General features: G+C 39.1%; 1 protein-coding gene across 1 annotated transcript; it reads left to right on the forward strand.

Annotated features, from left to right (window-relative positions):
- The first annotated feature begins 13777 nt into the window (after positions 1-13777).
- On the forward strand, positions 13778-70334 carry LOC103663347 (retinal dehydrogenase 1). The gene is made up of 13 exons (XM_040620239.1): positions 13778-13927; positions 26158-26262; positions 34344-34484; positions 36584-36713; positions 38478-38539; positions 40122-40250; positions 42211-42324; positions 46540-46642; positions 48410-48594; positions 53526-53690; positions 57948-58105; positions 64588-64662; positions 69511-70334. The coding sequence occupies exons 1-13, from the start codon at positions 13862-13864 to the stop codon at positions 69581-69583; spliced, it is 1506 nt and encodes a 501-aa protein (XP_040476173.1). The 5' UTR covers positions 13778-13861; the 3' UTR covers positions 69584-70334.
- The last annotated feature ends 73845 nt before the right edge of the window (positions 70335-144179 follow it).

The raw sequence follows: 144179 nt of genomic DNA on the forward strand, positions 1-144179 counted from the left end.
TCAAAACCTTTTTCTTTTTAATCGGATGACTTGGTTCAGAACAGGCTCAGACAAACTAACTTACGTGTAGTCTCCTAAAATACAGACCAAAGACACCCCAATGGATCTTCTAACATCATACAGGAGCCTGGGGAAGGGTGTATAAACATAGATCCTCTGTTACATCACTGTGAAATGCCTAGGAGTAAAGAATCTCAAGGCTTGTGACTTCGAACCTTGCTCTTCCTACGAAATCATAATTTTAGTGAGAATTCTCTTCATTAAACACTCTTCCCATCAGACCGTTGGACGCAATGAGTCATCCAACCATGGTTCCAGATACGGAGAAACAACTGAAAAGGGCACCCTGCTGATAACAGAGCCCTGCCATTTCTCTTCAAAAGTTTGTTCTTTGAGTCATGGCTTCCTCTGTCATGAATCTACTATCAGGGTACCAATCCCCATGACAGTGGCTTCTCAGGGATGATTACTTTCAGCAGCTTTTATTTTTTTTCCAGGAAATACTTGATGAGCTAACATATGATGTGATATGTTATTTTTCATGTGACATATTTAATATCGTATATAGTATAATCTCATATAAGCATAACTGAAAAAAATTATTGAAATAATACTACATACAGTTCATAGCCTTTTTTTAAATGCTGATTTCAAAACACTAAATTCATATCTTTACATTTTTAGTTTGACAGTTAATTTGACTGATTATTTGATTTGTCATTTAAAAATACTGTTTTGAGCCAAATTAATCTTTTAAAGCCCTGGTAAAAATAATCTGTAGGCCTTGTTCATGATTTTTAGTTTTATCTTGCAAGTCACAAGAAACTGTTGAAGAGTTATGAGCAAAAAAATGGGGCGATCTTTTGGTATTTTATTTTGTACCCATGAACATTTTAATTAAAGGTAACAAAGAATAACTAAACAGATGACATTTTAATTAATTTTCCAACCAAAAATGGATGGAAATTATTGTAAAGTCTGATTTAAATATTTCTCCTTGCAAAAACAATGACCTCAAACTACTCATGATCAGAAACATTCCCCACTTTTTTCCAGCATTATTGAAATTGACACACAATATTTGGTAAGTTTATGGTGTACAACGTATTGATTTTTTGCATATATATATTGTGAAAGTTACCACCATAGTGTTAGCAAACACCTTCATCACATTATGTAATACTATTTCTCTTCTGTGGTGAGAACATTTAAGATCTACTCTCTTAGCCGCTTTCAAGTATCTAGTACAGTATTATAAACTGTGGTCACTATGCTGTACATTAGAATTTATTCATCTTATTACTGGAAGTCTGTACTCTTTGACCAACATTTCCCCATTCCCCCCAAACCCCAGCCCCAGAAATAAAGGGTCTTCTTTCATGCCTGCATTCAGTCGGTCTACATCTGTGTGGTCAGGCATTTGCTAGGAGCTATAGGGCAGAGTGTAGTCAAGAAAACAAAGACAATGAAGAAGTGGTTCCCATCCTCAAGCTTCTCAAAGTCAAGGATAGAAAACAGACACAGAACCATAATTATAAGCTCATGTAATTACGATTATAGGCAAGATCAGTGCAAAGTGCCGTAACGGTAGAGGGGTTAGCCGCTGACTGGTGGAGCCTAAAAGGACTTGAAGAGGTAGAACAGAAGCTCAGAACTGAAATAACGTTGAAGCTGGTCGCAGAAGAGGGATTGACGCTTGCATGATAGAGGGTGCAATATTATAAATTACAGAATCTTAAAAGATTGAAGTACATTAGGAACATTAAGGCGATGGTGATTTATATGGTAATGATGTTTTACAACCTAAAATATGTCAGGGAGGATATGGGAGATGACAGGGAAGGTAGAATGAGTTCTCGGTCTGTGCACCTATGTGCCAGGCAAGAGGGTTGTGCTTATCCCATAAGAAACTGGAAGGCTTTGAAGGTTTTTTTGGGTGGGAAACTAGAGATATGATGATAACTTTATTTTAAAGTGATGCTTTTGGAGGTCATATTCAGTAACATGTCATATTAATATTCAGCTGGACCCACCAGCCTTTGTTTTGAATACTTCTGGACAAAATATTTATTTAAATTAATCTCTTACAGACCAAAATTGCTAACCAGATAGTGAACTGCTCTCAGGCCAGATTGTAGAGCAAGATGGAAGTCCTAGAAAGGAAGCCCACTGTTTGGGCAACCTTTACATTGGAGGTGTTTCTTGATTGCAGATACCTGAATATCCGAGAGGGGGTGCTGCCCATTTGACAATCTGGTGGTACTTAGCCCAGAGCATGTGGAGAAGGGAAGGGTAGCCTTGATGAAACCCTTCTATTGATCCTAGAATACGAGAGCCCAGAGCTGTTTTGGGAAACCTGGGAATACTAGGAATCTAGCAGTAGCAAATACACATATTCTTTGGGAGAAGATAATGTCATCGTAGGTCTCTGGTCATTTCTACAAACACATTTTTCAATCCAATGCCTAGTGCCAATAGCTAGCAGAGCCAGAGGAAGGGAAGACAATATGAACAAAAGCCAGAAAGAACAAAGGACAAAACGTATTTCTCAGTGCAGAGACTGAGGATTTGGGGATTATCAGATATAGACTTTAAAAGATCTATATTTAAAAGACAAAAATGAAAATGTCACAAGACCTAGAAACTAACCCAACACCATAATCAAGGAATAAATCTTGAACTAAAAATGGCCATTATCAAAAGCCAACTGGGTGAATTATTTAATAAGAATTGGACGCAAATAAAGGAAGAATTAGTAAATCATTAGGACAGAAGAAACTTTCCTTAATGAAGCCCAGACAGACAAAACAATGAAAAACGGAGGAGACAGGGTACTACAGGGTACAGCGACGCGATCTATAAACATGGCTGGAGTCCCAGGAGAAGGGAGAAGATTCAACTCAATCCGAATTGAAATCCCAGAAGGATTTTGTGGAAATTGACAAACGGATTCTAAAATTTATGTAAAAACAGACAGGATCTAGCCAAAACAGCTTTGAAAAAGAACAATGTCTGAGGGACAACACTGTCTGATTTTCAGACTCATTATAAAGCAAGAGTAAGTACAACAGCGTGATTCTGGGCTAAAGACAGACAAAGAGATTAATGGACCAGAATGGAGAGTCCAGGAATAAACCTACAGATAGGCAGACAGTTGATTTCTACAGAGCTACAAAGGTAATTCCGTAGAAAAGGAACAGTCTTTTCAACAAATGCTACAGGCACAATTGGATAAATTCATATGTAGTTGCTGGTAGTATTTTCTTTTTTTTAAAAAAAATCATTATATTATCTGCAAGCATGTCCCATTTTCCTCAAAATATTTTTGTACCTTTTTCTCTTTTCTTGCTCAGTCTTGCAAAAGATTCCATCTTCTTATTTTGTTCAAAAAGTCAACCTTCGGCTTTGTTGACTTTCTCTATTTTGTCTGTTTTTCCCATTTAATTCATGCCTGTCTTTGCTCTCACTACCTCCTCTTTCTACTTTTCTTAGATACATACTGCTCTGGATTTCTTAGCTACGTAAAGTGAACAATTCATTCCGTCTGAAAATTTTTCTTTGACAGAATTTTCAGGGACAAAAATTTCCTTTGGTGTATCTTTTTTCTTTTCTCTTTCTTTTTTTCTTTTGGCTGGACCTCACAGATTTTAATACATGGTAATGTTATTATTGTACATTTCTAGATATACTATTATTTTCATTCCCAAAGTAAGTCATCAAATGGAAATCCAATTTAGCTTTATCTCCTGCACAAGAATTCTTTAATATTAGAGAAATCCATAAACGTGCCTGACACCATACAGAGTTAAAAAGAAAAGAGAGAGAAAGCTAAGGTGATAGGAAAGAAAATAATTGTGCAGCATTCAACATACTCATAGTAAAACAAAAGCTCTGAGTCAAGTAGGAATCAGAAGAACGCTCTTTAAACTAATGAGTTTCTAAATATAAACAACCAAAACCCAGTATAAAAATCAATCTAAATGAAAAAACACGATGACTATGGAGCCACAGGGTTCTTTTCCATTGAAGGGGAAGTATAAATTGATAGAACCACTTTGGCCTTGTAGCCCAAAGTTTAACATTCGTATTCCTTGAGAACTAGCAAATTTGATTTCAGATATACAATCAAGAGAAATACACACAAGAATGTTTGTAGAAGCACTATTCACAATGGCAAATCCCCAGAATCCCGTTATCAAAAGACTGGATGAATAAACGATGATCAGAAAGGTGTAACACACAACATTCAAAATAAGGAAACTACAGGGATATGCAATAACACGGACGAGTCCTAGCAATACAGTATTTCAGAAAAACACAGGCTCATTTTTATAAAGTTAGAAATAAATATATACAGACACACACAGCTGTCATTCTTGGAATACATAGACACACAGGGAAGTCAATCAAGACAATAATGAACATGGGGTTCATAATTCTCTCATTTGGGTGGGAAAGAGGGGACAGAGCCATCAGATAAAGGACCACAAGTATACATGTAGGTTATTGTCCAAGTATTTTCTTCTACGTAATGGCTTACTAATGCTTATTGTCGTTATATAGAACTATTTATATACCACCCCCCCCCAAAAGGATGCGTCTGAAGTTCTAAAGGAATCATTTCAGGGTCACAGCAAAATACAGGAGGCTCACCTGGCTGGAATTTCAATGATTTAAGAAAGGAACTCTTTCCAAAAATGTGTGCGAGCCACACGGGGTACTGCAGACCCCAGAAATGCCACCTGTGAGAAGCAGTTACCACTCCCGAAGCCTGAAGATGCAAGAGGGGGAAGGGCGGTTATGAGAGCCTGGGAATAATGGAGTGGTAGACGCTGACACCCCACAGCGAGGGACCCTCTGAAGGGCCTGTGGTCATAGGAGGAAGACACAGGCCTGCTGGTGTGTCACTCAGGCATAAAAGAAGCAAGGACAAGAAGGGGAAGCATAAGCATCCTGGCTTTTCTCTCCTACACTTCCTGCTCCCAGCTGTGTTCCCTGCCCCCCACCTTTCCTATTGGTTGAATTAAATCAGAAGCCAGAGAACAGAACAGCTAGGTCTTGAGGCCAAGAGATGAAATGGATCTGGGGTAGAAAACAGAATGTCCGGTAATATCAACATGCACACGAACATTTAAATAAACATCTACTGACAATTGTATGGCTATTGGGAGGGATGTAAGTAAGTTAAAGTGTCCCAGGTATTTGGATTAGCCAAGAAAAAGAATAAAAGCACCAATCAATTAATTATACTTTGGGAAGTGACAAAGTAAAAACCTATTATTTCTCAAAAACACCATGAAAATAACAGTAAAGACACTATATAATTCCCAACCTGATAGAATAAAGAATTAATTTTTAAATTAATTAAAATAAATGTAAAGTTAAAATTTAGGGATGCCTGGGTGGCTCAGTTGGTTTAGCGTTTAAGCATCTGCCAGGCTTCCCGCTCGCCTGCTTCTCCCTGTTCCTCGGCCGCTCTGCCTGCCTGTGCTCTGTCTCTGCCTCTCTCTCAAATAAATAAAATAAAATCTTTAAAGAAAAGAACTTAAAAAAAATAAAGTTAAAATTTAGTTTAGTTTAATTTTAATACTTACATCTTAAGTTAATAATTTAAAATCCATTTTTTAAAGAGAAAAAGTCAGAAAGGAGAGATAAACATAGAGTAGATAATGATGAGGTTGTGGAACATAGGTGAGGTTCAGTGGGGTGGAGTCCAGAGCCGACAACCAAGAAAGAATTCTTGAGGCGTCTTTGGTGCAAAATGGTGGTTTATTAAAGCACAGGGACAGGACCTGTGGGCAGAAAGAGCTGCTGCCCGGGGTTGTGAGGAATGGCCCATTATATACCCTCAAGTTGGGAGGGGGTTAGGGATAGCGTAGGTCTCTAAGGAATTTTGGAAGCAAGGTTTCCAGGACCTTGAGGGGGCTAGCTACTATTGGGAAAAGGTCATTTATTACCATCTAATAAAACCTCAGTCATGAGACCCTTCAGATGTATATCGGTGGGCCATATGCTTGGGGGATGATTGCCAACACGTATCTTAGCGGGGGGCGGTTAGAGATAAAGGAAGTTTCCAAAGGAATTTTTATACATTAAAGTAGACTTACAGGATCTTGGTGGAGGGGAGGGGGTCAGGCTAGGACAGCCTTTTGCCCTTAGCGGAGTATTAACTTCTAGGCTGCTGAATTCCTGGAGGAATGTCACCTTGCCCATTTCAAGGACTTGTAAATGGGCTGTAGGTAGTAAGGAAATTTCATTGTGTCTACATACATTCCCTTCTGGAAGCTAGGTTACTGATAGCTTTGTTCTTGTAAACTGCTAAGACATTTGTAAACTGAAGGAGACTCAAGTCTTGCAAAATTGTGGTATCTATAGGTTAACTGTTTCTTTGTCCTTTAGGGCAGCCAGGAGTGCCTGAGGAATGTCACAAACATCCCATGGGGAAGGGGGAGGTTGCAGGGTGTCAGCTTCTGCTTTGTCTTCAGCTTGCCTTCCTTTCCCTCATCAGATAAGACCAAAGTATTTAGTAAGATGGCTGAATCTTTGTTTTTGTTTTTAGTAGATGGTAGAATTTTTAAACATAAATTCATCAGTACACGTTACATGTCAATAAAGGAAATGATCCAATTAAAAGAGAACGTCTGTAAGACTGCATAAGTACATAAAACCCAACTAAGGGCCATTTAAAGAACCATAGGCAGCAGGGGTGCCTGAATGGTTCAGTCTGTTAAGCATCTGCCTTTGGCTCAGGTTGTGATCCCAGGGTTCTGGGATTGAGCCCCATGTTGGGCTCTCTGCTCAGTGGGGAGTCTGCTTCTCCCTCTGCCTCCACTACTGGTGCTCTTTCTCTCTCACTCTCTCTTACTTGATCAAATGAATAAATAAAATCTTTAAAAAAATAAAAATAAATAAAGACCCATATGCAACACAGATGCAGATTGGAAGTAAGAAGATGAGGGAAAATGTAGTATGCAAACCCCAAACAAAGGAAAAGCTATTGTAGGGATCACTTATCAAAGGAAACTCCAAGGCAAAAAGCACAGAGAGAGGAACAGGGAGAGCTTATACTGTTAAAAAAAATAGTTCAATTCCCTAGGAAGACATAGTGATGCAAAGTTTCTAAGCACACAAAAATAACACCATAATAACATAAGCTGCTGTGATTTGGGGGATGTTTATAACCAGCCAAAAGAGATACTAAGAAATGCATTTCGAAATAAATCATGAATCAGGAAAGAAATCACAACGGAAATTTGGAAGTATCTTTAATTGAGCAAAAATGAAAATGCTATATCCAAACTTCTAGGTGTTGCTAAAGACATGGAGAGAGCGAAATTTAGAGCTTTGAAGGGAAGAAAGCTGAAAACCAAATGATCTAAGTATCCGGAAGTTAGAATCTTGAGAAAAGAGAATGGAAGAAACAGTGAGGTTATGAACAGAAATTAATCAAACAAACGTACAGTAAAGATCAACAGAGCCAAAAGTTCTTTGAAATACTAGTAATACGGACAGTCTCCTGATGAGACAACAATGGGAGCCTTTGACAGACTCTCGAAGAAGAAAATTATCACAGAAGAAAGGGTTGAGGTAAAGGGTTGAGAGGGGGCAGAGGGAGAGGGAGAGAAAGTCTTAAGCAGACTCCGTGCAGAGCCACATGGGGCTCGATCTCACAACCCTGACCTCATGACCTGAGCCCAAACCAAGAGTCTGATGCTTAACCCACTGTGCCACCCAGGCATCCCCGAAGCCTTGGCCAAAGAAAGTTTCAAATAAACGGGTAAAGTAAAATAGGAATTGATTGAATAGGGTAACAATTGTATAATTACGATTCCACTGGGACGGTGGAACAAAAATGTATAACACATATAGCATGTAGAACAGGAATAGGAATCAAGAGATAAAAGGTGCAGAGTCCTTAAATTTTGTGTGAGCTGGTGATTAAATTTACACATGCTTAGGAATGTGTTAGGAATTTTAGTTTAACCAATAAAAATAGAAAGCATTTCTTCCAAACAAGAAAAAAGGCAAAATTTTTTTGTTGTCATGCGCTGTATGAGTCCACGTGAAACAAAGATGCAGGCTCTTGAGTGGAAACCCCGTTAAATGACCATGTGACACATAGCTCAGGTACCCCACAGGCATCTGACATGCACAGCCTGGGCTGGAAAATGAGTTCGGATTGTGGTTACAGATCTGGGTATGTCCGCACAACATTAAAATGTGGGAACAGGTCCAAGCAAGCAAATGCAAACGAAGTTTGCTATTGCCCCAACAAAATGATTATTAAAAAAATTAACAGTTTTCACACACATCGTCATCTATCGCATTTTACTTTTGCAATTGAATACATATCTGCTTATACTGCAAATGAAACTGCAATATTTTTCAAGAGGTCGAGCGCCTGAGAAGTCTCTATTCCATGGTACAGATGGGAAGCTTTCCTTTATTTGAACACGAATATTTCGATATTAACAATAAACCAGAACAATATGCAGAGTCATGATCAATGATGTCAAGTCCTTTCTGACAACGCACTTTCATTGATTTGTGTATTTGGTTGCCGGGGCTGCTCTAACGAATTGCCACAAACCTGGTAGTTTAAAGCAGCGCGTGTTTATTCTCTCCAATTGTCAAGTTCAGAATCAGTGTCACTGGCGGATGTCAAAGGGCCTGTTCCTCCCAGAGGCTCCAGGGGATGAGCCTCCTTGCACGTTCCAGCTTCTAGAGACGTGTTGCTTGTGTGTTCCTTGGCTTCTGGCCCCTTCTTCCATCACCAAAGCTGGCGGCTTCAGGGATCACATTGCCTTCTGTTTGTGTGGTCAGGTCTCCTTTGCTCTTCCATTCAAGGGACATTTGTGATGACATCAGTGCCCGACCTGATAATCCAGGATAATTTCTCATCTCAAGACCCTAATCCCATCTGCAAACTCCCCTTTGTTATATAAGGTCAAATTCACAGATTCCAAGGAAGCACTATGCAGCCTGGGAAAATCATATAAACGATAACCAAGGGAATCGTGTGATCCTGCTTAATTTCAGGATGCCAGGAATGACACTGGAATTGAAATTCACTTATTTAGCTTTCCAAATGCTGAGACCAAGGTCAAAGGTAAATTGCAGATTTTGGCCAAATCTTGAGGCCGAAGTACACTTTCTTAGCACCCCTACATAGCACACAGCTTTTATTACTTACTTTTAAAAAATTAAATTACAACGTATTTCAAAAGTTTGCCAGGTCCTTCCTCATTTGTTTATTTATTTATATATGGATTTGCTAATCCACAAACTACCTAACTATTTGGTATTTTTTAATTTTATAAACAACATATTAAAGATACTTGTTCATAACTTACATGTATTTGGTTGTTTCCTTAAAATGAATTTCTAGAAGTAGAATAACTAGATCAAGGGTTTGAACACTTTTAATATTTTAATACAATGTATAAGTGCTATTGAGCTCTGACAAAACTGTAGGAAAAGGGCCATTTCTCTGGACTGTTACAGGTACTGTGACTGGCATAAAAAAATGCCCTTGTTTTCATATAAATGCCAACCTATTGCTATGTATTTCACACTTCCGATTCTGTTTATTGGGGGTATATCTGGGTAGGAGCACTCTCTGAGAAACTTTCTTTACCTACAACCACGATTTGACTCACCTGCCAGATTCACTTGCATCTCTGGATTGCCTTTCAAATTATTCTGACTGTATGATTGGCTTGCATCAAGTTCACAATCAGGGGGAAAAAAAGAATATGTGGCATTAGAAGTCAGGATATTGGTGATATCCTAATGTAGGGTGAAGAAAAAGGGGACAAGGGTGGAGAGGAGGTACAAAGTGGTCTTTGGGTGCTGATATTGTTCTATTCTCTGAACCGAGTGGTGGTGATTTTTTGTTCCTTTTATGACTATTTATGGAGATGTATACTTCTGAATTTTGCAGTTTTTTCTATATGGCGTATTTGACTTGAAAATGATTTTCAAAAACGTTTCAAAAGTAAGAAGCAAAAACACAGCATTGACGCTGACATGTTCACTCAGTTTAGGACACAGCCTGCTCTGCTTACCGATCGTCAGATCTCTGCTCGGAAACCTAATCAGTCACATGAAGCTAGTATTTCAATTATATGATTGGATTAAATGTTATTTAAATTGTACATTTATCAGGAGGAAAAGGAGGGTTGTATCTGTGAAAACTATGCATAAAATTGAGTGCCAGGCAAGCACCCAACCTTGTCCAGTGGTTAAACACATTACTATATGATCTGTGCATAAGACAACTGTAAAACAATATGGGAAATGTCATAAAAATCTCCACGTCGTCTACATTCAGATTGCCTCAAGAATGCCATTAGTGTCCTGAATTTCTCTCCCCACCCTGAGGAAACAAGCACACTGTGAATGCTGTGTACGGTTATGTCAAACTCTGGCAGCTGACCCAGTGCTAAGAAATGTCTTTGGCCTATAAAGTTTAGCGAAGACCTATTTCAATTAAAATCATGATCTTATGGAGGCTTTAATCTGCTGTTTGTTTTAGTGACTTTCCTAACTGATCAGTGTCCTGACCGTATCAGATAAGAGGGGTATCCGCCCTACCGTTAGTAACACAGAACGAAGAGAACACATGATAGGGTATGTGAAGAGCAGGAGAAATCAGGAGCGAGGAGATAATGCTAATTGGAGAAGAATGGCGGATGAACAGAAATCAGCCCACAAACACATACGGTCAGGTACCCAAATGCTGCTTTTCACCTCCACTGATAACACCAGCATGCCAACCAAGGACAGATCCTCTCACCCCAGGCAAGACCCGCTTTTTCCAAATTATTAAAGCCCAAATAGGCCTAAGAACAATGCAGTGTCTGCAGAAATTGCGGTGATCAAAAGCAAAGGGATACATCCATTTCTGGGTTAACCAACCAGCAGACTCACCCAGCCATGCTTTACGCAACACTGTAGAGACAGGGAAGAGGACGTCACTGAGCAAAAGAAATTGAGCTCCGACAAATTGATCCTGGAGTTTGAGATCAGGAAATGTAAAAGGAAGCTGTTTTTATTTCACCATATAATTATGCTTGTTTAACAAATTTGAGTGGTTTCTATTTCAATTACTCATGTGGGTGGGAGAAGGTTAGGCTCCAATATCTTTTCAGCGACTGAGCCTACATTGGGCTCTGGAGAGAGATTTCTTATAAAATGAGACAGCAGTTTCAGCAACGGTTGAAGTCACGGTTTGCATGTGCCTTGGTATCATGACAGCTTTCACAAAGGGCTGGAAGAAGTTAGATTCAAGAGAAGAATCCACTGTGCTCTTTCTCTCCCACCCCTCTGCCACATTTGTGGGTGTCATGTGTAATTCAGCTTGTCCATAAGGAGGACAGGAAGATCGACCATCTTTTGTCTATTACTCTCAAATTCAAGTCCCGTACATAAAACAATACAATAAAAATACCCAACCCTGGGTTCAGTCTTGATGTGGATCTCTTTTGCCCCTGCGCTTTCACCAAAGCTACGTGGGGTGGGCGAGGGAGGGAAGTGGTCAGGTAAAGCCTGACCATCCCCAGGAACACCATGGAATATCCATCCGTGCCACCTTTCCCAGGAGCACACTATTCCACAAGACAAGCTCTAGAGACGGGATGACGCTGACTTCAAAAATAGAGATCTCAAGTCCCTTAGTTTCTGGGCAGAAAAAAAGCAAAAACCAAAAAACCCCCCAAAACTCTGCCCTTCAAGGAAGATTAAGATTGCAGAGTTCCTGATTGTCTTATCACCGTGCTTTACCCTTAAAAAGCTACTTGGTAAATATTTGTTGAAATTAAATGGGCAGGTATGGTAACCTGTTTCCCAAGCTGTTCCTTTTACCCACCTTCGGGAATGTCTGGTGGAAAGGGAAATATTCTTAGCTATTCGTTATTCAGTGCAATAGCGTCAAGGTTGAGCATGCAAGCAGTAAGGCAACGCACCAAACGTGTCACGACCCTTTTGCTTTCACCATCTGGACATCAAACGAACCAGTGTTTGGATCCATGGACAGCTGAGAAGCTGCAAGAGGCCGACAGCAGCAAAGCCCAGCTGTCTGGGCACGGCCGGAGAGCCACTCTGCAAGTTATATAACAGCTGTTGTGTAATCGTGCATTTAACTCAAAACACATTTTTAAAAAACAAAACAATTAGATTTTCCAAAAAGAAAGAAATTGAAAGCAAGCGAAAGAGGGAGGGACGGAGAAAGAGAAAAGAATGTTGAGACAACACAGAAGTTTCTATCTGGCCTTCAAGCAGGAGTTGCAGGGGAGGCACAGTCCTTAAAGATGGTTGTCTTGGAAATTGGGGGCTGGCCCATGAGCCAGATCTGGCCTGCCTCCTGTTTTTGTAAATAAAATTTTATTGGAAAGCACCTATAGCCATTAACGTATCCACTGTCTCTGATTTCTTTCGTGTAGAGTTGAGTAAGTTACGACAGAAACCATCTGGCCTAGAAAGCAGAAAATATTTTCTATCTCTTTAACAGGAAAAGTTTGCCGACCCTACTCTTAGATGAATGAAAGGGCTAATAACCATAAGTGTCCCTGAGGGCGACTATTCACCTAGGGAATCCACCTGGGAAATGAAATTCTGGTTTTGCACTTGTTAGATCTGTGATTGTAAGCAAGCTACTTGCTTTCTCTCTATCTGTAAAATGGGGAACCAAGTAAGAANNNNGGGGAAAGAGAAAGTAAGACTCCTGTGCCTGACTTGGAGCAACTATTCAATAAACCTTCCTTTCCCTCCCTAAATCCCATATTGGGGGGAGCTGGCAATTTTCCCTGGGGGGGGGTTGTGATTCTTAACTCTTCGTAATCAGAATTAAAAGTATCCACAGTTTTCTATTGTGCTCCTATTATAACTTTTGCTTCGGCTTCAGTACAATAAAGTTTTGTGTTTAACATGGGAGGACTACAGTTAAACATTCTTTTTTAACGTTCCCGGCTTGAAACACTCATTTTTAAGGAACCGAATTACTCAGCGTCCTGTTTAAATCTTCTTTTTGCACAATTGCCAGTATCAATCATTGATAAACAGAGCCAACTTCTGAAACCCGAGGTTAGTTTCATTTTAGATGGTTTTAACAGACAATATTGCCATCTTGCTGTTGTGGTAACTGTGTGACAGTGGACTCGTGAGAGCCGTAAAAATCCTGCTGACCTTTCTATTCCCCTTTGTAACATAAGGATCATTTAGAGCTTGTGAAATCACAGTAGGTCTGCTTACCCACTGAAAATACACTGGATTGGTTGGATCTTGTAATGCTGACTTGGGGTCGGGTCTATCCAGAGGGACTCTTCCCACTCTGCTTTTCTGGGACCTGGGCTGATTCGCTGACAGCATTGTCCCGAAGACACCTGACCAGGGACCTCTCTCCTCACCAGCGGCTACTGAGAACAAGTCCCCTTTGAGACTCAAATTCTCTGAGTCCAAGTCTGTCGGAGGACGGAAAGTTTCACAGTAGCATAAAAAGCATGAAAAGCCAAAAACTCAAATTAGCCTTAGTGACCAGAGCAGCTGCCCTGCATATTCTTATCACAGGTTTCAGCTTTGAAAATTAATTTGCCTGCAAATAGTGCCCTGTCTCCAGCTGCAGTTTCAAAGCTGGAGAGCTGGTTTCTTATGGGTTTAAGTTTAGAGTCAAGGGCTCCCTGCCCTAGGTGTTACAAATAAGTAGTGTCGTTTTCTTTTTCCTCAGAGTTTGTTCGTCCAATCATAGTGCAGTATGCAAATAGACCTTAGCCTGTGCAGATAAAAAGGAACAAATAAAGCCAAGGGCTCTATCAGGACCAAATCCGCTGAGCCTGTGACCCGTGTTCCAGGAGCCGAACCAGAAATGTCGTCCTCGGGCATGCCAGACGTACCTGCCCCACTCGCCAATTTGACATATAAATATACGAAGGTTAGTACAATTTATATTTGCTGCTTTGCCTCAGGTTTATAAAAACGACACGTGTTGAAAGCGTAAAAGGTCAATGTGAGTTAACTTTTGCAAAGAGCCCTTTGCACATACAAAAATAAAAGGCTTGCAAAATGCAGGTTTGGGCTTAGTGTCTTGTTCAGATAATGATTTCTGAATCGTATCAGGCAACGTTTCATAAATTTATTTCTTAGAATGTGTCTAAGTGAAAGGCATTCTCTTCTGGTGAAAGGTTCTTGCCCCAGGGTTCCATAGACTTTTACTAAGCAGTTCTGTTACCTTCAGCATTGCTCAGCATGTCTGGTAAGAGAGGCGAATACTTAACTAGAAAAACTTACTGGAAAGAACCAAACAAATAGGAAATGATTTTTTTTTTTTTAAGGAGAAACCGCATGCTGAAGTAACGGGGTTTTTCTGTATGTTTAATGAGTGTCAAAATCGAAGGACCTACCTCTGATAATTTGATGAAAGCTGCTGTTTCAAAAACGCCAAATGGACTTGCATTGTTTAGCATATTTGGGGCAAAGAAAGCATTCTTATTTCTTTCTTCAGCCAAGTGTGTTGCCACTGGAGCAGATGCGTAATTGTTAACTGATAAATATTTAGAGAGACAAGAAGAGGAGCAGATCCAGACTTAAAAACCCACAAACTAGGAGAACAAGGAAATAGATCCAGTTTGAGCTGTGCAAAAGTATCTCGAAACTTTGTTTCATTGTTATATGCCTGCTTTCCTGTCAGAGTCTAGAACTCCCAAACAGATAAAACAAGCAAACAAACCAATCTGAACAAAATCACTTAAATTGGCTTTATGGTAGATTGCAGAAAGCAAGGTCGGAATAGAATCCTTCCCACTCAGGGAGAGTCATTTTCCTTCCGAATTAGCCAGTGAAAAATCAAGAGCAGTATTATTTCATGATAAAGTAAAAGCCCCGCTACTGTTTATTTACTCCCTTACTTGTAACCATGGATGGTTTATAATTTCATGATGAAGTAAAAGCCCTGCTAGTGTTTATTTATTCCCTTTCTAAAAACCATGGATGTAACATAAGGTCTGTTATGGCTTCATTTTCATACGCACAGCAAATGAGGAAGTTGCTCAGCTGACTGGTTCTTTTCCTTAGGAAAGTGTCTGCAGAGATCAGATTGTGCCTTTAACATGATTGATCAGCAGCTATAATGTGTAGTAAGGTATTATTTTTATGAGGTTTTATTAAAAGGGAAAACATTTTTTTCATTTAATTTTATTCCAAATGAGAACATGGAAAATGTGGTGAGTCCACACCCTCCAACAATCTGCACTTGGCAGAGATGTGCCCGAAAGATGACCAGACTCCAGTCTTTCCAACTTCCTTCCTTCAAATGGGTCATTCACAAGAAATTTCAATCTAAAGCAGGCACATTTAAGAATGCATTTCGTAAATGTCAAAATCATTGGCAATGACTGAAAATTATCTCATTACTGTTACTATAGAGTCTTTTTGTTTTTTTTCTATGACACTACTTGGGAAGATATTGTGGTCGTCTGAAAGTCACATTTTTAAAAATTTGGCTTTGCAGAAGTTCACAGTCTTCTCTGTTCGTGTATCTTGAGGAAGCTCTGAAGTGAAATATTCTTTCTACTAAATGATGCTTCATTTGGTAGCTCTAAACTGAGCATGGAAGAAACAGTAATGGACAGATGAGATCGTCCTTAAAATCTAGCATACAAACACAGATCTAGTGATCCTTTAACACAGAGAGATGGTTTTTAAGATTGGAATCCTGTTCACGTCAAAGCCGTTAGACGAGAACACCCCTCTAAGGAAAATGATGGCCCTAAGTGTTCAAAAGAAGGCATGATTCAAAGGGCAGCAACCATTTGCTCTTGCGTTTAAGAACTTTCTGGGTAGAAACACCCAATGCAAGGGAGTGAGTTTTGATTGCTCTTCTATCTTCTCTATAAATCTGTTCTGCTCAGATAGCATTTTATTGTCTGATTTATTGGTTACACCATTTTCACACTTGGGAGGACACCAGGTATGTATGTAATTAAATCTAAATGGGTGAGCTTTCTCAAATGCCTTTGCATTTGCTTTTTACTGTGCCCCACTGAAGAATTGTATTGGATTTGCACTTGCAAGAGGGGTTGGAAAAATGACTGTTATCCACTAAGTTTCCTGGTTGCAAACCAAGTAAGCAAGGATTTTATAGCATCTGTGGAATTACCTTCTATGGCCAGCCCCTAAACTCTGTATTATTTTTCTCTTACTATGTTAATGTCCTTCATTATTATCACTAGAAATATATTGGTCGTTGGGGCAAGGTGGAGAGAAGAGACCAACAGGGTTGAGTAACAAAAATTTATTACAGCTATGGTAGAACTACGTGCTCTCAAATCTGAGACTGCTTTTCACCTAAACAGAAGAAGTCATTGTTGCATATCTTTTATGAATTATTCTCTAGTACAGTAGATTATGTTTTTATTGTTGTGGATAAAACAGAGATCAGGGTTAAGAAATAGTTTCTAAAATGTTACAAACATTTTTAGGATTTAAAACCTCAATAACATCATTATAAATCCACATAAACTTGGATCCCATTTCTAACCTCATTTTTCCCCTTTCCAGTTCTAAATGAATCCCACACCTGCCAGCTCACCCATTTTATTGAGCCTTTAAATGAAGAGTTTCTTCAAAACTTACGTGATCATTGGGCAAACTGCATTACCTTTCTCTGCCTCAGTTTCCTTATGTGTAAAATGGGAATAATAAAGGTGCCAATTTCCTAAAGTAGATGAAAGCATTAAATGCATTTAATGCATATAAAGCATTTGAAATAGTGCCTGGCATATGGGAAGTGATTGATAACATTGGCTACCCCGGTCCTCTTTATTTTTCTGAATTCTTTCCAATTTTTCAGAATCCTCTTTTACTCAGACTTTCCAAGATCTATTTCCTCTCATGAGTGTTCTTCTCATCTTGTTCTTTTCTCCAAGTTTTCCTGCCATTCTTTCTGGCACAGTCATGCCCCACCTGACAAGGGTCTCATTGGTGCAAAGTCCTGAGAGTTTATCCAAGATTTCAGGGATCAAAAAATTTCTCTTAAAGGATTCGGTAATTTCGTCTTCCATTCTCCCTTCACGACACTGTGTTGTTTTTGTTTTGTTTTTTGTTTTTTTGTTTTTTACCTTGGTAATAATAATAAAAAGACAAATAGAAAATTCAAGAAGACAAGCTTTCTCAGACAGGATTCAAACCCCAAATGTTTAACGTAACTCCTAAATTTTACTCATTGAACAATAAGATGTTCCTACTAGAAATGATTTTCATCTGCTAATGACATTTCATGCACTGACAGACACAGGCACATACACACAGGAAATAATTATAGCTAAAATTCATGTGTTTACACTGTATCAATGACTGCTTAAGTTACTTGCAATGACTTGTTTACTTCTCAGGATAACCCAGTGAGGAGGTTCCTCTTCCTGTTTTGTAGATGAGGAGGCTGAGGACTAGAGTGGCTAAGTAACTTGCCTTAAATCATGCAGCTAGAAAGTTACAAAACTAGACTTCATATGGGGGTAGTCTGAGGTCTCACACCAAGTGGCTTATCGAAGATCAGTATCATTACACGGGGACGTGGACTTGTTGGAATCTTATTCTGTCCTCCTTTTTTCTGACTCCCATTTGTCCATTCCTGATTCCTGATTCCTGTCCATTTCTGATTCCTGATGACCATGAGGCTTTCCAGCTGCAGCTCAGTTGTTCCCAGGCCAACTTAGAAAAAGAGAACAATAAGGAAGCCTGGAAGCAAACAGACATACCGGTTTGATTGAAAAGGTGGGGTTTGGGCTGGGAGGGACTGCGAGGTACAGGATTTGGAAATAGGTGTGCCATTTTTATCGGAACTATGTTTTTTCAACTCCTACAGAGTAACTTTTGGTTGGAGTAAGACATTACTTTCCTAAATTTCTGGTATGGTTGTTTAACACATTGCGGTTAAAGATATCTTTTTGATAGGGGAGAGTGATGAATCATTGCATACTATGCACTAGGCACCATTATCACCTTTTTAGATTCTTACAGCGAACAAATTCACACCAGATGCATTTCCCACTACCCGATTCATTTACTCCCATCTCTTGTTTTTCCTTCCACGTAGTTAACAAGTCACTGAATAACCGCTTTCTGCTTGGTCTTATGGTAGAAAGAGGCTAACAGGGTTTAGGGAGCTTCTGTTTCTGAAGGGTGAAGAAATCAAGCAAGTATGTGAATACCGAATCATAAATTATGATAAATGCTAAAGAGAGGACAACTGAAAGCTAAGAAATACGGGGAAGAGCTTTCTTTCCATGAGCTTTAAGGGAAGATCTCTTTAAGAAAGGGACATTTTAGGGGGCGCCTGAGGGATGCAGAGCACGAAGTGACCTGGAGGGGGCGCGCGGGGTGGGGGACAAAGATCTGAAGATAATGGCATGTGCACGTGCAAAGCTGTTTGCAGGCAAAAGCCGGCCGTGTTCACGACTACCGAAAGGGCCACCATGGCTGTCGTAAAGTCGCCATGGTTGTCGTAAAGTGAGGGAGGCAAAGAACAGACCGGGTGAGGCTGGAGCTAGAGGCCTTGGCCGGACTGCCTGGGGATGTGGTGGGAGGGAAACCAACACTGAGGGGGCCTTCAAGCAGGACAGGGCTTCCTTCCGCCCAAGACCGAGCCGATTGTGCTGAGGTACTACTTTCATTTGTGCACTGTTTTTAACTCCGTTCTGACTGAAGCAGTATTTTGTTTGCGGTCGGCTTGGAAGCAGACGAACAAATACCCGGATGGTCGGCAGGTACAGAGGCTTAAGATAAACCCGGCTTCGAGTTCCAGCCCTTCCACTTATTTGATAGTATGACCTTGGCCAGGCTTCTAATCTCCTTGAGTGTCAGTTCCCCTGTCTGTAAATTGGGAATAATAACTACCTTGGAAAGTGGCCCTGAGAATTAAGCGAAGTAATTTGTGGAAACTGCCCAGTGCTTATTAGGCGCTTGGGGCCCCGGGTCCTGTTAACCCTCTCCTGCCCAGGATGACTCCCACAGTTCTCAAATGATTCCACTCCCAATGTTCGCGGCAACGCCTGCCGTAGTTTAAAACTCTCTCATCTATGGAGCTCATCTGAGGCTCATAATGAGCCACTGGAAGGGAGTTCGAACATGTTAGTAGTGTCCCGTTTTAAAGCTGAGGAACCTGAGTTCAGAGATCTTAGGTGATTCGCTCCAGGTCACACAGCCCTTAGGAGGCGCCTACTAAAGACGGTGGTAGTACTCAAATCCTACTGGGTTGTCAGTAACAAGTGATTTCATACCTATAGCTTCATTTGTATCATTCATCCCTTGCTCTGACTGAGAGAGTGGAAATTGGGATGATGAGAGAAGACGTATGATGTGGGCACGAGATCCCCAGACAGGTGGTCCTGCCAGAGAGGAGATACTCTAGGGTAGCAGTTTTCTCATTTGAATATGCACAGGAATCAGGGAGGGTTCTTGCTGAAATGCAAATTCTGATTCTTTTGGCTGAGGTGAAGTCTGAGAGTCTGCATGTCTAACAGGCTTCCAGATTTTGCTGATGCCACTCCAAGGGTGGTCTGCTGACCAGCAGCAATGGTCTAAGAGTTCAGGGTCAACCTCATATGTTTACCTGCAAAGACCACCATCTAGTTCCTTAGGGAACTGACTTTTCTTTCTCTCAGAAAGCCACTCACACCCAGCCAGGTCAGAATCACTTACCTTCCCCTTCAGAGAGTGCCTGAGTCCAACAGGAACCAGATGGTGGCCACAAACCCATGGTGGGACCAACCACTGATTTGCACCTGGGAGGTAATCCTTCACTGCAAATGCAGTGTTTTTAGCTCATCTCCGAGGACTGCTGTCTTGGCCAATCGTTTTGTTCTCTGGCACCTGCCTGCTTCAAGGAATCTAATCAATAGCAATCCTAAAGTAAACAACACAGGCTCTAAGGGATCGTATTGGCCCCGTTTCAGAAGGGGTCTCACTGCTGCAAGTGTTCACAAGACTTCTTTAAATTGGACTTCACCTACTGAATTTGTCATTAACTGCTTACCAGAATGAGAGGCTGGGTGAGAAAGCGCTTAAGGATTATGGGGAACAGCTCCATTGAAGAGGAACCCAAAGTTAAAGTTCTGCCTCTGAAATGGCATGGGTAATCTGTGGAATGATGTAATACAGATCTGCATGAAAGAAACCTCATGGGAATACAAGCATTGATAAAATGGTGATATATTTGTCTCTAGGTAGCAATTACCTGGCTTGGCGTGGTGGTGGTGGTAGCAACGGTTTGGGTTTTCCTGGTGCTAGTATAATTGTGGCCAACTACTTTATACAGTTACCAGGTTTAAATAGCAACATAGAGCCATGTTTAAAAGAACAGGAGCAATAGTGGCTTCATAATTAAAACCACTACTAATAGACAAATCAGAGAAGTAGATATTGGTGTGAACGCAGGTTCCAGAACACCGTTATATTTTGAATACATGTGTGTATCAAAATCTCCCAAAAACATTGTTTGCAAGGGATGTCAAGTGGTTTTAATATTTGATTTTTCTGATTATATATCATCATATCTCTACCTGATGACTTTATTGTAATGTTGAAAGTGTTAATGGAAATTTGTTTCCTACGAATCTGGACAAATATCACAGATCGCAAAACTTTGCCTGAGCAACTAGCCACCCCCCCACCCAGGTCCCATCATGTGACTATTTCCACTGCTTTTCTGGTACTTAATAAGAAATTGAAAGAATACAAACAACAAATAACTGAATTATGCTCTCTTTGGGCACTTTCTTTAGAAGGAAGAAGGCTTACATGCAAGCAATTGAATCTTGATATGGTGGAATATAAAAAATGTACAGAACTTTCTGGTGAATCTCCATTTTACCTCTGTTATACAGGGTATGCATGACGTACAGAGATCCTTGACAAGTTTTTTTGTCATCTGTGGGATATAGTGAAGATGTGGCTCAAAACAGACATGCTTTAACATCTTTTCTTTTCCCGAGTTGAAAAAGCTGAGGGGTTTTCCAAACAACAAGAGAAAAAGAGTATACATTCATGTTACTGAAGTCAGACTATAATATAAAACAGAAATGAAAGGAAAATTTTATTTACCCTACTTTTGTTTTGGTCACTCTCGTGTTGTTTTCATTCCTTTGACTCGAGTTAAATATTTTCCTCCCATCTGTTATTTCCTCCTTAATTTCCTTTCAGATTTTTTTTTAATTTCAGTCTCAACATTTTGCTTTACTGCCTCAGGGTTTGGGATGAAAGTAGTTGCCAGAGATCTAGCTTTGATTCTTTTAAATGTTTAACACCTCTACCTGACTTTTGTTCGGCCTCTCATTCTTCATCCTCTGTCTTCTTATTTAACCCCCCAAAGTCTTTGGTACTGTTTGAAGTGCCTAATGCTGAGAAAAGGTTTACACATTTACAGCACACATCCCTGCTTGTCCATTTACAACAACACCCATCACTGCACATGCTGTGACCCAGGCTCTCAGGTTTGAAACTTCACACAGGAGACATAATATGGGGAATTCCATCACCTTCCTCACCCTTGGTGTATCTTAAAAGAAATCCTGCGTGCACTGACAATGTGATCTGTTAAAAATCTCTCTGCCACCAAGAAGGCACTGGCTTCCCCTATAGCATCTAGAGCCACTCGCCCTCTTGCAGCCCTGAAGAGATGTGAATTTAGGGCACCCTGAATAGCTACTGGAGGGAGTCAGGGGCTCTCTCCCCTTTAAGCCAACAGGTTCCAAAATTTTATACCAACAGGCAAAGCTAATAGGTTTTATTTTGCCTATTAGTTAATTTCAGCTTGATCCAAGTCAGAAATATTTTGAGGAAAGGGCTTATTTATTTAGAATTGTGGCTTTATACCAATCGCATAAAGACATAATCATTTTTATTCTGGAAAGGTTTTTTTCCCCCCAAATTATGACTTATTCTTGGACATTAAACTGCATTCAGGAAATGGCCCCCCCCTTTTTTTTTTTAATCAAAGGTCATGAAACATCCCTTAAAGGCTGGCATATCTAAAATGTAAAGGGTAAAAATCAATTTTTAAGTTTCTTCAACACTCCCATTGATTGTTTCCCCCAACAAGAAGCACGTGACATCTAAGAGCATGCTTAGGAATCTGTAATTCCCAATCAATATTATGAACTTTAAGCTGAGGTCTAGTGTACATATGTTATTCAAAAGTATCCTGAGTCTGAAACTCATAAGTAGAATGTGGTTCATATAGTAGTTAAATGGGATCCAAGATTTATTTTTTTTTATTTTTTTACTTTTATGGGATAATCCCTTTCCCCCTAAACTTGCTAAAGTCACACAGCAAATAGAAAATGAGGTTGTCGCAATGATAGATCATTTCAACAGGCCTAAAATAGGTTTCATAATGATTATACCAAACATCCATTAGCCTACACTTCTCCACATAACCATTTTATATAACGGGAAGGATGATTACTCACAAACATTTGGTCACACAGTGAGCTGAAAGGCAAATGTCAAATGTAAGGCCCACAAAATTAAAACAGAAAAATAGAGGAAGAACAGGAAGGTGCAATATTTGACCCTTATAACCAGCTTGGTCATTTCACTAAGCTGGTTCTGTTTTTATGCCGAAAGTCTTCTGTTCAGGGGAGAACGCATACATTTCGTAGTTGTAGACTACTGCTCTCATTCTATCTACTCTGAAGCCTTATGAACAAACACATGCCTGGAATGCGAAAATCGTCTCCCGGCTAATCTCCCAGGATTCTGGTCGTTCTACTTCAAATCTATTTTGGGTACATTCACATCAACATTCCTTAAACATCCTTTTGACCCTGTCACACCCTTACAACGTCCAGAATAGGTCCAGCCATCCCCCTCTGCGGATCAAGGTTCACCACAAACTGCCTTTTCGTCCTCGAAACTTATCTGTGACTTGTTTCCACAAACTCTCTGCTTGGGGCTCATCTCTTCCCTGTATTATATGTATCCCAAGAGTGTTACCTTCCTTTGCTCATTTGCTCTTTCCATCAGTCCAATACTGTCCTTCAGGGATGCATTCTTCTCGCCCATTGCCTACCCTTTCGTGGGTTCCACTCCGGAATGTACTGACTACAGCACTGCTTTGGTTTTACCCTACATACAACCTTCAATTCTTTACTATCCCATCTCGATGTGCATACAGTCCCTTCTTTGATTATAAGCCCCTTGAAGGCAGGGACTCACTCTTTCACACTTCCCCCACAGTACCTTCCAGATGTCTCAGGTATTGGTTTTACCCAACATACAACCTTCAATTCTTTACTATCCCATCTCGATGTGCATACAGTCCCTTCTTTGATTATAAGCCCCTTGAAGGCAGGGACTCACTCTTTCACACTTCCCCCACAGTACCTTCCAGATGTCTCAGGTATTGGTTTTACCCAACATACAACCTTCAATTCTTTACTATCCCATCTCGATGTGCATACAGTCCCTTCTTTGATTATAAGCCCCTTGAAGGCAGGGACTCACTCTTTCACACTTCCCCCACAGTACCTTCCAGATGTCTCAGGTATTGGTTTTACCCAACATACAACCTTCAATTCTTTACTATCCCATCTCGATGTGCATACAGTCCCTTCTTTGATTATAAGCCCCTTGAAGGCAGGGACTCACTCTTTCACACTTCCCCCACAGTACCTTCCAGATGTCTCAGGTATTGGTTTTACCCAACATACAACCTTCAATTCAGAGAGAGAGAGAGAGAGAGAGAGAGAATGTGCAAACTATAGAACTGTAGTCTGGGCTAACGAGCAGCGCAGAGCTAGGGATGACAGTGAGCTGCATTTGGAACATGTTGACTCTGCTGTTTCCCAGCCAACCTTCGGGAAGAAAAGCACAAAAAAGGAAGGGCAGAGATGTATAAAGGAAAGCACTTGCCTCAAGCCTACTTACAGGATTCTGCAAAATGTGTTCATGAGAGCTGGAATGCTGATTCACCCTGACAGACGTTGGGCAAATCGGTATCTTAATCTGAATTCATCTTTCTTCAAGTTGAACTCAGATGCCAACACATTTTTCTTGAAGGACAGTGGGAACTGTGTGGCTTTCATCTGCATCCCATTATCCTTTCCCACACCCCCACATATGGTCCTTGGAGGTCTAGTCTCCTCACTTGAGCTGCTCCCTCATTTACTCACGCTCACGTCTTCTTCCTGTCAATTCCAGGCTGGCACTACAATTTTGTGAACTCCTCTAAATCCTGGGATGATGTTGTTCTGACGCACGGTTAACTGTATTGGTGTGAATAGCAAATATGGAGGCTCAGTCTTCCCTTTGTTTTTTGTTTTTTTTTTTTTTTTCAGCAAAATCACAAGTATCATAGTGTGCCCATGTGCAGAATATTATAAGTCTTACCCATGTGTAGCTACTCGATTATAGGTTTCTTGATTGAATTTTAAGTTAGTTATTCAAGAATTCTAAAAATCATTTGAGGACTGGGACTGTATTGGACACTGAGGATAAACCAGAAAACTGGACAAACATTGTCCTTGACCTTACCTGACCAAGTTTACAGTCTAGGAGAGAGGGGGGACATTTAAAAATGACTTTTTAAAAAAGTGACAAATTTTGTGATGGAAGCTTAGGAGAGCAGGGAAATATTTTGGAAAACAGACTGTCTAAATAATGTTATAAATCACAGAATATAGAATTCATTCTACTTAAGCATTAGGGATACATGGTAATATAGATTTTATGAACGTGACTAAATATTTAACTATGTTATGGACACTACTCGATAGAATAGCTAAGTTAATATAAACTCACAGGTTAATTTAAAGACTGCTGTTATTTCAAATATACATAATATAAATAATTAAACTAAAAATGTATAACCTTGATAGTCACCACTGGGGAATTTTTAATAGCTAACTGGTTTGTATTTAGTATAGCAACAAATTTAAACCTTGGTTGGAGGGGGCAGTGTTTCAATACCTCCTCCCTCAGGGCTGCACTCTTAATAACTTATCTTTAAATATCAAGTAAGGGAACGTGTCTGAATTAAGAGATATGTAAAAAATCCAGTGCAGATGACACTGTTCATTGAAAACTGCGTGTATCAACTCCCTCTGATTCACAATTAAATAGACTAAGTCACGTTGTAATGACAAATCTAATAGAAAGTTGTAATACATAAAGTTCAGTAGCATACTTACGACAATATTTATATTTCAAAACGAATAAGCAAAAGGAGAATAATCAAGAAATAATGAAACGAGAGGAGGAAGAAGAAATTCTAGCTTTTGCCAGAGAAACAAAACATAACTTTACCGCAAACAATACTTCTTAATTAGGCTTTGTAAAACATTTCACTCTAGTAAAAGGTGAATGACATACCAAAGCCCTAGTAGGCTCCATAATGAAGCAGAAGTTCAGGGCAGCAAAAGGTGAAACTCCGACTTTTTAAACGACATACTAACACTTTTTGTATTTCTGTTCTTTTATACACAGAACAAAATCCCATGTTTCTAGACCCATCTGTCTCTTTAGACGCATGTCTCTTAGATATCACTAAGAAATCTAGTGCCTGATTTTATCTGAGGACAAATCAGTGATTACATAATCTCTTTAAAAGAATAAAACCCTTATGCCTGGAAAAAGTCAGTAAAAACATGTCACTAGGCAAGTTTTTTCTAAGCAAACTTCTTTTAAAACCACCCTCCACGCTACATTTAAAATAGTAAAATAAAGGATCAGAAAACAGTCACTTATGATACCCAATCACCAGCAGCCCGACATGAGGACATTCAGAATCTGAAGTGAAAAATTAAGATTAATAAAGATTAAAGCCACCAAAGCCTCTGCTCTTGCCTCCAACTCGGATAGGAGCACTTTTTCTAGATGGTTTTTCTCCAGTCTGTATTTTCCAGGGTTGACATGACCTTGTACCTCAGTGTAATTTTGAAGTATTTATTTTAATATGTGTGTGTGTGCTCACACACACGTGTGTGGACGCGTGTGTAAATGTTGTGAACAGCCGAAAGTACCTCGCAGGGTGGGAGGAGGTACGTGAAGGTTTTAATGTTGACCTCGCTTAGGTATTTTATAATGCTCTCAGTTTATAAAAGAATTTCTCAAATTTGCTGCATATTTAAAGGTTTGCTTACCTCCTTTCTCTCTCTCTCTCTACAGATTTTCATAAACAATGAGTGGCATAATTCAGTGAGTGGCAAGAAATTTCCTGTCTTTAATCCTGCAACCGAGGAGAAACTCTGTGAAGTAGAAGAAGGAGATAAGGTGGGTTTCCCAGCACTTATGCTAGCTGTCTTTGTTTCCCCCCATGCTGAGCTCCCACACCCACCACAGCTGGAAGTAAACAGGTCATGACAATACCCTTTCTGGGGCCATCTGGGGCATTTTCCTTGGTACCTCAAGGGTGCCCAGTAGTCATGTGATGATGATGAACCCATGGTTCTGGATGTGGTGCTGATTTTTTTTTCATGCTATTTCTCCTTGATTGTTCTTCATTTTAAATAATATTTGGGTTTATTGTATCAACAGACTACATATGATTAGTCATAGATTTATAGAGCAGAGAAATGCCTTCTTCATATAAAATTGTTCTTTTATGAAGTTGCAAAATGAACCTAAAGGAAACAAGATAGAACGTTTGGAACAATATATTGCCCATTATTTCCTTAAAAATCATTGAATGAACATTAATGGGTACCTTGAAAAATAAAAATTTAAAATCACAGAAATTGAACTGTGAATTAAAGGTATTCTGCTTTCTAACTAATCATATCAACAACAAAACCCAACTTATATCATTATTTTTTTTTAATTTTAAATGTTAATTTAATTCTGAAGCATCCTGATGGGAAAGCTAGTATTTGTAGCTGTTTTCACAAATGATAGTAAAATAGCAGAATGGACAAGTTGACTAATTTACTTTAGGGGACATTGCTAATAAATAACAAATTTTTAAAAATCAAACAACAACAATAATAATGAAATCAATATTCAAATGCTGTCCTTCTGACCCCAGAGTCTGTGACTGGCAGGGCTGCCTAACCTTGTGATTATTATAAAAGTAAGATAGGGCAATATGAAACAGCCTGGGGAGTGAGGAGAGTGAAAGCCTTCCGATTTTTTATCCGAGCACGTACCTTAAAATGTGAATGGGTTTCTCAGTCTTTAGTTGTCCAAATGTTATGAAACTTGAAATCTCTGTCCTATAAGGTATTACAAGGTAAATTGTTTTGCTACTTTAAAAAGACCATTGAAAGATGAAAGATAGCGACCCAAGGATGATACTATTTGTGACCCGATGTTTAGTTCCATGTTCCTACCCAGTTCCCATTCTTTGATTAGCTTTTCCCCACGTGATGAAATCACTAATTGAAGACATTAAGCCTTGCAGATTCATTCTAAGATAGCCATAGACCTGAGGGGCTCCTTTGGGTTTAGAGAAGCCCCCGGACTCAGGTGGCAGCATTATCAGAAGACCTAAAATCCATGCCTCAAGGGGCAGGAGTGCAGAGTTTAACCAGAGGGGTCGACAGCTTAGAAGTACGTGCAGGGGCGCCTGGGTGGCTCAGTCATTGGGTCTCTGCCTTCTGCTCGGGGCATGATCCCGGAGTTCTGGGATTGAGCCCCACATCAGGCTCCTCCGCTGGGAGCCTGCTTCTTCCTCTCCCACTCCCCCTGCTTGTGTTCCCTCTCTCGCTGGCTGTCTCTGTCTCTGTCAAATGAATAAATAAAATCTTAAAAAAAAAAAAAAGTACATGCAGATTAGAATGGAGAACACATGTCACCTGCTTTCAGATTTCCCTTGCTGTGCATTCCAGTGTTCATCCATGCATAAATTCTACGGGGGCTTCTCACTAGCCTCTGGAGAAAAAACAAACACAAAACCCTCTTGTTTTTGGCCTCAACATAGGAGTTTCACCTTTACTGTGTCCAGAATCACGGTCCAAATAGTGCACGCTGCTCACTGCCTCCAGGCTCCTCACTGCTCCTTGACGGCCGGGTTAATGTACAGTCCTCGGGTCCTGGTTCAAATCATTAGCTGTAGAAAGAGCACAGATATTCCACATTTTATTGACCCTCTTTCAGCTTTGGTTCCTTGCTGTGTAATGGGGAGATAGGAAAAACTTGGGGGAGGTTAAATAAGAAAAGATATCAGGGCGCCTGGGTGGCTCAGTTGGTTAGGCATCTGCCTTCGGCTCAGGTCATGATCCCGGAGTGCTGGGATTGAGCCCCACATCGGGGTCCCCGCTCAGGGAGCCTACTTCTCCCACTCCCTCTGCTTGCTGCTCCCCCTGCTTATGCTCTCTCTCTCTCAAATAAATAAATAAAATCTTAAAAAAAAAAAAGATGTAAAATGTTTCAACAGTGCCAGGCACATAACAAAGCCTCAGTCATCATAGGGTTTTATGCCTCTTTAAAGCCCCCCAAATTTCCCAGGTAGAATTGCTGTCTTCTGTGCCAGTGCAGAACGTCATATTTACCTATATTATCACCCCTGCGTTATCCAGGTATTGCTTACTTTGTCTGAGACGGCACGCTTCTTGTAGGGATCAATGCTGCATTTTACTTTTATACGTTCAGTGTCTCCCATGCTACAGGTAATGGATAAATGAAATTACATAAATAATATGTAAAACTCCTCCATCAAGCTCTGAGTGTCCATATCCTCCCTTCCCCCACACACAACTCATCTTAGGAATCTAGTGCTTAATTAACTGCTGACTAAGGCTGTGTTTCTCACAATTTTGCATGCAACCATATTCCCTGGAAGGCTTGTTGAAACACAGGTAGCTGGGCCCCACCCATCCCTAGAGTTTGTGTCAGTAATTCTAGGGTGGGGCCTGAGAATTTGCATTTCTGATAAATTCTCAGCAGATGCTGATGTTGCCAGTTGGGGTGGAGGTGGGGGAATATACTTGGAGAACTACTGAGTGAAGGTATTAAACCCTTAAGTTGTATCTCCCCTGTTAGCATTTCATAGGAGGCATGGACTTGAATATTAAAATAAGAAAGTTGGAGTTGGAGCCCGCACTGTGATAATCACTCTGCACCCCTGTGAAATGTTCCAAGACCAAACCTGAGCAGAGAAATACTGATGATCCCTGGCAACGTGTTTTAGGAGACCCAGAAGCCTGTGTCCTTTGGGCCGTCCTAGAAAGAAGAGAAACATGCATTCTTCCTATTCAGCGGAGAAATGACTTTTTATCGGAGACTTCCAGAGATCTCCGCAACACCATGTTACAGCCCCACAGTACATCACATGTCCTTCTAGCTGCTTGAGCGCCTCTGGCAACCCAGGGGAGGTAGGGGGAGCAATAAAGGGCAACATGAGTTCTGTCTGAGCCCTGGACAGCTGCCTACTCCCTCTCTCCAGAGGTGTGAATGCTACTCAGGAGTGAGATTGTAGAGCTGGTTGCAGTTAGCAATTAAGAAATGAACAAGTATTCTTTTTTTTTTTTAAGATTTTATTTATTTATTTGACAGAGAGAAAGACAACCAGTGAGAGAGGGAACACAGGCAGGGGGAGTGGGAGAGGAAGAAGCAGGCTCCCAGCGGAGGAGCCTGATGCGGGGCTCGATCCCAGGACCCTGGGATCAGGCCCTGAGCCAAAGGCAGAAGCTTAACGACTGAGCCACCCAGGCGCCCCGGAACAAGTATTCTTGATGCTTTGGCTTCGCTGCCTTGGCGGTCTCTCCTCGCCACTGGCTTTCAGCTTTAGTTTCATCAGTACAACAAATCTGTGCCCAGAGCTCCAGGTCCTTGTCAGGACATCTGAGGACTTTTCTTGGCATCGTTGGTGGGATTTACCTTCTTCCCAAAGTGTAGCGAGGGGGAGCTGGTGATCATACCTGAAGCGTTAGAAAAACTTGTCATTTGTTTGCTGTGGGCTTATTGGCAGTTCCTCCTGCTCAGCGCACAGCGGCATTGTCTGTGCAAGTGTGGATCAGGAACGCTCATTAGCGTCCAGCAAAGCTTCAGATCAGGTCACAGTGCTAACCGAGTTGCTAGATACTTGATCACTTGAGTTCAGTTGTTTATGATAGGAACTGTTCAGGGTAAGCAACTGTTTGCTTCACATTCAGCGTTTTTGTCATCCTGCCCTCATGGAGTTACCTACTGACATTCGTTTTTAAATAAGGATTGCTCTTCTCACAATTTTGCCAACAAGTGTGCGTGAACTTCTAACATCGCTTAGTGAAAGGCACAACTCGAGTAAATTACATAGTCACCGTAAACCTAATATTCTGGAACTGACTCTTTAGATAATGAGCCAAGAGGTTTTAGGGATGTAATCTATGATAGAATGGAGCTAACAATGGGCTATACACTGCCTTTCAATGGTGTTATAAAGAAAGGAGGAGGAGCAAGAATGAATGGAGCTTACAAAGCAAAGCACAGAAGTGGGTGGGAACTGTTTTCTTTTCACTTCAGTGGCTCTTTTAGGCTATATTGACTAATCCTGAAAACTGCTTTTAATATGAAGTATTACCTAACAAGTAATTGGTGGGGATAAAAATAAATGTCCATTTAAGTAAGTGCTTATGACAGGTGTAAAAGTAAAACTGGCCTAATAACTATTTCCTCCAAACTGGAATAGATCTAATATGGAAATGTGCAGCCTGGGAGTGATGGAAAGTTTGTCCTTCCTTAACTGTGTTTAAGAGGCCTTTGGTATTTCATGATCTGACTTCAAAAAAAGAACATTTAAAACCCTCTGAGGCAAAAGTGTTATTGACGGGTAGCAAATCCGAGTTAATATGCCAAATTGTTTGCTGGCGGATTAAAAAATTATGTCCCTAGAGATGCTAGTCCTGGAGTAAAAATCCAAGAAATACTATTATTCATAGAATTTAAACAACAACAACAACAAAAACCCCTTATGCCTAATATGGTTAATGTAAAAGCTTTGTGATGTAATGGAATCAATTAAAATATGATTTATTATGTGAATGTCAATATAAGCAAATTATTTATATCAGGAGCACTCTTCTATAAAATCAATGTAACATGATGAGTTTAAAAGATAGGTAATTAAATTATTAAATATTTATTAACTGCCTATTGTAGGCCCAGAATAGTAAGGAATAGTATAGCTTTTAATACAGATAGCAATACATATTCATTGCAAAAATCACTATCAGGATGTCTTGCAGAGCTGTAAAACAGGATTGGGGGCCAGATGTGGGATCAAATTTTGGTTGATAGATTTCATGCTGGATTTCATGTCCCGTAAAACAAAGTCCATGGTGCTTAACTGTCGCGGTAACTATGGGGTTACAGCAGGCTTCACTTAGTGCCTGGAGCTTAGGAAGCTCTTCACTAGCAGCTAACATCAAGAGTAGAAAAAGCAATGTAAACACAAGTTTGGATAGGTGAGGTGGGGCCCAAAAATGTTGGGTCTTGAAAATCAGAAAGAAGAGTCTGTCCTTAGGGGCAGAGGGACAAAGGGAGTTGCAAATATTTGAAAGGAAAAGTAATCACATAAAATTGTATGAGGAAGATTAGCCTGGTGGTAATCGGCAAGGCAGTTGTGGGATAGAAAAGAATGGTTGAGGAAGGCAAGCAACAATGAGATAATAGCAGCCTAAAATAACACATGGTAGAGAAAATTGAAAGGAAAGATTAAAATACACTAGAACTTCTGAGAGTTATTTTAAGATGGTTTTGCCTATTTTGCCGCAACTAGGTTAGCCCTTGCTACCACGTAATGAACACTCAAAGTCATGTCTGTCACATAGAAAATGTGTTTCCAGTGTTACCTTATTTAATTCTCAAAAGGACAATGTCCTGTCTTCACGATTTGATCATTAGGAGCCTGATGCCAAGATTTACAGTATAATGTTTAACAAATATTTGGATGGATGGAGGGATGGATGGATGGATAGATGGATGGAGGGATGGATGGGTGCGTGGGTGGGTGGATGGATGTCTCAAAACTCACAGAGCTAATGGATGAGGAATCAGAATTCAAACCTCGGTTGTTTTGTTCCAAATCTACTTCTGTGCCTGCAAGATAAAATAGAAGATTACGAGAAAAGGAGGATTATGGCGCAAAGGACACAACCACAAGAAAGTCTTTATTTCAAGAATGTGTTTTCCATATGGCAGAGTTAGATGTCTTGAAGCCATTTTTTTCCATATCCCTGTGAGAGGCCAGGATACCTTTGGTAAACTGTATTTGGCTAAGGCCGATGGCAGAACACTGAGCAGAAGGAGCCAAATGAAAGCTGTGTCGCACAGATCTGTTTAAACACAGAGCGGCACCTATTTTATAAGCTGTGGTATCCAGAGATCATACTGGCAATTTCAGATTCTTGTGGGGTTTTTTCCAAACAGCACTGTCTGAATATAACTTGGAAAAGGTTAGAACTTATGGCATAAAACAATATCCAAATATAAACAATCAATGGGACTAACTGAATACCCCCAATATTCTGTGTATATATTTCTCAGGGAGGGTGAGTAATAATGCATATCTCTTATTGTATATGCTCATCATTCTCTCAGAAGTTAGGCAGGGAGATAAACAAGTGTATGATATATTACAGTGAAAGAATGTTTGCTTGTGCTCTCTGAATGTTATCACTTAATCAAAGTAGATTACACTTCTAAAATATCTCACTGGCCCCAGATCATCTTAGCGTGGTGATAAATACTCTAAAAATAGTTTATTTGTTTGTATTTTAATTTGCAGACTTCTAAGTTTGGGACTTTTTAATGAAATATACTCCAAGGTGGGGGATATTAACTTGAGGTTCATGATTCCTACTGGGGGAGGTGTCATTCTTGAATGGGGTGCAGCTAAATTGTGGGCAGCTATAAGAAAATTTTATGCAATTTTCTCCTCAGATTCTCCATAGAAATTATGTCTTCTGTAGCAAGGTCCAACTAATTGGCCTAAAATGTGGCCATGATTTATGGAATTTATGTAGCTCCGTGTGGTGGCCGGTCGTATATACCGAGAATATTGGAGCAATCTATGACTAAGTTGTTTGCAACTGGGGCGCCTGGGTGGCTCAGTTGGTGAAGCGTCTGACTCTTGATGTTGGCTCAGCTCATCGACAATCTCAGGGTTTTGAGATCAAGCCTATCGTGGGGCTCTGTGCTGGGCATGGAGCCTGCTTAAGATTTTCGCTCTCCCTCTCCCTCAGCCAGCCCCGCCTCCCCATGGCTAGAGCACACTCATGCTCTCTCAGTCTCTCTCTTCCTCTCTCTCTCTCTCTCAAACAAAAAAAAATGTATTTGCAACTGATTTGGGGGGGGAAACATATAAAGTAGTAATGGAAGAGGTGTGGTGGGTTTTGTGGTAGATGTATTCTGTATTAGCTCCGAAAAGATCTGAACAGGGATCTGCGGAATGGAGAGGCTCGGGGATAGTATGCGACCGAGATTGGCTAGGAAAGCACAGGAGGAGTCAGCTTGGCTCAGAGAAAAGAGTGTGAGTCAAAGCAGCATGAGCGAAGGCAAGAAGGCTAGACAGAGTGTGGAATTCCTTGATGATTTGACTCTGCTTTATTATTTGATGTTATTTTATAGCACCCACCTTAATAATAAGAAACTGACTTCCTTCCCTAGTTTGGAACTGAAAAGACCTCTTTATACCCAGTTGGGAAATGAGAGGTTGTACTATCCACACAGATCCTTCTGTATACCAGTTCCAGGCCTTTTTCTCTCCACACAAGGGAATGAACACACACTTACAGTGTTGACCCTTCGGCAGCAAAACCCCGCTCTGACTCACCCTGCAGAGGGTTCTAGATGAGCGCTCACAGGTTGTGCAGTCACTGGCCATCCAGGAAGACATGAGCCATTTTAGCAGACCTTGAGCTTTCCCTGCAACTCTTGGTCAATCACCAAAGCTATACGTAGTGGTGAAGAGCAAAGGCTCTACGGTCAGAGGTCCTCTGTTTAAAACCATCCTGCCATTTCAGCTATTGACCTTGGGCAAGTCCTCTTTGCCTCAGTTTCTTCATCTGTAAAATGAGAAATGTATTTGTGTCATAAGAGTATGGAGAACTAACTGAGTTAATGTGTGTAAAGTAATTTGAACGTGACTTGATATATATGTATGGTAAGCACTCCGATGGTAGCAGTATTAAAATATGAAATATTTCTGTTCAGGAAATCCAGCCTGAGCTATGTGTGTGGAATTCATCGTTCTAAACATGAGGCAGCAGGTATATAAGTCCCATACATGATAGTTGAGTTTGTACAATGGGCTAGACTTTGGGCTAATGAAGACACAGCATCCGCGTACGAGGACCGTTAGTCTATTTTATAAGGTGACTGCCATTGGATTTGCTAACACGTTTAGGCAACTGAAATGAATTCCCTTTGACTTGCAGGAGGATATTGACAAAGCCGTGAAGGCCGCAAGGAAGGCTTTTCAGATCGGCTCTCCATGGCGCACTATGAATGCTTCAGAGAGGGGCCGGCTGATCTACAAGTTGGCTGACTTAATTGAAAGAGATCGTCTCCTCCTGGCAGTGAGTATTAACCAAACTGGGCAGGTAGAGAGATCTCTAGAAAGCCGTCACTGTTTGGATGGCAAGTTGCTTTGGTTTTAGTGATCACTACATGCTCTCTACAAACAAAATGAAAAGACTTCTACCAGCTCCCGTATAGAAATCGTACGTACCACTGAGCTCATTCTCAAAGAGGAATCTGCACGCTAGTTCTGGTGTTAATTTCTACTCCTCTCTTAGATTTTACAGTCTAAACCTTGGCAAACCCCAAGTTAAAGCAACTTAAACACATTTCTTTTCTTGATTCTGGAATTCCTTAGAGCCTTTAACAAGGTCACATGCAGGGACTATCCTGGAATAATACACTGGGTTTCTCCAACCCACCTGACCCCTGAACTCTTTTTGTGGAACATGTCATAGAATTTGTCAAAGGTGCCCAGAATATTTCTCTACGATAAACTTATTTCTCTTTAATCTAGCCCACCAAGAAACTTAATAAATGGCTGCTTTTCCCCTCCTGAAATGTATGTGTTCACAGTGGTCTGGATTAAATAAGGTTCTTTCTACAGGTGAAAAAGATGAACAATAAAGAAGAAAATCCAGTCATTTGTGTATTTTTAAAACTGTATTTTTTATGTGTACTTGTTCTTTAAAAAAACATTTTGGCACTTAGATGAGTCAGCAAGTAAAATGGGTGGGGTGTTTTTCCTTGTTTTCTTCTCAATTAGGCATTATAGTAAAGCCAGTTGAAAATAGACCAATACCAAGATCAAGTTCAGAGCAAATATTTATTACCTTTAGAATCTCATACTAGCAGTAGCAAAGAAGCCCATATACATATTTTTAAATCAACTTTAGCAATTATGGTTAATCAAAGAACTATTTTTTTCTCAAAGGTTTTGCGTGATGCGAAGTATGCAAAAATATGGAGTTAGAAATCGTGTGAAATAAAATTATATTAAATGTAATTTAAATGTCCTGTAGGAAGAAAGCAGAATTTGCTAAAACTTGGCTTCTCTTACTTAACTGCTCTGTGGATTATAGAGCGCTCGCTGCCTCTGTCAGCACTAAGATTCAAGGGGGAAAAAATGAGCAGGCACACCAAAATCATGTCCAATTAAGTTTTGAGATGTAGAGACAGAAGACTGTAAAACAAATGAACAGTTTTAAAACTTTTTCACCTGTATATTCCTGCCCCGGCAGGACACAAGGTCACAAAGAGCTCTTCAAGTTCCTGCTGAAGGAGAGGAAGAAAAGAAACTAGGTCATCCGATAGATGGTTAGAGCACCAGACCAGCAAATGTTGGACTTTTACAGCCTGACCATTCAAACAATACTTATGACAATAGTAGCAAGACTGAGAGTTTCACCAAAGTTCTGCTGAAGAAAACTCATGAATGAAAGATCCAGGGATCACGGAAGTGTGTGTACATTGGTTGTATCCGGATGGAATGCAGAAATAAAAAATGATCAGTGAGGCCCCATTCATAGTCACTGACACTAAATTGCCCCACAGTTGTACTTACACAATAAGTGAAAATTTGCCGGGGCTCCGGTCTGACTTAGGAAACTAGATACCACTCACTCTCACCAACTGTGTGTCTTTCAAATTGGGACCAACTCCTAGAAAGCTGTCCAGCTGGAGGACATTCAGAATGAGATAGAAGGGGGACACCTGGGTGGCTCAGTCAGTTAAGCGTCTGCCTTCGGCTTGGGTCATGATCCCAGGGTCCTGGGATCAAGTCCCGCAGCAGGCTCCTTGCTCAGTGGGAAACCTGCTTCTCCCTCTGCCTGCTGGTCCCCCTGCTTGTGCTCTTTCTCTGGCAAATAAATAAATAAAATATTTTTTAAAAAAGAATGAGATAGAAGGAACGCTAGGGTTTAGAAACTGGAATCTTATTGTCCTTCCTATCTGGGTCTTGTTATGTGAACCTTAAGCAAGTCATTTTTACTCGTTTTCTTACCTCCTTTGTAGAAAGAAAAGGTTATACAAGACAGCTTACAAGGTTTCTTCTATTTTCCAAATTCTCTAGCAATTGATTATTCAAAATCTTAACTATCAAATTTTTAATCAAAAATGTTTATGGAAGTTTACATTTGAGGTTTGATTTCCTTTGCAGACAATGGAGTCAATGAATGGCGGAAAACTATTCTCCAGTTCATATCTGATGGATTTGGGAGGCTGCATCACAGCGTTACGTTACTGTGCAGGGTGGGCTGACAAGATCCAAGGCCGCACCATACCCATCGGTGAGTAGCTGTGAGAAACCACCAAGGGGAGAGGCGTAGGCGTGAGGTGATTCCTGTAGAGCTGAACTACTCCAAGCTCTCCCTTCTAAAGATGACAAGGGAAAAGGCAGACTGATTTTCTCCTTGACTTTGAGACAATGCAGCTCTGAGCCTGAAGTTCTACGAAGATTTATCAAATGGTTTTTTCAAGTTGTTTCAACATTATCGTGTAAAAGATACCACTACAGATATTTTAGAAAATATTCAAGTAAGAACTTTCTTATGCCCACAATCACTGAATTAGGGCAATTGTCTCTCTAACCGCCTGCACTTTTCAAAGTTGGCCTCGAATGATTTACTTTGTATTCCGATAGTGAAATGTACACCCTTTCTAGAATGTAATTATTTAAGTGTCTTTCTGCGTTCCAGTGTGAGTCAGGTATGGTCATCTGTGCCTGGTCTCACTCAGTAGAGTTACAGTAGATTAATTCAACAAACCAATTCACACGGATTTATTTTAAGTAGCTTCAAAGCAAGATGAGACTGTTTATAGCTCAGGTTAAGAATTTGTGTGACAGAACGTGTATGTATGTGTTCTAGTATTTTAGTAGAGAATGCTAATGGGAGAGGAATATTAAAAAAAGCTTCAATTTGGAAAACATTATGGGTAGAATTTAATTCACAGAAACTTACTGGCTCTAGAACTGCCACCCCCTCCAGGACTGGCCCTGATAGGCATTTTCTTTTTTTTTTTTTTTTAAGATTTTATTTATTTATTCAACAGAGATAGAGACAGCCAGCGAGAGAGGGAACACAAGCAGGGGGAGTGGGAGAGGAAGAAGCAGGCTCATAGCCTCATAGCGGAAGAGCCTGATGTGGGACTCGATCCCGTAATGCCGGGATCACGCCCTGAGCGGAAGGCAGACGCTTAACCGCTGTGCCACCCAGGCGCCCCTGATAAGCATTTTCAATCTCATTCAAGCATCCAGGTTAAATTAGTAGCCAGGAATTAAAAGGGGGAATGAGATAGTGGTGTTAAGAAGAAATGAGGCTATTCTAGACATTCTTGCTTTACCCTTTGACGCAAATGGGAGAAACTATTTTAAGTACAAATAGACTTGATAAGGAGCTTTCTTGCTATGATAGCCAGGAAGCTTTTGTGGGAACTAGAACACAACGAAACAGAACAAAAAGCTTAGTGTAACCTCAGGATGCCCACATCAAACTTTGAGGCATATGAGTCAATCAAATCCAGATTGTAAAACAATGTCTTTGACTTCTGGCATTTTCTTTTTTTGTTATTGTAGGGAGCTATTTTTTAAGTTTACTCTTTTCTAATTTACTCTTTTTCTAATTTTGTTATTTTTACTTCAAAAAAATTCTACCATTACTGATAGAACTGTCAGAAACAAAACTCTAACAGATATTGTCTTAGCTACATACCTTGTCCCTTTTTTCTTAAGAAAGTAAGCTTCGAGAATGAGGATAACTTAGAAAATAGCTCTTCTACAAGATGAGAGAATTAAATATCTTTCAGATATATTCCAGTTTTGCATCTTTGCCTTGACTGACATCAGTTTTATGGTTCCTCTCATTTCAAATGACTATTGCAGGACTCGATTTTTCATTTCATAAGTGGTTGGAGATGTGGGGGTTATTTTTATTTCTTTATTTGTTGTTTTTGTTTTCAGTTATTGTCTATACCTTTCTCTCATCAACCCCAAAGACCATCCCATGAATGTCAAGCATATTTGTCCACAAATGATTGTGTGTTTTATTTTTCAGATGGAAACTTTTTTACTTACACAAGACATGAGCCTGTTGGTGTATGTGGCCAAATCATTCCTGTAAGTTGGTCTCCTATATCATTTTCAGGCTTGAAAAAAAAAAAAGAATTCTAATTCTATTTCACTTGGTAAAGAAGTGTTCTCCACCACATAGGGATTCTTAGAAATTTGCTAAATGTGGAGCAAATGTAGTCACTGATGAGCTTAGGTCTCCCTGTGACTGAACTCTTTGGATATGAATGAGGTAGTCCAGAAATATATCTATATTCCAGGGTATCACTTGAGTGTGTTTTGATATTACAGCGTTGACCTATATTAACCTTTCACTCTGTGGTTTTTTTTTAAAAAAGCTGTGTTATAATCTCTTTTTAAGACCCATGGTTCCCATGTATGTAGCAAAGCAGCCATCGCTGGCTTCTCTGCTGCAGGACGCCATTTTAACAAAGTAGTATGGCCGACTATTCTCCAACACTTTTTATCCCTCACTGAGACTTCTCATCATACAGAAGGTAGCAACCAGTGTTTGAGACCCAAATACATTTTTTTAATTGAAGTGGAAGATACTGTTGGAGTGTTGTTTGGAATATAGCCTACCTTTAGTTGTATTTTTAAGCAGAATCATGAAGATTTTCTTTTCAACCCAACAAAAAGGAGACTATTTGTTGATTTCACCAGCATATTCTAAGAAGCCAAATAAAAAGATGGTAAAGTGTTCTGAAGCTTTTAGATGGGGTAGTGTCAATGACCTATCTTCTGCTCCAGTGAGAGCCTCATTTTGAATGAAATTGCTCATTAGTTCAAAACTCTCAATAAAACTAATAAAAATTACACAATCCTGAATACTAGTAATTGCTAATATTTATTGCACACCTGTGATGACCGCATTACTCTATTAAGCCCTTGGCCCACTTTCTTCAAGAATCCTCAGGATAACCTTTTGAAGTAGAGAGGATTTTTATCAGCATTTGCAGATGATGAAATCATGCATGGAGAGCATGTAACTTGTCTGAGCTCACTGGGCTGGTCAATGATCGAGCTGAGATTTGAGCCCAGTTCTTAGCTACCAGACCCTAGACTGGTCTTTAGCAAAATATTTGTCTTGGCAATAAATACTGCTGCTACTACTACTACTACTACTACTACTACTACACACACACACACACACACACACACACATAATTTTTATGATTGAAATATAGCTGACACACAATGTTATATTAGCTTCAGGTCACTGCTAAATATTATTATTGGGTACATGGTTACAACAAATGATCTATAAGGAGGGAATAATTACACTTTTCAGAGATGTGCAGAAAACGTACAATATGTTTAACAGTTAGTCTTGATTTTCAAACCCTGCAGTAATTTTTTTTTCCTCCAGTAGATGAAGAACTCAAAATAACAGCGCTTGATAAAATTTTATGGCTCTCTTCCACTCCTGTCACATATTGAGTTTATTTGGAGCTTTCCAACATTTATGAATTGCTTTTAGAAATGAACTTAATTTGAAGACAGCAGTTGATGACACGAAACTACCACAATTATTATTTCACATCTATAGGTAGTGAGTAACGTACACGTTAGATTAGCAAATGCGGCTTTCGGCAATACAAAGAATCTCTTGTTCTCTGTTGCTTTCTAGTGGAATTTCCCACTGGTCACGTTCATTTGGAAGATAGGGCCTGCCCTTACTTGTGGAAATACAGTGGTTGTAAAGCCTGCTGAGCAAACTCCTCTCACTGCTCTTCACGTGGCATCTTTAATCCAAGAGGTGAGTTTCCCAAATCCAGATACACACAAGAACTCAGAAGCCCTCCTTTACACTATGATGGCCTCACTTGTGCTACTACCGTAAAGCACCTGCCAGTGGCTCCTGTCCAGATGAGGACACATCAAATCTGGCCTCCAGCTGAGATTTCCGGGAGTCAGCCCAAATGAACCTCCGCCCAAACGGAGACAAGAAGCCAGACTCAGAGGCTTAGTGTCCAAGTCACCTTATGATCACTTTTATTTTTGTTTCCTGAGCTTAACTCATGAATGCAAATTCACGTTGAAATGGCTGTAACTTTCCTTCGAATGTTGAAGTGAACATTGGTTTCTAACCAGCACTAACAGCCTGGAGGTTCTGCAAATTTTTTTAACTTTTTTTAACCTTTTAACCTTTTATTTATTTATTTTTAATATTTTTTTATTATGTTAGTCACCATACAGTACATCCTGATTTTTGATGTAAGGTTCGATGATTCGTTAGTTGCATATAACACCCAGTGCTCCATGCAATACGTGCCCTCCCCACCACCCATCACCAGTCTATCCCATTCCCCCAACCCCTCCCCTCTGAAGCCCTCAGTTTCTTTCTCAGAGTCCATAGTCTCTCATGCTTCATTCCCCCTTCTGATAACCCCCCCTTTCTTTATCCCTTTCTTCTCCTACCGATCTTCCTAGTTCTTATGTTCCATGATGAGAGAAACCATATGATAATTGTCTTTCTCTGCTTGACTTATTTCACTGAGCATTATCTATGTTCATAGCAGCAATGTCCACAATAGCTAAATTGAGGAAGGAGCCGAGATGCCCTTCAACAGATGACTGGATTAAGAAGATGTGGTCCATATATACAATGGAATATTAACTCAGCTCTATCAAAAGGAACGAGTTCTCAGCATTTGCTGCAACATGGACGGCACTGGAGGAGATAAAGCTAACCTTTTTAAAATTTTTAGTCCCTCGGCAGTTTGGAGGCCTCTGTGCCAATATGTTTCTTTGTAATATTGAGCCACATAATTTTTAAACATAATCTATCCACGAGGGGACATGTTTCTCTTCTGTTTTCTATTATGCTTTTCTCTGTATTTACCTTCTTGCTCAAAAACCGGCCAAAAAAGAAACGGGGGGGGGAACACATGAAATTTATTTTCATCAACTCTCCAGATTGTGTTACTGTCTTTTCTCTTGCAATGTCTTGCCCTTTGTCCTTCAGCTCTTTACAGAACTTAAAAACCAGGCTTCAGTTACTAGAAACATAAATTTAAGAAGTCTAAACCTAAATCTTCAAACTATTCTTCACTTTAAATTTAAAAAAAGGGGGGCAAAAGAGATGTCAAAATGGGGCATTTTGATGTCAATAACATGAAATTTTAATGTGCCCATCTCAGGTACACACTGTTTTCTACCTGATCATTCTTTAACCAGGAATGAAATCAATCTGTGAAGCTTAGTCACACAGAAGGACTGTTCTTATCTAACGTTTCACTGATGAAATGTTGCCAGTAGGAATTTGCAACCCAGTTGGTATGCCCCAAACAATCATTAGCTAGAAACTAAAAATGCAAGATCCTTTTAGCTTCTTAGTTTTGCCGATAGGATAATAATTGCATTGTTTTCCTTCTATGTGAGTAATTTACCAAGCTCTTTTCCACACACTATCTTTTTGAGTTACTATTATGGAATTTGAGGCAGCCATCACTGGGGCAATGATCCAGAAAAGTCAAACATGGACTCCCCCCCAACCCTGATGAGAAACACTTCCCCAGTAATATAACTCTGCAGGTTATTTTAAGTGGGCTAAGAAATGAAATAATAATCATAATAATACCACTTAAATGAATCTTTCTTGGTAGAGAAACTCATAAGCTTAGCATTGAGAGGCAGCTTTGATCCCAGGCTCTCCTCTTTTTATCACAGAATTAAATTCTCAGTTCTGTTGTAACGATTTTACTTTTTATCCTCAGGCAGGTTTCCCTCCCGGAGTAGTGAACGTTGTCCCTGGTTACGGGCCTACTGCTGGGGCGGCCATTTCTTCCCACATGGATATAGACAAAGTGGCCTTCACGGGATCCACAGAGGTAATAGCACTTACGCAGCCTGGTCGTGCAGAATGTCTGCATCTCCAGGTGTCAGAAACATGTTCTGTGTCACTGTTTTTAGGCCGACGTTTCTCTAAAACAAAAGTTCTTTTTAATGATTTGTTCTTTATTCAAGCCTTCGCACATGTTTATAGAACATAAGCAGCCGTGGTTTAGATGAAGCCCGGTACCCGTCACGCACTCGGGCTGCAGGAAACTGTGTTCAGTGTGTTCATTACTTTCCTGACAAGAAATACAGCCGATGAGACCCTGTCGTGTGATGAGTATGGTTTATGATAGAAAATCTAAATCGGGCCACAGTGATTTGTAGGAATGAATGTAATTGCACCCTGTACATTATGGAAATTGAAGAGCAGAGCACCACCTTTAGCTCCTTATTTGGGGCTCTGTCTGTCCTGATCATTCTGAAAGGGAGCCAGGGCCTCAGCTTCCTGAGTGTTACTTCTGGCTTAGCCTAACTTTTATGCCTCTCCGGCTCCAGCTTGACTTTCCAGAAGGTTAAAGAACACGGTCTCAGCCATGGACACTGCAAGAAGAGGCAGGAAGGAGAGAAAGAGGGAACCTGCCTGGAAAGTGGAGTTTGGGAGAATGGATTCCCATCTATTGAGATGATTTTCTATTGCAAGCAAAAAGAAAGTGGTAAAATCATACTGTGTCAAGCAAAAAACAATATGAGTCTTCCTGCTGGGTGATGCGACAATGTGAAATGTTCAGTGCAAACCTCTTACTGGTACACAGTATAAAGGATGAAGAATGAGAAGAGCCCCTTCTTATGAAGCTGTGGTTACACATGGGCTACAAGACAGGATGTGATAAGATACTGAGACCTGAACAAACCACTGTAAGGACATCCACAGGAAGGAACGATAGTGTCTACATAGGTGGGACAACCTGCTCTGAATTTTGAAGAGTGGTTATGTTTTTCACTCCCCAGAGATTGAGAAGCAAGAAGAACATTCTAGATAACAAGGAGAGGCCAATTTGATTATTTCCTATTCCTAATTAGCCACTCCAGTATAAAGAAACACTTACGTAGAGAACTAAAATGGTAGAAAATCAAATTTTATTTTTCTTGATCTTTTTAAAACTAAATAAATACAAAAAAACTTTTTTATGTTGTGTAGCCACAGAACAGAAAAGGTTCACATTCTACAAACCCCTTATTGAGGTAGGGGAAGGCAAATCCTGCATTCAGGATTCTATGGACAAAACTACTGGGAATGAGATGGTGGCAATACATTTAAAAGAAATGGTGAAGTCACAGATGAAAATCATAGCAGAGGAGGTAAAGGCAGGAAGGTACAAGTTCCTCAGCCTAGCATTCTAGACCTCCACGCACATTGCCTGCCCTAGATCTCATGCCATTCATTCTCCAGTTCATCTGATCCCATCTCTAGAATCACTGCCTATTTGTCTTGTCCCATCCCTGGGCCCTACAGGGCTTTGGGGCACGTTACCTGCTAAAAATGGAAAAATTCTGGGATGAAAAGGCTAGGAAACATCTGGGTTCAAATTTGACTCTACCCCTTTAAGCGGTGTGTCTTCCAAATGTGAAGTATCATTGCTACATTTGTATTTCTCATTTGTAAATGAGAATAATAATATGTACTTTATTGGACAGAATACAATTGAATGAGCTAATGAGTGGTAAAATACTGAGCACACTATGGGTTATTCAAATGTATCTTTTCATTCCTCCAGGCTTTTGCTCACTCCTGGCCACACCTACTATAATATGGCTTCCACCACCAGATGCCTCTATGGCTTTCTCTGTAGCCCCAGGGGCATCCTGAATTTTAAGCCACTCCCCCCATCTGTGTTCCCCATTGTCCATGATCTTTAAGTATGAGAGCTCGTGCCCATTGCTTTGTCATGTATCTCTCTCCTTTTCTGACCATCTTCAGAGACTATCGTATTCACTGTTATCTGTAAAAACCAGCACAGTAACTACTTCCTAATAAGTATTAAATAATTAAGTGTATCTAAGACGATTTTAGAGGCCACACAGAAAAATCAGTCTTTCTGGGCTCTCTTTTAGCTTCACGTTTGTTGCTTGGCAGGTAGTAGGAAACTTGCCAAGTGCCATGAAAGAGGCAAACAATGGATTATATCTTTTGTGGTCATGGGAGCAATGACTCTCTTTCTAAAAGTGCTTCTGGCAAGGTAAGAATTTTCATGTCCCATTAGATTCATTTAAAATGGAATAAAACAAAACAAAGCACAGAACCCCGTGCACATCGTGCAGGCTGTGGTAAATTAGACCATTTCGATGAGCACTTGCTAGTTCTGCCTCACATGACAATGTCACAACATCGTGGAATATATTGCTTACCATAGTCTCGAAGGTTCTTATTTTTCTTCATTGCAGACCTCTTTAAGAAAAATTTTTTCCAAGTAAGGGAACAAAATCAAGGGACAAAAATTGATGTTTCCTTGTTTTGGCTTTAACTAGACATTTGGGAAAACTCAAACAAACCTTTTATTTGCCATCAAAACTTATACTAAGCAAAAGTGTAACTGTCCCCCTTAGTACTTCTGGGCACTCTTCATTCTAGTTCTTTTGACATCTGTAGCTTTTAGAAAAGATATCTCCGATCTTATTCCCTTCCCCGAGACAAAAATTAACTACTTTAATAAAGTTTCTCCAGTAAATATTCCTAAGCTAAAAAAAAATGCAGAAAGAATATAGAGAATTCAAAGGAGGAAAAGAAAAGAATATTATGTAGGAAATAAAAAATTTTTGATCTTCTTAAACGAAAATTTACTATGTGAAGGAAAATGGTACAAGAAAAATTTCAGACAGCATTTCCCCGCAGCAAGTCTACCTTCAGTTTCTTTTTATTAACCTATATTAAGGGATTTGATTTAGTACATGACATCTTTAAATAAGGTAAAAACATTGGCAGATTAATTATTGCTCTGCTCTAACGCACGGTAGCCGTCATTTCAGTAACCACATAAAATTCAAACATGGGCTCAGCAAGCATCTCCTTATCTTTTGTTCAGTTGGGATAGAAACTTTCATTAAAATCTGATGTGTCAAATAGGGGGGAAGAAACCCAGAAGCAAGATAAAATGAATCATCTTTCAAAAAGAAAACCAAGATCATTTAGTACATTAGGACTTCAATAAAAATACTAAAGAGGAAATAGTTACAAAGCAGACCAGGTTTTAGAGATGGAAAAATAAAACAACTACAGAAAATAATCTTGATGGGACGTGATCCACAAAGGAAAAAATGAAAACAATGGCTTTCTCTGAAGAGGGGCAACTAGCATTAAAGAAGAAACCAGAACAGTAGGATTCCAGCCAACTGAAGCAGCAGCACAGAGCACAGATCCAGTTTCTTTTTTCTAGCTCCACTTTGGTGTGGAGGGAGAGAGGAAAGAAGAATGGAAGGAGGGAGGTGGGGGGGAAGAGAGAGACCTGGCAATCACCCATAGTTAAACAAGCCTGCGCTGTGACACAGAATGCTGAGAAATATGCAATGATAGGACTTTATCGCCGACACCACGGGCGTGATCTCTCTTTGGGAAATCGATGTGTTTACAAGTAATGCAATCTGAGGGAGACCCTGGAACAGTCCTCATGAGGGTTCTATGCGGGGGTCATAAGAGGAAGAAGAGGTTGCGTCTGCCTAGAGTCAACAGAGCAAGCTTCATAGAAGAGTTCAGGTATCAGCTGGACCTCAAGGAAGGGTGGGATTGGGGGCAGCCCAGGTTAGGGTGGACATATAATGAGAAACAGAGATGAGGTTTAGGGGATAGTAAATATGCCAGTTTGGGGAGAGTTCTCTGGATTTCAGTAGAGGGATGAAAAGTCAAGTAGATAAGTGATGGTTGGATCGAGATATGTCCAGTTCATCCATAGAAAGATGAAGTTCTTTTTCTTTTTTCTTTGAAAGGTGTGGTTCTGATTAAAATGAAAAATACCTCCTGTTCAGTTATGTCCGTCAAGATCAGTTGTCATCTTCTATGTATCTGTTCTCATAAGTGTTTTCCTGATTCATCACGTTTATGCTCGGATGGAGGAGCCTTTGACATCTGAGGGTGCCAAATCTTGAGAAAAGCCATTTAATGTTTCTCCCTAATGAAACTTAACTGTGGCACAAACCTCACATACATTTAAAATGCTAAATAAACCTGCCTTCCAGAAAGCAGATTAAACCTTCTCCTTGGTAATGCTCCATTCCAGGTTGGCCAGATGATCAAAGAAGCTGCCGGGAAAAGTAATCTGAAGAGAGTGACCCTGGAGCTTGGTGGAAAGAGCCCCTGCATCGTGTTTGCTGACGCCGACCGTGAGTGAAAGCCACTCTTAACTTTTCACCCCTCATCTTGGTGTCTGGCAATGCCGGACGGTGACCTTGAAGTTTATAAAAGGGTTGGCTTCTAACATCAAAATGTAAGGCATTAACCAGAACCTAGAATTACTCTTGAAGATCTCTCAAACTGTCCTAACGTGTCACACCTAGGTGAGTCTAACCCAGACACTCCTTCTTCCTGGTGTGGAATAGATTGCCATTTTCGCAGCTGAACTCTAGGTGACTGTCTTGCACTTAGGAGCCATGGTCTTTTTTTTTTTTAGTTCCATGCCTGTAAATATTAGCATTGGGTTAGGCATGGTGACGTATCCCCAGTTATGTTGGACTGGCACCAGCTAGAGAGATGGCATATTTCACATTTGTCATTTCCCTTCGCTTTGGGTCACACACACATTGAATGAAATGGTCAGAAGAGAATGACACTTAGCATTTAAGGAATTTCTCTCTCTCCTTTTTTTCCTGGCAAATGTGGTTGAATTTACATATGTTCCATCTATAATATGATGTGACTCCACTATACAATATCCCTAGTTCATTCTGATTACATTAGCTGGTAGAATCCCACAATTACATTCTAAATGGGAATCCATCAGCAGAAATGGATTGACAAGCATTCATCTGGCTCTTTCTTTGACAGCTGCTGTATGAGGCAATAAGCAGAAATGGTTGAGTGTGATCTTAGCTGAAACTTTTCAGAGCACACTGCCTTCTATAGTCTACAAATATGATAAGAGTCCTGATTTTTACCAAACCTGTCTAGAAACTGTTTCCACTACAACATAAGTACGTGTGGTTAGTTCACAAGGTTAAATATCCCAATACTCGATTGCTATGATGTTGAGTTAAATCTTCACCATTTAGAAAATTAAAATGCAGAGAAAACTTTCTTCAGGTAGTTTAGGATTTAGCGATGACAACCTATTTCTCCCTTTCAAGCCCATTCTACCATCTCAAATACATAGATAAGAAGAGTTTACAGGCATATATGAAATAATATGGCATATTTTAAATAATGTTGGAAAATGCTTTTCCCGGAACAGGGCAGTCAAGGTGGGTGTATGATTTTGAATATTAATTGTTTTCAGAAGTATCACTTTTCCTATTGATCAGGGTGTCTAAAAATATTTTTAAATTATTTAATGCAATAGATAGTTCATGTTTTCTTTGTCATTTAGTTAAAATCTGAGGTCTGAGGTGTTCAGTAATCTAACTAATTATAAACGGAGATGTTTACAAAAATCGTGTGCAGGGTTGCCTGCGTGGTGCAGTCAGTTAAGCGTCCACTCTCGGTTTCGCCTCAGGGCATGATCTCAGGGTCCTGCTATCAAGCCCCAGGTCAGGCTCCATGCTCAGAGGATAGCCTGCTTGAGATTCTCTCCCTCTGCCCCTCCCCCACATGCATGTGCTCGCTCTCTTTCCCTCTCTCCCTCTAAAATAAATAAATAAATGTAAAAAAAATCATTTGCAGTGGGAAAAGATCTTATGACACTTTCTATATTCTTAGTAGTGTCTATATTAATTTTTTCTGAGATTTTATATTTGTGGTTATCATTTATATGTCAAATAAATGGTTAGAAAGGTTCATTTGTTACCTGGCTGATAAGAGGTGGGGTGTATTGAATCTACATCTGACTGTGCAACTCGTCATTTTTCTGTAGCATCTTATTGCCTCTTAGAGAGATGTATACAATTACATCATCTTTAGAAAATATCTCTTCTTCAACGTGAGTATCTTCTTTGCAGTGGACAATGCCCTCGAATTTGCACACCATGGGTTATTCTACCACCAAGGCCAGTGTTGTATAGCCGCATCCAGGCTTTTTGTGGAAGAATCGATTTACGATGAGTTTGTTCGAAGGAGTGTTGAACGGGCTAAAAAGTATGTTCTTGGAAATCCTCTGACCCCAGGAGTCACACAAGGCCCTCAGGTGAGTATACACAAGAAGGAATAGCATTCACAGGGGACAAGAACAAAATGTCCTCTTTAGGTTTACTTTTTATTGAATAAGATTATTTCCTTACCACAGATCTTCCTAGGTGGCAATACTGTGTCAGTCTGGTGTTTCAAAAAAAAAAGAAGAAAAGCGATGACTCTCACTCCCCATGTTGAAGAAAGCACCCTGAGGTTGTGTGGCCTCGTCTTCATGTCTTGAAACAGTTTAAGAAGCATGTTGGCAATTAAAGATGTGAGGAGAACAGCAAATGTAAATTTCTTGTTTCCCTCATTCTGCACACCTCTTGATTCCTGTATGCAGTCTCTGTCCACTTGGAAGTTCTTATAGAATCCTGGCATTTCTTTCTCCCTCAGGATCAGTCCTTTGTCTCAGCTTCCATCCCACAGATGTGGGCAGCTAGCATACCTCTCAATTCACTCCGGTCTTCAGTTACTCTGATGGGCCTTTGGTGACCTGAGTGTCCTAGAAGGTCCTGAGTTCCTGGCTTTGTGGCAAATGTCTCGTTTTCCGTGGAAAAGGCCAGTTGTTCCATAAGGTTCCCATTTTCTAATGTGTTCTTCAAACCATTATCAACAAGAGGGTCTTCCTTTGCCTCTTCCTTGCGCAGTAACCTGTTCATTGTCTGTTGTGCAAACGCCTGGATCTTTCATTCTGAATTGACTCCAGACCTCTGGGACCTTGATCTAGAGCAGTGGTTCTCAACTGGGAACAGTTTTGCCCCCGCCATGGAAATATTTGACATTTTTAGTTGTCTCAACTGGGGTGGTTGAGAGGGGGTGGTTCTACCGGCATCTAATGGAGGGTGGAGGCCAGAGATGTTATTAAATCTTACAGTGCACAGGAGAGCTGAGAGTTATCTGCCACAAAATGCCAATCAGGCCGCTGTTGAGAAATTGTTCTCTAGAGTGTAGACATTAAGCTCAGAGACGTTATTCTTTCACACTAAAAATTATACACTGTTCCGTGCTATTGATTTGAAGCAAACACTGTTCTTAACACAGTCACTAAGCCAAAAATAAATTTTATTAGCCAAAATTTATTGAATGCTACCATCAGCTAAACCCTGGGATGAGTACCTGGCAATGCCCAAAGGAACAAGGTGGATATGGACCTGACCTCACAGAGTTTACAGTCTGGAAGAGTTAAAAGGCTGTCTTGGGTTTTTCTGCTCGTGCCAAGATAGCCAAGTGGGAAAACCTTAGGATTTAGGCAATGCCAAATATTAAAACCTAAAAGCCCTAAAATAACTCAGTTGGAAATGAGGTAATACGTTGTTTTATCTTAATCACATTATATTTTGTTTTTATCCTTGAGTTAGTACGGAGAAGTAGTTGCTAATTTTGCTTATATTGGGTAGCTTTTCAAATGGATGCCAAGACATATAATAAATTTGATTTTGACGTGGTCTCCAATTCTAAGAAAGGATGAGATCCTAAGATTTCAGTTGTGATTATTTCGTTCTCTAAACAACTGCCTGTCTATGTAAAAGTAAAGCATTTTTCCCACTTGATTTATATATATAGAGAGAGAGAGAGAGAGGGAGAGAGAGAGAGAGAGAGACACAGATCTGAACAGGATCAGGGAGGGGAATAAAGGGGAAGTGAAAGGAAGAGAATATCTAAGATACTTAATACTAAACATTGTTGGCAGCACTTTCTCCACTAGAGGACCTACAATTCAACCAGAGGCTCAAAAATTGATCTAGAATTCCTCATGATTCCTAAGTGAAAGGAGTAAAAATAGACTTTAAGAAAATTCCTATTCAGAGATTTCTTAAGTAAATAGTGATCTAACTGCTTAATATAAGACTTGAATCTGTATAAATGAGTAGATTTTCATCACAGGTTGTGCTGAGTAAGTGCAAAGTAGGTATTTGAGAAGCTCTTGGGGCTTCCGTACCCTTAAAAATACCTGTTGTTATAAGATAGAGCTTACGGAAAGAGACACTTATGCACTAAGCGTATTTTTATATGTGTATAAATATATGATACCTGTTTTAATATATGTAAATACATGTTTTATAGCTATATATATGTAAAGACATTTTTATATGTATATAAATATGTATATGTGTGTGTATATATATATATATATATATATATATACGTTTCTTCATTGGTAAAGTGATTTTACAATTTGATTTCATAGACCAAAATATGCATTCTTAAAAACCTGGAAAAATTGGTATTTTCACTTGGAAGTAATGATACCCACATCAAGCGTTATAATATTATCACCAGAAGTTGCAACTTGTCCTACTGCAGAGAGGTGGATTTTCGAAATAGAGGTTGGATTTAAAATTAACCTTCCTGAGGCTCTGTTTTCTCATCTGTAAAATGGAAGCAGTAACACCAATCTTGCAGGGTGACTGGGCAGTGAAATGCAATAATCTATATAAAGCGTCTGAGTGCCTCGTTCACAGTACATGCTCAAATGTCTGTTGAGTAAATGAAAATGACATGCTTCCATTTATACCTATGGTGACAATTACTATCACCGATCAATAACTTCATATATCTGCTCTCATTGCTTTTGTTGATCTATGGGTCCCAAATAATTTGAAAGATGTCTCAGTGTCATTTCTCAGACTGTCTTCGTTCTCAACCCATCAACCCTAAGGAATTAAAGAATTTGCACAAACACATAAATGTATACTTTGAGACTATTACAGTGCCATGCCCTATTACTTTCATAGACTGCCATGAGCTAATGGCCCATCACACAGTAAAGAGCCCCTGCTACATCCTAGCCTTATTGAGAAGTTCCTGAGGGCCAAAAGGAAAGGCAAATTCAGATATGGCCAATCTGAAACCTTCTGAGGAAGATTTGTATTTATGATAAAGCAAAATTAGCCAGACTACATTATGTCCCTAGGTATAACTGAAAACTTCCATCACTAGGCCTAAACTTTGGTGCAATGTTCTCAATCTTTCCTGTGCATTTGAGTCACCTAAGAATCTCCTTAAAAATGCAAATTCTGATACAGTAGATCTAGTGTGAGGCCTAAGAAATGCATTTTGCCACCAAGTAACACTAGAGTTGCTGGTTAGAGGAGCACATTGTCAGCGGCCAGACACTATACTATGAATTCCTGTATTCTTACAAGTTATTGACCATCTAAGTTTTCCAACAAACAAATCCTTTCCGCCTTTACCTCCCAGTGCATAGGCAAGACTAGGACTGTCCTCAGATATCCACTCTGGTCACAGGCAGGGAAAAGTTTACACTTAGGGAATACATCTTAAAATGAAACCCCCAAAATCATGATTTTTTGAGGCCATGTGAGATTAATAATTTGGAATAGGCCACAGAGACTGCATGGAGACACAAGAATCCTTGGCTATTTGCTGGCACTCCAAAATATTTTAACCAGGCAAAACTACCACCACCCCTTAGTCTGGCTGTAGTAAATACTATGCAACAATTTAAATATCAAACCAACAGTTATTATTTTTTTTTTAAAGATTATATTTATCTATTTGACAGAGATAGAGACAGCCAGCGAGAGAGGGAACAAAAGCAGGGGAAGTGGGAGAGAAAGAAGCAGGCTCATAGTGGAGGAGCCTGATGTGGGGCTCGATCCCAGAACGCCGGGATCACGCCCTGAGCTGAAGGCAGACGCTTAACCGCTGTGCCACCCAGGTGCCCCCAAACCAACAGTTATTAAGCCAACATTACAACTCCCTTGATCTGCTGGAAATGGATCAACATTTTCTTTTTGAAACATTAAATTAACTATCGTGCACTAGGAGGACTGAGCAACATTGTACCAAATATTGTGCCAAATTTATAAAATAGTTTTTGGTTTCAAGTAGCACTTAATCTCATTGGATATGGGAACTGGACTGTGAGCAGTTAGTTTGAAACCTTTTTCTGGGATTTGAAAGATGGGGGAGATTGCAGAGTCAAAGGAGAAGATAAAGAGCAATGCTCTTCAAGTAGTGAGAAGAGACTAGTTGAATTGGCAAAAGGCCCTCCACCTGGACTCCTGGATCTTCAGTCTTTTTCCTTTAAAATTTAACCCTGGCTGCACCTGAGACAGAGCAGTCTTCTCGGTGACTCGGAGTCCAAGGATCGCTCAAGTCCTCAGTCTCCCCAAAATAGGAACTGAGACAATACGTAGCCCCAATTCCAGTGCATGGACATAAGATGTGTGCTCGGGTATCCCAGCCAGAACTCCAGACTTAAGCTTGTGGTTTTTTTTTTTTTTTCATATAAAAATATTGCTTATCCAACCATTACGGCTCTGTAATTCTTGTCACGTATTTAGATGTGGCCTCTGTAATGGAGCAGATGCTAATAATCGGGACAGGCTAGAGATTGGGATTGGACCAGTGGAGACTGCCCCATGGGGATCCTCACGGGGAGGATGCCCAGGCCGTGGTCAGCTTGGATCCGGCCAGAGGAGGTTGTCAGGAATGAGGAGAAGCAAACAGAGGTCTAGGAGTCTTCAAAGCCATAAAGCATCTGCTTTCCAACTGCCATATTAAATTAAACCCAGTTTCAAAGTTCTCTTCTCGTTTTCCTCTTTATTTCAGCTAGGACTATAGTTTTCAAGTAAGTGTGTTTGACTCTTACCAGGCATTTTTCCCAGTGTAAATAGATGACAGTGTGTGAAAATGTTTACACTTGTTTGCAGCGCTGATATGCGTTGCTTATGTAGCTGTAAAACAAATGCTGAATACAAATATTTATCTTTAAGTGTTCTTTCTAGAAAAGTCAGGAGAATAAACACAGAATGAATCTGAGCCTCCGTCAGCTGTTTTGATGGAAGATGTCACTTAATAACAATATTCTAGCATTTTGAAACCCTCATTAACAGGCTGGGCAATACATTACCTTTATAAACTTATTTACTTAATTTATTTGTTTCTTTTCATTTCTGTGTGATATTTTCCCAACAGATTGATAAGGAACAGTATGAAAAAATACTTGACCTCATTGAGAGTGGGAAGAAAGAAGGGGCCAAAGTGGAGTGTGGCGGAGGTCCGTGGGGGAATAAAGGCTACTTCATCCAGCCCACGGTCTTCTCTAATGTTACAGACGACATGCGCATTGCCAAAGAAGAGGTAAATACTTGCATTCTGCTCCATTCCCTTTGTTGTCATATTTTCTCTTTGTGTGCGTACAAAGTGTCCCTTTAAAAATCTCAGTCCTTGGGGAGCCTTGGTGGCTCAGTTGGTTGAGTGTCCCACACTTGGTTTCAGCTCAGGTTCATGGGATCAAACCCTACAACCAGCTCCACAGTCAGTGTGGAGTCTGCTTGTCCCACTCCCTCCCCCTCTGTTCTCCCCCCCCCCCCTGCTAAGCAAGGAGCCAGATGTGGAACTTGATGCCAGGACCCTGGGATCATGACCTGAGCTGAAGGCAGATGCCTAACTGATGGAGCCATCCAGGTGTCCCATTAAGTTCTTTAAATAAAATAAAAAAAAAAAAAAAAAAAAAAAAAAGCCGTTTATTGTAATCAAGATTAAAAATAGTAAGGAAATCCTGAGGCCAGATAAGAATTTCCAGCCAAAGACAGATCGGGACGCTTAACAATTTGTAGGTGCTTCTTCCACAGCTTTAAAGTAATGGAAAAGAAAACCTCATTTCATTGTTGCTTTTTCTCCTCTGGAAATCATATATTCGAAGATAATTGGAAAATGATTACATGATACACAAGATTTTTTAAAAAAATAAACTTATTTTATGATAAGTTGTAGATGCAACTGTTGTTATGAGAAATAATGCAGACAGATCCCATTGCTTTTACCCAGTTTCCTTCAGTTGGTAACATCTCGAAAAACTATAGCATAGTATCACAGCAAGTATGTTGACATTGAAACAAACACAGAACATTTCATCACCACATGAATCCCTCATGTTTCTTTAATAGCCAAATCCATGATCCTCCTATAACCCCCTATCCTTAACCCCAGGCGTTCCCTTAACCACCAATCAGTTTTCCATTTCTATAATTTGGTCGTCTTAAGAATTTTATATAAGTGGATTCATTCTCCGTGCAACCCTTTGGGATTGGATTTTTTTTTTTTTCACTCAGCTTCATTTTCTACAGATTGGTCTAGGTTGTTGCATGTCAGGATAGTTTCTTCTTATTGCAGAGCAGTTCTCCGTAGTATGGTGTACTACCATTAACCATTCCCCTACTGAAGAACCTATGATTGTTTCCAGTTTGGGGCTACTAGGAATAATGCTGCTCTAAACATTGGGTACAGGTTTTTATATGAACATAAGTCTTCATTTCTCTGGGATAAATGCCCAAGAGTAAAATTGCTGGGTCATATGTAGATGCATTTTTTTTTTAAAGAAACCGGCAAACTGGTTTCCAGAGTAGACGAATATTTTCATGTTCCCATTAGCAATGTATGAGTGATCCAGTTTCCCTGCAGCCTTGCTCACATTTAGTGTTGTGATTATTTTTACTTTTAGCTGTTTTGATAGGCATGATAGCTCATCGTGAATTAAATTTGCATTTCCCTAATAGCTAATGATATTGTACATCTTTCCATTGGGTTGTTTGCCATCTGATGTCTTCCTTAATGAAATAGTTCTTCATGTCTTTTGTCCATGTTCTCATTGGATTGTTTGCCTTTCACTGTTGAGTTTGGAGGGTTCTTTACTGTATTTTGGATACCAGTCTTTTGTTGGGTATGTGGTTTACAAATATTTTCCCCCAGTTCGTAGGTCGTCTTATCTTCTTAGCAAGGTCTTTTTCAAAACAAAAGTTTTTCATTTTGAGGGACTTTGATTTATCCGTTTTATCCCCTTGTGGGGATAGTGTTTGGTGTCAACTCTGTGAACCCTTTGTTCACTCCTAGATCTAAAAGACTTCTGTGTTTTAAATTTTTTTCTAGAAGTTTTATAATGTATTTTGTAAGTCTGTGGTCCACTTTAGGTTAATTGTTATGTACGGAATGAGACCTAAGTCCACGTTGTTGGGTTCTGTTTTGTTCTGTTTTGCCTACGGATGCTTAATTGCTTTAGCATTTGTTGAAAGGCGACTTTTCTTCCATTCCGTTACTTTTGCAACTTTGTCAGACTTCAGTTGTGCATATTTGTGTATCAGTTTCTCAGTTCCCTAGTCTGTTCCACTGTGTTTGCTTTGTCTGCTGCTACTCTCTTGATTATGGTGGCTGTATAATAAGTCTTGAAATTGGGAAGACTGAATCCTCTTGCTTTATTCTTTCTCAAAATTGTGTTAGCTAATCTAGTTCCTTTGCTTTTCCATATGAATTTTGGAATAAAAAGTCATACAGGGTTTGAATGTAATTTTATTTACGTGTATCTCCCTCCATATTCTCCTGGCCTTGTTTTCAGCTCTTGCACTTCCTAATTTTCCTGGAGAAATATACTGCAATTAAATATTAGGTGAGCACAAACTAAATAACATTAAAAAGATGTTATCTGGAGATGTGATATATAACTATATAACTAGGAAAGGCTAGTTTGCATTTAGGAATTATAAATAATCTACCTCATGGACAGAGGTGTTTTATTTTTTTAAGGGTTTTATGTATTCATCTGAGAGAGCGGGAGAGAGAGAGAGCACAAGCAGGGGGAGGGGTAGTGGGAGAGGGAGAGACTCTCAGACAGGCTCTTTACTGAGTGTAGAGCTCAACACGGGGCTCGGTCTCATGACCCTGAGATCATGACCTGAACTGAAATCAAAAGTCAGATGCTTAACTGACTGAGCCACTGGATGCCCTGGACAGAGGGGTTTTAACAAATACAGAGATAGATTCATTGGCTTTGGGCTATGAAGGTGTCACATAATACACTATAACAAGAAGGCACTGTCAACTCAAATATACTGAATCATAACATTTTGTCCAATGAACTTGTATCTCATCTTTATGATATGATAGAGAACCTAAAGGGTTATTTTCGTTACCTCCCAAAATGCCATCAAGCAAGGAAGAGAGTACAGAATCAGATTTGCAAACAATAAATAGGAAAAATAAAAGAGATGCATATGGATAATCAAATATAGTTTATCCACACCGATTCATCCCTTAACTCATTTTTGCATTTATTTGCATGTAAAGTTTGCATGTATTTACAAGTATTTGTCTTATTAGAGATGCTGTTCTTGCATACCATGGAAAAGGACAAAGGCAAAAAGTAATGATGCAATCAAGGAAACACTGTGCTCCTATAATAGACATAGTAGAGTAGCTTGTTTTGTTACTTCAAAGAAGCCTTGAATGCTGTGCTTTGTTTAATTAAAATTATGTAAGATATTAACACACTTATTACAATAGCTGCTATATACCTGGTTCCCAAGTTACAACATTATAATTAGATTTACAGCCTTAGGATTTGCACTCAGCCTCTATGGAATGGTAGCCCCCAACTCCAGTACTTACATCAGTGATGAACACCGGAAAACTATCTTTTCTGATTTTTGCCAACCCCTAACATACATTTCCCAGAAAATTTTAGTTTCTGGGAAACTAAATTTCAGAAGGACCCTTCTTCGTTTAAGTTTAATATATGTTTTATAGAAACATAATACAGGAGCTTAATTTTTAAGAGAAACCCAGTTGTTTTTCTCCCATCTGGGGATGAGATGCAGAATAAGTTGACTCTGGGCTGAGCTAACTAAAGAATCTAGCACAAGTGAAAGAGCAACTTAGGTTTGAATGAGCAAATTGTGAGTTTGTTTCCTATCCTATGATTAGAGTCAATGAACCCATGCTTTGGTTAGTGGTTGAGGATTTAAGCTCTTACAGTAATGGATCATTTTGCTTGGTACATGTGAGTTGCTTAAGATTTGGCTGAAGAATAGAATCTGAACAAAAATTCATGTTGTTTCACCTAATTTGGCTGATTATAAAAAGATCTAAGTCCAGTAGAATAGGTGATATTTCAGTTGATGATACACTGATATTTAAAATAAAATCATTATTATCAATTATTGCCTACTTATTTCTCCAGTAGAGCTAGCATTGGCTTCTTGAGTTTGCTGTTTATGTAGTGACTTGATATGGAAAACTAGGGAGAGAATATAAATTATTCCTAAATGTAAAAGAAACTCTGAAGTTAACGACTTTATGCACAATGGTGAGTTATTGGAAGTCTAATTCCAACAACAAGAAAATGAATATTGCCTTATTTATTTCTACCTCATTTTATTCCAAAGGGAATTTAACACATGACCATTGTGTATCCTAACCTCCCATTCCAGCAGCTACCATTTTGGTTCACACTTTGAGATGCGAGGTAAAATCTTAAATAGTTCGTAGGGGAATAAAATTGCAATACCATTTAAAATTTTTTAACCTGTTACTTTGATTTATTTCATGCATTTTTCTATGGTATAGATATTTGGACCGGTGCAGCAAATCATGAAGTTTAAATCTTTAGATGAGGTGATCAAGAGAGCAAATAATACTTTTTATGGCTTATCAGCAGGAATCTTTACCAAAGATATCGATAAAGCCATAACGGTCTCCTCCGCTCTGCAGGCTGGGACAGTGTGGTAAGTCCAATCTACCCAATACCGTCTTTGCAGTATTAACCGCATTAACATGTTACTTTGAATTTGTTCTTTCTATTTATTTACCTATTTATTTTTGAGGTATTGACATGATACTACTTTCAGGTTACGACACAATAATTTGATATCTGTATACACCGCAAAGTGATCCCTACAATAAGTCTGGCTATCATCAGTCACTCTCCGAAATTAAATTTTTTTTCTTGTGGTGAGAACTTTTAAATTTACTGTCTTGGCAACTATCAAATGTGTAGTACAAAATTATGTACTGTAGTTGCCATGTTGTACATTATACCCCCATGACTTACTTATTTTTTACCTGGAAGTTTATACCTCTTGACCCCCTTTACATGTATGTCCCACTCCCTACATCCTATCAGTCTGTTCTCCGTACCCATACATTTTGTTTTGTTTGTTTTGTTTCTTAGATTCCACATGTAAGTGAAATCATACAATATCTGTTTTTCTCTGACTTCTTTTTCTTAGTATAATACCTTCAAGGTCCATCGTGTTGTCACCAATGGCGAGGATTTCCTTTTTTATGGCTGGGTAGTATTCCATTGTACACATACATCACATCTTTATCCATTCATCCATCAGTGGACACTTAGGTTGTTTCCATATCTTGGCTATTGCAGCTAGTGTTGCAATGAACATAGGGTGCATATATCTTTTTAAACTGGTATTTTTATTTCCTTCAGATAAGTACCCAGAAGTAGAATTGCTGGATCGTATGATAGTTCTATTTTTAATCTTTTGAGGTGCCTCCATACTGTTTTCCGTAGTGGCTGCACCAATTTCCATTCCCACCAACAGCACAAGAGTTCCCTTTTCTCCGTGTCCTCGCCAACACTGTTATTTCTTATCCTTTTGCAATTAGTCATTCTGACAGGAGCGAGTTAACATCCCAAGTGGTTTTGGTTTGCATTTTCCTGATAATGAGTGATATTGAGCATCTTTTCCTGTGCCTGCTGGCCATCTGCATATCTTCTTTGGAAAAATGTCTATGTAGATCCTCTGTCCATTTTTTTATTGGACTGTTTGTTTTTTGATTATTTGTTGTATGACTTCTTTATGTATTTTGGAGGTCAATCTCTCATTGGATATATGATTTGAAAATATTTTCTCCCATTCAGTAGGTTGTCTTTTCATTTTGTTAATGATTTCCTTTGCTGAGCAGAACCTTTTTAGTTTGATGTCCCCACTTGTTAATTTTTGCTTTTGTTGCCTTTGCATTTAGAGTCAGATTTAAAAATTTATTGGCAAGACTTACATCAAGTAGCTTACTGCCTGTGTTTTTTTCCTAAGAGTTTTATGGTTTCAAGTTTTATATCAAAGTCTTTATTTTGAGTTATTTTTGTGTATGGTGTACAATACCAGCCAAGTTTCAGTATTTTGCATGTGACTATCCAGTTTTCCCAACACCAGTGATTGAAGAGACTGTCCTTTCCTCATTTTCTATTCTCGCCTCTTTTGTCATAAATCAGTTACTGTATATACATGGGTTTATTTTTGGGTTCTCTATTCTGTTCCATATAGTGACAATTTTACTTCTCCCTTTCCTATTTGGATAGTTCTATTTCCTTTTCTTGCCTAATTGCTCTGGCTAGGACTTCCAATATTATGTTAAATAAAAATGATAGGAGTGGACATCCTTCTCTTGTTCCTGATCTTAAAGGAAAAACTTTCAGCTTTTCACCATTAAGTATGATGTTAGCTGTGGCTAACGTATGTGTCATACATGGCCTTTATTACGCTGCGTTATATCCCCTCTATTTCCTCTATCCCCACTTTTTGAGAGTTTTTACCATTAATGGATGTTGAATTTTGTCCAGTCTTTTTATGCATCTATTGAGCTTATCATATGATTTTTTTTTTAAAGATTTTATTTATTTATGTGACAGAGAGCCAGCCAGCGAGAGAGGGAACACAGCAGGGGGAGTGGGAGAGGAAGAAGCAGGCTCACAGCAGAGGAGCCCGATGTGGGACTGGATCCCGAAATGCCGGGATCACGCCCTGAGCCCAAGGCAGACGCTTTAACGACTGCGCTACCCAGGCGCCCCTTATCATATGATTTTTATCCTTTATTTTGTTAATGTGGTAGATCATGATTGATTTGCAGATGTTGAATCATCCTTGCATCCCTGGAATAAATCCCACTTGATCATGATGTAGGACTCTTCTAATGCATCATGGAATTTGGTTTGCTAATATTTTCTTGGTGATTCAGCATAAGGATGTTCATCAAGGATATTGGCCTATAATTTTATTTTTTTGTGATGTCCTTTTCTGTTTTGGTATCAGGGTGATGCCGGCCACATAAAATGAGTTTGTCTTTAAGTTTTTGGAAGAGTTTGAGAAGGATAGGTATTAAATCTTTGCATGTTTTGTAGAATTCATGAATAAATCCGTCTGGTCCTGAAATTTGTTTGTTGGGAATTTTTTGATTACTGATTTGATATCCTTATTAGTAATTGATCTATTCAGATTTTCTATTTCTTCATGATTCAGTCCTGAAAACTCTTAATTTTTTTTAGAATTTAATCACCTTTTTTTAAAAGATTATTTATTTATTTATTTGTTAGAAATAGGGCACAAGCAGGGGGAGTAGCAGACAGAAGGAGAAGCAGCCTCCCTCCTGAGCAAGGAGCCTGATGCAGGACTCGATCCCAGAACCCTGGGATCATGACCTGAGCCGAACGCAGACGCTTAACCGACTGAGCCACTCAGGCATCCCAGAATTTAATCATTTCTTTTAAGTTGTCCAATTTGTTGGTGTATAATTATTCATGGTATTCTCTTAAGATCTTTTCTATTTCTGTGGTACTGGTTGTAACTTCTCTTTCGTTTCTGATTTATTTATTTAAACCTTCTCTTTTGTTCTTGATAAGTCTAGCTAAAGGTTTGGCAATTTTGTTTATCTTTTCAAAGAACATACTCTGAGTTTCACAGATCTTTTCTACTGTCTCTCCAGTCTCTATTCCATTTATTTATTTCCACTGTGACCTTTCCTACATCCTTCCTTCTGTTAGCTTTAAGCTTCATTCTTCCTTCATTTTCTGGTTTCTTTAGGTGTGAAGTCAGATTGTTTATGTATGTGTTCATGGGAAAAGGTGAGTTCAGGATAATCCTATGTTACTGTCTTGATCCACGCCTCACTTTGATTTTTTTCATTTGGAATCACATGGCCTGCTGGAGAAGCAGTTACTGCGCTAAACCAAAACCAAAACAAACAAAACAAAACAACAACAACAACGAACCAAAGCAAACAAAGAAATTGAAGAAAAAACCTGCTCTATTGGAAGAACTCCAGAAGGGTATTTTCTCCGTACTAGCCCCTAAATTGCTTACCCACAATATTTTAATGTTTGGCTAATATAATGTAAGTGTTACTCAGTAATTTCTAGGTACTTGGCACTGTGCTATACACAAGGGAGAGGAACTTCTGCTTTAATCCATTTAATTAAATAGTGAGACAATATCTTTCGAAGCCCTTATATCTGCAAATCTTTAATTCTTATATCAGTTTCTTATTCTGGGATTATTAGAGATGTCTGAAGGTCTTAATTTGGAAGAATGTAGTCATTTTGAGAAACGTGCCCGTTCATTTTTAACCTGATTTATACATGCTTTATATCTGATTTATACTGTATCCTTCTATCTCTGATTTTTATACTTTAAGGCAATGCCCCTCAACCTGTTGCACCTCTGCTCAGCCCCCAGTCTCTGGACTGCTGTGTTGGTAATTTTTACCCCATTGAACCTCATTTTGTCCTCTCAGTCCTGTCAATATTGAAAGATTATTTTCCTTCTGGATAATCAGTCATACCTACTCCAGTTAAAAATCCATTAGACATTGAAAAATTATTTATTTATTTATTTATTTATTTATTTATTTATTTATTTATTTATATTTTTATGTGATCTCTATGCCCAACATAGGGCTTGAGCTCACAGCCCCAAGATCTAGAGTCACATTCTCCACCGACTGAGCCAGCCTGGTGCCCCGAGCGTCACAGTTTTAAGGAAAAGCAGCCTGTTGTTTCTTTCCCAACCCTGCATTACTGAGCAAGGGGGCTGAAAAGTATTGATCCTTCAAAGGGACAGCCAGGCAGTCCTTGCCCCACTCAGTGGCTCTGGAATCTTTTTTCCTAATCAGAGAATCACCATTTAGTCAATATGTTCTATGCCAGGCAGTATTCTCCGTTCCTTATGTTCATTATCTCATTTCACCTTACAACAATGGTGTGATTGTTGTGCCAAATTTATCGAAGAAAAAAGTGTAGTTTAGTGAAGGTAAGTCATTGATCAAAGCTCACACAGTAAATGGCTGCTGAGATGCAGACCTCTTTTGGACCTGACAGTAGTGATTCTCAGCCCTGGCTCTGCATTATCATCTGGGGAGTGCCAGTGATAAACTGAGTGGCATCAGATGATGACCATCAAATCCATCAATTATATCAAAGTCTGAGATTGAATGTGGACTTTTATTTAAAGGTTTTTATTTAAAGAGTATTTTTCAAAGTTCCCGTGTGATTCTTTGTGCAACCAGGACAGAGAAATTGCTTGAAAGCCTGATTCTTTCTATAATGGGATGTTTCCTTTCAGAGACTTAAAATCAAGCAAATTCTTCTTAAATAAAGAGTAAGGCTAGTGCTTAAAGTGCAGTTTTCCTGTGATAAAATTATTAATAAGATTCAGCATTACTATTACATGTATGTATATTATCTCCAGTTACTAAAAACTTTTTACGTACCAACCACTATAAGAAGGACATTCTATTAAAAAAAAAAAAAAGCACATTGTATACATCACCTTACTTATGCCTTGAAATAACCTGATTAAATATGATCACTTCCATATTAAATATTATCACTCTCACAAGGGGAACAGATATGTTTAGACAGGCCTGAGTATCACCTGGGTACGAAGGGGGCAAAGCCAGGCCTTGTGGGTTTGGAACCTCCCTTCCTTATAACAAGAAAAGGCTGTGGAAGGAGAATCAATTGACAAGGATGATTATTTTGAACTTAATATCACTGAATATTTCTTAGGTCTCCATTTACTTAAACTAAAATAGTTTCATTTCCAGTATAGGGTCAGAAGAGCAAACTCATTTTCTGTACCTTTTCACAAAGACAAGTTTCAGGTTTTTGACTTTGGAATGTTGTATGCCTGCTGGACTGGGGAGCAGATGACATCATTCTGCCCAGTGGTGTGGAAATCCCCAGTCAGGAATTCCTCTGCTATTAAAACAGAGGCATATTATTGCTATTTATTCTCGAACATAATTCTAGTTCTGGCATTGTCCCCGACATAGTTTCCACTTGGTGTTTTCAAGATAATTACTGAATCCCAGGGTTGCTGGGATTTTACCCATAATTTCAGAGTAGGGAATCTGATTTTGTAGTTTGAAGGACAATTAAACAAAGCAGAGACAAGTTGTCTTTTGAAAGCACACATTTATTTAAGGAACTGTGCTCCAGAAGGAGAGACTTCAATAAGAAACTGTGGTCCAATGAGTACATGGAGCTCTGAGAATTGGGGAAGTAAATGCTTTAACTAAGGAAATGTCTGAATATTATCTCAGGATCAAATTCGTAGTCAAACTCCATGCATAATACAATGTATCTAGAAGTCACATTGTTGTTCTCCTATTTTAATAACATCAAGGAAGAGGAAATATTTTAAAAGAACATTGTTTCTCCTTTAAATAATATTTTTTCTTCTTATGTATAATGAGAATCATATAGGCAATTGAATTTTGCTGTTCAGTTTGGCCACCAGGAGATTGAAAGCTAAACGCATTGCTCACGCCCTGCAAAACTGTATTCTAACTTTTCCTCCTTGTCTTGACCTTTTATCATAATTTTTCCTTTAATTCTAAATAATCATGCTTTTGTAATTATATTTGTTCATAAAACATCTTCATTTTATGAAATATGGCAAGGGATAAACAAATTGATAGTGAAACCCAACTCCTGCTAAGGCCTCTCTAAGTAATTTATTAAACCAATTTATGGAAGAAGGAACTGAGTAATGTGATACATATTACAATTGCAAAAGATCATTGATTCCAGCCTGTTACTTACACAATCCTCAAGAGAATTACAAAGCTTGTGAATATAGGCAGTAAAGAACACCCACCCAACAAACTCCAGTTCTCTGACAGACCATATCCTCTTTCCAATGGCACGTTGGCTCTTCTGTCTTTTAGAATTGAAACTACAAGTTCTTAGGGACACAGTGTACCACCAAAATAACTCTCCACACACAGAGCTGTGCCATTCTGTTTCTTTCTAGACAGTACATACACATGTATTTCCGCATTCTAATTTATAGTACTGTGGGGTTTTTTTTAATGAGTTGGTTATATTGAAATTAACAAGGACCTTTAAATTTCCAAATTCAAGAGTTATTTCATAGGTTGAGTATGATCCACAATGTACTTCTTTTTTCCTCAGGGTGAATTGTTATAGCGCGGTATCTGCCCAGTGCCCCTTCGGTGGATTCAAGATGTCTGGAAATGGAAGAGAAATGTAAGAATAACTTTCTACTAAGTTAAATGCTTCCCTTGATCAAAACGGTTGTCACCCCAGAGAATCAATCCATAGTTGCTACTTGGATTAAAACCTGCCTCTGTTCTCTCCTGGAGATTCATACTGTCAAATTGCTTTTAAATGCTGGATTTAGCCCATAACTTCAAAAAAAAAATGATGCCAGAAGGGAAATATAACATGTTAAGCTCCTACTATTCATAAGGGACCATGCTAAGCACTTTACATTGGTTATTGAAATATTGCCTACTTTTGGCATTTCTTGCTGTATATAAGAATGTAATCTCTCTGGGAAATATTTCCAAAAAGGAAGAAAAACTACAAATTGATTACTGTTAAGAAGTGTGAAAATATAAGAACACTCTAGTCATTTGTATATACCTCTTAAGTAAGTAAATTAGTACCTTTATCTCAAAAAGGTTCTCAGTGTCAGAAGAGTAACTCTCATTTGATGAAATATTTTGATATGGAACCTAAAATTTTAAATTTACCTGAATTAGTTATTTTTGATATATATCAAATATATATATTTGATGTAAATATATACTATATATATAAATAGAAATGTGATATTTATATCTTATATAAGTTTATATCATATAAGTTTATATTTGATATATTTATATATGATACATATTTGATATAGATGATTTATATATTTGATATATATGATTTATGTATATGATTTATATATGACTTAAATATATATTTGATATATATGATTTGATATATGATACATATATTTATATATGATATGTATATATATCATATATAAACGTAAAGGGTAATTTGACTAAGGAAAAAATGTTTTATAGTCATGACTAGATTGAGAATATATATATAAATTCATTTAGAAGCCTTCAAGTTGCTTTTGAAACCTGGGTTTATAGACTTTTTGAAAATGTACATATACATATGTATACACAGAAAGTGGTGGCAATATATTTAGTTTTGTTATCAATACATTTTAAAAGTCATGAGGAATAAAGACACATCATATACAAACCTTACGGAATCAAACATAGGAAAGCGGCACGTTCTGTAAATAGCAAGTAAAAATGAGTCTCAGTTTCTAAAGGTCATGAGCGAATTAAATAACCATCTACTACTTTGTCACTTAAAGAAATCAGCAAAATTACAATGAAGCAATCATCTTTGGGGAGCCAGTAAAAAGGCAGAACGATAAAATGATCTGTCCTCCTTCTCAATATACGTTCATTAAGTTCGTGCCGTGTATATTAGGGCCCAGGAGCCCGAAATACACGATACCACATCCCATCCTCCATATGAGTGTGGTGGCAGGAGAAATTTGTAAAAGGATAAGTCGTGTAAAATAACCTACTCACACTATGAAGTAAATAGTCCTAGACGGGAGTTCTAAGTCACGGAGATAGAACAGCAGAAGAAATGCAGACACAGCACTGAAGGACAGAAAATCTGGGCACCACCAGAATATAACATCCATGGCCTTGCTCTACCTCTCACGATTTTCATCTGCCAGATACGATCAGCAGTCACGGGTGGGGACAGGAGGCGGAGAACAAAGCAGAGACTCTAGGAGCTCCGTTCCACACTTAAGATTCTATAGTTTCAACCCTGTGGGAACTCAGTGGATGAGAACTTACTGGCAGCTGACAGAGTCAGAGAATACCTCACAGAAGATAGAGCATTTGGGATGTCAGGAAGCAGAGAAGGGAGCATTCTTGAACAGCAGGTGACATTGACACGTTGGGGGGTCAGCGAATTTGGATGGCTGGTGGGGATTTATGGGGTTGGAGAGTATGATGTCAGTTAAATAGGATACAGAGTAAGAAGTCTTGTATTCAGGAAAATTGGCTTACATTTTGTTAGTAGAGCGGTGAGAAGCCATGGATCTCTTTAGAATGTTGGTGGGGAGAGAGAATGGCAAAAGCTCGACTCATAGAAAGAACATGGCGCGTAGAGGAAGCATGATTGGCCACTAGCTGACCTGCACTTGAACCCCAGTTCCGTCTCTTGCTAGCCATGCAGTCTGTTTCAAGTTGTCCAACGTGTGAGCCTACGTTCCCTCCTATTTAACATGGAGATGCTAACAAACCTCTTAAGGTGGCTGTTTGAGAGTGAAGTGACACACTGTGCGTCCATTCCCCAGCATTCTGTCACCAGGTGGCGACTCAGAAAATGGTTCCTTTCTTCCCTGGTTCCTTTTCTTTATAATATCCATTATTAGAGAGTCCCCTTGCAGAACAAATTACTGTACAAAAAGCTGTAACAAAGGTTAGGTTATTCTGAAGGACGATTAACTCATAGCTGGCCCAGCTACTGAACACATTTTCCTAGGAATGTTGAAGATAAAATAATCAAAAGGGACAAAATGACTAAAGAAGACCAAATATGTCACTTTTGTTGAATACAGTTTGGTCCAACTTTGAGGCATAAGGAAATCAAGTAAGAGAGGGAAATGGAAAAATAAGAATAAAACATCAATAATTTCTTAAAATTCTGTCATGTGATTATAGATAATTTCCTTCTATATCTATATAAATACAAGAGAATATTTATGGTGTAATTTTTTACAGCAAAAGTTCTGGCTGAGGATGCTGTTTATATCTACCCGAAACCAAATTTGATGAACTTAATAAGTCATTTGCGACAAGATGTTTAAAGAGAATTACTGAAGCAGTAACCTTACATGACTCCCAAGGGTTCAAATACAATTTGTCCTTAAAGATAGAAAGATAATGGGTCAGTTGGGAACAGAGTCCTCAAAGAGCCCAACATGGTGGGGCGCAGACCTCAGCGTGGTTGTGATACTAAGTGCCCGGACCTGGGACTGGGTCTCTGATCATGGTGCTGGCACTGGAAGGAGTCACATGGTAGAGATTCCTTCGTGTAATTGTACTAATTTTCACTTCGGTTAACATAAGTCCCTGGAGACGTCACCAGTATACCATTGCAAACTGATGGTTCTTAGCACCTCGCGAGGTATTTCTTTCCTCCTGTCACAGCCTTGCCGAAAAGGGGAGGATGCAAGTGTTATAAACCACCGGACTTACAGAGAAAGCTCATGTGAATAGTTCTTGGTTCTGTGCTCCAAGTCAGTCCAGTAGACATCATCCCCACGCTCCTTAAGTAGCACCAAGCTCAGGTCTGGGTCCAGGGTGAAAAACAGATGTAACTCGCTTGCTAGGACCTTATTACTACAGTGTGGACAGGGGCGAGAAGCAAGGGTGTCACGTGGAAGTTTGCTGGAAATACAGACTCTCGGGCCTCTCCCCAGCCCTACTACTGAAACGGAATCAGCATTCTAATAAGGCCCCAGGTGACTGGTACCTTGAGGATTTTAGCAGCACAGAACCAGTAACTCACAGAACAGCAAGATAAAGAGAAGTGCAAACAGATGTGTTTGTGTTATATCGTAGACACAGGAATGTCTATGCATCGGAAGACGTAGGAGCAGGACTTACTTCAGCCTGAGTATGACGATAATCACACTTAGGACTCTCCTGAGCGTTTCAAGTGTCGTGTCACCCAAAATACAACGGAAAGCCCATTGGCAAAACTCATGGGTTAATTTATCTAACTTTGTGAGATAAAATACTTACTAAAATATTATCCTTTAATGGGTTTTGGGCAACTGAAGCTAAGTCCTTTAATTACTTTGAAGAACATGTTCACTGGAGGTTTTAGAAGGTATTTTCAGAAGCTTAATCGCCCAAGAAAATAATCAGCGTTAAGAGGATTAGGTTACCCAGGAGAGAAAGATGTCTCCCACGTACCTGTCTACATCACCAGAAGGGGGGGTAGGAGAGGGTCAAGATCCTTTTCCTCTGTGAGCCTGCATGTGCCTGAGTGTTATAATTTTTAGAGTGCTCCTGTGTACATGCAATTCCATCCTCTCACCAAAACAATATAGAGAATAAGGAACTCCATGCTTTTAGTCATTTTCAAAATAGAGTAAATCACAGTTTCCAAAACTGGTGGGTGCTCTCGATAAAGCCAATAACGGGATACCGATATCCTAACTGATTGACTCAGGTTAATTCTTGATCATTTGGGTTGGATTTAAGAGTTTTATATGCAAATGGCTGGGGTTGCATGAATAGAAAAACCCCCAAACCACAAAAAGCCCAAAGGTTTGAATTTGGGCCAATGAACCCTCTCTTCCCTCTCTCAAAACAAACAAACTCTAACACTAAAGGTCAGGATTTTTGTTTTGTTTTGTTTTGTTTTGTTTTCCCAAAAGTCTAGAGATACTGTTAAAACTACAGCTGGAAAATATTTTGTTTCAAACCATATCAGGGTACGTTAGCATGAAAATACCCCTCATCACTTCTGGGCCAATCACACACAATAAAAATGCTAAGCTAAGCTCTACTTGAATTTATAGTTCTACTCCACTACTCAAGTGATTATATATTACGACTTCTCCTCTTGTACGGTATCTGTCTTATTTATTCGAACCTAAAGTAGAAATGGTAAAATTCTTGTTGGACTGAACTGTCTTTGTGTATGTGTGTGTGTGTGTGTGTGTGTGTGTGTGGTGAGTTTGTTTATAGTCAAATACAACAGTGTCAAAAAAGGACAATTTATGTGAAAATCAACAGAATGTACATAGTCATTTAAAATGCAAAATTTTAAAAAAAGCTTAAAAAGTTTCCCCACAAGGGGATTTATGTGAGACCAGATATCTTATGGTTGGCTGGCTACTATTTGAAATGCTTCTGTACACAGAAAATATTTTCCATTGTCCCTAGCCAGATAGGCAAGAACGAATTTGTACTAAATCATGGACTACGGTACGTTTGCACTGCTGCGCTCAATTCTGTGGGTTTCTCCCCCTCTCTCTAGGGGAGAATATGGTCTCCACGAATACATAGAGGTCAAGACGGTCACAATGAAAATTTCTCAGAAGAACTCATAAAGAAACCACAAGAATGGAGCGAAGAATCCTCAATGACTAAGTATCTCCTACAGTCGCTAATATATTGTAGTGAGATTTAAATACAACATTGTTCTTTTCTTGATTTTTTTAAACATAGACTAATCATATAAGCATTAAAAGTACACATAGAAAACATGACATGTTGGGGCGCCTGGGTGGCACAGCGGTTAAGCATCTGCCTTCGGCTCAGGACGTGATCCCGGCGTTACGGGATCGAGCCCCACATCAGGCTCCTCCGCTATGAGCCTGCTTCTTCCTCTCCCACTCTCCCTGCTTGTGTTCCCTCTCTCACTGGCTATCTCTATCTCTGTCGAATAAATAAATAAAATCTTTAAAAAAAAAAAAAAAAGAAAACATGACATGTAGCTTATTCTGAAAGAATCCTTTATCTTCTAATACATGACCCCCAAGTCCTATCAGTAAAGAAAAGGATGGGTCTGATGTCACATCTCTCCAAGTTCCGTAATAGTGATGTGCTTCTCCTTGTAGCTACTCTTCTGGATAATCATGTTATAGAAGAGGACCAGTTGTCACGTAGCTTCTTTCTCTAACAACCCCTTGAAGTCCTAACACACCTTTGAACTGCAGAGTAGATATGTTCTGTTCCCAGTTGTGAAGTCATTGGATTTTGTTGAAATATTTCCTACAGTGTCATGTCTGCTTGTCAAATGAATGCCTGAAATAGTTAGCTGTAATCAAAACAAAAAACTTAATAAAAATTAACCTTGCATGATTTTTGTTAAGTTTGAATTTTTTTAAGACTATTTATTTGAGAGAGAGAGAGAGGAGAGCGTGAGTGAGGAGGAGCAGAGGGAGAGAGAGAAGCAGACTCCACATTGAGCATGGAGCCTGATTTGGGGCTCGATCCCACGACCCTGAGATCATGACCTGAGCTGAAATCAAGAGTGGTACACTCAAATGGCTGAGCCACCCAGGTACCCCTGGTTTGAATTTTTTAAGTAGAAGTTTTGGTTATGATGATTTACTTTCCCTGTCACTCAAAATCATTGTTAAATCGGGCATGAAGATGTATTTAAGAATAAAAGTCAAATCCACTCATTCTCAAGTAGGTAAAGAAACCTATTTTCCTTTCCAGAGGAATTCTTGAAATCAATAGCAAACATTTGAGGTAGATGGCTTCAGTCTTTCAGTGAATATTTGAGTTTCTAGAAAGTTCTGAGTGCTACATTAGGTGTTATTAAAAAAAAAAACAGGTGAATAATGGATGTTCCATTACCTCAAGATGCTTTGATTTAGTGGAGAACAAAGATACATACAAAAAAATTTTTTTAATGATGGAGTATTGAAAGGGGCAACAGGGTCACTCTTGAGGGGACATGGCATGAGGAACATGGGTTGATCGCTGACATACCTCCTCCCAGGGAGCGCCACCCCAGATAGGTCTCAGCTAGACCCCAAAACTGATGGTCCCCCTTGGGGAAAAGAGAGAAATCCATCATCTCTATCCCAAAATGAATCAAAGTTTGTATCAAGTCTCCTTTGCTCTCTTTTTCCTGTAAGTAGGCTCGCCAAAGTCCCTGGGTATGTCAGACGGGGCAATCTTGTTTAGCAGATTGCTGAGCAAATTTGCTCTTCCATCTCAATTTGTGAGCCTATAGAACCCAGAACACTTCCAGGAGGGAAGGGGATGGAGGCCTGGCAGGTTTCGAAGTCTCCCACTTGATTCCCATTCTTGGAAGCCAGACGCTCCTTGTGAAAACAAACCTGAGCTATCACTTTGGTAGGATCATTCTTTCAGGTCAATGGAGAAGGTAGCAGCTTCTAACATTCCCAGATCTGCCAGCTGAGGTCAGGAGAGCCAGCTCAGGCTCGGCCCTCAAGTCACCTGCTCTTGCGGGTGAGTTAAGAAGCCCTCAGAACACCAGTAGCCAGGGTAAAGGGGTATCTGGTAGCAGTTCCCATGGGTTCCATGCCCCACACACCTTGACTGCTGGCTCCTCGCGAGGCTTCCTCACACGAAGACAATGCCTTTTAATCTTCTCCCTCACTTCCTTCTTCTATCCGGGGCATCCTGTCAGGGGTATTTAGCCCTCAGGGTCCCTTCATCGAGTCCTGAGTCCCCAGGAGGCACGAACACCTCCCCACACTCTCTGGGGTTCCTATTTCTTGACTGCCATCAAGAGACAACCGTGGGCCCATACAATTGCTTCCTGCACGGCCCCAGCTCCCACCCCCTTTGCCGTGGTCCCACACCAATAATCTGTTGAATTTGCATCCCACTGAAGGTGACAGCTCACCCATGTGGGACGAGGCTTGCTCTCTTCGTGTAACACTTCCGCAGTTCAGTTTTGATGTGCTGGCTTCTAAGAGATGATCATTCTTAGGCTCAACAGGGTAGAGGCTTGTTTTTAAGTGATAGCCCTTTGTCTAGTGCCTTGGTCCTGGTTTTTGTAAACTGTCCCATGTGCCTCTTGGTGGAGCAGAGCGGGAGTGTCCGTGTGGCCAGGCAAAGGGGGAATGGCCAGCTTTGGGAAGCCCTGCCTGCTCCCTCCAGCTCCAACCAGAACGTCTCCTGTACCGTCTACACACTGAGCCTCAACAACAGGTTTTCAGTTGAAAATGGGTTATAGAAAAGGTTGAATACTTGTGGGCTGTACTGAGTCCCCGCTCCGCCATCCCATAGGCCTGACAGTGCCGGGGTGGTGTGACTCCGAGCTCCACAGTATCCTTTGCATACCAAGCCTGTATCTCAAAAAGGAGCCCGAGAGTTCGGCTTTACCCCACTTTCCTTCATTCAACAGGGGGTTAAGATCATATTCTGCGCAGGGGAAACAGCGCGACAGGACGCCTTCTCCCGACAATACAGACTCATAGATCTGCCCTCTTCTCTGTGAACATCTTACTGCTGATTTCCAAGGACTGGATTTTAGCCCCCCCGCCAAGAGCCCTTCATAGGTATCTCTCAGGGGCCTTTATGGCTGTCATACCTGCCTGGGCATCGCAGGGTCCCCAGGGCACGCTTCACATGTTGGACTCAAAAAACTCTAGGGTCGGGGCGCCTAGGTGGCACAGCGGTTGAGCTTCTGCCTTCGGCTCATGGCGTGATCCTGGCGTTGTGGGATCGAGTCCCACGTCGGGCTCCTCCGCTGTGGGCCTGCTTCTTCCTCTCCCACTCCCCCTGCTTGTGTTCCCTCCCTTGCTGGCTGTCTCTGTCTCTGTCAAATAAATAAATAAATAAAATCTTTAAAAGGAAAAAAAAAAAAAACAACTCTAGGGTCACTGAAAGCAACTTGTGGTGTTACTTAGTAAGTATAACACCGAGCAGGGCTTTCTCACATCCACCAGTACGTTATGACGTTTTAAACTTTCCCATCTCTTGCCCAGAAGGGTAGATCCCATAGAAGAAGTAACAAACAGGCTCATACCACACCAAAATTAGAAGAAAAGAAAAAAGAAAGGGAATGAAGGAAAGATTAAGAAAGAAATGACTTAGGGGAACTCTTCCAGGGGGCCCTGAAAACATAGTGCCTGACCCTCTGGACACAGTGGTGAACTCCAGCCTCTCGCTGGCAGGAAAACAACAGACTCCCTCTTCCTCAAGATGGCCCCAGGTTTGAACATAAAACCCAATCCAGCCAAATGGAGTCCATCCTAAGCATGGGCCAATGAGCCAATAAAGTCTCCTTTTAAGTTGTACCTCTACCCTTGAAAACAAAACCAAACCTAATTCTCATACTGTCTCTTTTTCTCTCTGGGTCTCTCCCCCATCCCCCCACACCCATAATCAAATAAGAGATATTCCCATATTATATACATACTATTTCCTCTCTCCTGCGCTGCCACCATAGGTTTGGTATAAACCACTTTTCAATGTTTTGGCAGCTTCATCTCTGCATAAAAAACAATGAGATGAGGCGGAAGGTGTCCACATCATCACAATCTACTCTTTGTTGTCACATGTCCTAGAAAAGAAACACGTCCCAACCAAAAGACACAGTGTATCAGATTGGATAAAAAAGCAAGACCCATCGATATGCTGTCTGCAAGAGACTCATTTTAGACCTAAAGACACCTCCAGATTTAAAGTGAGGAGGTGGAATACTATTTATCATGCTAATGGATATCAAAAGAAATTTAGGATGGCAATCCTTATATCAGAGAAATTAGATTTTAAACCAAAGACTGTAATAAGAGATGAGGAAGGACACTATATCATACTTAAAGGGTTTACCCAACAAGAAGATCTAACAGTTGTAAATACTTACGCCCCTAACATGGGAGCAGCCAATGATATAAGCTAATTAATAACAAAGTCAAAGAAACACATCACCAATAATACAATAATAGTACAGGACATTAATACCCCACTCACTGAAATGGACAGATCACCTAAGCAAAAGATCAACAAGGAAATAAGGGCTTTAAATGACACACTGGACCAGATGGACATCAGAGATATATTCACAACATTCCATCCCAAAGCAACAGAATACATATTCTTCTCTAGTGCACATGGAAGATTCTCCAGAATAGATCACATCCTGGGTCACAAATCAGGTCTCAGCTGGTACCAAAATACTGGGATCATTCTCTGCATATTTTCAGACCACAATGCTTTGAAACTCAAACTTTTTCTCACAAGAGAAAAGTTGGAAAGAACTCAAATACATGGGGGCTAAAGAGCATCCTACTAAAGATTGAATGGGTCAACCAGGAAATATAAGAAGAATTTTAAAAATTCATGGAAACAAATGAAAATGAAAACACTATTGTTCAAAACCTTTGGGATGTAGCAAAGGTGGTCCTAAGAGGGACGTAGATAGCAATACAAGCCTTTCTCAAGAATTAAGAGAGGTCTCAATACACAACCTAACTTTACACCTAAAGGAGCTGGAGGAGGACCAGCAAATAAAGCCTAAACCCAGCAGGTGAAGAGAATTAATAAAGATCAGAGCAGAAATCAATGAAATAGAAACCAAAAGAAAAGTAGAACAGGTCCATGAAACTAGGAGCTGATTCCCTGAAAGAATTAATAAGATTGATAAACCCCTGGCCAGACTTATCAAAAAGAAAAGAGAAAGGACCCAAATAAATAAAATCATGAATGAAAGAGTAGTGATCACAATGAACACCAAAGAAATACAATTATAACATATCATGAGCAACTATATGCCAAAAAATTAGGCAACTGCAAGAAATGGATGCATTCCTAGAGACGTATAAACTACCAAAATGCAAAAAAGAAATAGAAAACCTGAACAGACCCATAACCAGCAAGGAAATTGAAGCAGTAATCAAAAATCTCCCAACAAACAAGAATCCAGGGCCAGATGGCTTCCAGGGGAATTCTACCAAACATTTAAAGAAGAAATAACACCTATTCTTCTGTTGTTTCAAAAAAATAGAAATGGAAGGAAAACATTCAAACTCTTTCTATAAGGCCAGCATCACCTTGATCTCAAAACCAAAGACCCCACCAAAAAAGAAAATTATAGACCAATATCCTTAATGAACATGGATGCAAAAAATCTCACCAAGATACTAGCCAATAGGATCCAACAGTACATTAAAAGGATTATTCACCATGACCAAGTGGGATTTGTTCCTAGGTTGCAAGGGTGGTTCAGCACCCACAAATCCCTCAATGTGATACCCTACATTAATAGAAGAACCATATGACCCTCTCAGTAGATGCAGAAAAAGCATTTGACAAAGTACAGCATCCTTTCTTGATTAAAACTCTTCACAGTGTAGGGATAGAAGGAATACACCTTGATATCATTAAAGCCATATATGAAAAGCCCACAGCAAATATCATTCTCAATGGGGAAAAACTGAGAGCCTTTCACCTAAGGTCAGGAACATGGCAGGGATGCCCACTGTCACCACTGTTGTTCAATACAGTACTAGAAGACCTAGCCTCAGTAATCTGACAACAAAAAGAAATAGAGGCATCTGATCAACAAAGAAGAAGTCAAACTCTCACTCTTTGCAGATGACATGATACTCTATGTGGAAAACCCAAATGACTCTACCTCAAAATTACTAGACCTCATACAGGAATTCTGCAAAGTGGCAGGATATAAAATCAATGCACAGAAATCTGTTGCATTTCTTATACTAACAATGAGACAGAAGAAGGAGAAATTAAGGAGTCGATCCCATTTACAATTGCACCCAAAACCATAAGATACCTAGGAATAAATGTAACCAAAGAGGCAAGGGATCTGTACTCAGAAAAGTATAGAACACTCATGAAAGAAACTGAGGAAGACACAAAGAAATGGAAAAACGTTCCATGCTCATAGATTGGAAGGACAAATATTGTTAAAATGTCCATGCTACCTAGGATAATCTATACATTCAATGCCATCCCTATCAAAATACCATCAACTTTTTTCACAGAGCTGGAACAAATAATTCTAAAATTTGTATGGAACCAGAAAAGACCCCAAATAGCCAAAGGAATGTCGAAGAGAAAACTAAAGCTGGTGGCATCACAATCCTGAACTTCAAGCTCTATTACAAAGCTGTAATCATTAAGACAGTATGGTACTGGCACAAAAACAGACACATAGATCAATGGAACAGAATAGAGAACCCAGAAATGGACCCTCAAATCTATGGTCAACTCTATGGTCAATAGGAAAGAATGTCCAATGGAAAAAAGATAGTCTCTTCAAGAAATGCTGTTGGGAAAATTGGACAGCCACCTGCAGAAAAATGAAACTGGACCATTTCCTTACAGCATATACAAAAATAGACTCAAAATGGATGAAAAACCTAAATGTGAGACAGGAATCCATCAAAAGTCTAGAGGAGAACACAAGCAGCAACCTCTTCGACCTCAGCCACACTAACTTCTTGCTAGACATATCTCCAAAGGCAAGGGAAACAAAGACAAAAATGAACTCTTGGGACTTCAAGATAAAATTTTTCGCACAGCAAAGGAAACAGTCAACAAAATCAAAAGACAACCAACAGAATGGGAGAAGATATTTGCAAATGTCTTATCAGATAAAGGGCTAGTATCCAAATCTATAAAGAACTTACCAACTCAACACCCAAAGAACAAATAATCCAATCAAGAAATGGGCAGAAGATGTGAACAGTCATTTCTCCAAAAAGATATCCAAAGAGCCAACAGACACATGAAAAAAATGCTCAACATCTCTGGCATCAGGGAAATACAAATCAAACCCACAATGAGATAGCATCTCACACCAGTCAGAATGGCTAATTAACAAGTCAGGAAATGACAGATGTTGGTGAGGATGCAGAGAGGGGAACCCTCTTACACTGTTGATGGGAATGCAAGCTAGAGCAGCCCCTCTGGAAAACAGTATGGAGGTTCCTCAAAAAGTTGAAAATAGAGCTACCCTATGACCCAGCAATTGCACTACTGGGTATTTACCCTAAAGATGCAAATGTAGTGATCCGAAGGGGCACCTGCACCCCAATGTTTATAGCAGCAATGTCCACAATAGCCAAACTATGGAAAGAGCCCAGATGTCCACCGACAGATGAACGGATAAAGAAGATGTGATACACACACACACACACACACACAAACACACACACACTGGAATACTAAGCCATCAAAACAGTGAAATCTTGCCATTTGCAATGACACAGATGGAACTAGAGGGTATTATGTCAAGCGAAATAAGTCAATCAGAGAAAGAATTATCATATGATCTCACTGATATGTGGAATTTAAGAAATAAAGCAGAGGATCATAGGGGAAAAAAGGGGGGAAAAACAAGATGAAATCAAAGGGGGAGACAAATCTTAAGAGACTCTTAATCATAGGAAACAAACTGACGTTTCCTGGAGGGGAGGGGAGTGGGGGATGGGGGTAGACATTAAGGAGGGCACGTGATGTATGAGCAATGGGTATTATATGAGACTGATGAATCACTGACCTCTACCTCTGAAACTGATAACACATTATATGTTAATTAATTGAATTTCAATAAAAATAATTTCAAAAAAAGAAAGTTGAGAAAAAGCTCCACATTGTATGCAGAGCATTTATTGTGATTTATAATTTTATATGTGCTTATTGGTTTGATATCTCTCTTCCCTATTAATGCCTTATCTACCCCTGTACCTCAAGTCTCCAGCACCATAGCAGAGACTCAGTGCATATTCATGAATAAATAATGAATAAATGAGAAGCAGACATGAGAATGACTATGTGTTCTCTACAAGAAGGAAAGAGCAGCCCCTGGTAAGCCTTGCTGCGCTTTGTTTCTCTTCCAAAAATGTCTGTGATATGTCTTCTTGTCTATTTATAATAAGATTATCTTTTCTTGAGCCAGCTGGAATGAGCCTCTGTTGCTACAGAAATGTCCTAAGTTGCAGCCAGAGAATGGGGCGCACTGACATAACAAAGTGAATAAAATAATACCAAAGAACAGTCTAGCAGGAAACAGCAGAGGAAAGCAGTTCCCCTGGTATTGTTGATTTTTGCTTCATCCAATCTGAAACTGAAACTCAACCAAATTTACTTCCTAAATTTAACCCTTTAAAACTGGCCTCTGACTCCACCTGGTGGAAATACAGAAACCCTGCGTAAATGAACCAATCCAACCCGGATAAAAGGCACCAGACCTGTTTCCTTTATCAAAAAGGAAAGACAGATACTCAAAAAGTCAAATAGAGGACCTTCTGGAATGTTCCGATGCACTCAGCGTCCCTGACAATAAATAGGCTTGAACAATCATTCACCTGTTGTTCTCGGCTCCGTTCTGAGAGTCCAGGGACTTGCAAGTTCCATTTTCCCAGTCACTTGCCCCAAGCTTCTGGTTAGTTTCTACCAAGAGGAAGTACAGGCAGGAGTGGAGAGAAGGGATGTGCTTCCTGGTCCAGATTCTGGGGGCACTTTCCAGCAGCAAGAGAGAGCCAACACTCACTCCATCATCGTCTGATAGCACTTCCGGCGTCCGCAGTAACAAGTACCTTCACCTGCTGACGAGCTGCCCCAGCACCTGGTTAGGTGCTGCTTTAGTTCCGGTTTCAGCGCCAGGCCCAGGCAGACCCCTCCTCCAGAATCCTGGGCTCACATAGCCCATGGCCTCCATGCATTCCTTCAGCGGAAGGGATTGTTGCTGGTCCCGGCAGCTGCTTAACATAGTTACCTGAGTATAACCAATTTCCTGTATTTGATTCCTCTGTTTGGAAACCTAAAGTGGCTTTTGACCCACTTCTGTCTCGAGGCCTGAATATCCTGATTCAGATCAATTTCAGAAAATGAATGAAAATGACCTGGTAAATTAAAAGTTAGTTTTTTTAAAAACCATAGAAGAAACTCAAAGTGATTTTTTTTTAACTTTAGAAGTTACAAATAAATTACAGTAAAAGACTGGCATGTTTGTGTACATAGACATTTAACTCTTTTAAAATTTTCAACTCAGAGAAAAGGATACACAAATGAGAAAGAAAATCTCAGATTGAAAAGATACTTGCAGTCACTACCTCTGTTCAAGCTTTTTATCAGTTGCATTATGGCAGGATCCTCCAGACTATTCCCTCTGCTTTGAGTTTCTCCTCTTCCCAAACCATTCAGCACATTGTTATCAAAGTTATATTTCTAAAGAACAAATGCTATCGCTCTCCTCCTTGACCTACTGGTCAATAAAGATTTAAAAAGTAGTTACTTCTGGGACCCCTGGGTGGTTCAGTCAGTTAAGTGTCCAACTCTTGATCTTGGCTCAGGTCATGATCTCAGAGTACTGAGATCCAGCCCCGCATCAGGCTCCATGCTGGGAGTACAGCCTGCTTGGGATTCTCTCTCTGCCTGTCCCTCTGCCCTTTCCCGATCCCCTCCCTTTCTCTCCAAAAAAAGAGAAAAAAGTAGTTACTTCAGGATTAATTAAAGAAATGAATATCAAAACAGTGGTAACATTTAACCTTTCCTAACAATTGAGTCATTACTCAATTGTAGCAATTTTAAAAACAATAAGCTAGATAAACAAAATAGAGAATAGAAAAGCAATAGAGAAAATCAATGAAACCAAGGGTTGGGTTTTTGGCAGAAAAAAAATTGATAGACCTTTGGCTAGATTGAAACTCAAATAACCAAAGTCAGAAAAGAAAAAGAGGACATTACCACAGGTTTATAGAAATAAAAAGGATTATTAAGCATACAATGAACTACTGTATACAAATTGGATAACCTAGATGGAACTGGCAAATTCTAGAAACGTATTATCTACCAACACTGTATCATGAAGAAATAATCAATCTAAATAGACCTATAACTAGTAAGAAGTTTGAATCAGTAATCAAAAACCTCCCAACAAAGAAAAGCCAGAACCAGATGGCTTCACACGTGAGTTCTACCAAACGTTAAAAAAAAAAAAAAAATTAACATCAATCTTCCTAAAACTCTTCTAAAAAATTGAAGAGGAGGGAGCACTTTCAAATTCATTTTACGAGGCCAACATTTCCCTATTACGAAGACCAGACAAACACATTACAGGAAAAGGGAACAACAGGCCAATATCCCTGGTGAGTATTGATTACAAAATCTTCAAGAAAATACTAGCAAACCAAATTGAACAACATGTTAATGCATTATATAATATAACCAAGTGGAATTTATTCCTGGAACAATGCAAAGATGGTTCTACACACATAAATAAATCAATGTACTATACCACATTAACAGAATAAGGACAAAAGCCACATGATGAACTCAATTCAGAAAAAAAAAAAACATTTGACAAAATTCAACAACCTTTCATGATAAAAACTACTTAAATTGGGCATAGAAGGCCACAGATGAAAAATTCACAGCCAACATCCTACTGATTGGTGGAACACTGAAAAACTTTCCTCTGGGACCAGGAAAAAGACAAAGATGCCCACTTGTCACCATTTCTGTTCAACACAGTACTAGAAGATCTAGTCAGAACAATTAGGCAAGAAAAAAGAAATAAAAGACATCCACATTGGAAAGGAAGTAGTGAACTTATCTCTGCTCATGGACAACTGGACTTCTATAACTCATATAACTTTATATAACTTTAGTTGTTGGTAAAAAACTAATGATTCCACAGACACACACACACACACACACACACACACACACACACACCTGTTAGAAGTAATAAATGAATTTAGTGAAGTTAGCAGGATACAACGTCAACATACAAAATGAATTTCCATACATTAACAATGAACAATCCACACAGAAAATTAAAGAAACCATTCCATTTACAGCATCAAAAAGGATAAAATACTTAAGGAGGTTAAGTTCATGTGCTTTTCTACCCCCACCACTGAGCTGTAGCCAGCATCTAACTTTCTGTCTTTAATACTATTGTGAACTGAAGGGGTACAGTGTCCCTTGAGGACAGCTCCTTCCAAGCCATAGAGAAAGAAGCCAAAAGTCTATGTGAATCTGGATTATACTGTTTTTGCCAAAAATCTACTCCTCACAATGAATTTGGATTTGTAAAAAAGTGTTTCTGACCATTTCTAAACTTAAAGTTTTGTTCCTTCCACACTATTTCATTCATTTCTCTCTAGAAGTTGACACCCCTGATGACTCCACCAGTAATCATGAAACACTTAAAATGTATGTAAATTTCTGGTGATACCAAAACAAAAACCGAAACCAAAACAAAGAAACAAACAAACAAAAAAAACCAAACTCAAAATGAGAGGACTATCAATTATTATTGTTGTCCATTGTATTTATTTTTTTATAATATTTTTTATTATGTTAGTCACCATACAGTACATCCCTGGTTTTCGATGTAAGCCTCGATGATTCATTAGTTGCGTATAACACCCAGTGCACCATGCAATACGTGCCCTCCTTACTACCCATCACCAGCCTATCCCATTCCCCCAACCCCTCCCCTCTGAAGCCCTCGGTTTGTTTCTCAGAGTCCATAGTCTCTCATGCTTCATTCCCCCTTCTGATTACCCCCCCCTTTCTTTATCCCTTTCTTCTCCTACCGATCTTCCTAGTTCTTATTTTCCATTTTTAAAGTGTACATTTGGGGCGCTTGGGTGGCACAGTCGTTAAGCGTCTGCCTTCGGCTCAGGGCGTGATCCCGGCGTTCTGGGATCGAGCCCCACATCAGGCTCCTCCGCTATGAGCCTGCTTCTTCCTCTCCCACTCCCCCTGCTTGTGTTCCCTCTCTCGCTGGCTCTGTCAAATAAATGAATAAAATCTTTTAAAAAAATAAATAAAGTGTACATTAGGGGCACCTGGGTGGCTCAGTCGGTTAAGCATCTGCCTTTGACTCAGGTCGTGATCTCAGGGTCCCTGGGATGGAGCCCCCTGTTCAGCTCCCTTCTCAGCAGGGGGGTCTGCTTCCCCCTCTCCCTCTGCCTGCTGCGCCCCCTGCTGGTGCTTTCTCACTTGTGTTCTCTCTCTCACTCAAATATATATATAAAATCTTTAAATAAATAAAGTGTATGTTATTCCTCGAAAAGTACCAAGTTTCAAAAGTTTATTATGGTCTCACGAGGGAGTTTCATAATTGGAAAAGACTCCTCCTGGACTCAGTTTTGCATCACTTTGGATGGCTTGGGTCCTGCAACTCAGCTGAGAATCAACTGCTCAAGACCAAAGCCTGGACCTCAGCACGTCAGAGAGAGTATTCTTTTGCTTTAGGGTTTGAAAATACTATTTCCGCCTTCTGGGGAAATTGCTGCAATCTTGGGGAGGTAGAAACCTAAGAGCAAAAATCAGAATATAAATATGAAATGAAATCACTAATTAATGCAGGTATATGTTCTCCTCATTTCCTTTACAGCTGCAGTTGACCTTTGAACCAAGGCAAAGGTTAGGGGCTCCAATCCTCCCCTCCACCCTTACAGTGTAGTAAAAAATTCTTGTATAACTCTGACTCCCCAAAAACATACCTACTAATAGCCTAGCTATTGACCAGAAGCCTTACTGATAACACACACCGTTGGCTAACATATTTTGTATGTTACGTGTATTCTATACTGTATTCTTACAATAAAGTAAGTTAGAGGGAAAGAACGTTAAGAAAATCATAAGGAAGAGAAAATACATTTACAGTACTGTATTATAAAAAATCCACATAGAAGTGGACTGCACAGTTCAAACCCATGTTGTTCAAGGGTCAACTGCCTTTTACTGTAATATTTGTAATTGGTGTGATATTCTGTGTGTGTTTTATCTGCTCCATAAGTTGCTAAAAGCAGTTAGGAGAATTTCGTATCTTACGTTTTGATTTTAATTAAATATTTAGAAGAGTAAAATTAAATAAGTTCATAATCGTTTAAATATTTGAGATAGTCTAACTTTAACTTATAAGTTTTGATGGATTTGCTTTATAAGTAGTATAGAAATATTTAGAAAGATTGTGATAGCTCAATGTTTCAGTGAGTGCTAATAACAGAAAGGCTTGAAGTTTAGTGAATTAAGCAGGAAACAAAGTAAGAAGGCACGCAGCTTCCACCGTGGTGTTAAAGGATCTAACAACACAGTCAACTCTGTAAATGGCCACACACTGATAGAAGTTACTTATTCACTGGGGTTGGGAGAGGGATCTGTCCACATGTTAGTCTCTCCCTGCACCCACACCATAGACACCAGAAACCAGGAGCCCAGTAGGCCTATAACTTCAGCTTTATTTGGCTTTTAATATAACCATGCCTTTTAAATGTTATATTTTTTGTCCTTTGCCCATCGTTGTTATATATCTGAAGCAGATTGCAGTCATGATCTGAGGCCATTTTCACTGAGAATCTCTCTTAATGGACTTTTAAAATTGAACTGGAAACATATTTTTTAGATATCTGTATTTCCTACTAACACAAGTTTCTTTAGGCTTTAGCTTCTTTGTATCTGTAGGCTGTGACACATAGTAAAGTGTTCAATAAACACATTTGAAAAAATTACGAAGACGGTAACATTTTGTGAATATTGGAAATGCTGGAGAGAGCAAATAATAATGCTCATAGATTACTGATGGGCAAGTAAGTTGCTGCAGCTCTTTGGAACTGATACCAGTCATGTCTTAAAACATGTTTGTAAGCTGCTTTTTTTTTAAATTTTTTTATTATGTTATGTTAGTCACCATACAGTACATCCTTAGTTTTTGATGTAGTGTTCCATGATTCATTGTTTGCGTGTAACACCCAGTGCTCCATGCAATACGTGCCCTCTTTAATACCCATCACCGGCCTATCCCATTCCCCCACCCCCCTCCCCTCTGAAGGCCTCAGTTTGTTTCCCAGAGTACATAGTGTCTCGTGGTTCATTCCCCCTTCTGTTTGCACCCCCTCATTCTTCCCTTCCTTCTCCAACCAATCTCCCTGCAATTTCTTATGTTCCATAAATGAGTGAAACCAAATGATAATTGTCTTTCTCTGCTTGACTTATTTCACTTAGCACAATCTCCTCCAGTCCCATCCATGTTGCTGCAAATGTTGTGTAATTGTTCTTTCTGATGCCTGAGTAATACTTCATTGTATATATGGACCACATCTTCTTTATCCATTCGTCTGTTGAAGGAATAAACACTTCAAAGTTGGACTCAATAGCATGAAATGTCAGATAAAACAACATAGAATTTCATATGAATATATGCAAAGCTGGAACTTGGTTCAACAAACCGATTGCTCTCCTGGATGGCACTGATGTGGATCTGGACTAGCAGTTGACTCCAACAATCTGAGTCTCTGGTGTGGTGTCACCACCAAGACCACTCACAATGATCTTGTTGTGTATTGAGTTTGAGAAGTTCTTTATAGATCTTGGATACTAGCCTTTTATCTGTAGTGTCATTTGCTAATATCTTCTCCCATTCCATGGGTTGCCTCTTTGTTTTGATGACTGTTTCCTTGGCTGTGCAGAAACTTTTTATCTTGATGAAGTCCCGCAAGTTCATTTTTTCTTTTGTTTCTCTTGCCTTTTGAGATGTGTCATAAAAGAAATTGCTGTGGCCGATGTCAAAGAGGTTACAGCCTTTGTTCTCCTCTAGGATTTTGATGGATTCGTGTCTCGCATCGAGGTCTTTCATCCATTTGGAGCTTATCTTTGGGTATGGCATGAGAGAGTGGTCAAGTTTCATTCTTTTGCATGTAGCTGTCCAGTTTTCCTGATCTTAAGGAAAAGGCTTTCAGCTTCTCCCTATTGCGAATGATATTCGCTGTAGGCTTTTCATAGATGGTTTTTTTGAAATTGAGGAATGTACCCTCTATCCCTACACTCTGAAGGGTTTTAATCAGGAAAGGATGCTGTATTTTGTCAAATGCTTTTTCTGCATCAATTGAAAGGATCATATGGTTCTTGACTCTTTTCTTGTTGATGTGATCTATCACACTAATCGATTTGCGAATGTTGAACCACCCTTGCATCCCAGGGATAAATCCCACTTGGTCATGACGGATAATCCTTTTAATGTACTGTTGGATCCTATTAGCTAGGATCTTGTTGAGAATTTTGGCATCCATATTCATCTGCAATATTGGTCTGTAATTCTCCTTTTTGATGGGGTCTTTGCCTGGTTTGGGGACCAAGGTAATACTGGCCTCATAGAATGAGTTTGGTAGTTTTCCTTCTGTTTCTATTTTTTGAAACAGCTTCAGGAGAATGGGTATTATTTCTTCTTTGAATGTTTGGTAGAATTCCCCGGGGAATCCATCAGGCCCTGGACTCTTGTTTTTGGGGAGGTTTTTGATCTCCGCTTCAATCTCTTCATAATTAATCAGTCTGTTTAAAAAATCAATTTCTTCCTGTTTCAGACTTGGTAGTTTATAGGTTTCCAGGAAGGCATCCGTTTCTTCCAGGTTGTTTAATTTATTGGCATATAGTTGTTGATAATAGTTCCTAATGATTCTTTCTATTTCTTTGGTGTTGGTGGTGATCTCTCCCCCTTCATTCATAATTTTATTAATTTGGGTCCTTTCTCTATTCTTTTGAATAAGTCTGGCCAGTGGCTTATCGATCTTATTTATTCTTTCAAAGAACCAGCTTCTAGTTTTGTTGACATGCTCTACTGTGCTCCTGGCTTCTAATTCATTGATCTCTGCTCTAATCTTGATCAACTGCCTTCTCGTGAGTGGGTTAGGCCTGTTCTTCTGTTCCAGCTCCAGCTTCTTAAGGTGAGAATATAAAAACTGGATTTTAGATTTTTCTATTCTTTTGAGTGAGGTTTGATGGCTATGTACTTTCCCCTTAGGACTGCCTTTGCAGTGTCCCATAGGTTTTGGACCAATGTGATTTCATTCTCATTGGTTTCCATAAATTGCTTTAACTCTTCTTTAATTCCCTGGTTTATCCAGTCATTCTTGAGCAGGATGGTTCTTACTTTCCAAGTGTTTTTCTTCCAAATTTTCCCTTGTGATTGAGTTCCAGTTTCAAAGCATTGTGGTCTGAGAATATGCAGGGAATAATCTCAGTCTTTTGGTATCGGTTGAGACCTGTTTTGTGATCCAGTATATGGTCTATTCTGGAGAAAGTTCCATGTGCATTCAAAAACAATGAGTATTCTGTTGTTCTGGTGTGTAGTGTTCTGTATATATCTATGAGGTCCATCTGGTCCAGTATATCCTTCAAAGCTCTTGTTCCTTTGTTGATTTTCTGCTTAGGTGATCTGTCTATTGCTGAGAGTCAAGTGTTGAGGTCCCCTACTATTAATGTATTATTATCCATATGTCTCTTTATTCTCATTAAGAGTTGGCTTGTGTATCTTGCTGCTCCGCTGTAGGGGGCATAGATATTTATAATTGTCATATCCACTTGTTGGATACATCCTTTAAGAATAATATAGTGTCCTTCTGTATCTATAACTACAGTCTTTAGTTTAAAATCAAATCTGTCTGATATGAGAATTGCTACCCCAGCTTTCTTTTGAGGTCCATTGGCATGAAAAATGGTTCTCCATCCCTTCACTTTCAGTCTGGATGTAACTTTAGGTTCAAAATGAGTCTCTTGTAGACAGCATATGGATGGGTCATGTCTTTTTATCCAATCTGCAACCCTGTGGCTTTATGGGAGCATTTAGTCCATTCACATTGAGAGTGACTGTTGAGAGATATGATTTTAATGATGCCATGTTGCCTGTGAAGTCTTTGTTTCAAAAACTGTAAATTTTTGTTCTGTATCACTCTTGGGGTCTTTTTACTTTTACAGCACCCCCCTTAATATTTCTTGTAGGGCTGGCATGGTGGTCACATGTTCCTTCAGTTTCTGCCGGTCTCAGACATGTTCGTAAGCTTTGACTACACTTACAGAAATCTGGCCTTAGGTAGCAACAACAACAAAAAATTTGAAAACAAAACAAAAAAATAACTGGAAACAAACTGCATGTCCACCCATGGGGAACTGGTTGAATAAATTATGGTTCACTCACTGGCTGGAAAATTAAACTTCTATTAAAAATATGTCTTGAATATCATATAGCAATACAAGAGATTATTTGTGGCATAAGCTTATTTTAAAGGCAGCATTTAAAACAATTATGACAACATTATGAAACACATGGATTTAAAACTGGCAGAAAATAACATCAAAATTGTAACAGTGTTAATTCCATCCCTCTTCCATTTCTCAATTTATATAAAACACGGTTTTCTAAATTGCCTTGCCTTCTGTCCTTAAATTTGCCTCAGAATTAGATGCAGTTTTAAAATTGCTACTTCCTACAACTACATATTTAGTTGTAGGAATCAAACAGAATATACATTTTGGAAAATGTGATATTTAATCTAGGAACAAATTCTACTTTCGACTTTTAGCTCAGAGTAAGCATGAATCTCAGGGACCCTATCACTTTTGGTAGATCATATTTCTACAAGTTTGTATACACAGTTAATGTAAGTAAATGTGGCAACAGTATTTTGGAAAATGAGGAGGAAGGGAAAAGAAACACGGAGTTGAAATGACAATGAAATAAGGCTCAGACAGACTTAAAGATGTTAGTAAGTATCCTAGCCCACGACCACCGCCCAAATGAGAGTGAGGCCATCTTAGATCTTCCAGCCCAGCTAGCCTGCAATTTTTCAAATCATCACTACATTTGGAATCAGTCATGCCTCAGTTTCAGTCTGGAGGAGAGTGCTTGTAGAACACCATAGTGTTAAATGTTCTTTTATGACCTTGATGATGGAGATTATTTGGTGCAGCCTCAACAGTAAGGGCAACTCTGAGATTCTTGGTACAAGCTCGGCAATCCAGAAAACTTCACACCTGCCTTAACCCCATCTCTTCTTGGCATTTCTCCAGAGACCTAATTTCATCCAGGATCCCTTTTAGTCTAAATAGAGGGTTAATTGAATGTTATTGTGCAGAAATACGTCTAGGGAGTTTGTTAAAAATAGAGATTTTAGAGCCCATTCAGCAGAGATTAAGATTGAAAAAATTAAAAAGGTAGAGATTAGAAATTTGTATATTTAACAAGCATTTTTAATAAGATTTATTTATTTTAGAGAAAGAGAGATCACATGTGCACATGAGTGGGGAGGAAGGGCAGAGAGAGAGGCAGAGAATCTTCAAGCAGAGTGTGGAGCCTGATGCATGACCCTGAGATCATGACCTGAGCCGAAACCAGGAATCGGTCACTCAACCGACTGAACCCTCCAGGCACCCGTAACAAGCATTTTTAACAACCATCCCCATTCCTACTAGTGACTCCATTGAAGGTGATATGTACACCCTATTTGTTGATAAATAGTGTCTTAAACATTCTCAGAGTAGTCTCATGCTATACATTGGTCATGAAAATGTTTCCAATTCAGGTCCTTCCCTGAACTCATCCAGAGATGAGGAATCTCCATACGGTTTTCCACAATGGCTGTACCAGTTTGCCTTCTCACTAACAGTGCGAGAGTGTTCCTTTTTCTCCACATCACCTCTGAGCCTTCTTTTTGACGAGGCCTTGTCCTCAGCCCATCTTCTTTTAGCCTAGTACAATTATAGCAAGAATCCTGCAACTCAGAATCTCTCACCCTTGATATCTGTTAAAGTTCTTCCTCCTTCTCCCCTGATAATTGATCACCCCGGTCAGCCTTCAACAAGAATCCTAAGTCAGTTTAGCAGAAATTCCCCTATCCTTGATGTCTCCTCTTAGTACTTTTCCATCCATTGACCCCCTCAATCTTCTCATTGCCTATAAATCTCTATCTGTTCTTGCTGTATTCAGAGTCAAACCCGATCTCTCTCCCCTACTGTGATAGTCTTTATACCTACCATAATAATCCTGAATAGTCTTTCTTACTGGCTTAACAAATGTCAGAATAATTTTATCTTTAACATGATCCAGAAATTCACTTCTGGGTATACACTCAAATAATCAAAGGTGGGTATTTGTACAGATATTTGTATACCCAATGTTCATAGCAATATTTTTCACCATAACCAAAAGGTGGAAGCAAAGCAAGTGTCCATTGGTGGGTGAATGGATTCACAAAATATGATATTTGTCCAATGGAATATTATCCAGCCTTAGAAAGGAAGAAAATTCTAATGTACGCCATAACATGAATGGACCCTGAAGACAGTATACTAAATGAACTAAACCAGTCCTAAAAGGACAAATACTACATGATTTCAATTCTATGAGGTGCTTGGAGTAGTCAAATTCATAGAGACGAAAGGAAAATGATGGTTTCAGGAGGCTGGGGGGCAGGGGGAACGGAGAGTTATTGTTTATTGACTACAGTTTCAGTACAGATATCTCATTCATTTGTTCAAAATGAAAAACTTCTGGAGAAGGGAGGCTGTGATGGTCGCACAACAATGTGAAATGTGCTTAATACCACTGAACTGTACACTTAGGAATGGTTGAGATGCTAAATTTCATGTTCTATGTATTTTACTGCAATAAAAAAAGAAAGACGAAATCCTCAAGTGAAAAAACTATAATTCTCAACACATTGAGCTTCTTTTTCAGTTCATAGTATCAGAATACAGTTTCCACTTGTTTATTATGTGTTTCTCACTCAGGTGATACCATGGCATGACTAAAAAAAAACAAAAACAAAAACCCAGAAACAAACAAACAAAAACTCATAAAAAGCAAAGGAACAAACAAAACCAGAACCAGACTCATAAATACAGAGAACAAAATGGCGCTTGCCAGAGGGGATGGGGGGGGATGGGCAAAATAGGTGAAGGGGGCTAGAGATCCAAACTTCCAGGTAGAAAATAAATTTGACACAGGGATGAAAAGGATAGCATAGGGAATATAGTCAACAAGACTGCAACAACTATGTGGTAACAGATTGTAACTACACTCATCGTGGTGACATTTCATAATGTATATAATTGTCGAATCACTGTGTTGGATATCTGATATCTAATATAATATTATATGTCAACTATGCTTCAGACCATAGAAAATGTGGTCAAAATTTTCTTCCAACTATCTCCTTTTGTTGATTAAGGGGAAAAAAATTAGTTTAATCCTTTTTCTTGGTATCGCTGCTAAACATTTCAGAGCTGAGTAAGCCAGAATTCTTTTTTACCCTTTATTTTAAAATTGCGGTGTTTGAACACTTGAAATTTTTAAAAGTAAATATGAAAGCTGCTCTTTCTTTGTAAAAATAATTTTAAAGAGTACTTGACCCCCACGAGTAATTACTATGACTGTATTAATAGGTCTGGATTTGCCCTGAGACCTTATTTGACTGGATTTACTTGAGACGGTAAATCCATTTAAAGGATTGAAAACAAACTCTAGAAGCCATCTAGCTCATTTGTTCTAAGAAGGACTCACCCATTCCAGGAAGATAGCTCTTTACTATTTTATTCACTTTTCTAAGACTTTCATTCAAAAGAATCTTTTCTATTTCTTAATAATACGATTCCTGGTTCAAATTGTCCATCTTTATAGGCTCCTTACAAAATGTATTCCCTCTTTTTCTTCCTACTCAGGAAATAACACAGTCTGTTTCTATAATGCGTGTTTCTGTAAGAGAAATGTGCTCGTATCTGTCGGGGGAGTCAGGCTAGTCTAAAGAGGACGTCAGTTTATTCCATTTGTTGTTCTCCCGTATGTTAATGTTGTTAAGTAAACAGGACAAAATTTCTCTCAAAGAGAAATTATGCCTCAGCGGGGAGAACCTTAAATCCTACAGGAGCCTTTCTTAGTGACTGGTTTACTGGCCATGCTTTCTACACATTAAGCTATTTGGTGAAACAGAGAGAAAGAATCTCTAAAAATATATTTACTCTAGTGGTTTAAAACTAGAAAGTGGTTTGCTTAAGAAGCCTATGCCCTAAATCAATTTAAAAAAAAAACATTTTGATTAAACTTGTCTCTTTTAAAAATAGAGACCCTCTTCAGTCCCCCTCCCTGGGGAGAAATTCTGAGCTGAGAGGAATTGCCAGGGGATATGTAACCATGTTGACATCTTATTAGGATTTTAATTATTTTCATTTGTGCTCTGGTTACAACTAAGAATACATTTTGAGCAGTCTGCTTTTAACCCTGGTTTTTCAATGTCCCTGTTGGTGTGCCATTTTGCAGAAATCCGGGTATTTGTAGAACAGATATATTGCGTTATAGCTATATTTACATATAGCTATAAATATTTACCGTTTTTTGAGGATTATTCCCAGCTACCTCATTTAATCCCTGGTAAGAGCTTTTTGAGTTTGGTGTAATTATGCCCCCTTCTGAGAACACTTAACTGTGGTTCCTGGTATCTTTTGCAAGAATGAATCAAAGAACTTTTGTATCATCCTTCAGTCTCCCGAAATGATAACATTTATCATCTTGGTTTTATCATTCTTTTCCTCAGCGTTTGCAAATAAGGGACACAATGTCCCTTTACCTCTAAATAGTTCAGAGTTTATTTGGTAAAAACAAAGGCATTCTACAGTAAAATTAAAATCAGGAAATTAACATTGATACAATAATATTATCTTACTCAAGTTGCCTGAAACTGTTCTTTCTAGTAGAAGGAAAACGCAATGAATTTAGGAGTCCTGGTGATATAAATTCCTCCCCCCTTCCACTCACACGCTCTTGCTCTCAAAAAAAAAAAAAAAAAAAAAAGCGGGGGGAGGCACATTAAAAGTAAGTAAATAAATAAATAAGGACAAAACTCCCGGCATAGACTATAACTGGGGTCAGCAAACTTTTTCCCCCAAGGGGCTAGATAATAAATATTTTACGTGATTTGTATGTAATATCTTGCTCTTTTAATTACTTCAAAAGCCAACGAGTTAACAAAGTAGATTTTAAAATAGTAGCATGAGTCAATATGAACAAACAAACTTTCGAATTTTCAAAACTATACATCTTGGGCTAATTGTTCTAATGTCACTATTACAATGCAAATTGAAACTAACTAAGCAATTAATACTGTGAACTATCATCAATGTTTTAGTCGTGAGTATCTTTAAATGCAAGTCTAAGGTCCACGAGTAGAAACTTAAATGTATCCTGAATACCCTTTATTTTAAAATTTCAGTTTCGTATACTCTCAGAATCATGACTGACTTGATCTGGACTAGTGAAAGTGCAAAGTTCCTGAAAATAAGCGCACATTCTCAATATAAATTGGTGTTGCGCCTAAAAGAATCAATAAATAATAAAGTGATTCAGTTTATCACTTAATAGTCTCAGAACTATTCCAGATGTCAGCAATCACCATAAACTTTCAGAACCAAAGTCCTGGAAAATCCATGGGCCCTCGTGCACTAAGGTAATGCACAATGACATGTCACTATTTTATTGAATCCCGTGTTTCCAGAGATGTGAAATTAGCTCCTTAATAGGTCATGATCAGTGCTTTTAACAAATGAAATAGGGGTGCCTGGGTAGCTCATTCGTTAAGCGTCTGCCTTCGGCTCAGGGCCTGATCCCAGGGTTCTGGGATCGAGCCCCATATCAGGCTCCTCCGCTGGGAGCCTGCTTCTTCCTCTCCCACTCCCCCTGCTTGTGTTCCCTCTCTCGCTGGCTGTCTCTCTCTCTCAAGTAAATAAATACATAAAATCTTTAAAAAAATAAAAAATAAAATAAAAACAAAATAAAACAAGATGGAAAATTTTTCAGAGTGTCATTTAGGAAATGTAAATGTTAATATGTCAAACTTTTGTTTTAGCATATGTGTGTGTCTGTGAGCATGTGTGTGAATCCATATCTGAGCGTGTGTCTCTTTCACACACTGTGTGGAAAGGGAAAATAGTTTATTTATTGTTACACAATCAAAGAAATCTTGGAATCCACTGATTTACTCAGTATTCAATTCAAACTTATTCTTTGCTGTCATTTCCTACAGGTTACATCGGTGACGTATTTTATTTTTCATAACTTTGCTTTTTCTTCTGCACATACTAGATATTTCAAGGGCCCTCTTCACAGTCTCTACCCACCCTCCCCAGCAATATACATAGATTTTCTTCACCCAGGAATATTACCTCCCACTTCCATCCCATCTTTTTCATAAACATTAAAGCAGTTTCAGCTAGATAGCTATTTACTTTAGCTGTTAGGGTTCCTCTTCCTTCCATTGGTAATGATCCTAATTCCTTTCCTACCTGAAGAAATCCGTCTAAACAAAATGCAGATTATCTAATTCACTCACCATTATATGCGGAGTTCCTACCCCACGGTATGAGCTCTCTAAGCATTTGTTAAATAAGTAAGTGTAGGAATACAGACCTATTAACAAGAGTGATCCAATCTTCCACTATACAATGGCCCTTCCTAAATCATCCATCCCTACCAAATTATTGAACCCAATCGTCATAGGACCAAAAGCATCCTTGCCTGAAATTGCACAATTTAAGGGGTGAGGGAAAAAGAATAATCTCTTCTTGATCGGATTATGGTAGAGTGGATGTAAATTATATGTGGCTAGCAACAATGTTTTGTTTGAGCCACATATTTTAATCAATGTCTTATATGTAGGCATTAGAAATTCCCACATAAAAACTCAGCTTGTCTTAAAAGATCATAAGATCTGGCAACACTGGGTTCAGACTTGGCTGGAGCTAGAGTGGCTGATTCACCTTGATGGCTCGGGTGTGTAATTCTTTTCTTGTTGCGAGTTTTCCCTACTCGATTGTGAGTCCCCCAGAATCCTCATAGCTGGGACTCAACAGCCATGTGCGAATGGATGCAGATATTATGAATGGGGCCCAGTGCTTAAGGTCCATTCCACAGAGGGCTTACATAACTCTAAGGTTTAGCCCTCTGTTTGCTTCCTCCCTGCATCTAGAGTTCGTCCCACAGAAATCGCATCTAAGCCCACAGCTCAGTTATCACATCTGCCATAAAGCTAAGTTGGCAAGGCTGGCCTGCCTCCCGGCCCATAATCAGAGATCTCTAACTGTCCCTCAGCCACTCTCACTGCCAAGAGCTTCACCTGTTATCGAGCCAAAACGTACTTTCCAACTGTAACACTCCCAGCAGCCTCCTCCTTCTCTGCCTACGGCCACACTCCCTGAGTTACCAAGTCTTGTTCACTCTTCAAAATAGTGAATGTCTCTTTTCTCTTTCTCTCCTTTCTTCAACATCAAGTTTTATCATCTTGATAAACACTTCATTGCTCTCCTTGACTCAAGTCTCTTGACTTCCAATATAGATTTATTTATAATATCAACAAACATTTATCAACTCTCCACCGTTCTCTTAGGAGTTAAGGATACAGCAGCGAGCACAAGCAGAGTCCCTACCCTATGCAATTTGCAGCCAGTGGGGGTACAGCAAACACACGAACACATACATAATCATACGATGTCAGATAGTAATAAATTATATGAAGAAAAGCAGAGTAAGAGAATAGGTAGCGATACCACACAGAGGTGCAACTTTTTTTTTTTAAATAACTATTTCTTTTAACGTTTAGGTTCGTATGCAATTAATGGGAATTGATCACCTATAGCTTCCAGATTAAACTGCACTTTTCTCTTGGTGACGTTGAGCCTATGCCTGAGATAGAATCATACTTGAAGCATCCACTTGAGTATGTCTTTTATTTTCCCCTTGAAAGCAGCCTGTCACTGTAATCCAGGGAGATAGGAAAGCAAAGCGTTTTGTGTCTAGGATGAAAGGCATAAGAACTAGGAAGATCGTTAGGAGAAGAAAGGGATAAAGAAAGGCGGGGTAATCAGAAGGGGGAATGAACCATGAGAGACTATGGACTCTGGGAAACAAACTGAGGGCTTCAGAGGCGAGGAGGGTGGGGGATCGGGATAGGCTGATGATGGGTAGTAAGGTGGGCACGAATTGCATGGTGCACTGGGTGTTATACGCAACTAATGAATCATCGAACTTTACATAAAAAACCAGGGATGTATTGTAAGGTGACTAACATAACATAATAAAAAAAATACTATTATAAAAAAAAAAGAAAAGAAAGGCTTTGCTGCGTCAGGACGGTAGCTTCCTACACTGACCACAAGGGGGCGCAGCAGTCATTTCCAGGAGCCCGAATAACCACAATTCCATAGTTGGTGCCCAAATAGTTTGTTCTCCATACTCGGTTCCCATGAATTTTTCTATTCTTTTTTATCTCCTGCATGTCTTTCCCACAACTAAAGAGAAATCCCTTCTTCGCCCTAAAAAGAAAATTGCATTTTAATTTTCTCGATTCTATTCCTCTGGCCACTAATTGTTTAATTTCTACCAGATTCTTATTTCTCTGTTTTAAAGATGTGGATATCTAAAATGGCAGCAGTACTTTTGGAGAATGTTTATTATTAGAAATAACAATTCAAGGGGAAACCAGAAATTATCTTTCAATCAGTATCTGACATGGACAGTAGGTAACATAGTTTTGTCCCTCAGTTTACCTAAAGTATTGAATGCAGATACTTGCCAAATACAAGTTCCTCACTAAAACTGGGTGTTTCAATACTGCACACATACACAATTCTAGGGCCAGCCGAATATTCAAAATAATCTGAACTCAAATATTCCGGTTTACAAATAAGTACATTTAATCACAGAGTGATCAAAGGATGAGCTGAGTTAGTTTAGGGACTCACTTCAGTCCACTGATTTATCCATGAAACTATGTTGTCTCTCCTGCGGTCATACTGTAAAATCTGAACAATCGTTTAGGTGCGGATCTAAAATAGTTTTTTCACAAGTCTCACAATATTATTCTAAGAATCATTATAAAAACGTGCCTTTAGGTTCTGAATACTAAAAACATCTGACATCCACACACAGTACTCGGTGTCACCTTGGGATTATTCGAGGAGATCTCTGCAGACAGCAAGGTAATTAATAATAATAAAAACAATAGAAATAAGAGTAATACTACATAAGCATAAATTCTATTTATATGAAGAAAATTCTGTGTCAACGCATGCACAGCATTTGGTAAGTACACACAGTTAAAACTGCTAACCTTGATACTCTGGGGAGAGAGAGACAAAGAACAGGTGACATGCCTTCCTAGGAGGCTTAAAGTATACACTGTGTTTACTTCTAGAATATTTCAGTTTTGGAAACAACCATGTGTAACTTCTGAATTTATGAACATTTAAGAGGCGAAAATTATAACCGTAAAAGGAAACACCCCATGGACGTTATTATGGGAAGAAAATGTTACTTCTATGAAAGGCCCTTGAACTTGCTGAAAAGACAAAGACATCCATTATTTTCCCACTGCAAATATAGTCAGTCAGTGACTAACCAGCGAGCTCAAGACCCAGTCCTAATGGTGGCTCTGTATTGAATTACGAGTAACAAAGAATGGACTTGTTTTGCAGGAGTGATTAAAAAATCCTCAAGAGCTCTGTCCGAGTACGTCAGCTACATGAAGTTGACTGTCCACCACGGTGAACATCCTGAAGACACCTAGGCTTTCTTACTGCTCAGAGTTCAGGCACAGAAGTTTTTCACCCTCCAATGCTTGGTTCTTAGGAATGGCCAAGCCCCCTTAGATTTCTTACTAGTGTCTCCTCATGTCCACTCTGTTAGCTTTGCTTATTAAAATGTAATTATATTAATGTGTTTCTTTGATCTAAATTAAGCTCAATAGTTTCTTCTTTCCTAAAATTAGAATGTAAGAAATGTGAACCCTTTATATATGTCTTGTCTTTTATATGATTTTGGTGTCTTTTATCAAAAGGAACATTTATCCATGCCCCTCACGTTGCCATAAGGAAAACAGTATTCAGTCTCAACTCTCCAGCTTAGAGCAGTATTGAAATAAGCACTTCTAATCCCTTTCTCTACCTGACCATTTCTCCTTTGGATGGAGGAGGAGCTTATCTGATTGGTGAGTTCCGTGAGAACGTGGCCTTCATCAATGCCAGGTTTCTCCATTGGCGGAGAGGATTCGTGTTGATGTTCTTGTCCGTGAATAGCCCTGCACCTTGTCTGTTGATCTTTTTCTCCTGGGTTGTTCTGTTCTCAAGTAGAACATGCTTTCCTTCTGCCCCTCTTCAGTGTCCATTTGTACCCTCCTATAGGGGATGTCTGCCATTCTCTATTTTCTCCACCTTAGACCAGGGAGGTCAAATCCTAGTGACAGGAAGCCCTGCAATGGACTCAAATCCAGTATTATCAGAATAATCCTGGTTCTGGACTTTAATCCGCATTCATCTCCTTGGGTTGGCTCTGAGTCGTTCATAACCCATAGGCCTACCTGCACATGTACTTAGTATCTTTCTTTAAGCTCTAGAAGTGTAATGTGTATCTTCTCTCGGGCATCACAAAGTCCCCTCAAAATTGACACACTCAAACTTAACTCATAATCTTCTCTCTTGGGTAGCAATAAATTATCAAAACACTGGTTCCCTTTTGAAATTTCCTTCTTTCTAGTTGTGCAGCCAGAAGCTAGAATTCTTCCCTAACCCCTCTTCTCCTCCATTTTACAATCCAATTCATCACCCTTCCCTTCCTCTCCACCACGTCTACCCGAGTCTCAGACATCTCATCTCTCACCTGAACTATGGCCACTGCCTCCTAATGAGGCTGCCCGTATGTTCTCTGGCTTCTGTTCAATGAGCTCAGCATGTTATGGCCAGGGACATCTTTTCCATGCCATGGATGGCATTTTGTTTCTCTTTTAATAAAGACAAAACTCCTAGAACGCCTGGGTGGCTCAGTCTGTTAAGCATCTGACTCTTGATTTTGGCTCAGGTCATGTTCTCGGGTTGTGAGATTGACCCCTGCTTCAGGCTCCCCACTCAGGGCAGAGTCTACCTAAGACTCTCTCTCCCTCTCCCTCTGCCCCTCCACTCCCTCCCGCTCATGTGCTCCCGTTCTCAAAAAAAAAAAAAAAAACAGAGAGAGAGAGAGAGAAGTCATTAAAAATAAGTAAATAAATAAACAAAAACAAAACTCCTGGCATAGGATATAACCAGGGTCAGCAAATTTTTCCCTCCAAGGGGTTAGATAACAAATATTTTACGTTTCCTGGGCTACAGTTTCTCTGTGACAAGTTTCCAAGAGTTATGGTAAAGAACAAACAAGCATGGACACTATGTAAACTATCCTTCTCTTTGTCGTCCTCCTCCTCCCCTCCCCCTCCCCCTCCCCCTCCACAGAGGCAGCTGTGGTCCAACGAGAGCATACAGAGAAACACACCTGATGGGCTGGCCTTGACTCATAGGCTATTGTTGGCCAACGCCTGTTCTATAATATTTTGCATATCACAATCCTGTGTACCTCTCTGTTCTCATGCAGGATATCCCACCCCAGCTGCCATGCCAATGTCACTGACTTCATGTTTGCCTGCTTCTCTCCTCTCCCACCAGAAGGCCTTCATTAATGTCCTTCCCTCTGTCTGGGTTGTTCCTCTATCATCCCTTCACCTGGGTAGATCTTACCTGTTCTCCAGATCTTAGTCCAAAGTGCTTACTCAGGGATGTCATCTGTGGTCTCCCCACCTGTATCGTCTCTGCTAGCCTCAAAGACCTTTCCTCCAGAGCACGGTGCACAAGGGCAATGGTTCTCTCTGCCATTACCTGAGTAACGGATGTTCCCTCCACCTCCTCCCACCACCTGTGAGATCCAGGAAGCAGGAAGAGTGTGTTTCCTCTGTTGATCACGGCACACCCTGCACCTGGTGCTTGGCCCATAGGTGGGATCTGGTAGTCTTGTTGACTGACCGAATGCATGAACGATGCATGAGTGAGCTATCCCCATGCCACCACCAGGAGCCTCCAGCGTCCCATGGTGACCTGCGCCTACCTTCTCAAGTCCTCTCTTCCTAATGTTTCTCTCTCTTTCCGGGCCAATCTCCCTTTTTCTGCACACCTGGAGGAAATTCAATTACGGCACACTTACCTCTGTGTCCTTTGCACGTGTCTGTCTTTTCTGGTGAGTGTCCTTCTACCCTTCCTTTGCCTCCCGAATGCTCATCATACAGATTTGTCAGATCTCTCCATCCGAATACCTTCTGGAACACATTTTTAGTAGAACACAGTTGCTTTTATTCATTTGTTGCAATGAGAGAGAACATGCTCTGTGGAAACCACAGGAGCATCTCAGTAGAAGGGAGATGAGAAAGGGTTTAGAAGATTCGGGATATGTTGGCAGTTGTAGGGAGAGTTCAAGGAAGCAGGGTTTTTGCTCTGGATTGACTGCTGCCATCAGGAAGTGAGGAGAATTCTTTGATCGGGCACCTTAATTGTTTTCAGAGAAGGGAGGAAGGGAGCACAGCTGAAGCTGTAGTTGGTTAAAAGGCAGTGGTCCCTGTATTAGCCAGATTGGGGTAACTTGGGCCTTTTTAAATCATTTGGACAATGTTTCTGTTTTTATCTTTCAAGACATGATTACAAAATGTTCTTGTTTTTGCTTTGACCCAACAAAGTTACAGAATAGCTTTGTTTTGTTTTGTCGTTCTCTGAACTTGTTTATGTTCAACAGAATACCGTGGCCTAACTGTGAGGGGCAGGCCAGTTCCCAGCAGCACCAAGGCCTTAGAGTCATGGCAGGCCCTCCCGGGTTTCAGAGCTGCTGTTCTTTTTCTCAGAATGAGTCCTCCCGGGGAAGAGTGGGTGCACACGAAGGGTGCCCAAGCACACAAAGGTTCTCTGTGCTTAGTTCTGGTCCAATAGTCTGTATCCAGGCAGGCTAACCTTGGCCAACATGTAATAGAATTTCAAGAGTGAATACTTTTGTTTATCATTTTTCATTCTGTCCTTGTTAAAAAGTCACGTTAAGTTATGACGTTGGATAAATAAAATTCTTCACTTCTTGAAAAGCACATGGCATTCTTTGGCCTATGCTCATTATTATAATCACAAATAAGATAAACACAATAGCCCTCAACAATCTCCCTAGAACATAATTTAAAAAAAAAAATCTCTTGAGTCATGTTGCCAAGATCATCTGTGTGTTATCAGCTGAGAAGGCACACAACTGAATTTTGGGACGAGCCAATCCGCTAGCCTCAATAGCTGTAGCCTTTGCCCACAGGTATGACATATCATAAAGCTTTATGAGTAGAAGTCGGGTGTAAGGTGCAGCTCGAGGACCGTAGTAAGGAATGATCCATATATCCTGTATGCAGGATTTGAGGTTTCATATTACTATTAAATGGTCTGCTGATACAAGAAGTACGTAAACTTGCACTGGGAAATAGTTGAGAAAACCACCTTATTCACCCAGATCCCCCCTGGAATCAGTAAGGCACACAGGTTTCCAGAAATCTCTGTTCGGTATGTATTTGTGAGGAGAGATTGGATCCCATCTGAGGCTCTGCAAAGTCAGTGACTGGTCACCAGGACAATACTGAACAGAAGGAAAATGCTAGGCCATTGATTAGACTTTGCTTCTTGGCTGGAGCACGTGGTGTTGAATTTGAAAAAAAAACTTTGTAAGTTTCAAGTACCGCACAATATAATGAGTGCATCTTAATATCAATACTATTTATCATTTAATTGCATACAATAACCTACAGATGTGTAAGTATTAGCATGTGTGTGATTATCTGGAAGACAGAACTTTGGAAGTAAGGGTCCTGAGGGAAAAATACTTAGAAATAAAAGGATTTCAAATGAGACCTCCGGAACATATGGGATCCCTAGCTTTCACACGACTTATGATCCTTTTATGTGTCCCTAACAAGGTCCTTATCCTATCCCCCCAACATTCACCACTTTTCTTGAGTTCTAATATTTTCTTTTTTTTAGCAGATATGCTAACCCTGAATTTCACAGAAAAAAATAGAATCATCAGAGATGATTATGCAAGTCATCTACAAAGAACAGGTCTGCGACTAGAGACATACGCCCTCACTTGGTAATGGCTCCCTTCTATCCACGATTAATGCCTCTACTATGTTACTGATTCTCCATCTCCCACCTCCTCAGAGGACCTTTTTCCTAAATTCTTTCTCTCTCACGCACACACACAACACACACATGCGTGCACACACGGGCTTCAATGTTCCCTCCTCTCTATAAGCTCTTTTATTTCAACACATAACATGATCAAGTCTCTCCTATTAAAAAGAAATGCCTTCCAAGAGCCATATTTTTTAAGAGCCATATTTTTATTAGTTAGTTTCTATTTAGGAAATGAGAAGTAAAGATATCTTGTCTTCCTAACAAAAACATTTTTTTTTTTTTGCAAGAGTTACCTAACTCATTACTTCTCCGGTCAAAATGCCCGTTTACTCCTCATTTCCCTAGAAATGTTCTTCTCTTCCAGTTATTCCTGGGAAACCATTTTCACCCAGATTCCCATTGACGTCTGGGTTACAAGTTGCATAGCAAAGTACTCCAAAACTCAGTGGTTTAAAACAACAATGATTTATTATCTCTTTTGGTTTCTGTTTGTCAGGAAGTTGGTCGGGGACACAACGCGCACAGCCTGTCTCTGCTCCATAAATGCCTGGGACACTCAAGGCTGGGGGCTGGAATGATCTGAAGCCCTGTTCATGCCTATGTCTGGAGGTTGGTGATGTCCGTGAGTGGAGACTTAAGCTGGGGCTCTTCCCCGGGACTCTTACATGTGGTCTCCCTATGTGATCTGGGCTACTTCACAATATGGTGGCTGGGTTCCAAAGGCAAGCACCCTGGGAGAGAGAGAGCCAAGTGGAACCTTTTGTGACCCGGCTTGGGAAGTCACATCACTCATGACATTGGTCCGACAGCTACAGATCCGCTCTCACACTCACTTTCCTTCCCCTGTTTCCTGTATGTATCTCTGTCTTAAACAACACAACATGGGAATAAGAACTTCCATTACATTGAGTCAAAGGGGAAATACACACCAATTGGCAACTTAGCTATTAAAACAATGATAGCCAAAGTAAAATAAAACTTAAATTTAAAAAAAAGATCATCAAGACATCCTATATCAGAATCTATGAGATGCAGCTCAGACAAGCACTTAGATGAAAACGTCACTACCTTTAGAGAAAAGCTAATGCCAATGGTATTGAAGTGATGTCAGGCCATAGAAAAGGAATGAAAATTTTCAAGTTTGTTTTGTGAGACAAGAATAACAGTGGTTTTCAAAATTTTACCTTTAATGAGTAAAATTTATGTATTATTATAATTGATACATTTAGTCTGAGTTCTACCATTTTATAATATGTTGTCTGTTTTTCTAGATATGATCTGTCTTCTTTGTGCATTTTTGACAGTTCTTGAGATATTTTGGACAATTTTTATTTTCCAGTCTTCGGGTCTCAAGTCAAATGTCACCTTCTCAGAAAAGACTTGTCTAACCTCACTGAGACCTTCTATGTCACCACTCTGCTTTCCTTTTTAAGTTTTTTCATATCATGATCAGTACCTGAGGTTATCTTATTGATTTATTACTTTAGTACTTTATTGGGTCCTTTTTGCTAGGGCACAATCTCCTTTCTGATAGGATCTCTCTCTCATTCTTGTTCTCTCTCTCTCTTTTTTCCATGGCATAATCAGAGCCCATAGCAGTATACATTGAGTAATGTTTTAAAAATATTTTATTTATTTATTTGAGAGACAGAGGGAGAGTGAGAGAGAGCACAAGCTGGGGGGAGGGGCCAAGGGAGAAGCTGACTCCCTGCTGAGCAGGGAGCCCAGGAGCCTGGAATCATGACCCAAGCCAAAGGCAGATGCTTAACTGACTGAGCCACCCAGGTGCCCCCACACTGAGTAATATTAAGTATATCAGGTACTTAAAAATTTTACGCCTGAATGTTACATGAAGCTTTTTTTTTTCATTTTAACTTATATTCTTCCTAGTAATGTCTCACTGATTTTAAGCCCTCAGTGAGTTTGTTACCACCGGATTGAAACTGTGAGGGCTATAACTTTATATAAAATGTAAAATATAGATGATGATGGTGATAGCTAATATCCATGGAACATTTATTGTAATGACAGGCACTGCTCTAAGACCTACACATTTAACTCATTTATTCCTTGCTATAATGTTATGATAGATACCATTGATATTCTCCCACTTTACAGATGAGAAAACTGAGTTACATAGTAGCTAAGTCACTTTCCCAAAGTCACAGAGTTAGTAAAGACTTATTGAAGCTTCAGTTAGAATTCATAAAGGTTATAACTATATTTAAGATGGAAAATATGTGCAAAACAATGTATTCCTAAAAGTAGAAGGATCGTCCTAACGGTATTTTATTTTACACTATTGTGCCTTATGTGTGATACTTATCCCTTTATTGCATTTTAAGCTTTTTTGAAAGCAGGCATTTTAAAAGTCCCCATAGCTCATAGAAGAATGCTCAATTAATAGTGACAAAAACAGTAGCCTGCATTTACATAGCACTTACTATGTGCCAAGCACTGTTCTTACTGCACTAAACATATTACTTCATTTAATCTTATGACAGTAGCTGATATTGTTAGTTCCATTTTGTATATGAAAAATTAAAGCACAAAGAAATTTAATAACTTCCCTAAAGCCACTTGGTTTGCACATGGCAAAGCCAGAGTTGGAACCCAGCCAATCTGGCCCATAGTCCATGCTCAGAAGCAATGTTCTCTACCAATCACTAAATGCTTAGGAGTGATTAAAGAATCTAATATCTATTTCATTATAGGATAATATAATTTGAGGCATGATTTATCCCTATACTTATCTATCCAAGTTCCCAATTTATACTCTTGGATAAACTAAATGAGAGCACAGACTCGGTGTTAGTGAACCATACCGGGTGAACTAGGAATTACGTTTGCAGAAATACACAATCCCCTTCTCCTGGGAAAACACTGGTCAATAACTAAGGTCAAATTATCACTGATTTTTGAGAATCACAGCCATGTTTTGAACTTATTCAATAATGTTTTTTAAATGTTCTCCTCTATATACAGTGTATACTGTTTATTAGTAAACAAGCCCATAAATTTATAGAAGCATTAAGATATTTCAATATTAAGATATTTAAAGTATAGTTGCCAAGATGAACTTTCTAAACCAGGAACGACTATTTTATTAAAAAAAAAATAAAGGTGATGATTCCTCTTCAGACATAATCATATTTAAACAAATATAATTTATTTTCTTTTCTACAGAGTATTAATCCCATATTTCAAAAGAGAAGAAAGCAAGAGATAATTAGGTGCACATTTCAAGACGAAACTTGGAATTATTGTCATGTTCTTGACGACAGCTTATCATGAAATGAAAGTAACATTTTCCAAAAGAAAATAAACAAGGGTTAACAATAACCACAATGATAAACCATTGTTGAACTGAGTGTGTAAATGCAGGACTAAGAACTATCCTTGCATCCTTTTTAGATGAGTCCATTCACAACAGCCGCTAGAATCATACTTCATTGTTTAAGACTTGCTGAATCATCAAGCAGACCTATTAATGAGACCTTGGGATAACATGAGGACATGAATCACTACTTCTTTAAATTAAAAAAAAAAAAAACACCTAGTTTCTTATCCAAAGAAATAAATTTACATAGCATCTTATATACATTTCTAGCATAGAAATGCACAGTAACCATAGAGTATAAAAGAAAAAGTCTATCAAAAATTGTCACTACAGGAAAAAAGCACATTGTAGCACAATAAAAAGGGTTAGAAAGAATTGAAAACTGGAAGGAAATTAACCTTTGAATGATAAGAATGCCGAAAGACTTTTTCCTCTTATGTGTTATGTTTCCATATTTTCTAGAATCAATCGATACTACTTCTAAATTTTTAGTGTTACAAACTTCTGCTACAAAAAAATGAGGATAGGGGCGCCTGGGTGGCACAGCGGTTAGGCGTCTGCCTTCAGCTCAGGGCGTGATCCCGGCATTATGGGATCGAGCCCCACATCAGGCTCCTCCGCTATGAGCCTGCTTCTTCCTCTCCCACTCCCCTGCTTGTGTTCCCTCTCTCGCTGGCTGTCTCTATCTCTGTCGAATAAATAAATAAAATCTTAAAAAAAAAATGAGGATAATTATTTATTTGAAAGGATTAGCAATTGAAAATAGTAAATATGTCTCCTGTATGACCTGAAAACCATAATGTTGATAATTTTAAAGTTAGAAGTTAGGTTAGCAATAAATAACAGTTGTCAGCTCAGCACCTCAGTATTACAAATAATAAATGTATAGTGCCTCCCTTGAAACATGTCTATAAAATCAAAAAATATACATCAAATTACATCTCCAATGGCACACTAAAGAACCACAGAGTATGGTATCAGCTATACTCTGACCTACCAGTAACAACAGGAACAGGTTATAAAAAAATTCACCTAATCTATGTAAGCAATGTACACACCCTTACTTATCCTAACTAGCCCAAATAACATAACTTACTCACACAAACAACTAACAAGAAAAATCATTAAAATCAGAGGAAACTACCGTCTCAAAGACTAAAATCCAAGAGTATTTTCCACTTTAACTAAACTTCAACTGATTTTTTTGGTAGGTAACAGAGTTTCTGTAACTGGGTCTAAATCCAATTACAAATTTCCAGGCCGGCAATTGTAAGTTCTGTCAGCTTCACTCAAGAACAACTAGAGAATATACATGCATTCCAGAAAATCAATCAATCAATCAATCAATGCATATATGTAAATATCATTACCCATGCTAGGCTGCTCATTCTTGCCAGAGTTTTCTATCAGACAAGAGGACTTTCTTCTGGGTCATTTATCTCCATCAATGCTCCTTCTTAAACTCACAGGAAATAAGACTTACTTTTCTTTAGTTTTTAAATAAACACAGGTCTTCATAGGTTAGGAAGAACCCCAACTAACAACTCTCAATCATTTCCTTAAAAATTCTCAGAAGGTTCACTTGACCAGACTCATTATATAGAAAATGACAAATCCTTATCTTCAACAAACTCCGTTTCAAGGCACTTTGGGGGGAAGGGGAGACAAACAGACAAAAAGCAAACAAACAAACAAAAACAAACAAACAAAAAAACACAGATGGAACCAATGTTTGGGCAGGCAGAAAAAGAGATAATCTGAATTTAAATGGAATGTTTCCAGGAACAAGAACACAGGCCTGCTTGTCCATCTTCTTGTTCTTCAGTCTGACAGGGAGATCCAGATGGGACTCCTGCTTCCCAGTTAGTCAGCTCTAGCCTTGGGCTTCTGTCCTCCGAATACAGGTAGGGGTTCCTAGCCTCTCCATGTGGAGGCGATCCTCTCACTTCACTGTGGGGACCTTCATAGATGCAGGAGGGTATGGGTTAGATCCTGAACTCTATCTGATCGAGGGACCAGTGAGTTGAGGCGTAAGGGTTTGCACGAAACCGCCTGAAGACGATTTCATTCTCATTGGGGACTTTTTTGGGCTCCCTGCAAACTCCTCCAGAAATAGCTGAAGCTGATTCACTGGCTTCGGGGACACACTTATTGTGGCCAACTTTTTTATGGCACTTGATTGTGACATCTTAGATGAGCAATGCTGCTTGGCAACACACCAGCCCCCACCTAGACTTTTTCATTTTGACTTACCTAAATTCAAATTTTAAACTTTCAGAAAGAGCACAGACAGTTTTAAGATTCAGCATTTAATATTTGCAAGGAAAAAAAAATGTTCAATTCTAATTTCTTCTCCTAGCACAAGAAGTTCTAAGATTTTGTGCTAGGCAATTCCATTTATATCCATGTGAAATGTCCTTGCCATTCCCCTCCGTCTCCACCCCAGCTGTTCTTATCACTACCCACACTCAAAAAAATCTCTCTCTCTATGCCTTTGTGGACTTAATTTCTTCTCCAGAGATGAGTGTACAGTAATCCAAGCAATTCATGAGCCCAACATCGTATCATGATTGGTAAAGAAGAAAGGGAGAGAGAGAGAGACAGGGAGGGAAGGAAGGAAAGAGGGAAGGAAGGAAAGAACGAAGGAACGAAGAAGGAAGGAAGGAAGTTAGTTTGCACCTGAACTGCCATTCAAGAAATTATTTTACTATATGTGACAAACACTACTTCCAAAGGGACTGTACAGAGTAAATATGAAGATTCCAACAAAATGTAAGAAGAATGATTAAACATTTCTCCAAAATTCAGCATATCAACAAATGTTTGTAAAGAATTTAAAAGAAAGATATTTATCAAAGTATAGCTTATTAATACGAATTACAGCATTCAAAGATGAGTGAATGATTAATATTAGTATATGCAATAGAGAGGTATACTCAATACCCTTGTGGACGGTAACATTGATGTTGTGAATCATTTAATGACAAAGCTGTCAACAGTATATTAGATAATTAAGTTTAAAATTTGGTTTCAAAAATTGCATGTAGAACACGACCCTATTTTTTGCTAATATAAAGATGTGTGTGTATATGTGTGTATGTATGTAATAAGGGGAGTAGAGGTGCCCCATTTTTTAAATGGTATGACTATGGGTGATTCTTATTTTTCTAAATTTTTCCCCGTAAATGCATACTTATTTTATAAGGAAAATAAACCAATTCAAGTCATGTAAACATGTCGTGCAGGGGATGATGTCGATGATCAATTTCATGCTGTGTTCTCACCATGCAGACTAGTAAGCTAGTGTGTGTCCTCTCCAAACACACTCTTCTCTACGCTGCTTTGTGATGCTGAGTTTGTGAGTCTGCAAACAATCTTTCTCTTTTCCAGCAGGTCTCCTGTTAGATTCGGTCCTCGGGGCCACACGACTGAAAGGAAGAACAGGAGGAAGGGACATACATTCTATTTGCTTGTTTCTGTGGATGACATCCCAGCAATGGCCTGTCACATCAGGAGCAGCTTCCTCCAGCACTCCCAGAACACCCCCTTGGTAGTACCAGCGTAAATTGGGCAGTATCCTCTCCAAGTTACTACAGCCATTTACCAAGTCACCTCTAAGCCCGCCATGCTGGAACGGGGACCAGAGAAGAGAACACTCTGCAGTAAGACCAGCCTGCAGGGAAAGCTACTTCTCCACCTGCAGGCCCCCAGCCACAGATTCTAGAATTCTGAGTGTCTGTGGTGGACAGGGTTGCCCCATGGAGTCTCCAGCAAGACCCCGGAGGAGGATCACCGTGCAGACCACTGGGATGTGGGAGCAAATCTATGTTCTCCTAGACGTATTCTTTTCTTCTTTTGAGAAAGTTCCTGGAGTGCTTTTGATTCTTGTGGAGACTGAACTACTAACCACAGGGCATCAAAATGGCCACATGACCTGAAGTGTCCCTCCTGAACTGGGTATTAGGCCCACCAAGTCAGAAGTTTGGGCAAGTAATTGATCAAATGGATATGCTTTTAAGGGAACTGCATGAGCAGGTGTTTTGATACCTTCATTTGTCCTTCAATGTCCTTCTTTGATGCCTATTCCTGCTTCATTTCTCTTAACTCACCCATGGTCACAAGAGAAATGACTGTCAAAATCTGGATTTGAGCTGACATCAGACTGACCCAGATGTCCATTAACTGGATAAATCAAAATGTGATATATCCATACGATGGAATATTAGTTGCCAACAAAATTGAATGAGGTGTTCATACGTGCATGGACATGCATGAACATGCATGAACCTTGAACTCATTATGTGAAGGAAGCCAGGCAAAAGAGGCAACGTAGTGTATGATTCCCTTTATAGGAAATGCCCATAACAGACACATCTGTAAAGACAGATAATATATTAGTGGTTGCCAAGGGGTTGGTGGGGCAGAGAATGGGGAATGACTGCTAATGAGTATGGGGTTTCCTTCTGCAGTGTTGGAAATCTTCCAATAGCGGATGGTAGTGATGGTGGCCCAATATCCCCAAATATCTGCAAATATATCCCCAAACCACTGAATCATATACACTTTAAAAGGATGGATTTTATAGTATGTAAATTTTACCTTAAGAGAAAGGTTCTAAAACTTATAATTAAAACCAAATAGTGAAACCTGGAGATGAATAGCTTCATTGGTTTTTATTTCGGGAAAATGGTTATTTTATCTTAGTTAATCAACCTGAAATAAATCCAGAGAACGGTTTTCTGCATTTGGGGAGTAAACCACTATTCTGTGGATGGGTGTGTGTATTTTCCCCCAAAGGCTTTCACATAGAGAGCACTTTAATTTTCCATGGTATTGCTACATTGATCCCTGAGTTCTTGCAAAGTGTTTATGATCCTGCACTAAAAAATAGGGCAGGAGGGCATTTCATAGAAGAGGAAGTATGAATAGCTAATATAAAGCAGATCTCCAGCTCCACTAAGAGTGAAGTTCATTCATAATGTAAATGAAATGAAAAATAGGCCATCGCCTCTCCCCCTCAGACTGGCCGACCCTGGAGTGGTAACAAGTGAGGAAGAGAAGCCTCATGCATTACTGATGGAAGCATAAATAGTCACAGCCTTTTAGAAGAACATTATGGCACCATATATTAAAATTAATAATCTGCATATCCTTTTATGCAGCAATTCCCCCTCTTTATATTCTAGCCCATAGAAATCAAAGTATCCATGCATAAGGATATAATGACAAAGATGTATTTGACACCTTGGGAAACAAAGCGAATGTCTAGCATTTGGGATAGTTAATTGTGATAGTTTCATGTAATATTTCTCAGCCACCAAAAGGAAAGAACTAGATCTCTATATATTTCCCTGGAAATATATTCATGATATCTAGCTAAGGGATAAAAGCAGGATGCAGAGAAATATGGACAACATTTCATTTATGTAAAACAAAGTAGCAAAATGTGTTTTATATGGGCCCTGTGTATTTGTATGTATGTGTATATGATTTTAGACGCATGGAAAGGGTATGGAAAGACATATACCAGATAGGTGATTTTTGGCTACATAGCTAGTGAGTGGGGGATGAAGAAGAGGGGGAGTGTGGGGCAGAAAGAGATGAATGTCAGTTCACAAGAACAAATGACCCAGCATGAATGATATTATCCCATTTGTGCTATCTTATATATAAATATACGTGACTGAATAAAGATGCGTACTAAATTTAGCCAAGTGCTACAAATGGGTCTATGAAGGTAGCAGGATTTCAAAGGGTGTTTTCATAACTTCCCCATAATTTGGTGTATTATTTAAAGTTTTACAAAGACTATGAAATGATTTATATAATCAGAAAAATTGAAAAACTGTTTTCCGCGGGGTAAATAGATGACAATATAAGCAATGTTTTATTATTGTTTTTTTTAGCTTGAAATGCCTATGTTAATTTGTAGGTTCAGAAATTATAATATTTTGGAGAATGGCTGGGATTGAAGATTACCTTTGCTAGACTGGAAATAAAAGTGTCCAGCTGATGAGTAGTGTAAATCCCACGTGAGGAAGGCCTGTGTGTGTAACTCACATCACGGACAATGGTTTCAAAAAAATCTTAAAGCCCCCACCCCCCAAAATGAAGCTGTAGCATCTGAAAAATGAGAACCAGTAGGTGGTCCTTGTTCTAGCATCAACGTTTTTTGTTTTTGTTTTTTTTAAAGATTTTATTTATTTATTTCACAGAGAGAGAGACAGCCAGCGAGAGAAGGAACACAAGCAGGGGGAGTGGGAGAGGAAGAAGCAGGCTCACAGCGGAGGAGCCTGATGTGGGGCTCGATCCCAGAACGCCGGGATCACGCCCTGAGCCGAAGGCAGACGCTTAACGACTGAACCACCCAGGCGCCCCATAGCATCAACGTTTTATATAGTCTCAGCTCCTTCCTTTTGCTGGGCCTGGGGGCTTTGATCTGTAAAGGGCCTGGGTTGGGTTAGATGTCCTCCAACTGCATGGCGATCAGTTCAGACCATCTAAGATGAAGTCCATACCAAACCTAATGGATCAGAATTTCTGGAGCTAGAGCTTAGAAATCCATATTTTTTAAAAAAAATCCTTCAAGTCTGGAAGGCTTAAGAATCCCATGGAACTCTATGTCACATGGAAGCATAATTGTTCTACATGCCTTTTTCTGTTGTCACTGCTGTGCCCACTTAGGGTGGGAACGGAGTTATCTCCAAAGATCTGTTGCTGCTTTGGTGACTAATGTTCATGACCGATGCACTAGTCTTGCAGTTGTTCCTCAAGGTCTGGGGCAGGGAGGAGAGAGGGTTTTTTTTCAGGGCTATGTGCAGCTAGGGTTGTTGGGGCTTAGCAGGTGCTGTCTGGATACAAGAGAAACTTCTACCTGCTGTCATTTTCTTATCTTCGTGGTGAGTCCTGCGTCTGTCCTTGAGAGGTAATGAATTGGATTTTCTGGGAATGTGTTCTATTAGTGGATCTTCTCCTCCCTATTAATTAGATTTTTCAATGTACAAATAAAATGTAGGTAACAAAAGGAGTGGAAGTTTCTATTTTGTTATGGAAATTACATTCCAAAACTTATTATCAGTCAAACTAAACCACTTTTATGAAAAGTCTTCTAGCACATTGCGTGTCTCCAAAGACTCCAAATACCATATAAAGATAAAAGTTCATTATATATTTCAGGTAGAGCGCTTTTTACTCTCCAATTTATTGTAGAATGTTCGCATAAGTACCCTCCTTTGTTACCTGTTAATTCTCATAGAGCTGAAAATACAATGTGATCAATTATATATTCATGGCCAGTGAGGAGCCCATTGGAAAAATCTATCTTTTCATATATTTTATGCATCCATAACTAGTTTCCATGTGTGAAGAAGGAGAGCTGTGTTAGATGTTAAGAAAATTAATTGCCACTGTTCTAAAGCTATATTGTTAAAACAAATCGTGCGGTATGTAGGTCTTTTTTTCCATTATTTTTTTTATTCGCTAAATATTTTAAATTAAAAACTCCATTTGCCCCAAAGATTTTGCTATCCACTAAAAATTCAAGGATGAACAGAAATATCTTTCCCCTTTCCCTAGATCTTGGATTCAGCTGGAGGACTGCTCGTATGAACAAAGAACTGTGGTAAAACGTGATAAAGTGGCCACGATAAAAGCATATAAAAATGTTCGCCTCCTTTATAACTTCCCATTTTTCCACTTCTCCCTCATAGAACAAAGTACGATGGTCTATTAGAATGCGTCGATATGCTGACGTGCCTTTAGCCACCAAATAAAATGTATTTTAACGCTGCCATTGGTCCTGTTTTTCATTTTAAGGGAAGGCAGTTTACCAAAATGGTGGAAGTTGAATGAATTGCCAGCCAATTCCCAAATATTAGTGTTTTAAAATGGAGACTAACACAAGTAGAAACATATGTCTCTACTAGATTTAAAATCAGATCTATTTCATAATGTATTTAAGAATAGAATCATGAATGCTAAATTACATGTTGTTCGACCAGCAAAGCTGTTTTAAAACGCTCTGTGGGGTTTTCTGTTCTTTCCTCGTTTTTCCTTTATTTCTTGATTTCCTCAGTGGCAGAATTACAGTGGTAAAGCGTGCGAGGTGTTAAAAGAAAAATATTCAAAAGTAGCAATAATAACAACAATAACAAAAAGGGAAAGAAAAGAAAGTCAGAAACACAACGTTCACAAAATGCGTGTTTAACCAAGCCTGGGAGATCAAGCCAGACTGCACTTGGTAAATACTCTTTGGAGACACTAATACTCAAAGGTTGTGTTTGCTGTTGTGCTTGAAGTTTGCTTTGCGTGGGATCTAAGACGCCAGATGACCAGTAATCTCACTTGCCCTTTCTTTTCCCACTCTCTGTGGGCTCTGCGTACACCTCATTCCCCCCGCCGCCTTGCCAGCCCCTGGCCAGCCCCCAGCCCACTATTCCCTCCAGATGTCTGCAGCGGTTAGGATTCAGCAGGTCACACCTTAGCCTGTCAGCAGCTGGCGCCTCCCACGCCCAGCGTTTGTTCATCGCTTCATTTCCCCTGCAAAGGGCCCGGTGACAAGTCTGCCTTGTTAGACACAAATCTCAGGGAGCCCAAGGCAGCCAGCGGTTTCGCATTTGGTTACCTGTCACATCGCCTTATGTTTTGGCTGTCTGAGCCCCCCCACCCCAGTTCTCCACCTCGGCGAGGGCCGTGCCAGGGAGGGCCAACCGTAGGCTCGACGAGTCGTGCAAGGGCTCTTGGATTTAACCTGCAAAGGTTAGGGCTGACAACTGCATATGCGTAGGCACCAAATCGTGGTAAATTTGTCCTCAGTGTTAGTTTAGCTTCGTTCAGCTCCCCGAACAATTATTAAGGCTATGCAAGCTAAGGGAAACCGCGGGGTGCTTAAGTATATATATATATATATTTGTATTTATATTTACATATATAATTTTTATTTAAATTCAGTTAGGCAACACATAGCACTTGAGTTTTAAAAGTTCAACACACATGACCAGTTTGGGTCTTCACAACAACCTTGAGAGAGAGATACGGGCTCCCTGCTTCATGGGAGAGCCATAGAATGAGGCCCACAGGACAGAGAGTAAATGCGATAACCAGCAAAGAAGAGCAAGGGGGAGTGTATCCCAAACGGTGAGAGAAGAGGCTGCCCTCAAGGGCTGGGAGCTCAAAATAGGGGATGCTCGAGTGAGGCATGAAGAAGTAAGAGTTTCCAGGAAAACAAAACACCCTGACGTATTTCGCCCCTACTCTACACTCCCCTAAAACCCTGTGAGGTTCTCCTTAAGAGACAATGCGGGAGTTTGGACCCAGGTTGAATACGATTAGGAATGAGGCAACGTTGATTAACAAATACGTGGTAAACGGAGGACAAAGCACAGTCCTTCCGTCTGACTCATAGTTAATGCTTTTTCTCATGAAACAATATTATTTCCTAGGAGGAGCTAATTCTGTTTTGAAGAAAGCATTGATAGTAGAGAAGAAGTAAATTATAAAATTGAGATAATTTAATATAATTATAAGCCAGAGAACAGCAAATCTTGGAGAATTCTGTCTGAAATACTCCAAAATTCTAACCCCGCCACACAAAATAAGTGGGCAAAAATTATATTTTAAATTTGGCTTAATGTGTGGTAAACATTTTGTGATTTTTGTGAAGTGTAAGTTCCACTCAAACTTCACTAAACAAGAAGAGAGTTGACTTTACAGTTGAATTCCATATTGAAGAACTTTCTTTCCATTCTTCTTCTTCTTCTTTCTTTTTTTTTCTTTCAGGAACCATCAGAGACCTTAAAAGCCTACTCCTACCCAGCCAAAGAGGATGTTTTAAAATGATTTTATTCAATAACGAGAGGAAGTAAAACCAGTAAAAGAATATAAATGCATTTCTGTTGTAGACTTTCCTGGAAAAACGGCAGGAACTACATCACAAAAGGTCACTAAGAAAAATTACAGAGTGGAAAACCATAAGACTAGAAATGTCAGCTCTGCCGAAGTTCGCTGTGTGGCCCTGGACACGTCATTTCATCACGGTGAGCCCTTCTGCTTCCTTTCATATAACAGAGAAAGTAGTTATGATGGTGTTCCAATTTACAAGGTTTTGGTAGACGAATTAATATATGGGAAATAATTTGAAATATAAAATACTATGCATAAAGTACTAAAAAGAAGAATGCTTTTATTTATTATTACAAATTAAATATCTCGTGTATATTAATGAAGAAGAATGATTGTATTAGCAGATATCCAAGAAGAAGAGTTGATATAGATAGATATCTTGGGAAAACCCTGGGTGGGTTTTCTCATGGGTGGGTTAGAACAATTCCTGTTATGTGGCCTACAGTTTATTTTAAATACTTCAACATAGTATGATACGGGGGTAGGATACATTCAGTATAAGCTACATACTAGAATGGATTATTAGCATTTGAAGCATTCTAATTAGGATAGATAGATAACATTTCAAAGTGTTGTATTGCTTCCAATAACAATGGCTTCTAAGATCACCATCTCTACCTTCGGCAGAACGGAGGAAGGTCTGAAATATTTTCCCAGTGTAAAGATAACATGAGAACCTGCTGAGCCAGCCTCCTAATGTTCTTCAAAGCAGTGCCCTAGTCTTAGGACTCCTATTTTTCCCGTGGCTCGTGGGCAATATAGAAAATGTACCTCATCCCAGCTAGATGACTAGCTGACTCTCGAGACTTGTCAGATGGGCCTCCTTCCAGAGAACCGTTCATGCAAGGTGCTAGTGAATGCCGCTAGGATGGAGCTGGAATTTCACCCAGTTTAGAGAGTAAGTTGCTGGAATGTTTTCGTACCTCATTGGTAACAAATCTGTGTGTTCAGACTTGTATTTGAGGCTTGCTTCTGGTGTAACATCCCACTGGGTGTGTTGGAGAAGGAGCCACAGCTCATCACTACCTCATTCCCTACCTCTAGAGAAGGGCGGGACCTAAAAACCAACAAAAAGAGTCTAATAATTGAGAATGGACAATTTGGCTTAAGTTACTTTATCAAAACTCCCTTATTTGTATTATTTGGAATATCAATTGACATTTTTCTTATAAATGTACAAACATCTACTATAAACAGTAGACTTATGGAAGAGATTATTACTATGCATGCCACAATGTGAATCCTTCTTTGAAAAACTTCTAAGAATATATTTCTTGAAAATGCTGTTTGTTCTGAGATCCCAGTGTGATTCTAGTTTGTTTTTTGTTTTTTTTGTTTTTTGTTTTTTTAAAGATTTTATTTATTTATTCGACAGAGATAGAGACAGCCAGCGAGAGAGGGAACACAAGCAGGGGGAGTGGGAGAGGAAGAAGCAGGCTCACAGCAGAAGAGCCTGATGTGGGGCTCAATCCCATAACGCCGGGATCACGCCCTGAGCCGAAGGCAGACGCTTAACCGCTGTGCCACCCAGGCGCCCCTGTTTTTTGTTTTTTTAATAATGAGAGTCATGTAGCCTAAAAAGGGAGCTTTTTTCTTTAGTGTACTGAAAACTCTGAAGTTTGATATTATATGTCCTCTGGGTTTCATTTTAGTTTTCTTCCTTGATACGGTTCTGATTTTTAAAATTTTAGTCAAACTGCTCTTTTTTATTATTACAGTGAGTTTTTATTTTTCTTATTTTAAAAAAATTTTTAAAGATTTATTTATTTATTTGAGAGAGAGAGAGAGTGAGGCGGGCCAGGGGGAGAGGGAGGAAGAGACAGTCTTCAGCAGACTCGTGCTGAGTGTGGAGCCTGACTTGGGGCTCAATCTCACAACCTTGAGATGATCACGACCTGAGCCCAAACCAAGAGTTGGACACTTAACTGACCGTGCCACCCAGGTGCCCCTACTTTATTTTTTATCTTAAATTCTTCACATCATGTGGATTAGAATTCAAACATATACTTACAAATGAATTTATCATATAATATAACTATCTAGCTGTGTGTGAGGCACGAGACAAACTGAGGGTCCTCCCACTCCTCCACCATTTTAACTCCTCTTCTATCATGTAATATAGATTTCCAACAACATGACTGGTGTGGGAGAACCTTGCAACGTGAATAAGATGAACTTTCTCTAAAAGCCTATTTTTTTTTAATTCCAGTGAATTAAAATACAACATTATGTTAGTTTCAGGTGTACAATATAGTGATTCAACACTTCCATACAACACCCAGTGCTCATCACAAGTGCACTCTTCATCTCCATCACCTGTATCACCCATCCCCCTACCCACATCCCTTCTGGTAACCACCAGTTTGTTCTCTGTAGTTAAGAGTCTGTTTCTTGATTTGTCTCTCTTGCTCTCTTTTTTCCACTTTGTTTGTTTTGTTTCCCTATGAGTGAAATCAGATGGTATTTGTCTTTCTCTGACTTATTTCCCCTACCATTGTACCCTCTAGCTCCATCCATGTCATTGCAAATGGCAAGAGTTCATTCTTTTTCATGGCTGAGTAATATTCCATTATAGATATAGACCACATCTTCTTTATCTATATCTCTAGTTGGACACTTGGGCTGCTTCCATAACTTGACTATTGTAAATACTGCTGCTGTAAACATAAGGGTGCATGTATCCCTTTGAATTAGTTTTTTGCATTCTTTAGGTAAATACCCAGTAGTGCCATTGCTGGATCATAAGGTAGTTCTATTTTTAACTTTTTGAGGAACCTCCATACTGTTTTCCACAATGGCTGCACCATTTTGCATTCTCATCAACAGTGCATGACTGTTCCTTTTTCTCCACATCCTCACCAACACTTATTGTTTCTTGTGTTGCTGATTTTAGCCATTCCAACAGGTGTGAAGTGATATTTCATTGTAGTTTTGATTTGCATTTCACTGGTTGTAAGTGATGATGAACATCTTCCCATGTGTCTGTTGGCCACCTGTATGTCTTCCAAGCCTATTTTCATAATAAACAATTGAGAATTCAGAGAAATTAGTGAACATTAGAAGCAACAGTATGAAAGTAACATTTTTAATAAGCTGTAACTGTGGGAAAACAGAAAGTGTGTACATTTTCAGTAAAGAATTTCATTAATGCATATTTATAATTAAGAAATGTTTTCCTCAAACAATATTAGAATCAAAATGCTCATTATATATCTTTTACAAATATCTGTAGTATATGTTATAATACCCAGTCTTTCTAAATTTTCTGTATTTTCAGAAAACTTGCTGAGCAAGTTTCTAAGTCAATAAATTATTTTTAAATCATTAACGTAGTTTTCTATCCCCATCACTTCCCCTTCCCATCCCTGAGCTAATGATAAATACTGAGTCAAGTGCAAAAAGTGCAGGAAAAGGCTTGACGCCATTTTGAAACGCGGGCTCTTCTCCAAAGGGGCTGAACTCCTTCCGTGCAGAAAGTCAGGAACTCGCATCCAAATGGGTTAAAGCCACTGCGTGGTTAGCGCTAACTTCCAACATCTTTGAAGTAGTTAGTGGCCCAATTTGCTCCTTTAACATCTATTTCCTTTGTACCCAATGTCTTTGAGGTTTAAAATTAGGATTAATTTCCTAATCTTCATGTCATAGTGTTTATCATCTCTCCCATCAGTCTAATTTGAGTTAATTAGAATCTGTAGCTAGTTCTCAATCCGTGTTATAGTAGAACAATTGGAAAGAGAGGCACAGACACAATTATGTTGTTTTATTGTCTGGAGGAGACAGAAAGCCAGTGGGGCTTCCCTTATTAGGTTAATATCTACCTGACTTCAAAATGTTCCGGGGATACAAACGGCACTGGAGCCATTGCCTGTTCCATCCCCCATCCCTCCTTGCCTGACCCTCCCCCTTACAATCCAATTAATTCAAAGGTGGTGGAAGAAGAGACATGTTCTACATGCCAAAATGACAATGTTCATTACATGACCCACGGAACGATAGATATCGATGGCTTTGGGTAAATTCATGCTTTTACTTTTAAAATAATTTCTCTTTTTGTCATGTTTTATCAAAACCCCCCTTCAAATCAGTCTGAAAAAAGTATGTGCTTGAATAATCTCTTTTCATGACCACAATGGCTTGATAAACATAAGAATTAAATAAAAACAGGATGTTTTGGGTACAGCACCTTCAATTGATAATGTGGGAGTTATGGTGTGGTTTGATACCCCAAAAGGAAACTTTGCTTTTTGGAGTACAGGTTGCAAGGTCAACTTTTGCTCTAAAGGTTGTACATTGCCTTCTTCAAAATCCATGTGGTTTAGTCCTGGTCTGAAATTCAATGAACAAATGAGCTATTTATAAAAACAGCAAAAGAGAGGCATAATATTTGGTGTAATTGTGTATACACAGCATTTATTGTATTCAAGTGAACTCTCAAGTGAACCTTCGATTCTATGGTTAAAAATTAGTAACAGTTAAGAATATAATCAATCTGGGTCATTAATGTTTAACACGTTGAGGTTTTTAAAACACATATGTTCCAACAATATTCGTTGTGTATGTAGAAAGATCTAAAACCCACTCCTTAAGAAAATTCTAGTTGAAAGTCACTAGCAGCCATTGGAACATGAATAAATGTAAAACAAATGAAAAACAGGTTTTAAGGAATCAAGATCAGGTGGTAGGGAAACAAAATAAATGTTAGCTACTTAAGAAATCTACATTGAATAAGAAACTACTAATACTCTTTCAAAAGGGGTATTAAGGAATTATCTTAAAGATATTCTCCTCAGAGTCCAGTGGATGCATAAAAGTATTAGCCTGGTTGGTTGTTTTTTTTTTTTCCTTATCCTTAAATAAAATACATAGCATGAAAACAGTGTTTATTATTAGCTAAAAATAGATTTTAATTGACTCTAATGTCAACTTGTTTCTCAAAGGTAGCTGTTAGTGCCAGAATATTTTCAAGGGAGAACTTTTGTCATAAGCTCGCTTAGATAAATTGTACAAAACTAAGATTATAATAAATAAATTAGATTGGGGGGACACCCCATTGCCATTTATTTTGGCTCTTTTAAAACACAGAAATTAAATAACAAAATACGATGATATATTTTCATTAGAAATCGAAATTCTGATTGAATTGAGAAACCAAAATTATGGTTACATTGCTTCCTTCTATTACCATCTGTTCTTAGCCTATAAATGTGACATTCATTTTTAGTTGCGTGTTTATTTCTATGGGGCTGCCTCTTGAGTTATAGGAGTTATAATTTTATTTGCAAGTGGAAAATAAGGAAATTCAATTCCATTACCTTGGTTATGAAACAAGACCTATACATTCTTTCCTTATCTTTACACATCTCCTTTGAGAATACTGTGAATATATGTGAAAGTTGGGAAAATAAGAAAACCTTTGGCAAATGTAAGATGATACCAGAATTCTCACTGCATCTCACCTGGAAAGACTCAGCTTACTCTACCTGGATAATTTGAACAGAAAACAATTTTCTGAGAATGTATTTTACAATATCGCATGTAATATTGCATCTTGATGCAAATCCACAGAGTTAGCTAGCCCATATGCTGTCTTTGTGCCATTTAGAAAAGAAGCTCCATTTTCCAGACAAATGCAGGCCCTTGCCAAGGCCATCGCTTGGTGGGTGAGTGTGGGCTCATCTTTTACTTAGGAGACCTTGTGTTGTGAACAACCTTTACAACTGTACACGTGACCCAGCAAACATGCTTTAATTTCAAAACTCACGTTTTCACTAAAAAAAAAATAACCTTAGGGGTGCCTGGCGGGTTCAGTCAGTAGAGCATGCAACTCTAGATCTAGGAGTAGTGAGTTCAAGCCCCACGTTGGGCACTGAGCCTACTGAAAACCAACCAAACAGACAAACAAACAAAAACCTTATACAGGCTCTGAACACTTACTAACAACCAAAATGGTCTCACATGTAGAAACTTGTGCCCCATGTGGTTAGATTAGCTGTGGCTATAGGAATAGGGATATACTAAAAAATACTTGTGTGATACTTAGTGAAATTTTTATTGGCTCTGCTCAAAAATACATGTAGTAATAATTGGCCACAGATTTTAAAAATTGCGAAGACTGTTAAATTTTAATTGCTATTTACAATGTAAAGCAGCACTGTTCCATTGCAAATAAAACGCAAGTCATGTTTGTAATTTAAAATTTTTCTAGCAGCTACATAAAAATATTATAACTGGTAAATTTAAAAAAAGCTCAGGATTATATTTTATTTAACACACTATATCCTAAATATTATTAATCCAACCTGTAAACAAGATGAAAATATTATTTTTTTCCCTTTTTTTCATGTGTTTTTGAAACCCAGTATATTTTTACACTTAAAGCAAATCACAGGTCAAAGGATTTAATTTTCATCAGAAACACTTCATCTGTATTTAGATCTCATAAAATTTACAGTTGACAAAGTTGTCCCCTGCATATATAACATTTTTTAAAAGTAAAATGAAAACACTGTTTCTTCAGTCATGCTAGCCATATTTCCAGGGCTCAGCAGCCACGTGCATCCTGTGTCCGCTGTTGTGGACAACATGGTTGAATTACACATTCAATACACATTTTCAAGTATGTGTTTCCTAATCATCAGATATGCTTTTGGATATTTTAAGGGTATGGCATCCGAATACATAGCAAACTTTTAAAAGGTTTATTTAAAAGATTTGTAGAGTAATAGGATATCTACTTTGTTGAAATAGTAGTTTCCTATACTTGCTTATCAATTTACTCTGTGGCCATCACTTTTCATAGAATGACTTCTATCTGTAAGAGCCGCATTCACGATTTTCTATTTAAAAAATGATTAACTGAGGGGCGCCTGGGTGGCTCAGTCGTTAAGTGTCTGCCTTCGGCTCAGGGCGTGATCCCAGGGTCCTAGGGTCAAGCCCCGCATCGGGCTCCCTGCTCCACTGGGAGCCTGCTTCTTCCTCTCCCACTCCCCCTGCTCGTGTTCCCTCTCTCGCTGGCTGTGTCTCTGTCAAATAAATAAATAAAGTCTTAAAAAAAATGAATAACTGAAATGTTGCCTCCGATTTAAAAAAAAGGGGGGTATCTTTTCCTACACACCTTCTAACTTGGGACTTCCTAAGTTTAGGGAAGAAAGGAGATAATTCAGTCCTTTTTTCTTTTCTTTTCTTTTATTTCTTTTTTTTTTTTTTTTTTGGTTAATGAGAGGCCTTTCCATATAGATGAAGGATTTGGAGAAGACAGGTTTGATTCTTTATACTACTTTTTTTTTTTTTAAGTTGCAACTTGGAAAGTGAAATTTTGAACAAAATTCTGAATAGTCACACTCAACTATTCTCTTTCCTAGTCCCTGGAACAATGTAAGAATTGCAAAGATTTACCAAGCATTTTTGAAAAAATCAATGTTTACCACAAATTTTAGTGCACTGTTTTTCTCTACTTTTATATCTATCCCACATGTTCTGAAGAATGTTCACTTTTGAGGAATAAAATTTATTATTTTGATGGGGAAAAATTCTTGAGTATTTGTTCCATTCTACTATTTATACTACCTTAGTCACCATCAAGTAACAGGATGAAAATCTTGAATATACTTCTCTATAAGAAAATAAAATACAATATGATAATCTTCCCTTCTCCAAGCAAATGGATAAATATCTTTCAGATTCCTGATTTTTTTTTGCCTAATTGACCTTAAAAATATGCATGAATGCCATATGTAAAAACATGTGTTACATGTGTGCACCTAATCAATATTTGAGGAATTGAATAGTTCCATTTTTCACGATTTTATACATTGAAAGTATCTATTCCTCAGTTTTCCTAAAAAAAAATCTTAAAATAACTTCCTCTTTTTATAACACTTCAATGAGATGAAAAAGATCACATTTTAAAATTGAAAGTCATTATTTTCCTTATAAATTGTTAATGTTGCTTTAAAAGCATATACTGAAAATAAATACTACTACAAGCCTTCATTGTCTGGATATTTTATATGAATTTTGCAACCCAGGACGAGCCAGTGAGAGAGTGTCCAAAATAGAGGGAGCCCATTAATCATTAGTTTCAAGTCTTACTTTACTGAATATTTTCTGTTTGCAAAATACTTTCAGTGATGCGGACAGCTTTGTGTCTAGACTTGACTTGGTGTGAATTTGAATGACTTTTATGGTAAATGACACAGACTGGCTCAAAGTTCACACATTGTTCTTTCTCCCATTGAAAATTACAGAGGGCTCATGTAATTCCCTTCCCAGAAGGCCGATGTCTCGTTATGTTCCTGTGCGCGATGCCCTGTGATTACAAAAGCATTGTGATATTTATTCCAGCAGAGTCATTCATGCCACTATAAATATGCTGGACTGTCTAGTAACTCCATGAAGAGGCAATGAATTGCAACAACAAAGGCGTGTTCAATGCAGAGAATGACGTGCAAATAAGAAAAGCACGCAGCCTCGTCTCTTTAAAAGAAAAGAGCTTTTACAAGACACATCTTATTGCGGGAATTTTGCTAATACACCTGGCAATTTTTGTACTGGTATCTTATTGTGTGTTGGGCTGCTTGTAATAAGGAACACATCAATTACAGTGGAGAAAAACATTCTTTCTGCATATTTTTATTTTATGGCAATGGTTACAGCGAGATTTGACCTCCGGAAAATACGAAGGAAGCTCTATCTATTCATTGCAAGTTTATGTGCTAAATAAATCTTTTTCTTATTTTGGTGTTCATACTGGAAAATGTTTTTCATCAATGCATAATGCCGTATTAGGCATATAAATGTATTTATCCATATGTTTCACAAACAGCATCTACTTATGTTTAAATTTTAAACTATTCTAATTAAAGCATAATAGTTTTTCATACTCTTTAAAAAAAATACATCCAACCTTCCTGTTCTTTTCTAACACAAGGCTGTTGAGAGCTGTCACTTTTTATGCAGAGAAAGATCATATCCCTACCAGCAAGATACCTTCAGGTCAGCTTTGCCTCTTTACATTTCTGTATAATTTTGGATTTTTGACCTCCAGGATATAGTATGAGCCAGAGACTGTGAGCTAGAGAATGGACGTGGAATTCTCTGGTAGTTTCTTCACTCTTCCCCTAAGCTACTCTGGGTTCTTTGCCTCCAAGTGCTAAGCCCACCTTCTTGTTGATGAAATTTTTAAAAAGATATTGGGAACTTGATCCAAATGTGTGTTTCTTTTTTGCTTCGTTCCTGCCTCCATTCCCATAAAAGCACACCCCTCCCACAGTGCCATCTAAAGACCATACCACAAGGCCATGCTGTCCTCCATTGTCACCCATTCACTTCCCTCCTCAGGAAAGAGGAACAGATTGAGAGAGGTGTGCATTGCTGTGGTTCTCAAAACCTGCCCCATATCAAAAGCTTTAGAAATACCTGGGAACTTGGGCGGAGATGCAAATTCTTGGGGCATATTCAACGTACTAAATTAGAAACTCTGGGGTGCGGTGGGGTGGGGAGCACCAATTTGTGTTTTTACAAGTCCTCCTGGTGATTCTGAGTCTGAAAACCATCGGTGTAGAGAAAAGCAATGCAGAACTGCCCCAAATCACATAGGAGGAGGTAAAACCAGTCTAAAACTCCTGTACGCTGACTCCCAGCCCAGAACAATTTGCCAGAGACTCTGTGTATGTGGGAACCCCATGCTCCCCTCGCACTTCTGTTCCAGGCTTATTTGGATAATTGTGGAAGCAGAACTTCTCCAGGATTCACTTAAATTGAAGAAACTCATGGGGTGCCTGGGTGGCACAGCGGTTAAGCGTCTGCCTTCGGCTCAGGGCGTGATCCCGGCGTTCTGGGGTCGAGCCCCACATCAGGCTCCTCTGCTATGAGCCTGCTTCTTCCTCTCCCACTCCCCCTGCTTGTGTTCCCTCTCTCGCTGGCTGTCTCTATCTCTGTCAAATAAATAAATAAAATCTTTAAAAAAAAATTGAAGAAATTCATGACAGCATCGATTTTCATATTTTAATAATGCAAAAAACAAATGAGAGTATAATGCATAATGAATATTTTTATTAAATATTTCTTAACTTTGAAGATCATAGTGGAGATAATGGCTCTCTGATTAGTCTCAGTCGTCTGTTTCTAGGCACGCAGTTCTACCAATGGGAAAATTGGAATGTTTAAAAGTGCTCAACAAAATCTTGACGAAGTCTGCTTCAACGCTTCTGAGAAGTAAAAAGTCTCTTGTAGGACCACACCGATGTACTCAAATACCATTCTTACTTTTCTTCATTTTGGTATCGGAAAATTTATCTAAAGCACATCAGGGAAATGGTGCTCAGTTCTCCTAGCACTTTCAGACACTCCCGTGCTTTAGAACTATGTTGTTTTATTGGCCTTAACCTTGTAAATGAACTATGGGCACCATCATAATTGTTTTATTATTTGCAGCCAAGATTTACTCTGTATCTTTCGACTCATAAAATAGTTCTTTCTCAATTTACTTCTGGTAGTAGCCATGAATTTGCATTTTGTGTATCTTAAAACATGAATATGGTGACCTATCTTACCTTTCAAAGTATTTAGGGATCTAACAAAGTCCATAATTTGAGAGGGGAAAAATGAACCATCTCTCCTCTCAAGGTTAAACTTTCAAAGATGATCACAGCAGGACGGTTGACACGAGTATGAGGTCTTCCAAGGGGGCTGGCCCTGGAACCATTTTATTGCAATACAGTTTTAAATACCTTGTAGGGTAAGACATTTCTAAAGTCACAAGTTGTGGAAAGAAGACAAGTTATCAAGGGTGATTATGTTAAACAGGTTTGAGTCCCCTATACCTCAGGTATCGCGCCCCCTCCCCCGCCGCTGTCTCTAGGAACACTTTGTGATGAAATACAATGAAATTATCATCACCTGGGGGTTTGCACTGACAGACATAATCCAGGTAAAACGCATTTGTACGATGCAGCCAAGAATATGACTTAGTGTGCCTGCAATGGATTCCTTTGAGTCTGTAAATTGATAGGCACAGCCTGGGGATTATGTAAATAACGAAGGGGATGAAATGGGGTACAGAGGATGTAAGTCTATCCCAGGCTATAGAGCAAGAGGCGGCATGTACCTGGCACTGGACTGAAGGGAGCGGCTAAATATGGAAGCTGTTACTTTTTATACTCGTGTTTCTCAAGGGGACCAACTCTACACAGTTGTGTGAGACCATCTCACACTTCCAGTGCTCCTGAGAGAGATCCTAAATCATTCCATGGGTTGCTGCTTACCAGCTCTCGTGGAACTAACCTTGGGCTTCTGAACTTTGTGTGCTCTGTTTTCATAACCAATTTAAAAAATCCGTTATGTGCCTCCTACTTAAAAGGAATGATTTCTCGCATTATCCCCTAGCACCATGATAAATGTGTATTAATAATTATTAATAATTATTGATTGAGTTCACCCATTTAAGCCACACGCTGCCCTAGTTTCTGGGAATATCATGGCAGCAGAACACAGTCTGGTAATACCCCAGTGGATGTGACTGATTCAGAGACAACCCAGTGTCGTAAGGACCCACACAGTCTTAAGGGATCTGGGAAGGTTTCCAGGAATAAAGTCCTAGTAAGGGTTAAGATCTGAAGTTGTCATTGAACAAGTAAAGAGAAAGTGGGAAGGTGGGGGGGAAAAAGAAAGAAGGCAAGAAAGAAAAGAAAAAAGAAATGGAAAACTTTACAGATAGAGAAAAAGAGTATAATAGTATATTCTAATCTACAAAAGCAAGAGAGCAAGTTCTGTTCGGGAAATAATGTCATGTGGAGCTCAGCATTATGGGCAGGGAAGTGAGCGGGGAGCGGGGAGGTAAGCAAGACCTTCACCGTGAAGCAAGTTTAAGGGTCTATGCTAAAAAGCTTGAATTTTAGCATCCAGAGAACAATGGGGAGCCACTGACCAGGTTTTAGCAGCAAGGTGACAGCCAGATTTGTGTTTCAGAAGGATTTGTCTGGCCCTGTGGAAAAAGGGCTAGAAGGACCAAGGTACAGGCAAGATACAGCAGAGGGACCCATCTTGAGGCAGTCCTGTCTGCATTTCTTGTTCCTTTCCAATAAGGTAATGTCTTGAGTGCTCATTCAACTAGTTTGAACTGCAATGGGGACTTTTTCCCCCAAATAATTATCACAGAAACACAACTTGGAGACCTACCTCAATTATATGGAAACAAGTCGCTAAGGTCATTAGGTCTAACCCCTGACTTCCATACAAACCAATGTCTAAAGGGTCAAGAACATTTACCTATTATTTCTCTCGTATATTGCAATTGCCCTAAAGGAGTTATTCTAGTAGTTTCTTGCTCTGATAAATAACTCCACAGCACAGCACCTGGAAAACTCTAGAAGCTCAATAAAGAGCTGATGAAGTATTATTTCAGATGATCCCTCGTAATATTGTATAGTCTAGTGTGGGTATAGAAAAACAATGGAATCTTTTTGCCAGCCGATTTCTGCACATATCTCTTCCTTAAGGAAAAGCTTTCCTAAAATCCTCCTTCAGATCGGTAATATCCTTTCTCTAAGCACTCGGTCTAGGTGGGAGTGTGTGTGTGATGGAGGGAGTCTTTTAAAGAATAACTTTTAAGTGCGAACTTTGGCATCAAACGGATTTAACTCTAATCAATCTATAATGACAAAGCACTTTGGACATGACCTTTCCCAAGGTTACAGAGGAGCAAGTGTTTCACCCCTAAGCGATCATTCCTGTTGTCCTCTATCACTGCATTTATGGAGTCAGTCCTCCATTCTACCTGCCTCAAAATGCAGAGTCATTCATGGGATGCCTAATCGCACAAATATTTATCTCCAGATTTACTGCCCAAATATCAAACATGTAAAAATCAAAGGCCGCCTTAATCTTGGCTTTCAAACCAAGATTGCTTCAGGGAAAGTTGAAAGTTGCTTAACCTCAATTGCTTTCAGCAGGACGCCCTGATTAGTTCATAGACTATCTGCAAGCTGGTGAGGGGTGGGGATCTATTAGTCTACTCACATTATATTTAATGCAGATTAACATTTGCATAAAAATAATTTCTTTTTTTAAAAGTAGGAAAAAACTCATGTTAATGTTTAATTTGCCCCTGTTATATATGTCATTTGAGTCAGATCATTATCATCCATGGCAAATAAGTACCTAATGAGCAGTTTGGGAGGATAAAGTTCGCATGGAGTCATGCATGACAAAGATGGAAAGGTAGGCCCGTCTAGTCCGAAGCATTTTTTCTCGGTTGGGGACACAGAGGACTTGAAAGCCCAATTGCCTCCACCTGTATGGCTCACATTGCTGATTTTCAGAAGGACGGGACTGGGACCCTAGACTCCTAACTTAAATCGGGGCTCTCTTCACTCCCCCCTGCAACTCAATGGTTATGTTGGGATTTTCTAAATTGGAGCATTTAATAGATTGTGAACTACTGAGAAAGAAGAAACAGTCCTTTGCAAGGAATAGCTTTGCATTTTGACCAATTATAGCCATTGAGCTCTATGGAGGATATGTTCCTTTATTTGCCTGCTTTTTACTTCTCAATGCCAGTGATTAGTTAAAATTTCACAAATGCGTGTGAAGTTCATGTGTATAATATTGTGTTCCCTAGTAGCTACTTATACCCAAATTAACCCTTTTGGGGAAAGGCTGTGAGGATAATTCTTAACATAATCATTGACTAGCTTTCACAGATTGTTTGCCTAATTGGTAACTCCTATGATCTATTAACATTGTCTATTCACTTGATTTCCTAACCCAGAGAGGGTATGTAAATAAGGAATGAATTCTTTGTTCTCTCAAAACCTTTTTCTTTTTAATCGGATGACTTGGTTCAGAACAGGCTCAGACAATATAACTTACGTGTAGTCTCCTAAAATACAGACCAAAGACACCCCAATGGATCTTCTAACATCATACAGGAGCCTGGGGAAGGGTGTATAAACATAGATCCTCTGTTACATTACTGTGAAATGCCTAGGAGTAAAGAATCGCAAGGCTTGTGACTTCGAACCTTGCTCTTCCTATGAAATCATAATTTTAGTGAGAATTCTCTTCATTAAACACTCTTCCCATCAGACCGTTGGACGCAATGAGTCATCCAACCATGGTCCCAGATTTGGAGAGACACTGAAAAGAGCAAGAAATCCGCTGATAAGAAACCCTCTGATAACAGAGCCCTGCCATTTCTCTTCAAAAGTTTGTTCTTTGAATCATGGCTGCCTCTCTCACGAATCTACTATCAGGGTACCTATTCCCATGACAGCGGCTTCTCAGGGATGATTACTTTCAGCAGCTTTTATTTTTTTTCCAGGAAATACTTGATGAGCTAACATATGATGTGATATGTTATTTTTCATGTGACATATTTAATATCGTATATAGTATAATCTCATATAAGTATAACTGAAAAAAATTATTGAAATAATACTACATACAGTTCATATGAATCTATTATAGCCTTTTTTTAAATGCTGATTTCAAACCACTAAATTCATATCTTTACATTTTTAGTTTGACAGTTAATTTGACTGATTATTTGATTTGTCATTTAAAAATACTGTTTTGAGCCAAATTAATCTTTTAAAGCCCTGGTAAAAATAATCTGTAGGCCTTGTTTATGATTTTTGGTTTTATCTTGTAAGTCACAAGAAGCTGTTGAAGAGTTATAAGCAAAAAAATGGGGCGATCTTTTGGTATTTTATTTTGTACCCATGAACATTTGAATTAAAGGTAACAAAGAATAACTAAACAGATGACATTTTAATTAATTTTCCCAACCAAAAACGGCCTGATGGAAATTATTGTTAAGTCTGATTTAAATATTTCTCCTTGCAAAAACAATGACCTCAAACTACTCATGATCAGAAACATTCCCCACTTTTTTCCAGCATTATTGAAATTGACACACAATATTTGGTAAGTTTATGGTATACAACGTATTGACTTTTTGCATATATATATTGTGAAAGTTACCACCATAGTGTTAGCAAACACCTTCATCACATCATGTAATACTATTTCTCTTCTGTGGTGAGAACATTTAAGATCTACTCTCTTAGCAGCTTTCAAGTATCTAGTACAGTATTATAAACTGTGATTACTATGCTGTACATTAGAATTTATTCATCTTATAACTGGAAGTCTGTACTCTTTGACCAACATTTCCCCATTCCCCCCACCCCCACCTCCAGAATGGTAACCACTATTCTAGTCTCTGTTTTCCTTTTGGGATTTTAACAGACAATTCTGGCTGTGCCATGGACCATGGCTTGGAGGAGAAGGAAACATCCCAGTGTCCACCATCTTTACAAGAGCCTGGAGCCTCACAGAGCAGCAGAGAGGGATCTGCTTCTCCTCATGACTTAGCCCCGGGTGTCTAGGAAACAATTGGACGGCCAGGGTTTTAAGATGGTGATTTTCACATCAGCAAAGGTCAGATCAAGGAAACAAGGAAGTATGGCAAGGGGGTTATGAAATTAGTCTAATCTTTTGGAGTTGGAGTTCAGAAACTTCAAACTATACAACCTACTGGTATGTAAGCCCCGTGTATCTTGTCCAAATTACTTAGATATTTTAGTCACTCAAGTGTCTGTTCATTCAAGTGTATCAAACAATTACTATGTGTCAAGATTGTGTTAAGTGTCAGGGTTTTAGAGGGATAAGGCAAATTCCTGGCCATGAAAAAGAGTCACATATCTTTCCCTAAAAGAAAATAAATCTTTGTTTTCAGTATTTATTTCCCTTTTGCGCTTCCTATGTACTTAGTAAAACTCAGAAAATCTAGCCTGGCTTTGTTTTACTGACAGGAACCTCTAGTATAAAAAAAAAATTAAAAAAAAAAAGTAAGAAAAAAATAGTACCATGGGAAAGGAGAAACTTGAGAGAACAAATCTGGAGCCACTTGGTTCCAAATGGACCTCCCTATGGAAACTGTGCCTTTAGTTAAAAAACAAAACAAAACAAAACAAAAAACACTTTTGAGGTTCTGTATTTTGTTTTAGAGTTGGCATTCCCTGAATCCTACATCATAATCTTAGTATATGTCTTTTCAGAACATGTTGGGTAACTACTAAAAAAATCAGTTGTTTGCTATCAAGAACTGAAAGATGAATGAAAGACACTTTCCACTATTCATAAACACATCTCTCTAAATGTATTTAAGCCATCAGCAAGTAATGCTGGCAACAGCTGAAACAGGTTTACAAAATACTAGAGGACATACGATAAAGATCTGAGCAGTAACATAGAACAGAAATGAGGGTTATTCAAAGCACACTTTCCCCCAAACTTCAGCACACACAATAACTCCCTCTGTGAGTAGCAGGCTTCGGTGGAAGATCAAAGAACTAACACTTGAGACTCTATCAAGAAATCTGGTCGTTAAAGAGCCAAAAATGTAGATCAGAATCTTCTTTCAGATTAACTCAGGATATGAAGCAGAAGAAACATGGGCAAAATAGCTTTCCAGTGAAGTGAAGAAGAAAACAAGTAAAATGAAAGAAAGCTATAATCTATAGTTCAAAGTTGACACTGAAAATATGGGCACTCAAATATTGTATCTATTACCTGCAGACTGTCTCAGCCCCCACCAAATTGCTGATTATTTGCCCCACCGTCCTGAAAATTATAAAACCACTATAGAAAGTTTAAAGTCTGCCTGAGAAACAAGGAAGTCCTGGAAACTCTTCAATAATCCTGGTAATTATCACCGCAGGGGAACTGGGTTAAATGGCAAACCATTCTTGGGTAGTCAGTATTTCTATATGTGGTTTGTCATACCTAATGAATACTTCTTTTTTGCTTCTTAAATTTGCAAATTAAAACAGTAAAATGAAATGATCTCCAAAGCATTTTTCAACCCTAAGACTTTATGCATTCAAGACTTTGGAAGGATATACCACTTGTTTATTTTATATATATGAAAAAATATTTTCTATATTAAATGATGAAAATAACTTTTTATATGAATAAAATATATATATGAAAAAATTTGTCAGTAAAGAACACACCTAAACTGTAACCTTTCTGATAGAGGCATTGTGAGATGGGTCTCATGGAGTTCTGAATGCTACCACCATCTTAATGGATAATTGATATGTTAAATAAAATCTCCAAATGGGCATTTGACTTCATACAGTCTCTGCTGACAAAGACCATGTCTTTAACCTGAGGAAAATGTAGTTTCCTCCGGATTTATTCTGTGTGTTAGGGCTTGACCTTTCACTTCCTGCCCAGTGACTCAGCATTATTTGGTGCTGGTAAAGAACTTAAACTAGTTTTCACACTAGCTGTTACATAACCCACAAAAATAAAATCTACACCCTTCTTTCTTCCCATGGCATTCTCATAACCTTGCACCTCATTAGCACCCCAAAGACCATTAGGTATGGTCTTTCGCAAGAGTGCATACACCTTGTGTGTACACACACCTGAGGTCCTGTTGATACTCGGTTGCCGTGGTGGTACCCACAAGAGCATTTTTGTGGTAGGTGTTGCTGTTTGCACCAAATCTCTGATTCAAGCTTGACTTACAGACACTAGAACCTAGGAAACACAAATACTCTCCCCGGGACTACGTTGTTTTGTATGTGAAGAGTGCTTCCTAGAAATCTGTGGAGATAATTACCTCTTTGGTAGAAACTTGAGGGGGCCAGTGGGGGCCTTGCTCTGAGAAAGAGTCTACATAGTAAAAAAAAAAAAAAAAAAAAACAAAACAAAACAAAAAACCCATGTGGACGTGCCTGATCATAATAGTTCAAGTTTTGTTAAAATGGTTGCCTTTTGTTATCTAATAATCTTCTCGTGGCTACTCGTGAGAGGGAAACATCGTGGAAGAGACGGAACATTATTTCAAGCATATTAGTTCATGAACATATAATACTTTAGTTTATCTAAAATGTGTGAGTCTTGAAGCCACTGTTCACCTCTCAGTAGGTAGAAATGTAGACTATTGGATGGGAGCCAGTAGCTCCAAGTGCCAGAAGGAAATACTTTTAATGTACTGCATTATTCAGGCCTATAATCTGTTGGATTGTTATATAACATTTCACTTCACTATTTGAAAATGCTTCCAAACCACAGAATGTCTTCAGCATTGCAAATAAGTCACGGTGCCAACATACTTCTGTCGCCCTGTTGAGCCACATTATTAGATGAGTTCTCTCAGCACAAAGTATTTTTTGAGGGACTAGATCCGCTTGGTTGGAAACATCAAACTTTCAATAACATTTTTCACAGGAAAATCCGAGGTCTTCTTTCATGCCTGCATTCAGTCGGTCTACATCTGTGTGGTCAGGCATTTGCTAGGAGCTATAGGGCAGAGTGTAGTGAAGAAAACAAAGACAATGAAGAAGTGGTTCCCATCCTCAAGCTTCTCAAATTCAAGGATAGAAAACAGACACAGAACCATAATTATAAGCTCATGTAATTACGATTATAGGCAAGATCAGTGCAAAGTGCCGTAACGGTAGAGGGGTTAGCCGCTGACTGGTGGAGCCTAAAAGGACTTGAAGAGGTAGAACAGAAGCTCAGAACTGAAATAACGTTGAAGCTGGTCGCAGAAGAGGGATTGATGCTTGCATAATAGAGGGTGCAATATTATAAATTACAGAATCTTAAAAGATTGAAGTACATTAGGAACATTAAGGCGATGGTGATTTATATGGTAATGATGTTTTACAACCTAAAATATGTCAGGGAGGATATGGGAGATGACAGGGAAGGTAGAATGAGTTCTCGGTCTGTGCACCTATGTGCCAGGCAAGAGGGTTGTGCTTATCCCATAAGAAACTGGAAGGCTTTGAAGGTTTTTTTGGGTGGGAAACTAGAGATATGATGATAACTTTATTTTAAAGTGATACTTTTGGAGGTCATATTCAGTAACATGTCATATTAATTTTCAGCTGGACCCACCAGCCTTTGTTTTGAATACTTCCCCTTTTTCCCTGCTCCTTGTGATTCGGGTAGGGCTGGCAAACTCCAAGTCTTCACCTCTCTCCACAATGAGCTTAGGCGCACGGCACAAACTTGCTAATCAAAGTGGCCCACGAGAGACCCTGACCCAAGAGAGTGCGACATAAGCCTTTGGAGGGAGGGAGGGGAGATGGCATCCGTGCTATGGGACATCATGTTGTTTTCTCCAGAATTTCTAGCTGAAAGACTCATGTAAGCCTATGCTCCTTGGCCATCTTTGTCACTCTGGGGCCAGAACCTGCCCGTAGGAGGCCAGTGGTGAGGAAGGCATGGTTGAAGGATAGAGAGAATTACGAGGGCGTCATTTGAACCCCTATCTCTAGCTAAGTTTAAAGTCAACTCTATTCTTTGATTCAATAAATTATTTTTGTTGTTGTTGTTGCTGATTTCATAAACATAGTTTGTGACTGCTGTATTTGCCGTTGAAAATGTTCTCACTAATGCAGAGTTAACGTCTGATAAGAGTGGCAGCCGAGAGAGGTACTGAGCGGAACGACAGTAATCTGGATGAGTGAAGATAAGGGCCCGAACTAAGACAATGGAGCTAAAGAAGAGAGGATCCGTCCAAATGTATGATCCTGAATGAACAAGATTCAGTGAGTTATTAGATGAGAGAGAGAATGAAGAGTGACAGATGTGATCTATAAAACTCCACCATAACATCGAGGCAGGTGAAACGGAGCATTCTTAACTAAAATGAACGAATGAAAAAGCAGGATATGCTTTGGTTCTCCTTAGGGCTCCGTCCAAGGAAATCCATACGGTATATTGAACCCTGGTGAATAGCCAATATGAAGAAACAGAGGCCGCGTGTACATTTTTTCTCCCCCCCGGCTCTCCAGGAGTCAAGTTCCAAGCCCAGTGTAATTAGTCAACATAGCACGTGATGTTCCTTCATCTAAAAGCTGGGCACTGTCGGATGTGACATGCCAGCTAAGCTGAGTGCCCACAAAAGGATGAGGATGACTCACTGTGTTCTGTTTCTGTTTGCCCCTGCTTTGAATGGGATAGAAACTTAAACCCTCATCTTTGAAGCCGATCTTTGTGGGTAACTCCAAGCAGAGCAGTAATTCAATCTCCAGTTCCCAGAGGTATAAGTGATAGTGATTTCAGAGAGATGATGCCACATCTATGCCAAAATGCAGCTGGAAAAGAACTCCTTCGCCTCTATTCAAGGGCTCAGGATTAATCTTGTATGATTTGCCCAATATGATGGAATGAGAAAAAGCAGACTAAGCGGGGGCTTAAGATAGATGTTAACTCTTCGAAAAAAAGAAATCAAGTTATACCGTATGTGGTACAAGTCTGCAACCTCTAAAGAGCCCATTCACATTTTCATGTAAAGCAGCAAACTTCAATGTAAAGAGAATGAGCAGGAGGCCCACTCATGAAGGGACACGCATAATAATGACTCAAGGTACCTGGTTTAGCTGCATAGGCAATCAATCAAGTGTTTATTAAAACCGTGATAAAGTATCATTTCATTAATAATAACTTGAAGGCAGGAAATTAAAATGTTTAAGTGAAATCATCATTTTGGAATTAAATATGACAATATCTAATTTATGGTATTTAAAGCCATGTAATATCATTACTCTTACTCAATATGCCTGTTGCTATGATTATGTCCCCAGGATATTATTCAGTATAAGAAAAAGGTATATGCATAAAATGTCTCTTATAGCACTCTCTATGATATCAAAAAATATTAGAAAAATTTGACTAACAAAGGATAGAGAATGAATAGACAAAAATGTTCCAAAAAGGTGAATAGTCACAAATATTATAGGTATAAAGCAGTTGGAAATATGGAAAAAAATAACTTTTGAAATAGAGAAACAGTCTACAAAATCGTTTATATACCATGTAGACAGAAAATACACATTTAGACAAAGACTAAGTTAACTCAAATAAAGTAACCAAAAACAAATAATACATGTATTGAAACTGAATTTATGACCGAAAGCAAAAGGACAAAGAGGAGCAACTACTCAATAAATAATGCTGGATAACACAAAGGCAAAATCAATTCCAGGTAAACTGAAAAAAAAATAACTTCAATATGAAATGTAAAACTGAACATTTTTCTGGCTTCAGGGCAAGGAAAAACTCCTTAAATCATACAGTAAAAGCATTCACCATAGAAGAAAACTAACACCCAATTAACCTCATGAAAATAAGAGTCGTCTCTTCATCCAAAGAGACCATAAAAGGGGTTAAACATACATGCCACAAATTGAGAGGAGATATTTGTAACATATAACTGGCAAGGACTAGTATGCAGAATACAGCAAGAATTGAAAACTGTGTAGAAGTCATGAATGCATACTTCATAAATGAAGGAATATAAGGAGCCATTAAATAAGTGAAAAGATTCTCGAACTCATTAATAATCAAGCAACTATGAATTAAAAACACCTTGTGATACGTTTCATACTAAGGTTGCTATATACATTTGCATGGATGGTGCACTGCTCAACTCCAGGGAGCATCATTCCTATGCACTCGAATATGAATGTCACCGCCCTCAAACTGTGGAATGCATTGGCCCTGTTTCACAACCCCCAAACTGGCAGAAATTCAGAAGTCTGTAATATCAGCAAGGATGTGAAACAAAAAGAATCTCAGTCACTGCTTACTGAAGTGTAAATTGGTTCAACCACTTTGAAGAACAGTTTGTCATTATCCAGGATGAATAATGGCAGGTTACGAAGAGGAGCGGGAAAGAATACTGAGTAGTGATGAACACACAATTGAGCAGATATTCCAAATAAAAATGTGACATAGCACTGACCAGCATAAAATTTTCCAGATGTACTTAGAAGCCTGGCCACAAAAGTGAGGAAAGCAGATTAAAAAAACCATCGTCTGTTACACTGTATGTTAACTAACTGGAATTTGAATATAAACTTAAAAAAAAGATTTAAAAAAGATTCAAAAAAAACCTGTCAGGATGGATGGGGTTAAAGTTCTGAAGGACGCAGGTAGAGGTGAAGTTAAAATAATTATCCATAGTGTCCATGGTAGTACACAGACTAAGACATGGGCCAGCAAACCACGACTGTGGACCAAATCCAGCCACTTCCTATTTTTGTAAATAAAATGTTACTGGAATACAGTCCCAACCATCCATTTATGTAGACTTTATGCTGCTTTAGCTCCACAACCGTGAGGATTGAGTTGTTGTGACAGAGATCACATGGCCTGCTAAGGCTAAACTATTTACTATCTCACACATGGCAACAGTTTGCTAACCCCTAGACAAAACATTAGGTGAACTAAAAAAAAAGAAAAAGAAAAATAGAGTGCTCCGTGAAATTAAAAAATATATATTTTAATGAAACAATGAGAAGATTCTTGACCATTATCATGGAGAGGAATTACAGAACTCACGCATGTTAAATTGGAGAGAAACTGCAAGATAACAAGGTCCAGAGTGTGTTCCTGCTAAACTAATATCAAGTTGTGACTAAATAGAGCAGACTTCGTGACATCCAGTAAGCGTAGTGGGAAAATCTGGAACAGAAAGCCAAATATTTCTTAGGTATTGAAAAAGTCCTACTTCATGTGCAATATAGATAGAACTGACCCAACGTAAGAGAGCAAAAACTAAATGGTGAGAGGTTAAGTTTTGTCACTAGATTCTCTGGATATTCTATTGGCATTTATTTATTTATTTATTTATTTATTTTAAGATTTTACTTATTTATTTGAGAGAGAAACAGCCAGCGAGAGAGGGAACACAAGCAGGGGGAGTGGGAGAGGAAGAAGCAGGCTTCCAGCAGAGGAGCCTGATGCGGAGCTTGAACCCAGAACGCAGGGATCACGCCCTGAGCTGAAGGCAGATGCTTAACAACTGAGCCACCCAGGCGCCCCTCTATTGGCTTTTATGACTCCTGCAGTTACGGCGATGGTCTACAACAGCGGTATCCATTCGCAGATTATTTGTCAGAGTAAGAGTAAACAAACTACCGTAACTGATTTCCAAAAACCCAGTGATCTAAGGATAAAAGCTGTCCATGTCTCTCTCCCATAAATGCCTCCATGAGTTCACCCTAGATTTGGAGAGAAGCCCTACCACTTGAGGTCATTCATAGACCAGATTCCAAGTCATTGTAACGCCATCCCTTAGAACTAAATTCTTACTTCATCCAGCTTCTTGCTGGTGGAAAAGGGAAAGAAGACATGGAGGAAGTATACTCGATGTCTGAAGTCCCAGACCAAGAAATGGACACACGGCTTCTGGAACTGTTCTGTAAAGGTGTGTACTGACCTCAATTCTATTGCTTTGGAAGATGAGGATAATGGGTTTTAGGGGACAAATTGCAGTCTCCCTCTTACAAGAGGTAATAGTTTTCTATCTGGTAGAAGAATACCAGCCCAAACCATGGTAAACAGACAGTAAAGAATATGATTCTAAATGCGAAGATCCTCCGGTAATTTATTAATGATATTTGCTTGAAAGGAAAGTCAATGAAAAATTTCCATGGTTTTCTACTTCTAAACAGACCGAAGTCTAAGAAATATGCAGAGATCTCTCCCTTCCATGAGGAGAGGAGAGGAGGAGATATAATATTTTTCCAGTTACTGAAGCTTCTATGAATTTAGTTTTTTTGGGGTTATGAGAACAAAGTTGGCAGAATGACAGTGGTGGTCACAGAACACATCAGCGTCAGCCTAAGATAACAAACGCTGGCAGTGCCAAGCTGCCACAAAGAATACTGACCAGGTGACACGGTCATGGTCTTGCCTCTCAAGGCAAATAAGCATAAAGTTTTGAGGGAAGTAGCCTTATATGGTAACCAAAAAGGAACACCAAGTCTCCTGTTTTGTTTTGTTTTAAAGATTTATTTATTTATTTATTTATTTATTTATTTGAGAAAGAGGGAGAGAGAGAGAGACAGAGCGAGAGGGAGAGAGAATCCCAAGCAGACTCCACACGGAGCATGGAGTCTGACTCGGGGCTTGAGATCACAACCTGAGCCGAAACCAAGAGTCGGATGCTTAACTGACTGGGCCACCCAGGCACCCCAGGTCTCTTGTATTATTAACGAGATTAATCACAGCTTTGTGGATGGAAAACTATGGTGCTAACGACTTTCCAAAAATTCTTTGGACTAGGTCTGCTGGTTGGGGATCCCGGTTCCTAGCCATTATGGGAGTATTTTTATCTATGGCAACTCGAGTTGAACCATCACTCAGGAGATGTGGAACAACAAACCATTAGCTATTCAGAAGATAGATACTGGGTGGTCTATAACCAGTTCTAGGTACTTCTCTAACATCAGTGTCGATAATTTACAAAATCTGGGGCGCCTGGGTGGCTTAGTTGGTTACGCGTCCAAATCTTGGTTTCGGCTTGGGTCATGATCTCGTGGTCGTGAGATTGAGGCTCTGCACTGAGCATGGAGCGTCCTTCAGATTCCCTCCCTCCCCATCTGCTCCTCCCCCTGCTTACTGTCACTTGCACGCGCGCTCTCTCTCTCTAATAAATAAATAAAATCTTAAAAAATAATAGCAATTTACAAAACCTAAAAATAATTATGCAAGATTCTATTATATGCAAGGCTCTTCCCTCTGTATTGCTTTGGTACAAGGCTGAGATAGGCCATTCCTTCAATTTATAAGCCTCTGGGAGAATGAGCAAGGGTATATACATAGGTGCTAGATTAAGAGATACAGCAGGATAGATTTAACACATTTCTATAGGATGTGGCAAGTCAAAGGAGGTAAGGACTAAATTGATTTGGAATGGCAGGTTAGGAAGGATTAGGAAGACATAAAAATGAGGATATAATTGGCCACGTCAAACCTCAGTTTTCTCATCTGTACAATGGGGAAAATAGTTGTACTTTTCAACTAGATTTATGAAAACTGAGAGCAGAATTGGGTCCATAATAATAACGAATAACAATCAGTTGTCATCATTGCTGTTTTTGTTTTGGTTAATGTAATTCTATGAAACTTTGATTTTGAATAATGAACAGGATTCCAGTAGCTACAGTTTTTGGAGTGTATAATTTCAGGGTGATGGAAGAGAATCACCAGTTACTGGATACTTCGTTGGTATGAATCCAGAATGCAACAGGGTTTAATATGGATTTACTAAGTGAGATGCCTTTCTAAGCCAGATGCCTAAAAAGGACTCCGAAGCACCATGGTTTTTCTGTCCTTGGCTCTATATTTACAAAGAGTGATTTTATTTACTCAATTTTATGAATTTCCTGTTTTACACTTTTTAGGGAGAAGTCCACCAGCCTCTTTCTATATGTTGACTGGGGTAAAAGATTTTGTCCCTGCACACATCGGTGATAGCCCAGATAGGGTGGCACGTAAAAAATTTTTTCTATAGGATCAGTCCCCACCAAATAGTAGTTGAAATAAGAATAGTTATACAAGGTCAATTTCAACATCCTGGAATGTTATACTGAGGTGAGGAACGAATAACTCCCAAGTCTATGGAACAGAGTGGAATCTCTGGACACAGGTGCTTCTTAAAATCCAAAGAAACCATTTTTTGGCATGAGCTGTGTATTTCTTAAAATTTTGCAGTTTGGGAATTGAACTGGAAACATCAGTTGGTATTTGGGGGGAAATTCTCATGGAAAATCAACTAGTTAATGCACAATTAGGACTTCCTACTGTTAAAGTTCGTTTTCTTGGAGGAACAGTTTGGATTGCCTACGGATAATGTTAGGAGATTATATGTGGTTTATGGAGTTCACAATCCACTTATTTAAGAAAGTCATTCTTTATATAGGAACATAAGGGAGAGAAATGTGCCATTGCTTTTTTGTCCAGGAAAGTTATATCCTGGGAGAACCACCTCCCAGGGGTTTAGAGGGAGGCTTTGAAATCTGGGTCCAGGAAAAATCATGATACTATCACCCGAGGGAGCCCATTTCCTATGTTCACACACCATTTGTTTTTAAAATGCTTCAACTCCACATTCTAAATTGCTGTTCCGTCCTTTAAAGCTATACTACTCTGACTTCAGAGAGAAATAAATTCCCGATTCTCAGGACATTGTACAAACACTTTCCACAACCAATCAGGATGACTTTCAAAAGATTTAGTTTCATTCTCAGGGGGAGGAAGAAATGTGAGAGAAATCATCCTTGATCTTTCAGAAAATGATCGGAAACAACAAGAAAAATACACAAAGTTTACCCTTTTAGAATATTCTTGAAGTGTTATCCAATACATGCTAATCATTATTTATGTTGTCGCAATATCTAAGAACGAGACTGAAACAATAGGACACGGGAGCAAAATATTTTAAATGGCATGAAACTCATATTTCCCCAGGGCAACCATTCCTGGATCAGTTTGAAAGTAATAAAAACTCTGTTTCTCAGGGTTTTCTTATCCATGTTGTTGTAAGGTCCAGAGCCCCATTACAGAATCATCCATTATTTGGAGTCATTCTTGGGTCGTCACCTGTGGTCAAGAATAAGCTTCTATCTTCTTCCCCTTTCTATTTTTTAAATAATTTATTGAGGTGGCATTTTCATAACATAAAATCAAAAATTTGAAAGTGAACAATTCAGTGGCATTTAATCCATTCACAATATGGTTCAGCCACAGCCCCTATCTAGTCCCAAAATATTTCTATCACTCCGAGGTAACACTCCTTATCCATTAATCAGTTTCTCCCAGCCCCAGCAACCACGAATCGGCATTATCTCTCATCTGCTTCCGCTTTTGTGATCCATTTTTTTTAGCGAGGGCTCTTTCCAGCCTTTTGCTGTCCGTAAAATCATCTGAGAGCACATCGTTGCTGCCGTTTGCAGCTGAAGAAAGCTGATCCTAGAGTCAAAGGCACAATCTCTCTCTTGGTGGTCACTAAGCTGCCAATTCCAAGTCTCTGTTGCCCAAACACTATTCTATCTCCCTGGTTATCCTGTCTCCTGGGCATTGCTCTGGGCCCTACCTCTTTGCTGCCATGGCTGATATAGTGGAGTCTTCAAAAATGCCAGTGATAATGTATTTTCTGGGTTCATGAATGCCCCCAACCTAAGGTCATAAGAATATATCCGTCTCTTCCCTTTTACATTTCTCTTTATCATGTGGGTAACAGAGATAAATTGAGGACCCCTGGAATTTTTTCATGTATGTGGAAGAATTAATCAATGACTTTCGTTAATTAATTTCAGCCTATTCTCTCCTGATCATTATGATGTGAGACCATGGTTGAGAAGGAGGGTGCTGAGTCAGGAGCAGATCTCAGTAGCAAACAGCAAGTCGTGATCGGATTCAAACCTCCTCTCTGACAACCAAAGCATTGTGCAGACCCAGGTTTATTTGTCTGATGCTACCTTCACTTAGAGAAGCATTCCCAGGAAGATCTTAGCTCCTCCTTTAAAAAAATACTCCTAATGAATTAATATGAGCAGTTCTCCAGACAAATTCAAAAATATCTGAATACTAGTAGACTTTGAGGTTCGACTCAGTCTAGAATTCTAAATACAAATCTAACTTAGAGTTGAAGCAATAACAAACTGGTATGACTTTGTAACTTGAGCACAATACACCAAGAGTTTCTAGAACAGGAAAAAAGCTGAAATTTGTGGAATAGCCCCAAATTAAGGAAGATGTTTCTATATAGATACACCATTATGTATATAAGTAATAATTAAGAAAAAAAACTATAAAAGAATAAGAACATTTTCTGTTATTGATGGCCATTTATAAAGAAAAAGCTTCCCCAAAATATGTACAAACTAAAAAAAAAAAACCAAAAAAAAACCCAGAAAACTAATGAACAACAAAAAAAAACAAAACATAAACCTAGTAGTTTAATGAAACAACCAGTTTTACCTCTTTTTTTTTTTTAATGACTGTGTCCTTTTGGAAAAATAACTTCCTTGTCACTTATAACAGCAGACTCTCATGTGGAAAGTCTTTAAAAACACAACTAAAAATCCAAGATAAAAATATAATAAATGGCTATCAAAAGCATACTTGCCCCCCCCCCCCAAAAAAAAAGCCAGAGGAATTCCCGGAAGCCAAAGGAACAGAGGAAACTAAAAATCGAGATATAAATAAACTGTTCTTGCTCTTGAGAATTTGTTGCCTTGATAGCCTAAGGGTTTGATAGCCAAGTAAGGAGGACAGTCAAGGTTGTATGAAGAGGAGCTAGAAACGGAGGCTCCATTTCCTGGAATGACTTACACTCGCTACGGAAAGTGATAGAAAAATATACCACTGAATCACTGGATGGGTAGGCGAGAGCCGGGCCAGAGCTCCCTAGCGAGGCTGTGGTGTAATAAAATTCATTGCTCTTTGCGATTTCATAAACACAGGCTTATACCCTTTGTCTGTGTTCTCTCACTCAGACATGAAGCTGCAGTCTCTCCCAAATGCTAATGAAAGAAATATCAGCAAGATAACAATAAAATGTCCCTTCTTCCCCTTACAGTACAGAGGAGCAGATAGAATTTCATGCCTTCGATTTAGTTCTGTTCAAGTGGTGAATTAAGAACACTCACAAGAACATCTCAGTGTGGTTCTCCTTTCCAGTATGGAGACTTGTGTAAAAATGAACAATCCTGCTTTATTTCGTAACACATTCTTGGAAGTGTTATTTATACAAATGAGCCCTTAATGGCATTGAGACTTTGGACATTGTCACTGTGTTTCGAAAAATGTAACCTCAATGAACTCTTATGTGTTTTGCCCAAGTAATACTATTAGAATTGACCAATTATTCTGAGATTGCACTATTAGCCCAGAAGTACTTTAGATTTTCGGGGTTTTGTTTTGTTTTGTTTTTATCATTTATATGTGAAGATATAATACATCTGTGACTCTCTTGAATTTTTTGGTTAAATGGTGATTTAAGATTATTCATCTTATTTAAATCAACACAACGTAACACCGAAAAGAACATGATGATTTTAAAAAGAATCAAATAAAGTTCTAGAAAGAACAAAAACATAGTCACTGAAATATAAGCTTCACAGATACTCTAAAGAGCAGATTAAAAATAGCTGAAGAGAGATTAAGACAGAAAAAAAAAAGCTGTCGATGTAGAATTACCACTTAACCTAAATTTTCAATCAAGAACATTTCATTGAAAAAAACAGAGAAAGATTTCTCAATAACTGATTCTGATAATGGCAGAACAAATCATTTGGACTGGACTTTCCGTTGAAGAACAACGAAAATATCTGGACAAAATATTTATTTAAACAAATCTCTTACAGACAAAAATTGCTAACCAGATAGTGAACTGCTCTCAGGCCAGATTGTAGGGCAAGATGGAAGTCCTAGGAAGGAAACCCACTGTTTGGGCAACCTTTACACTGGGGGTGTTTCTTGATTGCAGATACCTGAATATCCGAGAGGGGGTGCTGCCCATTTGACAATCTGGTGGTACTTAGCCCAGAGCATGTGGAGAAGGGAAGGGTAGCCTTGATGAAACCCTTCTATTGATCCTAGAATACGAGAGCCCAGAGCTGTTTGGGGGAAACCTGGGAATACTAGGAATCTAGCAGTAGCAAATACATATATTCTTTGGGAGAAGATAATGTCATCGTAGGTCTCTGGTCATTTCTACAAACACATTTTTCAATCTAATGCCTAGCGCCAATAGCTAACAGAGCCAGAGGAAGGGAAGACAATATGAATGAAAGCCAGAAAGAAAAAAGGACAAAACGTATTTCTCAGTGCAGAGACTGAGGATTTGAGGATTATCAGATATAGACTTTAAAAGATCTATATTTAAAAGACAAAAATGAAAATGTCACAAGACCTAGAAACTAACCCAACAGGATACTCAAAGAATAAATCTTGAACTAAAAATGGCCATTATCAAAAGCCGACTGGGTGAATTATTTAATAAGAATTGGACGCAAATAAAGGAAGAATTAGTAAATCATTAGGACAGAAGAAACTTTCCTTAATGAAGCCCAGACAGACAAAACAATGAAAAACGGAGGAGACAGGGTACTACAGGGTACAGCGACGCGATCTATAAACATGGCTGGAGTCCCAGGAGAAGGGAGAAGATTCAACTCAATCCGAATTGAAATCCCAGAAGGATTTTGTGGAAATTGACAAACAGATTCTAAAATTTATGTAAAAACAAACAGGATCTAGCCAAAACAGCTTTGAAAAAGAACAATGTCTGAGGGACAACACTGTCTGATTTTCAGACTCATTATAAAGCAAGAGTAAGTACA

This window comes from Ursus maritimus, unplaced genomic scaffold (assembly GCF_017311325.1).
Source record: "Ursus maritimus isolate PB19 unplaced genomic scaffold, ASM1731132v1 scaffold_34, whole genome shotgun sequence".
NCBI lineage: Eukaryota > Metazoa > Chordata > Mammalia > Carnivora > Ursidae > Ursus > Ursus maritimus.

Excerpts from the sequence above, each read along its gene's own strand:
- LOC103663347 (XM_040620239.1), top strand. The coding sequence starts at position 13,862 with ATGTCGTCCTCGGGCATGCCAGACGTACCTGCCCCACTCGCCAATTTG. Across the intron at positions 13,928-26,157 it reads TGACATATAAATATACGAAG|ATTTTCATAAACAATGAGTG; the intron begins GTTAGTACAATT and ends CTCTCTCTACAG. Across the intron at positions 64,663-69,510 it reads TCTGGAAATGGAAGAGAAAT|GGGAGAATATGGTCTCCACG; the intron begins GTAAGAATAACT and ends CCCTCTCTCTAG.